Consider the following 144,179-nt stretch of genomic DNA (forward strand, 5'->3'; position numbering starts at 1 on the left):
CACATCCACTAATGATCACATCACCTTAACCTGGTTAGAACTCTGTGTGGGTAGGGTGATGTCTTTTGTGTTAGCTTCTCACTTAACTGGATTTGTGCAGTAAATGACCAGCAATGGTGACATCTACACCAGACCTTTAACATACACTGCTTCTCCCAAAGAATTCTTGGAACTGTAGTTTACCCCGCACAGAGCTCTGGTTCCCAGCACCCTTTACAAACTACAGCTCCCAGAATTCTTTGGGGGAAGCCCCATCAAATATGCTTTGGATAGGGCAGTATCACACTAGGACTGGGGAAACCTGGATCGAGTTCTCCACTTAGCCCCAAAGGGTAGGATAGAAATGTTGTCATGACAACAATGGCCTTGAAGAAGGTCCAGAGCTGCTTTGGATACTTATCAAACAATTCAATCACCCCGCATCAAAATCCAGTTCAAAAGTTACTTTGCCTCCATGGAGCACAGACCACACAGAAGCGATTTTTAAATTACAACCATGCAGCCTTGATGTTTAAATTGGCACATAGATCTGTGCTGCTGTCACAACGTAATATTTCATATGAGGTAGGAAAACCATGAAGCTTTCATGCTCACTTTTATAAAGCCCTGAACTGTGCCTTTCTATTGCATTTTTCTGGGGAGAGGTGGTCAAGCTGCTCAGGCTACCTGAGGGTATCCCTCCCCTCCCATTCTACTTGCGGGTGGCGCTGTGGTCTAAACCACTGAGCTTCTTGGGCTTGCCGATCAGAAGGTTAGCGGTTTGAATCCATGCGACAGGGTGGGCTCCCGTTGCTGTCCCAGCTCCTGCCAACCTAGCAGTTCGAAAGCACACCAGTGAGAGTAGATAAATAGGTACCGCTGCGGCGGAAGGTAAACAGCATTTCGGTGCTTTCTGGTTTCCGTCAAGGTGTTCTGTTGCACCAGAAGTGGTTTAGTCATGCTGGCCACATGACCCAGAAAACTGTCTGTGGACAAACGCCAGCTTCCTTGGCCTGAAAGCAAAATAAGCGCCACAACCCCATAGTCGCCTTTGATAGGACTTAACCATCCAGGGGTCCTTTACCTTTACCTACCTACTTGTCAAATGACTAAACAATTTAAATTCAGACCACATAAGCACTCTGGTACTTTATTTTCAAAAGGTCACCTGAAATGTTTTCAAAAGTGAGCACCATTTAATTTGTGCTGAAATTGGCACTTTCAAATTGATAGCATTTTTAAAGACATTTGAATCCTTTGCATGAGAGAGTCAGCAGCCGGGGAGGGGTTACTTAGGGTATCTTCACATTGCTGGTTACTCCGCATCCATTGTGGACACACTGCTAGTTTTTGAAACCCTGTTCCCAAGAGGTTAGCTGCAATCCATATTTATCTGTAGTCAGGCACATTCTTCCCATTAGAAAACTGGGTGTGAAGTTAACACCTCCATGAATAGGAGTTCTGGAGGCTGAGACATTTCAGGGATGGGGAAACCCAAAAGGTCATGTGCCTCAGGTGAAGTCAACTCTATCCCCTCTCTGATGTGAACACCAGCTTGAAATACAGCGGAGGGAGATGGCCTCACTGCGGTTTAAGCTGCTCATGTGAACATGCCCCTTATTTTGCTTTTTCTCATGGCTTCGCCCCTCAAATTGCCCCTGGGGTGGTTCTGTATCAAAAGCAAGGATTGAACTGTCATTCTCTGTGGGGATGGAAAGGGAATTAAAAGGCAGTTTTGTTCAGAGATAAGGATATGTTCTTTTACACTGTTTCTGCACTTTAGATATTCTTATTTTCATTCTCCCCTCCCATATTTTTCAGGAAGTTGCTGTTATTAAATATGTATTATGTTTTATTCTTGCACTCAGGATAAGTAGGTTATAACTTACGTTATGAGACTCTTACATTATGAGGGATTGTGGAGTTTATTGCTGGGGTGATGGTGTGTACAATTTGATGTTGCTGCTTAAAATATGTTCATTATGTGTTCCTTTTTGTACTGTATGGGCATTGCATTATGTATGGGCATATATTGTTTATTATGTTCTATGCTGTAAACTCCCCTGTGGTCTTTTGATGAAGGGTGGCATATAAATCGTAAAAGCAAACCAACAACAGCTCTGCTTGCCCTCCAATTGCCCCCCCCCCCCGCTGCCACCCATGCAAATCACTCCTGCCTGTCCCAAATTAGAAAACAAGGGACTGTTTATATTTTACAGCTCTTTATTATTATTACGTATTAAATTTATTAGTCGCTCTTTTTTGCCACAAAGCAATTCAAAGCATGTTAAACAAACAAACAAACAAAACGATATTAAAACCAACTTTTTTAAAAAATCAAAAAAGACAATTCTATTTTTAAAAACTAAAATAAAACATCCCACCCACTCACAAATGCCACGGATAAGTAAAAACCAAAGGCAGTCAAAAAAAGGTTATGGAACAATATCTTTATAGTTTTGAAACAAATCAGTTCTCAAATATTCTATGTATTTGAAAGGTCAGTTCAGGATTTATTCAACTGCTACTTTCTGCTTAAAATACCAAAGTCTTGTGCCACATATAACCCAAATAATAATAATAATGCAATGGAACACAATTAAATAGCCAACTAAATTAACATGTGTTAATGTGGAATCAGTTGCTCTTCAGATGTTGTCAAATTCCAACTCTCATCAGCCTCAGCAGGCATGGCTAGTGGGCAATTGTGATGGAAACTATACCCCAACATCATCTAGGGAGCCACAGATTCCCCAACCCTGCTATACCAATTTTCCTGGAAGTCGACTCCACTGAATGGAATGTGGTTTGCTTCTCAGTAGGTAAGCTTAAGATTGCCCTTTCGGTTTCACATGCTCAGTCTTGCACCAAGGGTAGCTCTCCAACCCACCCACTTTCCCCCTCATTGCTTATTTTATAGACCCACAACTGGCCTACTCCCTCCAATATCAGATCTCGTCTAACAACTTGCACGTCTACAACGTTGTTTCTCCTCTTCCCCACTGCCTGCTACCCACTCCCTTGTCTTGTTTCCTTCTATCCCTTCTATCAAAGGTCCCTTAGGGAAAAGATAATTGTGCAGATCCTTTAAACAGACACAGTTGCCATTAAGCTTAATGAGAAGCGCAGAATTAAATCCTTTCCAAATGGCTTTGAAAAATCTCAGCCATTGCCCTTCCATATGTTCCACAACATTCCGTGTTCATTTGGTGGCCTTATTCATACAGCAAGGCAGCAAATACCATTGGCCTGTTTCAGCAAAACTACCCTGCCTTCTACATAGATACACCTTTAAAAGCATTTACTGATGTCAGTTGCTGGGCGTATTCTTTTACGTGCTTATGTGTAACTTTATTTTTCAATGTACTAGACTTGAAAAGGTGGGCTGAGCTGGTGGATGTTGCAAATTCCTCTCTGCTGCTTCTGCTGCTGGAGGCTAGAGGTTTCCCTGTTGTAGTGAAAAGCTTCTCCACCATCATTCCCACCCCAGTGGTAGGGGATAAAACAGGCATCCCCAAACTTGGCCCTCCAGCTGTTTTGGGACTACAACTCCCATCATCCCTAGCTAACAGGACCAATGGTCAGGGATGATAGGAATTGTAGTCCCAAAAACAGCTGGAGGGCCAAGTTTGGGGATGCCTGGGATAAAACCAGATATTCTTGGGTGGGAAAGGGCACCATCAGCACATAGAAGCTGTGGAGACACAGCATCTAAAGCCTTCAATAAAAAGCAGAGGAAGAGAAGATGAAAGTACAAAAAGAGAGGGAAAGGGTAAAGACAGCCTTCTCTGCTCAGGCTACTGTGAGCCCAGCAGAGCATTGATTTCTCTTCCATGGACTCTCCACCTCCTCCCAAACCCCACAGGATTGCTCTGCCTGGAAAAGCTTCTGTGTCTTTCATCTCACCTGTTTTGTTTGCTCTAAGAAGAGCCCAGATGCTATTAGCGCACCAAGAATCAGCACCAACATTTATTGTTCCCTGCTGCAGTGACTATAGTTTCCTTAGGAAGACCCATCTCACACTTTGAGAACCATGACTCTACAACACAGGTGAAGAAATGGCTCTAGCACATTTCAGTAGGCAGTGAGACAAGTATTATTTATTTATTTTAAAGCTAAAAACAGTCTCTCAATCAGTGATTTCAGGGTTGCCAGGGAGGGTGTCTTCCAGCCCTGAATTGCTTCGTAAACAGGAATGTTTTTAAATTCCGCCTGATAATAATGCTTTTCGTAAGTGCTTTAAATTTCCTTATCTATGCAAATTCCAACAGCTTGCTACATGATGGTCGCTATATTCACATCACTGCAGTCTTTGATAGAAGGCTCAGTACCATACCATTCATCACGCTTCCCAGAAAAAGCATCATACCAACAACGGTACCCAAGAACGGCACCTTCTTCTGCCTGATCTCAAACCCGTTTAATAAAATATCACTGAGAACAAAACTGAATTGCACGAAGACTGAAAGATTAGAAGTTGCTTTATCTGACATCTTGCAGGCAAGCAGATTTAGAAAGTGAAAGATGTTGACATAGAAGAGAATGTGCACTCACTGTCAATTAAAAGGTGGAGGGGTTACGTAAGCCATTGGCAATAATAAAATCTTCATTCTGTATCCAAGCTTTCATTCCAGAATTATTGTGATGGATAGTGGATGGGTGCAGGCGTAGCCAAATACTTCCAAAGCAAAACCAGTTGATAAAGAACAAGAAAATCATGAGTCATTCACGACCATTTTCTCTCTAGCCCATGGGCCTAATTATGCCCACCAAGTGTCCCCATTTGACCTACAAGGCCGTTCTGGCCAAGCCACACCCACCTTCCCTCCTCCTGACATCAGGGTGGGACAGGTAAAGGCATGGCAAGGCCAAAAGGGGTTTGCAGACATCAGTTATCAGCTGTTGTGCAGCATTTGCAAAGCCCTGTGCACAGGTGACAAATTTCCCCCTTTTAAGAAGTTTTTCTCATGTGGTGAGCTGAAACCAGCCCCTCATTGTGAATCATCGGGTCTCTTACAAAAGCCCTGTTACAAGCTGCAACCTTAACCTACCCTCAAGTATGTAGGATTTTAGTTCCTACATAAGACAAATCAGATCAAGCTTTCATTGTTGGAAAAATACAACTGTCCTCTGTTGAAGTAAAGAAAATAGTGTGTTTAGATGAGTACAGATTAAGTCAATTCTTCTTTACAGCAGAGTAGCAATGAGTGGTCTACAAGCCACTGAACGGGGACTGATTTTTTCCCCTAATAGACACAACTGGTGTGAGACTATGCAAACCTATGCTTTAGAGAGAACCTTCAGAGATTGAAGAAGGAGTGCTCGTTGTAATCTCTTAAGTGATATCACAACAACACAATTTCAAACTGTTTATTAGAATAAAATTACTTTGCAGCTCTGTGCTTCTTACAAGAGGTACAGAAGGAAATGTTAAACAGAAAAAGAAATGTGTTAACATTCTTCAAGACAGTGCCTGGCTTCACAAAGCAAAATTATAGAGCAGCTACAGTATTTTACTCTTCTCCTCAAGCCTTCTATGGCTGAAAATGTCATGCAAATACTTTTTTTAAAAAAAATCTGTACAGGCAAGGCAATAGATTAAAAAAAATGAAAGTGTTGCACTTCAGAATGTAAAGCATTAGAATGCAATAGTTACTGTGGCAGGAAAGCTGTATATCCTTAAGAAATCATTCATACGGGATTATAAAAGGTAATGTTACCCTTTCCCTAGGGAGAACAAATTCTACATATTAGCCAACAAGCAAGAGTCCAGTGATGTAAGTTGGAATGTTGGTCTTTATATTAACTTGTACAGCTACACTCCCCTAAGTACAAGTTGCAATTGTACTTGCGATAAAATGTAACTAGCTTTATTATAGATCCAGAATCAGATTATCTTACTTTTAAAAACGTAAGTAAAAACCTTGCCTTATACCTATCAGCAAGAAAGATTGTAGGATTAAACCCCAGAAAGGCAGAATTTTATTTAGTAGCATTATTGTAAAAGAGCTTTGTGCTTTACCTTTGCGGAAAAGCAAAACCAGCCCACATGCAAGTAGGTGCATAGCCACGTCCCCCTCCCAGCATAATATTCACAGCTTGACATTTCCGCACATGCAAAGTCTCTCTGCTGATGAAGCCTACGCTGAAAAACACCCTCTCACATCCAGCAATTACAGTGTACTGCACATACCAACACAACTCCAATGCACACTGCTGTACCCCAGAAACATTTTAATAATGTAGTAAGTTATTATCATTAGTGACAACAAGCTATTTTACTTTCTAGTGTTCAAACTAATTCCCAGCCCCTCATTGCTTTAAAATTAGGCAGAACATTCTCGTTAAAATTAGCCAAGCATCATCTGCAATATATTGCTTGGTTGTATTTATTTAAATACACAATCTTCATTCTAGCATACACCAAAATGTTCACTGAAGCATGGTAAAACAAGGGAAAGTTATTTATTTACAAGCACCTACTTATCTGACCTTAAAATGGAAGCCATTAACAATCTTTAAAAATTGCTACTCGGAGAATACATTCAGTTTTAAACAAATAGTGCACATTAGCAAGGATGAGATGTAATTGCTCTAAGTAGCTAGTCGGCTTTATTAGAACAAATGGATTTCATTTCAGCTGCTATTCTACTGGAAATGGTAAAAGAACAAACTACTTTATTCACACTTGCTGCCCGCTGCTGTCACTGATATGATGCAACTTTGGTTCAGAAATTCATCTTTAAAAAAATTCAAAGCACCTATTTATTGTTGGGAAACATGCATAGCAGTTCCTCTCACAGGAAATTGCATGGGAATACTGACAAAAATATTGTGATCCATTAATTGTTTTAAACCATAAACAGAGTTATAGAAAACTTTACTTTTAACAAACGTAGAGTAAACACGCAGTCTAAAACGGCACAGAAGTTCTGTGCTGGAGTTAATGTGCAGTGCTGTTATCACTTCGGCATGCTTTAAAAAATTTTTTTTAAAGCTGGCAGCTAAAAGGTATTTTCATGATCAAGCTCCCAACTTTAAACTGAAAAGGAGAAAAGGAAAGGATTGTTGTGTTGTTAGTAATACAAGGAGAAATGGGGGAGATACCCAATTTCTCTTAATAAAAATGCCATGCTTATTGCTTATCAAAGGAGTGAATTTGGTGATAATCCACTCTGTGAAACGTCATTGCCTTCTATACTATTACCCAAGAGGATTGCAATATTAATCTAACATAACTTAGACCTCCATGCCCATGTTATGCATCTACTTGAATAGCCTATGCTTGCAAGATTTTTATGTTCTAGACTCATTCTCCCACTCAAAATTAGTCAAGATTGGAATGAGCTAGTTAACTTATGAAACAACTTTAGTGCTATTTTTGAAATTTAGAGAGCTTAGACTATAATCATTTTAGAGATCAATATGCTAGCAAGTAGCGAAATGATGCAAACCTTCTGGTTCAAAGTAAAAGTCAAGTGTTTTTTGCAATTTGGGTGCAAAATGCTAGTGATTCAGATATTTAATATTCTAACGTGTAACTTCTCTATTAATATATCTTAATAATACTTGTTCATTCTGCCACTGTGTCATTGGTAGTTAGTCAACTGATCCTTAATAAGATACTGGCAGTTAGTCTTATTTTATTTAGCGTGTTGCCATAGTAATCAACAACACACATCAAACACCCCCCCCCCACCAACAGAAAAAATACAACCTGTATTCAGTTCTCCTAAAATTCTCACAGTTTGAAATAATGAGACCAATGGGTAGGTCTTGTTGACAAGGCTTTTCCAAAGTTCCCACAGTACATGGAGTTTAAATGACATTCAGAACTTATGTATTAAAATGACAGATTGCTGGTATATATGTTTGTGCATTTGTCACAGTCATTAGTCTTGAAACAAATGTAACACTGGATACATGTAAAAACTAGTGTGTGTCTCTGTGTGTGTTTGCGTGTTTTTCCCATTAATGGCTCTTCTCTTGCATCCAAGATGTTGTGTTTGACTTGGTTACCAAATCTTGTAGTTCTAGACATGCGTATGTATGAAGGCACTTGTCTTCCAGTGGTTTGGGTCTGATAAAGCCTTACCCACAAATGGCACTATACACATTATGGAAGCAGCAAAAGCCCCGAAGCTTTGTGTCACATTCTCCAAGCCTACCAACTTCTCGCTGGTAGACAAAGTCAACCCGAAATGTTCTACAGTACAACAAATCCCAGAATGAATTCTAGTAGTTTTTGCCGATTACAATGAGGTAGAAAAGTGCTGCTCAGCTCCAAAATAGAATCTCTCTTCTGCTTTGTCTCCTTAAATACCTAAAAGGGAAATGTAAAAGTGTGTTTCATCACTAACACCTTCCAGCAGCGCCACATATTTGCAAAGTTCACACCAAAGCTGTTCAGCAAAATTGTTCCTCCTACAGCCATGTTATCTTGGGCTGCTTTTCCCATTCAGAAAAGTAATCCACTGCTGCAGTAACAGTGTAGCAACTGACAGATATCAGCTGCAACAACTTTCCTGATCTGCAAGGCTATAAACATACCTCACCATTTGTAACAGCCCTTGCAACTGATTCTTGCAAATGAAAAAGCACGCACAACGAAAATGTGTGAATGAGCTTCATCTGAATCTAGCCCATCTTCAACACATCTTTAAAACTAGTACTGTATGCAAGCTCTGTTAGTCATGCTCTTAGACATGAGTAATTCAACATCAAAAGTTGTGGAGTATTGGATATTTATGGCAGGGTGGAAAACCTATGACCTTCCAACTGTTAACTGACTGCAGATCCCATCAACACTGACCACCAGTAATGCTGGCTGCACCTCTGCCATAAATACCAATACTACAAACTTGTATTTATAGAATGGGTAGATAGTTTAATATCATTGAAAGAAGGAATATGCTGAGTGTCCATATGGGGGAGAGAAAAAAGGACAAGGCTTATGACTGATTTGTGTGATTTGTCTGGAACAAAATGTGGCACCAAAACTGCTTTTTGTTGGAGCGTTCTAAATATTAGAGACTCCAGAACAACACACTAGTCTACTCAACCACGTTGAGTCCAAAGGAACTCAGAACATGTCTGCGTGTTTTCTTAAGTCCAGAGTGGCCCAGTCATTAAGATTTTCAGGACTGATTCACATCCTTCTCAGAACCCCTTCGTAGGTGGGTAACAGGCTGCCACATGCCTTTAACAATGCATGTCACACTGACCTGGGACACGTGTGGACACCAATCTAGAACATGACACATTCTTGCCATCTCCCCACCATGACCCACACATACTTTTTGTGAGTTGGAGAGAGGATTGCAGGGGATGGATTTATGCAGGACTGCAATAATTGTATCCTCAAATGAGATACTTTACTCTTGTGCTGATGATATTAGAAAGTAGCTGCTCAGTTTTTATATTAATGTAGCAAGGTGTGTAGCAGGCAAGAGTACTTTTCCTGAGGCAGAGACAGTGGCTATCACCAGGCATCTAGATAGAATATCACTGGAGGATGTTGTGGTATTTGGGTACTAGCAACAAGTGGGAAATGCAGGAAGAGGCTGTGAAGGTCAAACTTTCATTTTCAAATAGGTCCATAGCAGCATTTTTCTAAATGAGTAAAAGGGTAGCACTTCAAAAGCATGATTGATGTGGTAAAGGAAGAAGAAATTTAATGTTTGAAAGGTGTACAATGGGGATGTGCACATGTGTAGAGATGTGTAGTTTGATTGTTGTAGGACTTGGTTGTAGATATTTAAAAATAAAATATTTAATGAAAAAATAAAATATTACAGGGGTTTTCTTTTTGCACATACCCTTTTGCATAGGGCACAGACTTTCCTCAAGCAATGAATTTAGTACTACTGTTCATGTTCAGTTATGTCTAACAACATGCACCTTGCTTATACCACAGGAACATTGGGATAATACAATTTGGATATAATGGACTAATCTCTTGAGCCTTAGTGCAGCCTTTTAGCCTACATAAAGGTTAAATTACGATATCACATCACATTATCCATTTTTAAGGACTAAGATTACAACCCTCGATACACAGATTGAAGGAAGTCTCATTAACAGGAATACGTAAGTTTAGTTGCGCTGTAAGGCGCCTGAAGCTAACATAACACTTACCCCCATGTCCTTAAAGACTTTCACTGCGTTTTTTGCAAGGCAATAGGTGGCACTCTCAGCTGTAAACATGGAAAGGCAGGCAGATAAACACATATCAGGCTGAATACAGGAAACTTTGATAAGAATATATTGAAAGACAGGGAAGGCTGCTCCATAGAAAGCAGCCATTTGACATACCATATACTGCAACGTTCTTTTCTGTTCGTGTTATTAAGTATCTGTGTAATTTTTGAAGATATTCCGATTCCCTGACAGGACCGCTGAAGTTATGTATGAAGATGGCAGCAGAACTGTACGCCTCCAGTAATGGTCCTAGTAGCTTCTGAAGGAAGGTGATATACTGCTGGTGCTCCTGAGACTGGCTCACCTGTGCGAGGTAAGAAAGGAAAGGAAAAATAAATGTCGCTCAAGCTACCAACATCCAGTCCCGTCTCTCGCACCAGCCCGGGCAGGAGGCGGCAAGAGAAGCAACGGCTGCAATAACAGCAGAGCCTGCTCAAGAGCCAGCAGGTCTTTGCCAGCCCTGCTCTGTTTCGGGTTTTCCAGTGGTGGCTTCTGTCTGCACTGGGGCATTTCTTGTAGGTGGGGCTTCCTTGCCAATAGAGCTGGGAGGACGGGCACCTTCAGTTCATCCAAACCCCCTCCACAGCAGGTCATGTCATAGGTTTGGACTGCTCTGCCCAGTTCTGACAACATTAGAACTGAAGCATTATGCAATATTGCAGCAAAGCTGTAATGGATCTATTTCCCATTCCATAACCAATATAGCAAGGGGTGCACATTCTCTATATACATCTTAGTGAACTGAGGTGCTCAATTATGATGGCTACGTAACAACAACAAAGCACTGGGAAACAAGACAGAGGGATGGCTAGAAGAACCCAAAGGACTTGCAGAAGTAGGAAAAATCCCAACAGGCCAAAAAGCTCAACACGGCTGCAGAACAACCCAATGATGGACTGTAGACCACAGAAACAGATGGCATCATAAATCTGCTAGGTCCTTTTCAAAGCCTGAGTTTCAAACTCCCTCATTCATTCTGTGCAGCGCAGCTATGAATATGAAGCACTTCAGAACAGTATGTTCCCTTACGGCCTATGCAGTACCTTCAAGTAGCAATCTCGTTGTTCTTCGCCAAAGTCACTGTCTTCATCCTCCCCGTCACTCCTCCAAGATATTGGCTCTGGGAGTTTCTTTTCCCAGTGCTGCTCTGCAAGGCTAGGACTAATATCCTCCTGCTCATCCTGCTTAATAGACGAATGCAAAGCAGTAAGCATCAGGCACCCACAAAAACTACTGCATTTTAACCATTTTTTCACTTTGGTGGCCCTGGAGCAGCTACTGTGTGGATTTTTAGAGCCCATACAGTGGCAAAGGAGCAAAGGGAAGGCAAGCCTTTATTTCCCCTATAAAGTGATCTCAATTTCCAAAAAAGATGCCCAAAGCAACAGTCTTCAAAGTAATTCCCTTAACAATAGTTTTCACAAAAGCAAGTCCACACAACTTTGAATATTACAGCTCCCAGAGACTTCTGTATCAGACCCAAAGGAACTCTGGAGAATTTAACCACTGAGTAAGCACTAAAATACTACGAGCAATCACGTTCATAATATTGCCTCGGGGAGGAAGCATTCTCATTTCCCTGCAACAAGCAACGGGTGTGCTGCTTCAAAGGGCATTTAGGAGCCCTCAGAGTGTAGAAGAGATATCTCTCCTCTTGTTGCTTCTACTGGTTTTAGCTAAACTGCTTATTTGGTTTTTCTAGTTTGCTAAATTTATCTAAATTTATCTGCCTTTGATGGACCTTTTTTGCAGAATATTAATCATTTAGTAAAGAGGAACAGTACCACAAATATATAGAATGCATGAGCCCAAAGACCTGACATAAATTGTCATTTTCATGAATGTATGTTCAGACTTCTAGCACATACACAAAAAACAACACCTAAATGAATCTACCAGTAAGTTGATCTCTGCATTCATTTTCTATTGTTTACATTGGCAAAATAAATAAAAGTCTAACACAATGAAATGGCCATTCCCACATAACAGAAACACATGCAAGCATGAGTTGTATTCAATACAGTGGTACCTCAGTTGTCGAACGTAATCTGTTCCAGAAGACTGTTCGACATTCGAAAAGCGTTTGAAAACTGAAACAATTACTTCTGCGTTTTCGGCATTCGAAAACCGAAACGTTTAGCTTCCGAGACACTCGAAAACCAAGGCACGACTGTACTTTCTGTATGCCAGTGGAACAGAGTTCAGCTTGCACCATGGAATTTAATCTTCCCCTCTCTTGCACACTCTCAGAATTCACTGCAGAGGATTGGAGGTAATCTCTGGAGCAGATTTTAGGGGTGTACATGAGGCAAAGGAAAGTATAATCCCTTTCCCCCCCCCTCATTTGTCTGATTTATTAAAGAAAAGACAATTGAACACATTTATAAAATGAACAAGTTGCCCTCATATTTGAGAAGTCAAGACACCGGGAAGGTATAATTCTGTTGTGCAATTGGAAGTCTGTTCCATTCATACAACACTGGATTATTATGATTAAAATCAGCCTCTGTTTTAATGGAGCAAAATGCAATCACCTCTTCAAAATCTAGTCAGCCACTTCCCGATATGCTATCTTTGGTAAGTTTTAAGATATTCTGTAGCACATTAAGGTACATTGTCTGGTGTTAGAAACAGTATACGCAGCAGACCTCAATGATCTTATATCACTTTTAAAAGCCCAAAAGTAAATATCTCGTAGTATAACAAGTTCACTAATCACAACAAAAGAGAATATAATTTTCCCCACTAATCATAACAAATAACAGAACAAAATATATTATAACACTTCCCCCATTTTTCTCAAGATTTCCCACACACAGATACAGACATACAAACGCAGTTAGTAAAACAGAAAGGGAAAAACTATGAACCAATACCAAAGGGAACAGTGCCTTCTAGAGGGCCAAATGTTAGATTACAAGACATTGATGAAAACATTTGCAATGAAAATTAACAAAGCTACCATAATGAAAAAATAAGAACATTCTATAATAAGGCAATGCCACACAATAAGAGGAAAAGAATCAGTGTGAAACGTAAATGAAGTGAATCAGGCTAATGATTTGATAGGATTCTGACCCAAACCGAAAGGTAACAAGACACATTTAACAATTTTCTCCAGGGGGAGGGGGGATGACGACCCACTAACAATGTGATCCTGTGCATATCTGCTCAGAAAGAGGTCCCATTACATACAATGAGGCTTTCAGGGAGCAAGAACTGCAGCCTAATTTCACTGCTGACATATGTCAAGGTTGAGAAGAACATATTCTAATATTAGGATTGATTCTGACTTTTGCTTTTAAAAAATAGTGAGAACCATTACTAGTACTTTTATAGAACTACTTCCCCAAAAGAGTTCTAAATTGAGATGAAGGGAGGTAGGATATAAATTGTAATAAATGATGGTGATGATGATGGTGTTACACGTTTGCACTGAATTATATTGGTTAAAAAGCTTATTTCCCGCCCCCCTCAAATCCTGATTAAGATCTGAAACTGAAGATTCGCCCACCCCACTGAAGGATTTGAAAATTCACTTGACTTCCCCATTAGGTTCCATTAATGGCTGCCTGGGACCTGAACTAAAAATAAATTTAAGTTAAAAAGCACTCTGTGCATACATGGGTGTGCTAAACTTCCCCCCTTTTTGTATTCCAAGTTGAAAAATCAATAAATACTCAGGAAGATGTGAAATTAGGATCTGTTTAACTGTGGCCTTGGTCTAGCAAGCTGCTTAGGATGCTAAAAGTAGGTGTGCAGGAACACTAGGCTGCCTCCTTCTGTGTTATCAGTCCTCAGAGACAAGAGGCAGGATATTAAATATTGGAATAATGCGAACCATCAGCAACTTACCTCCGCTACCAAAAGAATGCCATACTGTATGAACTGTTCAATTGCTTCATGACACACTTGGCATAACAGCTGGCAGGGCTAAGGAGAACAAGTCAGGTTAATCATTCACAGAAGCTCATCCATCCTATCTTCCCCCTCCCTGCCCCTGGCATTAACTGCCCTGTTCCAAATCGTCACTTGCTTGCCTGTGGAAAGCAGGACTTGCCCCTGGGTGACCCTTCTATTTCTAGAATAGTTCTTTCTTCCTCTTTTACCCCAAGCTCTCCAAGTACCCCAAATAATTAAGAGGTGAGGGGGCCGGAGGGCGCGGGAGTTGTGGATATTTTTACAAGGACTGTCTTGCTTTTATATTTTCTCTGGCATTTTCCTGTTTCATGGAATCAAAGCCACGACAACAATAATATGCTGCTATGATATCCACTCTAACCCAAACACAGTCTTTATTCTCAAGTCCTCATTCCCTGCCACTTTTTACCCCCAAACAAGTATATCCTTCATCAAATACACGAGCTCACTGTTAATGCAATCTCCTGTTTTTCCCCCATACTGCACTTCCCAGTTTCTTCCATCCTACGCATTCAGCTTAACATTTCACATATATACTCAGGGCTTTTTTTCAGAGGGTAGGGGGTACTCTAGGGCACACAGTACCAGCACCTCTTGTTAAAAAGTGTGGCACTTCATGGCGAGTACCGGCCCCCAGCTTTCTAGAAAAAAAGCAAAGTATATATTCCACCATATGCAGCTGTTTTCATAATTCTGCTTGCTTCCTTGTGCAACACCTGTCAAACTATCTTTGTTTACTACCAGGAGCCTTAGATTTTTCCTGCTTTCATTTTCCCTTTCAGGTTTTCAAAGTTTTAAGAATTCAGAAATACCTCTAATTGCCGTTAAACACCTTAACACAGTATAAATGATATGTGGCAGTAGCAGCAAAGCAATTGGTTTCTGACACACACACACACACACACACACACTCCTACACCCCAAACCTACCAGTGCAATAGTGCCTTCATTGGAAAGCAAGTAACACAAGCTGGCAGCTTTTCGGACCAGTTGTTCCTGACTGATCATGTTTGGTGGGATTCCGTTGATGCCATTTCTATGCCTTTTATTCTGTATAGCATGGAGACTACAAGCTAAAGTGAAAAGAAAAAAACACATAGTTACCTTTAAAAACAAATCAACAAGTCAAAATCGGCTTCAAACAATTAGAAAAATGGTAATTTTTCAATAAAAAAAATCACACAATTCTTGCAAAGTAAGATCAAAATACAATAGATTTTGAAATTAGGACAATGTGCAGAAGAGGGAATGAAACTAGGAAGAAAATGTGCTATTCACACCTTTAAAATTATTCACTGCCTTGAGAAGACACTACACTGCCTTTCAAATGATAGATAGATCAATAATCCTTGCAGCAGCAATCACTACAGTATATGAAATGTTGGCATTGCTCTATCAAGTGCAGAACTCATAATTTCTTAGTTCGGCTTTGGAACATACCAACAATGGCCTCTTTGAAGAAGACATGCAGTACCCCGTTGCTGTAGAAGTTGAGTTCAAAGACAGTAGGAATGGATGTGCTGGGTGTGATGAAGAACTCATTGTTTCGGCTGGTGTTTGTGATAGTTATACAGTTCCCCAACAAATGGATGGCATGCATGACAACATCTTCGGAATTCCCGGAAAATCCCAAGTCATAGTCCCGAGCCAGAACCTCTTCCTTCATGGAAAAAAAATCTTCCACCAGCTTGGAAAGATCAATACCCTGCAGAAAATCAACCAAAAGATCCAAGACAGTACATCTTTTTTATAAAATACCTTTTAAGATTATGGAAAACTCCATTATCTCTACCTCCAGTTTTCAAAATCCGTGTATTTGAATTACTAATTGGCTCCAACCTTCCAGGACTCAGTGTCCCCAACCTTTATGGACTTGAGAGAACATTTCAAATTTTGAGAGTGTGCTGGGGGATCCAGTCACAAAATAGTTGCTAGTGGGAGGTTGTGGCACCACACAAAATGCTTCGAATAGAAGAGCAGGTGTAACACATAGTTAGAAACACAATCTTTCCAGAGAACCTTATGCTTACTATCGGAAATCAGCTGTGTTCTCCTGCTCCTGACTGTGGAGATCACACAATACTGATTTTGTGCATACACACTTTTGCTGTGTAATAGCAGCAGGGAGCATTCCTCAGTGCCAGGAAAAATATACACAAAGTGGCAACACCACACTCTCATTTTACAGAAATCTCTAAGGAGACACCCACTCTACAACTTTCTTTCAGGGAGGGCTAGAGTCTGGCAAATCTGCCCAGAGGCACCAGTGACAGCCTTTATGAGTGACAAGGTATCAGTGAGCCCTAGTCTAGGCACTTTGGGATGTTTCCAAACCCTTTTCAGCTAATTTAGGCTAGGCTAGTCTATTCTACTATCATATCCATATCATAAATATAAATAAAAGGTCAAAATAGTTCTCAGCTCAACATTATGTATGAACTGGACTCAATTCTAGCATATACTTCATGTCAGCATTTTTTATTTTAATTTTTGGTCACATCTTTACTACAAGAAACTGAGTCTTACAGTCACACCCAGTCGGTCACACCCAGTCTGTGTCACCATGTTAAAGAAACATTTAAGGCTGCATAGAGCAGGAGTGGGGAACATTTGGCCTAGTGATGATTGGAGCTGTAGCGCAGCAACATCTGGAAGGCCAAAGGTTCTTCACACCTGGCTTAAAGTAATTTCCAAGAAACACTGCAGTAACAATGCTTAATGAAGAAGTTACAGATAGATTCCACAGCACCAATGAATACACCTTCTGTAATGCTTAAGAACCACTGCCCTGAACCAATATGGTGTGTTCCACCCCGGTTATGAGCAACTCATCATTTTTGTAACAGCCTCCACAAAAGTAACAATGACTTGTTAGCCTTAAATATCTGAGCCACTGTTACAAATGCCAGCAAGCTGACCTTTTGCGTAATCTTAAACTATTCAAATAGCATTTTCTCCTACGAGAATTGCTCCTGTCCACTGGGTCACCCCTGAATATGCATTGCATTCTCCCTCACAATGTCTAAGGGAAAGGTAGGACGAGAAGATTAGATGTTATACTGTGCAAGACAGGATAAGAAGTGAAAGAAATTAGAGTAGTACAAACTTTAACAGTAGGGTGGCGCTGTGGTCTAAACCACTGAGCCTAGGGCTTGCCGATTGGAAGGTCGGCAGTTCAAATCCCCACGACGGGGTGAGCTCCTGTTGCTCGGTCCCTGCTCCTGCCCACCTAGCAGTTCAAAAGCACATCAAAGTGCAAGTAGATTAATAGGTACCATTCCGGCAGGAAGGTAAACAGCATTTCTGTGTGCTGCTCCGGTTTCGCCAGAAGCGGCTTAGTCATGCTGGCCACATGACCTGGAAAAAACTGTCTGCGGACAAACGCCGGCTCCCAGTAAAGCAAGATGAGCGCTGCAACCCCAGAGTCGTTCGCAACTGGACTTAACTGTCAGGGGTCCTTTACCTTTACCTTTTTACAGGATACTTAAGCTCTGAGGGCTAAAGTTGTGGACTGTGGCAGGATGCACTTGAAAGCCCCTCTGTCATTGCATGTTTCTTGAAAAGATCTACAGGGGGAGTTCTAAACAAATTCTGTGGAAGATTTAGAAACTTCAGGTTTAGAAACCCCTGCAGACCTTTGCACTAAATGCACGAGGATCTAGAAAGGAAACTGTGCACATAGTGCTGCTGACATAATGCTGGCCTCCAGTAACTACTAACAAGTTTGATCTTCATGAGATGACTATGACCAATTCAGAACATTCAAACAACAACAACAACAGAATGGGATCCACTGCCTAATTAGCTGGCCAGTTTGCATGGGACTCGGGCGAATGTTGTGACACCTCCAACCCTAGAGGTGAGCAGGATACAACATGGATTACAAGGATACAGGATATGCTAAGCATCCCTGACATTTAAAAGCTGTCGTCAAGAGAGATGTTCAGAGACGCAGAAGCACAGCAGCCTTACCTGCCTGTGTCGGTAGAGCAGCAAACAGGCAACAATGTGTGTTGACATCACAGCACATGACTTGTTAGCAGCTAAAAGCAAACAAAACAAAATAAAGCTATGCAGGCACTTTTGTCATGCAACTGAAGTGCGTAGAAGGCAACTTGGAACAAAAACGATAGCCGTCAATGAACCACAAACAGCAATCTTTTGTGATTTTATACCGAACGGCTTCACATATTCAACAGCACAGTGCATGAGACTGGTCCGAAAGAAAGCCAAGTGAACTTCGACTGTGACTTAAATGTTTCAAAGCTAGGAGCAGGCAGCATTTTCTTTGGGCTGCATTCCCTCAAAGCTAATCTGCTGGAGGTGGGCAGGGCCAGAAGAGCTGGGACCACCCTCCCCCATACTCTATGCCCCCCACCCTTCTGGTGGGGTGCCAGAAAAGGGACCTATTGCTCTTGCCAGGCCTTAACCAATCACTTGCAGAGGGCTTTTCTCAATTCCTCTTCCTCCAGTTCTTTTTTCAACCCCACCCCACACTCCATTTTTCCCCTTCTTACCAAGTGAAATTAGGCAAAGGGCTATGTCACAGGCTCCCCAACCCTGATATATACAATTGGCTCTATTGACAGCTCCTTTCCACAGTGGTATAAACTTCACTGTGGACATTTGTATAATTTTCTTTTTCCAGCACTGATAGACATCAGGCAGAACTAAGGTGTTTGTTTTTTTAACAACTCTGGTTACCTAGGCTACAATCCTATGCCCACTTACCTGGCAGTGAGCCCCACTTAACTGAATGGATCTGAGTATACCTGTAAAGGGTGCATGCGTGCACTCAATTTCTTTTCTTTTTTTAAGGTATCTGAAGTAGATAATTATCTTCAGGGTTACTCTATTTACACATTACCCATTCACAAGTAATTCAGGTGTGGTGTTCCCACAACATCTGGGTTGCTTCCTATATTAAAGTATTGCAGGTGCAAAAGACGAAAGTAAACCACCATAGCAAAAGGAAGTCACTACTTGCCTCAGGACTAGCAGATGAAATAAAAACCTTACTAAGAGGCCCATTCAAAATAAGACCCTTCAAAACTAAGAAAAAGATAAAATGTAAAAAAAAAAAATTATGATAACAAGGGCACAGGGTTCTGAAAGAGGAACGCCCTGCCATATATAAAAGCATAATGGAAGCAGAGAGTCATATCTGAACTTTAACAGCTACTTACTGAACATTACGTGCTCTGCCAAGTTAGCGATTAACTGTCTTCTCAATGGTTCACAGGATAAATCCCTGGAATCAGGAAGTGCAGCTCCTGTACCTTCTTCTACCACATAATTAGGTCTAAAGAAAGTAAACATACAAAGATGATTTAGGCTTACAGTTCTAAGATAAATTATTACATCTCGTAGGCTCAAAGCACAAAAATATTTCAGTAATGACGTCTTGTGTATTTGAGTGTAGGCTACAATTCCTCATACTATTTGACTGCTTAAGATCATGTATGTAAGATGCTTAGAAGGGAGGCACCTGTAAAACTACCTGAAAGCTGCTTTAGGCTCCAAGAAGCATCAATATGTAAAAACAAACCACAGGATATGTCCACTACTGTCTGACACTAGTGCTCTCCCAGTTATCTCACACACATACAGGTAAATCTTTCTACAACTACTCGCATCTTCAAGCCGTTGCATGTTAGCCTAGAGACATTCTAGACTCTTACAGCAGCTCCAAGATTGTATCACAACTCAAAGGCATCATGATGCAACATTAAGGGTGGGATGACAGCTACGCACCAAAATTTATTTATACACATCTTTTCTCTCATATCAGCAAGTCTGCACAAGTTTGTCGTCTTTTAATACACGAGTGTATTTTTGCAACAGGTGCTGCAAAAAACCAAGAAAGAAGCTTTCAGTCCATCAACTTTGCCTATTATAATCCAGTACCTAACAGGCATGAATTACTGAAGATTAATGACTTGGAATTGCTTCCAACAAAATCATCTCATTAGTGCAAAGGCTTCCTCTTGTGCAACGGTACTTCTCCCTTTCCTCTCACGCTTCCCGAACTGCTCCGGGGGACTGGAGGAATCCCGGTACAGATTTTGGGCAGCATGCGGGACAGGAACTCAAGTTGCACAAGCTGAAGTCCAGTCACTAATGGGCCAACTTTGCTGGCTAAAACCCAAGCCTGCAATCCTATGCCCACTTATCTGGGGAAAAGCCCAATTGAACACAGGCGATGATGGGAGGCTTTCTATGCCTTTTTCCCTTTAAAAACATTCCTTCCATTGACTCTTAAGGGAGGGGAATTACTACACCAGCTTCAGTGTTGAGTACAGGAGGAGAAGAAACCTCTCTCAGCAGAACCGTGCACAGAAATGATTAAGGAGCTTTACAACATCAACACTTGGCGTTCCTTTAAGTAGGGGAAAGAAAGGGAAGCTGGTATGGCTCAGCTGCTGCTGAGATTTACCAAAAAGCTCTGAGATCTCCTGCTCTGTTTGTGCAGGCAGGCAATGGCAAAGGGATGCACTGATGACAGTACTAGTTCTCCACAGAGGCACTCAAGAAAGTGGTAGGCTGGGAAGAAACTTCTTTAATGAAACAAGCCATTGTTTGATTGCCTGTGGGACAACTTGTGGTTTGTTTGCAGTAAGCCTTAGCATTTGCTAAGCCAGGCTTAGCATGACACGTGAACCAGGCCACTATGATCTTGTGATAACATTTGTTTAAATTCAACCTGCTGCAGCTCAACAAAGCCTACAAGAGAACATTTCAAAGACTCAGAATCATGGGCTGATATAAACTTGTTCAGTGCTGCTCAAACTCCGCAGCTCAGTCCTACCTTGACGGGAGTACAGCTGGTAAGAGAGTTTGCTCCAGAGAAAGAGGGACAGGCACAGGCATAGGCTTCTGGCTTTGGCCATCCAAATATTCCTGCAAATACACAAGGTTATTCATGTATTTCTCCCAGGAAAATGTAGCACTCCAACAGCCATCTTACTCACCACTGAAAGTAGCTTTGAAAAGTAGGATAAAGAAAATGTATTTAAGATTTCAAGGAAACAGATGCTGAAGCTGCAACATTTCTGCAATAAACTTTGGTCCTCTGTGATGTCCTTAGCATTAACTAATCAATGCTATTCAGCTGTAAGCAGTAAGCAGAATTGAAATTGACATTTACGCATTTTGAGGGATGTAACAATTTTTGGGTGTACATGCTTCCCTATGTTCTATCTACATTAATAAGCACAAGTAACTGACGGGACAGTTCACGCGAGTACACAATTTTTTGGAGGGGAAAGAAATCTTTTAAAAAAATCAATCTCATTAGCACTAAACATTTAAGTACAATTATGAGATTTTTTTAAAAAATAAAGACTCCTTAAAGTAAAGTTTAAATATGACAGGAAGTGTTTGGGAGTAAATCTGTAGGTGGCTAAAAGAAGGAGCAGGAGGAGGAGGAGGAGGAGGAGGAGGAGGAGGAGGAGGAGGAGGAGGAAGGTGCTAAAATGACAGCCATAAGAAAGGCAACCTATTTTTAAAAAAATATATTTAAAATTAGTGGTCTTTAAGTAATATTGCATGGATATTCTAAACAGTATGAGTAGCCCCGAGGCACTATTGTGCTGATTAAAAGGTTGATGAGAAACAACATGGTGATAGGATGAAGAACAACAACATGGTAATAAAAGGACACCCACTGGAACGATAGTAGTGAAGATGCGCCAAATGATCATTATGTTTGTATTAAGTCACTGCACACATCAAAACCACACTTCTTTGAAAAGATGGAAGAGAAATGCTAGGGTGATCCACATCTGTGGTAACAGAACTACAGTTCTGTTCTCTATTAGTGGTTCTGTCACTATGTATGTAAACACAGTTTCTAACAACCAAAATGCCTCTATTATTGCCGCCTTTACTAAACAGCTCATTTAGATTTGTTTTCACAACATTGCATGCACTGCACCATGAAGATACACATTCAAGACAATATAATCTTACTCCAGATAAGGCTCCATAGCTTCATCTAAGTCTTGGGCATTTGAGGTATTGGTGAAAACACAGTCAAATATTTCTAAAGCATTAACCTTTATTACAAGTTTGCACACTTTAAACATCAACAGCTTTGATATACATCCTAGTTTAATTTCACAATGATGATTAACTTTTAAAAATGTTAAGCAGTTTCAGAAGTTAAACAGTTTCCAGATCTGAGTCCAATCTGCCACAGGATCTTTGCAGAGCTGACGGGGCAAAGGGGCATTTCCTGGTTCCTGCAGCAAGCGAGACTGAGTTGTGAGCAGTCCAAGGCAAAGAGGTTTGCCACTAATGACTGCTAAAGTTCCCATTTCTGATCAGAGAAGCCTGTAGTTACAGCTGGTGGCTAGCTGGGAAATCTTTGTCCCCAATCACTGCAATACAAGGGGGAACACATCCCTCAGTCCTGTCCCTGCTAGCAAATGACGCTACAATTAAAAGTAGTGAAGCCACCCAGACTGTGGCATCTTTGGCTTCATGGAGAATCTGACCACAGTCAAATAACAGGCAGTAAACTAACTGGTTAATTGACAATATTTAACAAGTCAGTCAATTGACTGACATGCTAGCCATAACCCTTCTGCAAAATATATTAAACCCACCCAGGATGAAAACAGAGATACAGAATTGGGAGTAGAACATATCTGGAAGTGATCAAAGGAAGAGTCTGAAGATTTTGGGCCTGGGACTGCTATAAGAGGCTACCGTATAAAATTTTACAGGTTACACTGAAAGGCAAGCAAACTGCAAAAAGACAAGTAAATCCAAGAAAAGTGGGCATGGATGTGAAGCAATAGTTACAAAGCCTATCACCTGTACAACTAAGTATTTTCAAATATAATATGATACTGGGCAGTATCTTCATAAGTTTTGCTAGTGCAAGGACTTTTGGGCTTTGCAACAGAACTTCCCCTCCCTCTCCTCCCCCTGCGTCCCTCTGAATCTGTTCTGGGGTTTCAGCCAGTCCTCCAGAACAGATTTGGGGAGAGCACAAGGATGTGCAGGCAGAGGAGAGGGAAGGGAAGTTCTGTTGCATAAGAAGAAACCCTTGTGCTAGTGGAAGGACTTCATTGGATAACACCCATTATATCCAACTACACACAGGTTGAAACATATGTATAGCTTGCTGGGTGTGCTGATAAAGCCAATTTTAGGCATGTAGGAGTTGTAATAGAATTAAGGCTTTCTAAAGTGAAGAAGTTATGAGAACACCTTTATATGAATAAAGAATAGAGAAGAATAAATATATGCCACTGGTAATTAATATTATAGGATATGAGACCTTGCTATCTCAGTGAAATTGACTTATTTATGAACTCATTAAGGAAATAAATCCTGAAGCTATCCCTGTGTAAATGATAGGAGGTACTGGAATTAAAGCAATATGCACTTATTTCGAATTTCTGAACACAGAAGGGGATTATGTTCTACTGGCTTGCTAAATTATGCATACAAAGCTACCTGTCAGGAACACCGCTGCAATAAAACTTAATTAGAAGTGCCCTGCATATTTCCATCAGCTGAAAAAGTGACACGAAGCGGCTTTTTTCTTAGCTCATACCACATTCCTTGGTGAGCCAACATTTCTCAGGCAGCAAAAGTACATGATGGCCTGACTGGCATCCCACTGATTTCCTTTTACTTAAGAATTCTAATTTGTTTATTATTAGCCCCCTGGAAATCAAATCCATCAATATATTTGTACAATTCAACAACGTACACAAAATTGGTTTATGGCTGGAAGCGGAGAAGTAAGACCAATGGCTTCTGTGGAATCTCTTTTGGAAACTAGCTAAAGACTACAACACTAGATATGCAGAACTGGTAATATTAGCACCTTTTTTGACATCTTCTTCTGTACTATTAGAGTTGGTGCATCTTAAGTGCTGTTATCCTTCAGCTGTAAGTGAATTATATTTTAACTGTAGAATCAAAGATTTATCTCTGCATTCTTCAGCAGCTTTATTGCTATTAAAAACTTCTAACAGTAACACGTATGATGGAATCTGTGGTAGGGGTGTGACAAACACAGCCAATCCAACCAATTCAACAGTTTTAGATCCTATGCATGCATTATTTTTTTCCGTGAAATTACAAACCTCTTTTTTAACTGCCTGCTATATATCCTGACCTCCTGCCAACCTAGCAGTTCGAAAGCATGTCAAAGTGCAAGTAGATAAATAGGTACCACTCCGGTGGGAAGGTAAACGGCGTTTCCGCGCGCTGCTCTGGTTCGCCAGAAGCGGCTTAGTCATGCTGGCCACATGACCCGGAAGCTGTACGCCGGCTCCCTCGGCCAATAAAGCGAGATGAACGCCGCAACCCCAGAGTCGGCCATGACTGGACCTAATGGTCAGGGGTCCCTTTACCTTTATATGTCCTGACAAAATTTCAAGTATAAAATTGGACTGGTCACGAGTTTCCATTCTGTCCTAGTGATGGAGAGAAATAAGTTCTCCTGTGCTCATAGGTAAGAAGACTTAAGCTCTTCTGAAATCAGGAGGCAAGCAATCATTTCTCTTCCCCACATTGAGAGATAGCTTCAATCTGTTGGTCGGTAAAACTACTCCATTGAAGCAACTTTATGGTCAGATACCAAAGTCCAATGAAACAGTATGAGTAAGAAAGGGGTGATGTGGGAAAATACATCCACAGGTAGCTCTGGAAGAAGGAACCAACAAGGCATGCAAGAAAACGGGACAGGTATCGCTGAATGGACTAGGATCCACAGCTGAACAGACCACTGGGCCAGGCTGACTAAGACAGAACGGAAGTTCACATGAAGTCCAATTTTTCTTTCTTGCCTAGTGACATATAGTCTTAAGAATATTTTATCACCATAGTTGTAACTCCGCAATAAGAAATTATGTTCATATTATATGAACTTACTTTCAGAGAAAACGGTTGAGCGAAATCTACCCTAACACAGCCGTAATTCTTCCGCAGCATTCGGAAGACTCCTCTGGCCACGCTCCAAAGGCTTTCGTTCTTCTTGGGCTTCCCCTGTGAAACATCGGGAGAGCAAGGCAGTTCAACAATTGCATCTAAAAGCTACTTAATGTTAAACAAGTTCATAAATCCAAGCCACCTAAGTATGCTCAGAAATAAATCTGGGCAACAGCTCAAGCATCGTAAAAAGCATTGTGGTCACTTGGGCCATTTCCTCTAAGCCAGACATCTATTTGGATATTTCAAATGCTGTTTATGAAAATCATTATTCAGATGTCATTTTCCCTTGTATCTCGACTTGCTACAAATAAGTATTTGCGAAGATCAGCATGCAATTTATGTTTCCAAGGTCCTGCTTTCTGACCAAAGGGGACACATTTTTATCACCAAGATGGTTACAACTGACAGTGATCTAAATATCTGCTGAGCGGACAATAGCATTCCAAACACTTTTACCAGCTGTTCACTGTTGTAGTGGCCTTCAATGATTCTATCATAGGATATTCCCACGGGTATGATTAGGATGTCTGGAGTAGCATTTGAATACAGAGCGTCCACCACTACTGATAAAAGGCCTGCCCTTCCACAGGATGTCTTTCCACTCCGGGACCGGGTGCCCTCCAGGAATATCTCTAAGAACTGCTGCTGGCGAAGCAACTCTTGGATATGCTAAATGAAGAATGAACAACAACCAAAAAATCAGACACAAGTTATTTGCATTCCTCTTTTATATCTGTAATAATATCCTCCCTTGCTGCATTTTTTTATTATTCCTCCCTCCTGACACCCTCACTGTACTGTGGCTCAGTATCCACCAGAATTCCACTAATCCTCCAATCCAATAAGTATTTGTAAAACAACTATATTGTTGTTCTGTACGTAATTGCAAACTATTATATTGCTGCATACCTAAAGAATCTCCCAAATATTCAGAAATCACTTCCTTTCTTAAAGGAAGGGGTGTGAGTGCTTTTTCACAGGAGCATCCAAACTCACTGGCAGGTTTTCAGTCCTCATTTTCTTTGAAAGTCAGTTTTTTCCAGGAAACAGAAGAAAGTGTGTAACACACACCACACACACACACCCCCCCCCCTTTTAAACCAGTTTCTGAGACATGAAACACTGGAGAACCTACACAGGATCTCTAGCAAAGTAGGTGGCACCAAGCCCAGCATTGCACAATATAATTCTAGTCCATGCGCAGTGATCCCATTAGTTTTATTGGGATTACACAGTAACATAGAAGGACAATGAGTGCTGCAAGTTTATAGGTGTCCTTGACATCCGCTGAAAGGACTACCAATTAAGGGTATTCAAAGGTGCGAGACTGCTTCGGTATCTGAGGTACAGGCATTTCTGCAGATGCTCCATACAGTACACAACAGCACTAACAGCGTCACAAACTTGTGTAAAACATGTTTGCTTTGTATTATACAGTGGTACCTCGGGCTAGGAACTTAATTCATTCTGGAGGTCCGTTCTTAACCTGAGGTACCACTTTAGCTAATGGGGCCTCCCACTGCTGCTGCGTGATTTCTGTTCTCATCCTGAAGCAAAGTTCTTAACCCGAGGTACTATTTCTGGGTTAGCGGAGTCTGTAACCTGAAGCGTCTTTAACCTGAGGTAGCACTGTATTGTTTTTAAAAAGGTTATTTGCTGTTATTTTCTGCTCTATTTTTAACTGGTTTTATTATATTTTGTACATTGCCTTAAGACATATATGTGGAAGGCAATTAATAAACAATATACAGAGTAATTCCGCATTCTTTTTCTTCAAAGGGGCATATCCCACCACCTACTGCCAATATAAAGAACACCCTCCAGATTATATTGGAACCTGCGGTCTTACAGATGCCACTGGACCACAACTTCCATCCATCCTTGATGGGTGTTGGACTCCAATAACATATGGGAGGCCAGGGACTCCCCATCCCTGTTCAACTGTATCTTACACCACACACGTTTAGATGCAACTAATTCCTAATTATTAAGACGTTTAAAATGCTACCTCTTCTTCTTTTTTGCTATGTAACTGTTGAACCTTGCCACAAACCTGCACACCCCACAATCAAGCCTGAGATGGTGGCCTGGCTCTTCAAATACTTTGCAGAGATAAGCCTTGAATTAAGAAAAAGATACATACCACATACAGCAAGGTTCTGTACAAAATATCTTTACGGCCATCGGGCCTCTCATCCAATTTTCTCCGTATAAAAAACCCTCCAAGCTTGTGGATCAAAGTGCTATGGGTAAAGAAATACCCTTTTTTATTAAAAGGCTAAGAATGTTAACATTAGCACAGGCTGTTGTGTCCACAGTGTGATATAACCATACAACTCAATGATTGATCTCTCTGCATGAGAAAGCTACACATTAAGTTCTGTAGTAAAAAGGTAAAGGTAAAGGGACCCCTGACCATTAGGTCCAGTCGTGACCGACTCTGGGGTTGCGGCACTCATCTCGCTTTATTGGCCGAGGGAGCCGGCATACAGCTTCCGGATCATGTGGCCAGCATGACTAAGCCACTTCTGGAGAACCAGAGCAGCGCGCGGAAACGCCGTTTACCTTCCTGCCAGAGCGGTACCTATTTATCTACTTGCACTTTGATGCACTTTCAAACTGCTAGATTGGCAGGAGCAGGGACCGAGCAACGGGAGCTCACCTCGTGGCGGGGATTCAAACTGCCGACCTTCTGATCGGCAAGTCCTAGGCTCTGTGGTTTAACCCACAGTGCCACCCACGTCCCTGAGTTCTGTGGTACCGCAGACAAATGTTGGTAGTCCATATATGAGCACAAGCTCTCCAGTACACAGAAATTAGGGACAACAGGCTTCGTAGAAATCCTTTTATGGCGACTACCAATATATACGTTTTTCAAAGCGGTATAATTTTGGCTCCAGCTGTTTTTAAACAACTTTACTTTCAAAAAAACAATTTACTAATTATTTCTTATGTCACTTGTTCTTAAAGGCTAAATTAAGAAAAGTTTTGACACCACAATTTTGTTATTAAAATTGCCTTGTACTAGAGATCTTTACTGGTTCAACCAGACAAGATTTATTTGGCCTGGCGAAGATTGCAATATTACATATATAGAAATAAAACAAGCCTGAAGTCCCTCCTATGCCTTAGAATATAAACAGGTGAAAATTTAAGGAAGTAACAAACAAAAATGTCAGTATGGTATACATTGGGATAACAGAAAATTAGCAAAGCGGCTCACAATTTTCACATAAAATTCTTACAGTGTTCGCAACTCTAACCAATTATTCTGGTCAGATCAATGAAAAATGGGGAAGAAAAAGATCAAGTCACACAACTATTTGTATAAAAGCCCTTCCATCTAGCCAAAAATTTGTGGCCTAACATTTTGTGACTTAAAATTGTGGCTCTCTATTATTTATACCTAATAACAGCATATAACGCTGAATAAAAGGCTACTATAGAATTTAATAAAACTACAGTATAGAAGATTGTTCTGACTAAATCGTCTACCATTTCAGAGATTAAAATCCTATTTACACTTACTTGGGTCCCTAAACTCACTGAAACTTATTTCCAAATAAGCATGCATAATATTAGACATAATATCACCGCCAGGACTTGCAATCATAAATAGAAGGTGCCACATACATTATCTTGTGTTATATGAACATGAAGCAGACTACAGCATAACTAAACATGACGTGTGCCTATCTGCTGATACACCTTTTATCAAGGAAGTTACATTTGCCTCACTTTCTATGGCTGAAAACATTCTGCTCCATTAACGGTCAAGAATTACACACCTTTGAAGCTCACTAAATTAACTGAATGCTTATTTTGATGACCTTGGGAAAATGTACCAGGCACCAACAAGTGTTATGAGCAACTAAGGATTGGGGCCAAAGCCTTCACTGGTTTGAGTGCATTTTTTTTTATATACTAATAATTACATTAGAATGCAAGAATATGACCACTACTGGCATATTAATTGGATTCCTTTGCCAATATAAAATTATTCCAGCAATTGCAGGCCAAGTGTTAAAACAAGCAAGACAGTTACTGGGGCACTGCAAGTTAAGCACAAAATTTATTTGCCAGCATACGAAGGTTCATTTAGCTAGGATTTTGATACAGTAATCCACATGGCCGAAATGAACAAAGTGAAAGTATACATGAATAGAACATTACCTGAAAATGGGGATATTCAGATTATTCCCTGCAGCAATGTACGGTGCTTTGATGTTATGACAGAAAAGAATGAACGTGAGAAGCAGGTAGTCAATATGAGATTTGTGAACAGGTAGAAATATAAGCGGCAAATTCAGCTGTAAGAAGAAGAAAAGAAGCAATTATATAAATACCCAAACAATCTGGTTTTAAAACTGTATTTTTTAAAAGTCAAAATGTGTTTTTGACAAGTAATGCAGGCCTGGTAGGTACACTTTCTATTCTTTATGCAAAACATCTGAATTGCCAGCATGGGGTGAGTAGAGGTGAGGAGCAGGAGGCAGTTGTATTATAAAAAGTATCCCCCAAATAATTCTGATTAGGTGCAACCTTTTATTTTCACTGAATACAGTTGTATGCAAACACTACGTAACATACCATAGTTGAGAAAAGGACTTTTAAGGATATTATCTATGGCTACAGAGTGGTTGGTTTTAGTAAATAATAAATGCACATATGTATTTCACAACTCTTGACAAATGGATTTCATTCCAAAATAAGCACAGTTAACTCCAGTAATTAGATCTAGGTGAATTTGGCCCATATTGACTCTTTTCAGATTGAATTCCAGTGTGCTAAGATTGATTTATTTTGCCAAATTGTTAAAAGGGTCCTGTAAGGCCCAAACAATATTAGAAATGGAACAATGTCATATTTCTCCTCTGAAGGGATTTTTTTTTTGCCTCAGGGATTTTATTACCTCTGTTGCTGCTTTCACCATCTCCAATTGGCCTTTGTGAATCTGGATATTCCAAAAAAAGCTGTTAAATAATTTCAGCAACACCCATCCCGTTAACCTAAAAGGGGCAATAAAAGTTGAGCCACCATATAATAGTATTCATGTTTTATATACATTTTTAGTTTCAAGCAGCATGAAACAATATAAGAGAAGCATACACACAGAAACATGCTGCCTTTAAAACCGACACTACTGTAGAAACACAGAACAGAGGCAACTAAATCAGCAGTAATGAAAAATGTGCAACAGTTGCAAAAATTCTATATAGAACAAACTGGTTGTTTCTTAAAAAAAAAAACAGACAACAGTTGTTGCAGCCTTAGTAAACGTAGCAAGAAGTTTACATCCAGTTTGAAAATGCAGAGAGTAACTTTGTGATGATAACATGAAATTCATTTATGACAAAATGTTATTTTGTTTCATGGAAAAGTCTGTATTAGACTATGAAGCAAGACACACACACTATATATTCTTCAAGGGCAAATACCAGGCCTTTGAGTTCAGCTTACACAACAGATAAGAGAAGCAGAAATCTGAGGCAACTAGAAACAGTTATCTCCATGTGAACACAGGTTGTATTTCAGCACCCCCTGACATCAGCAACCATGATCTAGTTTCATTACCTGATCAAAGCAGGCGAGACATTTGCTACCATTTCCTGCAGAATTTTTCTAGCTTGCTTCTTGACCTTGTTGACGTTTCTGGGGTCTGGCTGACCAGAGCCACTCACAGCAGACATTTCTGAAGCTTCCTGTTCAATAGCATTCTGCACTCTAGGTGTTACAAATAAAGTAAGATGATTCTTAAAATAAGCTCAATATTTCACCTGTTTTTGAGATGCATAGACAGACAGACAGAACGTATAGCTACAGAATGTAGGGGAACTTGTAGTGCAATTATATTTACTCATGAGTACTTTTTAAATTAAGGTTCCAGTACAGTGACACTTTCCTAGTAGAAAAGCACACACATATACACATACCTCAAATGCACAAGGCAAAATATCTCAGTGTAAAGCCAGTATAAAGCCTATAAAGATTTTAGAAGTCTTCAGCATCTGGGGAGCAGTAACTAATCACTGAAAAACAGCCTTCCTCAACCTGATACCTGCAGATGTTGATGAACTATAACTCCTATTATCCTTGACCACTGACCATGTTGACTGGAGCCGATAGGAGTTGTAGTCTAGAACTTTTGGACGGCAAGAGGTTGGGGAAGGCTGGAATAGAAAAGCTGGTGTACAACTCAAATTAACTTTATATGTCACACAATTTGACACATTATACACAGATGCCTTCATAATGGTTGCCTGCAGATTCCAAAATTGTGGAAACAAGTATCTAAAATATCAGGCACTGGGCATAAATAGTAGCAAACTCAGCTTCATTGATTTAAAAATGGGATTTCTCAAAAAGGACAGTTCTTTTTCAAAGAAATCCAATAAATTGTATTGACAATGGAACTTTACAAAAAACAATGGTATTTTAATTTCTTACCTGTTGCTTTTCAGCACATTTTCTGTCACATTATTTGCAAACATACCCTTATGAACATCCCGTTCTTGCACGAAAAGAACATAACAGAGTCGCCGGGCAAGCCAACCTCTGTGCCTGCAACAATACACAGTAACTTAGCAAAACACAACCATGAGAAATATTGCATTCAATATTGTCAATCATGTCCCTATCAGAACTAACTTTAATTGGTTAATTGATTAAATAGGTAGGAGTCAATCAGAAATTGGTGAGGCTAAGAGTTAAAGCAAACACTTTTTTTGTTTAAAGGCTAGTTTGGTCAAGTGTGTATGTATTACACAGTATGAAAAAGAAAATATTAAAGCAATCTTCCTTCCAAGCTTTCGTTTATTAGGCTGTTAAATTATTCTCAGATACTTGTTACCCCAAAGATACTCCTCAGATATTGACCCCAAAGCCACACATTATATTAACCAATCCAAGCAAATACAAATTCTCACCTTGGACATCATTGCACTTCAATAAAAAATCATGTACATGTGTATTTTAAATGAATATGAACAGGTCTTATGGGGTTTGAACTTTCCACTTAGAAGACTTTTTCATTTAAAGGTCTAGGAGTTGTTTCAGATTATGTAATTAATTCAGAGATATGCAAGCAAAGTTCTGCTCCTGCAATGGATTTTACCCACTTCTCTTGCTGACGGCAGCATATCCCAGTAACTGCTTGAGCATAAGGAAATCTTACAGAATTGTGGGCAATGATGAAGATAGAGGGTGGAATGTAGGGAAGCTGCACTGCATGACCAGAAGTGCCTTTCCACTCATCCATAGGTACCACTAGAGCCAATCCTCTATCCTTTAATCCAGGAATGGGGCACTTGTGGCCCCTGACATGTCACTCCTATCATTCCTGACCCTTGGCTGTGTTGAAAGTTGGAGCCCACTAACATTTGGAGAGTCACATGTCTGCCACCCTTGCTTTAATGCATGGTTAAGGTTCCTTTAAGAATGAAATGAAGACACAGTCTTCAAATCTAAATGGCCTTCAAAGCCATTACAACGTGAAAATCATATTGATGGCTGCCTAGTACCAGAAAATATTGGTAAGTAGATGCTTGCAAACCTTAAAATGTGATGGAATTCTGAGGATCAAATCCATTGCATTTGCAACCAACAAATGTTTTACAGCCCATTAATGTATTGATTTTGCATGTACTATTTTTAAATGTACTATTTAACAGACTCTCTCTGTGAATAGAGTCCCAAATACATAAATCCTTTTTTAATATGACTGTCTACTAAAGAGAACAATAGAAAAATCTAAGTTGTGCTAACACTGCATTTTGCTGCTGCTGTTGTTTAATAAAAGTCTGGAACTTTCAAAGCTACTTTAAATTAGGTATCCAGCAATTTATTCATTCAAAAGTATGTCTATATTCTTACAATCCAATAGATACCTGGTTTTACAATAAGATTTGATTAGAAAGAAACTTACGAGTGGCTTTACTATGCCCTTTGGGGGATCAAGTTCCAGTAATTTAGCTTGAAAGAAAAATGCTATAGGCCATCCTTTGCCAACCTGGTGCTTGCTAAAACTTGTAATTCTTTCCTCACTTCTGTTACATGTTTTCTTGGTCAGAGAATGAGATATACCTCTTACTGATCAAAATGTATTCTTTCCAACACTCCAGGTTTTGTACCAAAAAAATAAAAAAAATTGTGCAGCATTTTAGGTTTGTTTGTTTGTTTATAATCACCATATATTCAGAGAGGAAAGTATTTAAAATGTGTAGATGAAAGTCAAAAGCCACATAATGAATAAGATTTACTATCCGGATTTACTAATACACAGTTTCATCAAGTCTGATGAAACCAGTATCTGTTACAAAAACTGTACCCAATATTGTTGCATTACCATCGTAGGAGTGAACTTCACAACTGGCTAGTAGAAAATTTGGCTGACAAAAAACCCAGTTACATTTTGTGTATCCTGCTTTTTAGTTGACAGCAACATCTATTTAGGTCAGTAGTGCAAGCTCAACCTGTACATTTGTGATTCCGCAATGAGTACAGCACGTGAACTCATAGTTTCTCATTACTGTAAGCCAGAGCTTTCTAAACTTTTCATGTTGGTGACACACTTTTTAGACATGCATCATTTTATGACATGGTAATTCAGCTTTATTAGCAAACTGGGGGTTAAACTAACTCCTTTCCAGCCCTGGGAAGCATGCAGGGAGCGTTTGTGCGACACACCTACACACTGCAGTCGACACACTAATGTGTCGTGACACACAGTTCAGAAAGCTCTGCTCTAAGTCACTCTCAAGTATGTATGTATGAGCTGCAAGCCATTATGTAGCCTATTCTGGAAGTAAATTCAGTGAAAGAACAACGTTAACACATCTTGATTTTCATTCTTCTTGCTTATCCCCAACAATAATACAATACATATTGGCTTGGCTCACACATCACATTTAACTACTGTTTAAAACAACCTGTGGTGTACTTTAGGTGTGAGGAACAGAATCCAAGTTGCATACCATATCCACTTTTGAGAGGTGGGCGGAACTGCCCACCCATCAGTCACCAGATGGTACATGACATTAGGCAATTCAACTTCAAATGCAGAATAGGAAGCACATTTTTTCATTTAAAAATCTGGATTGAAGCAGGGATTCCTACTGAAAGCAGGGCTTGCAGCCTTCCAGGAATTTAAATTTAGAGCCATCTAATAAGACCCACTTTCTGCAGGGATCAGCTCAACTTCAGTGCCAATTTAAAAGGCACAAAATGCAGTCTGTGCTTGCCAAGGAACAATTCAAAGTACAATTGCAATATGTCAGGTAAGCAGCACGTGAGCATGGCTGGGGAAGTGGAGAGAACAGCCTCACCGGCCATTTCAGGCCCCTTGATGGGTGTGATTTGGCCCATGAGTGGGAGGTTCTCCATCCTGGGCTTAATATGAATGAACAGTGATATGAACCAACATAGTTTGTTTTATGCTATGGCTTAATGTGACATGCAAACTAGGCAATTGCTTTGTGAACAGTAGCATTAAGTATACAAAAAGAAGGCGGCTTACCTTGTGTGTGTTTCATTAATATAGATGACATTTCGAAGGCCCAAAGAAGGGATACTGGCATTAAAGAGCTTGTCCTGAAAGTTAAGAGAGAAACATGTCTTCCATTTCCAGTCATGGCTTCATAAGGACCGCAGAGTTTATATATTATGGTGCCTTTCTTTAAAACAAGGACACGGAACACAAACCAACTGTGACAAAGTAGAATCTGAATTGAAACAATTAGATGCCAGCTACTGTGAATGTTATTACATGGAAAGTGTGTTTCAATTAGTTACCAATATAATCTAATTTACCCGGCTTTGAGGAGTGCATACATAGCAACAGCGCCCCACAAAGGGCCGATTCCGGCCAAGTAGGGTCTCTTTCCATTTCAGAGTGGCTGATCGGAAGACAGTAGGCCTAGAATTGCACTCTCCCTAGAAAACAGTAAAATACAGTAAGTGAAGATAGCACATTAAAGTCCATACACTATTTCCAATATATGAAACAGAGAGCGCCGAACCCTTTAAAAGACACACTGACTTCAACAGAAATTCCTGTGCAAGCATAATCCTCTTGCTGAAACAGATCAGACTCTAAGTCTTGACCTAGCCAAAGTTTATTACCCAATTACATGACTAAAGGTTAATCTTTTAATAACAAGATGTGATCCAAGGCCAAAACTTCCGTGCCTATAAAATCCCAAAATTCCAACCACTGTGCAAGATGTATAGATACACTTGTAAAATACCAAATGTCCTAACATGTTACAACCCTCCTGCACATTAAATAAGCTCCATTTGCACAACATTGCATGATGACAAAATAGAAAGTATGCTTGGGTGTTTTTTTGTTAAGATCACATTTAGGATTTGCAGGGGAGAAGTTACCACATATGGTAAGTTTTTTTAAACATATAGTGTGATGGGGAAATGCATAAAAACAAACAAGCGCTGCAATCCTATGTACACTTGCTTGGGAGTCCCATGACAATCCCATGGGCTTATTTCTGAGTACACGTGCCCAGGGCTGGCCTCTAAATACAGCAAGAATTACAAGTAATAGAGGGACACAAAAATGACTAGATCTTAATTGAAGAGGTTAGAGCAGACAGAAAAGTCAGAAAGCCAAATAAAAGGTAAAGCTTAACCAGAAAAAAGTAATCATTCCACACCTTTATTGGTAGCATTTGACTAATATTCACCCAGATTTATTAAAATAAACAAAGTGAAGACCCTCTAACAACCCTAGTCATTTCTTAGCTTTTCTTACTATGATTTCACCAGGGACAGTTTGCAACACTAAACTTTTAGCTCATCTTTCTAGCCTTCTCTTTTATTGCTCTGACCATCTCTCCAAATCTCTGAGTTTCAGGTTCAAGCTTCTCCTCACCCATCAATATTAGATAATAGGTATTTTTCCTACCCTACAATTCTCATCATCTCCTTCATTTCATAAGTATCTTTATGCTCCACCCAGACATATCCATTCACTACTCCTCATGCTGATCGCCGAAGAATTGATGCTTTTGAATTATGGTGCTGGAGGAGACTCTTGAGAGTCCCATGGACTGCAAGAAGATCAAACCTATCCATTCTTAAGGAAATCAGCCCTGAGTGCTCACTGGAAGGACAGATCCTGAAGCTGAGGCTCCAATACTTTGGCCACCTCATAAGAAGAGAAGACTCCCTGGAAAAGACCCTGATGTTGGGACAGATGGAGGGCACAAGGAGAAGGGAACGACAGAGGACAAGATGGTTGGACAGTGTTCTCGAAGCTACAAACATGAGTTTGACCAAACTGCAGGAGGCAGTGGAAGACAGGAGTGCCTGGCGTGCTCTGGTCCATGGGGTCACAAAGAGTCGGACACGACTAAACGACTAAACAACAACAACTCCTCATGCCTATTTCAAGTCCAGAGTGTGCATCTTCAGATTTTTTAAAATCTGCATTAGATCACCCAGAAATCCCCCATATCTATTACAGTACATCTTATTTAGACCACAAAGTCATTAGTCATGGTGCAAACCCATCTCTTTATGCATTATTTTAAACTCTTGATTTTTTCCCTATTTCATATTTAACAGTTACAAATAGAGAATCTTTTATGTTTCAAGCAAAGATTATCACCACAGCAGAGATTATCACCAGCAGAAAAACTTACTACCCTTCCTCATAAATGTACTGAGGTGCATTCCTAATTTTCTGAAATAAGCAGAAGTGTAAGCTGATTTTCTTAACACGGGGAGAATAATTCTACACTTAAGCAACAAGGTGCTTATGAAAAAACAGAAAGCTATATCTTACATACCCATTCTTCACTGGAGTGTTTACATCTAGTCACAGTGCATTCTGCCAAGGAAGAAGAATAGGAAACATCTATTGCTCCAAGTGACAAAGCAGCGTCATCCATGACACAGAACTTATATTCAATATCATGAGCTAGAAAAGAAAAGAGTCAGTGTTAAAGAAAACTATGCGGCATGCCTGAGAAATCTTTATAAGTGACATAGTATGTTCCTCTTTCCAAAGACCACTTGCTTCTTCTCTTTGTTCCCTGAAGCTACAATCCCATGTACACACTCTCATATTCACTTCCTAGTAAACATGTTCACCATGAGGCTTTGCGGTCAAAATATAAACTTGTTCCCTTTCAGTAGCCCCATCTCATTTTGGAAGTCACATTTGGTCTTCACATCTGCTCCATTCACATATGAAGAGGGGAGTGCAAATTACTACAAGGGAACATGAGTGAGCAGAGCTGAAAACCCACACCCTTCTCGAACCTGCATCCCCGCTGCCATATCCCACACTTTGGAACCCCCTGCCTATAGGCATCAGGTGAGTACCTTCACTTTTTGTCACTTGCTAAAAACATTTTTCTTTAGGCAAGTCTATCCAGATATGTGGGACACGGGTAGCGCTGTGGTCTAAACCACTGAGCCTAGGGCTTGCCGATTGGAAGGTCGGCAGTTCAAATCCCCGCGACGGGGGTGAGCTCCCGTTGTTTGGTTCCAGCTCCTGCTAACCTAGCAGTTCGAAAGCACGTCAAAGTCAGGTAGATAAATAGGTACCGCTCCAGTGGGAAGGTAAACGGCATTTCTGTGCGCTGCTCTGGTTACGCCAGAAGCGGCTTAGTCATGCTGGCCACATGACCCGGAAAAACTGTCTGCAGACAAACGCCGTATCCCTCGGCTGTAAAGCAAGATGAGCGCCGCAACCCCAGAGTCGTCTGCGACTGGACTTAACTGTCAGGGGTCCTTTACTTTTTATCCAGACATGTACAAACTGTCATGTGTTAGATTTCAGCTTAATGCTGATTATAAATATTTTTAATGTTTTAAAAGCCTGTTTTTAACAAGGGAGTTACATATCATTTTGTTGTTTCATTCTTTTTTCAAACTGCTTTGACGTTTCATTACAAACAAGTGGTATATAAATGTTGATATAAAGCTAAATAACAATTGCCATAGAAACTAGGATACGAAGAGGAAATCTCAAGACTTCAGTACTCAAGAAGCATGCCATTTTAGTATACCAACACTGACGCTGCATTTATATTCTTAAACATTCACAATGCAATATATTATTCTGCAAAATGCAAACTAGTCAACATGTTGATTCCCATGATCCAAGGGTGTATAATTTCAAACTCTTTATTTTCAATTCCTTTCCTAATGATCCCTAGCATCGAACTTGCCTTTTTCACAGCTACCGCACCCTGTTAATTAGTATGGAAAAAGGTATGCTGGAACTCACCAACAGCAATTATCATCATCATTAGGAACATGAGGCTCCATGGCCAATGAAAAAGAGATGTAAGGCCATTTCCAGGCTCACCTGGAACTAAGTCACACTGAACCCATTAGGATTTATTCCCAAGTAAACAAGGATAGGGACTGAGTGCACATTAATTTAGAAAGAGGAAATTCAGATGATCTCTAGAGAAACAAAAGGTTCCTCTTTCCGACCCTGCTCTTTAGGTAGCTTATAAATTATGGACAGTTAAAACCAGGTACTTTAGCCTAATTTGAAGCAGCATCGTGTAAGGATACACAGCAGGGTCAAAAGCTCTGCTATAAATAAAGCACAACTGCCAGACGGTAGTATCAGGTGTTGAATATCTCTGAGTAGAAGGCGGCTACTGCCAAGGGATTTCACTCAAGCTATGTAATCACCAGGGGAACGGCACCCATCTAAGCCAAGTTGGCAAGATGGTTGAAAGGACTTTCACACAGGGTTAGTTAAGTACACCAGTGACGGACAACTGCAGGGTCAAAAGAAAAGGGGAGAAGGAGAAGCAGCCCATATTAAAAAGGAAATTGGCTTTCCTTCCAACATCTACTCTGACCTCAAGTCCAAATGCACTAAGCTGGTTCTCACAGCGAAAGAACGCCTTTCATCCACTTTCTGTTTCCGTCCACTTTTATGTTTGGGACAAAAGGCACCAACATAAAAACGCAGAGATGCATTGGCGCAAATGGGCCTCAAGCCGCTAGGATTTTGCAAGAACCACTCTCCCCACCACACCACCCCACACACGTTGCTAGTAACAAAAGCAACATACATATTTTTGCTAGAAGCCCATTACTCATAACTTTTGAACATTCTAAGGAGCTCAGCTATGACTTACAGAGGGCACATTTTACAATGGCACTACCATGCTCGTTTCTAGTACTCTTGCTTCCTTCCTCCCACAGCTCTTAGGCTGGCCAGAAAGAGGTCCATCTCCATATTCCAACCCCCTCCTCCCGGTGCTGAATCTCTGGGCGCAGCACATGGGTCCATGCATGCATGCTGCTGCTGCTGGCCCTTGCCACCTGTCCCTTATTTCAAGGCACTGTCCCTTCCTTGGACGCAGGGCTCCTTTTCTTCCAAGTTCATAAGCAATGCAATTCGTTACGTTCCTTGCTGTGCTGTCACCGCCTTGGGGCGCGCAGCACAGAGAGTGGCAGGAGGCGATGCTGCCCCGTTGCCCTTCTCCTGCCCCGAGCCACAAGCCGCCAAAACCGCGACCTCGCCCCCCACACCCCCCGGCCAGCATCCCCGGCAGAGGCAGCACTGCGTTGGTCCAAGCCTCCCGCGCGCGCCGCCCCTCTTCCTTCTCCTCCCGCAGCGCCAGGCTCGCCTTACCCAGCAGCGCCCCTTCAACACGTTGCCTTCAACCCGCTGCTTCCAGGCTCAGCGCCGCCCGCCGGGGCACCTTGGGCAGCCGCGCCGTCTGCGGGGGGGACCCGTCCTTGCCAGCGGCGGCGGCGGCGGCACCCAGGGCTGCCTAATCGGGCCGCGGGCGCAGGCTCGCCGGCACTTGCTCTGGCGGACTGCCCGGCTGGACTGGCTGCCTCGCTAAAGCGGCCCCGGCAGGGGAGGGCGGGATGCTGACGCGATTTCCGGAGCGCCCGTTGCCATGGCGCCGGGGACACGCCGACCCGCCTCTCCCGGGCCGGGCTCGCGGGGAGGCGGCAGAGGCGCCTGGCTGATCGTGGAAGCTTGGGGGGAATCGTGGCCTGCTATTTTTAGAAGGGGGCGGCGGTGGTGAGGAGATCAAGCAGGAAAGAGGGGATCGTAGAGTTGGAAGGATCCCAAGGTTAATCTAGTCCAGTGTTTCCCAACCTTCCGACCTTGTTTCCTTCCTGTGCTCCCCATGGATGTAGGCAGGGGGGCAGCTGCCCCCCAAATAAGTAAAAATCAATACAAATCTGAGGTTCTGCCCTCCTGACAAAGACCTACCCCTTAACAAAAATCCTGCCTGCTGGTGGGCATCCCTCTTACTCGCTTGTGATTGGTCAAGCAGGTAGCCTGCCCATCAGGATTTTTTTAATTTAAAAAATGTTGATTTCCCCCCTTCGCTTCTTACTTTCCTCTGTGGTCCCCTAGCCTCATGTTATCCCCCCTCCCATTTACACGATTTTCACCTGGGGGCACCGCAGGCAGCCATATGCTCCCCCCCCCCCCTTTAGGAAACGCTGGTCTAGCCCAACCCCCTGCAATGGAGGAATAACAATCCCTCCTCCCATCGCCTGCCGTGCAAGAAAGTGAAATGGGGGCAGGTCTCTCCCCCCCCCCCCAAGCTTTGAAGTAGGCAACTTCCCCTGCAGGCTCACTCCTCTGAGCCCTGCATCACGGATGGGGTGTAGCACAGAGCCTGCTTTGCATGACAACCTAAGGCGAGCCTGCTGGGTCACGCCATGGCCCCATGCTAGACTGCATCCTGTTCTCACAGTGCCCAACCAGATGCCTGTAGGAAGCCCGCAAACAGGACCCGGGCACAAAAGCACTCTTCCCCACCTTCTGGTTTGCAGACATTGGTATTCAGGAATACTGTTGCCTCCTTGTTTTAGCACCCTTTCTGGGCACTGTGATAAGGAAGATGGGGTCCATAGTGATGCTTACAGATAAATACAAACCACAGCTGCTGCCTAGTCACTCTCCCTCTCTCGGCAGTGCTTATGGGGATGCAAAGAGCAGCTGCTCAACTTTTCAGTCATCTACACTCTCCCTCTAGGTGGTAGGGATTCGGGAAGAGGAAGAGGCAGAAGCAGTGACTAACCCTTCAAGAAGCAGCATGCCCTGCTTGCTTGCTTGCTTGCTTCCTCACTCTGGATAGGCTTGTTGGCCCCAATGCTTCCTGCAGAATCAGCCAAAGCTGGAGGAAAAGCAAGCAGGCAGAGAGAGGGTGTGAGCAATAGGAGCCAGGAACTACACTCCGCCTCAGCACCAGATTTAGGGTGGTGTGAGTGGTTCCCCCACACAGGGTGCCAAGCCAAAGAGACACAAAATTCAGATGATCCATAACTGAGAATATCCATTTGAGGGTGCACAGGGTGCCATATTCCGAAAGGGTTACCAAAGTTCTCTCCTGTCTGCCTCCACAGTCAGAGGCAGCAATGCTTCTGAATACCAATTTCTGGAAGCCACAGAAGGGGAGAGTGCTCTTGCCCTCAAGTCCTACTTGCAAGTTTCACATAGACATCTGGCTGGCCACTGTGAGAATGGGATGCTGGACTAGGAGAGCAATTGGCCTGATCCAGCAACCTGTTCTTGTGGACAGCTATCACTTTGCTCAGTACCTTGCTGCTGAGAGAAAGAAATGCCGAGCAACTGTGTGGAAACAGCGGCTGCTCCAATGGCCTACTGACAACAGTCTGGGTCACCAACACCTGCCAGGCCCCCACTGCCCTTCATTGTTTCCAGCTACTAGCCACCACCACTATAATTCCCATGCATTACAACCACTTCATGTGTCTTTTGTGATCAAATCTGCCAGCATCTCTTATTTCATCTAAAAGGAGCTATAGAATGACACAATGACACTGATTTGTCATTATGTTAAGTGTCAGCCTACTTTACTGAAGGCACACTTTTCTACATGTCTAGCATATCCATGCAGGAAAACAACATGCAGACCACGGCTAACCAATGTTGTTGGACAACAGCTCCCATTGTCGTCCCTGGCCATAGGGCATGATGGGTGGGACTGATGGGAATTGTAGTCCAACAACTTCTGGAGGGCACCGTGTGGAGTATCCCCAAGATGGCTCATCATCTCATGAGACATCATATACATTTTTTCATACATAAAAGCAATGGTATCCAGAGGGAAATGATCATATACAAGATAGCCTTTACTGTGAGTGTCAGAGGAATGTTACTGCAGAGGATGCAATATGTGTTTGTGGAGATAGCGTTGTTTCTTATAACAAATTCTACTGGGGAGTTACCCAAGCACAAATTGCACATTGAGTTAGCTGCATTATCTTTTTCTTCATTTTTTCACACTCTTATCAACAAAGTTACTGAGCAAACAACATAAAACTGTATGTGCCCTTGGAAAAAATCTCAGGAGCAAAGTGATCCTAAAAATAATATGTGTGCCTAAAAATCATAGGACCATTTGAGTATTTAATATTTAAGTAAGCATGCTCAGGATATTTCCCCCCTCAGATCTGCCTTGTTTTAAGAAATCAGCTTAAACATTAAAAGTTATTAAAATGCAATATGAAGATAATGATAATATTTACAATTACATTTTACTGGCAGAATAATTGCAGTTTAATGGCTGCCAAATGCCTATACTATTTCAATTATGTTTTTCATCAGTTTCTAAATGAAACTTTGCCCAATGGCACCTGTACTGGTGACCCAACTCTGGATATCCCAGACCTGGGGGGGGGGGGGGAGCTGTTTAATTTTTATAGAACTGTATGCACAAGTAAACAAGTAAACCATGCTGTGGTTTCATGTTTACATAAATGCTGGGTTAATGCTGCACCCAAATCATCCAGTAATACATGCTTAGGACAAATCCACATTTGTACAAAAGCAAGGACAGTCATCCATTTGAAGAGATGTCAAAGGATCGCATTCTATTAGAAGATGACCTAGATTTGACTGAAGTCAGGTTTAAAGATAAAGGACCATAGGAAGGGCAAGCAGTGACCTTGAAGTTGCCCATCAACAGTGAACACCTGGACAATAGCAAAGTACAGTACATAGATCACTTGGCCACAGTCTATTGACATTTACTTGTAAATTTGCATCTCTGCATATAAATTTGCACACAAACATTTTGGGCAAATCCGCACCCTCTTTTATCCTCCTTGGCAGTATTAAAGCAGCCACTCTTTCTGTAACTGAAACAATATATTCTCCCTGTTTACCACTGCCTGCTCTTCTGTCCCCTATTTCAAATTAAATTGTAAGCTACTTGGAGCAAGGATCTCTTTTTTGCTCTGTAAAGCAAGTTGGTGGCACTATATAAGTGACAATAATTAAAGGCGGGGACATGATCAGTTATCCTGCCATCGTTAAGAATCATGAATGTAAGTTAAAAATGATGCTTTTATTTCCCTGATGTGCCTGTGTGTGCGCATGTGAACACACCCACCAACTATATTTTAACTGGCAGTAGCTTTTCATTTGGGGGGGGTTAGATTAGATAGCAGATTTTGATAACAATGCCAGTTAAGGATATAAAAATGTTCTTTTCTGTATAATACGCTACATTCAGCAATGTTCTAGTCTGTGAATTAATTTTTAATGTTTTCCTCTCTGAGGCGATGGTGTTCTTGTTGTTATTGTTTTCCTTTTTGGCAGCTTTATTCATGGGAGAATAAATTTCCTTTGAAGTGAATGGTTGCCAGCAATGGTGTACTTACAAAAGATGAAATCCATTAAAAGCTTTGGACAAGAAATCCCTCCGTGTATGTAAAAAGGCCTCCATTTTGTATTCAGAGTGTGTGTGTGTGTGCACGCGCACGTGCAATGTTGCTATGGAGTTGAGGAAATGAGAATAGTTTTAGAATGTGCCTAAAGGCATTGGCTTCTAGGACTGCATGATTTCTTTAAAAAAGAAGAATCAAACAACATAGTCTTTTGATGCCACTTAAAGCTGTATTCTGTTTTTATTGAAGTGATTTAGATTTTTGACATTAGCCTTGGTAGAAGTTATCTTAAAAAATGTCATTTCCCCCTTCACCTATCTTTTAAATTGAATATGTTTTCAGGGTTCAGTTGGTATACATGTATTTTGAGTTTTGTAGAAAAATTGCAATCTTTTTTGTGGTCATGTGGTGGCCATGTGCCAGGTTATATATAAGAGCTAATGTAAGCATAAAATTGCAACTGATCTGTCTCATGCAAACAAATGATTGCACCTAATATCTGCCACCTACTCTGTTTCTAGCAATTTCCACCTAACTACTTTCACAAGAAAAAACAAAGACACATTTACAGAAGAATACTGTACGCTTGTTTGTTTGTTTGTTTGTTTGTTTAAAAATGAAAGTTAAAAGAAACTTTTAAGCTAAGGCACTGTTCAGAAACCAAAAATGCTACAGAGAAGGCAAGTGAAGGAAGGAGTCAAATCCACAAAGGATCTTTTGTTTCCTTTGACCAAGTTTGCCCTCCCAAGAATACAAACAAGCTGGTCTATTTGGCAGTAGAAAGCTCCAATAGCAATATTATTGCATTTTGTATATATTATATTAGGGACATTTGCAGATTTAGAGAGCTAGTCTATTGCCTGATAAGGCTTCATGACAGTAATAGTTCAGCTATCTGTTGTACCCTCTTAGATAAATTATTTCATTTCTACTTGAAAACAAATAGAACATTTATGAAGCCCATATTCATTTTGTCATGGTTTAGAGGTGGAAGAAGTCCAAACATTATCTCAGCTCAATAATGATGGGAATAGAGAGCTCATTCAGGTTATGTTCTAAATGCTTTTATTTGTTTCTTATTTTGCATTAGTACAAAAGGGATTCAATATTACTGGGTTTTTGGATTAATCAGCTATTCAAACTTGCAATCACAGCATTGTCTGCCTGTTAATTCATTACTACTAAAGCACATTTACAAAGTCCATGATTGCAGACTTCTCCATAGTTACTGCTGGGAGGTGGTTGCTTGGAATATAGCAGGATTGGCAGGAGATGGGGACTGCACCATCCATTTGAGCTTTCCCAATATGCTGATCTTCCTTTTTTTAAAAAAATATGTTTTCTGACTGACAGAAACACTTGAAAAAACCCAAATGTTTTTCAAGACAAGCCCAGAAGGGATCCACGCATCGTTAACTCCAAGTCAAACTCAGAAGTATGCAAGGCATTTTGCATTTCCACATACCCAAACTCAATTTTGTTGACAGACGAAACTTCATGGCATAGCCTACATAGATAGTTGGAATTGTGGAGAGCTCATTCCAAGCAACAGGGAAGTAATCAAACACACCTTCTAATTACTTCCTGGCTCCAGTCGATACAAAGACTGCAATTTCCCAGCTCTGGATTGTGACCAAGACACAGTCATGGATTTGGAATCAATCACTATTGAATAGTGAATCATCAGAACCTCAGACCATTCAATGGCAAAATCGTACAGTGATCCATGCCACCACACCCAAGTTGGAAACAAGTCCATCAAGAGGAGATAGAATGCCATGATAATGCTAAATCCAAACTGAGCCAGGACTTGAGGTTGTTATGGTTACTGTCAAACTCATGAAGCTTTCCATTCTAGATACTAGATGTTGGAGGGGTTTTGGATGGGCTAGATACTGTATGGCCTTCTGCCTATCCCTGCCCAGCTGTAATCATGGGGAGAACCCAAAAACAGCCACCCAAATGGGAGATGGGCAGAATCAACCAGTGGCATCATCCCCAGCAGCTATCAGGAACTCTCAAAACAGGGCACTTCAGGGTAGGGCTGGGCTGGGCTCGGATAGGATGTGATTGCAAAGACCCTGATTAGGGTCTCTTTGCTGTGCTAGCATGGGAGCTAGCTCAGTAAAGGGATATTATTCCCTGTCCGACTTTCTGTGCTGGCTGGCACAAATGGCAGCATTGGAGCTGCCCAGAGTAGCTGGGGCAACCCAGTCAGATGAGTGTGGTACAAGTAATAAATTAGTAGTAGTAGTAGTAGTAGTAGTGGCTACAAGTCCTGCCACTACCAGCCATTCATCTGGATTGGTAATGATCAGCAAATCCTGCAGTCTCATGCATAGATGATATATGAAATGTGTTGATGCACTTCATGTATCTTTTTAATTAAAAAAAAAGTTAAAATGGCAACACAGAGGCCACCATTCTGGGAATGGGGACCACTGCATCAAGGGAAGGGAACTAACCACCATTGCCAGTCTGCCATGCCATGCCACAGAATTGCCACTTGCGAAACTTCTGTTTGCTTAGGAAATCTGAGTGAGGGCATCTGCTGTTGGCTGCCTTTCCAGCTTTGTCTTCCTGAACAGCTCTTCTCACAGCTGCCACCGTGCTGTAGAAAATGAGAGGCTCACATAAATAAGGAAGCAGGCAAAAGCAACAGTAATGTTGGGAAACAAACACTCAGGTTTGTAACCACAGTGGTACAGCTAGAGCTGGACCTTGCGGCTGATGCCCAGGACCCAACAATCCAGGGGCTGCCTAGATGACCATTTGGAGAACAACATAATTGTGGAGGGGGGAGGATATAGCATGGCAAACAGGCCCTGCATCAGCCCCTGTGCTGGCATGCACATCCCAGGGCATTGGTCATTACAGCATCCTTATGATCCTTTTTTCAAAAACACATTTTATACTCGTGGATTGGTCTGCCAGACATGTACATGGTTACAGATGTTCATTTTATTATTTTTATTCTGAGAATATATTATCCTCTTCCCAGTGCTATTGTTCTAGAAAAAGAGTTGCCGGAACTCACCATAAACACCTCCCTTGTTCTCTTATAATGACAATGATACCCACCTGAAAGGTGCCAGAACTGAGTTCTAGCAGAAAAAAGCCCTGCATACACATATAATATATATTGCTATTCTTTGTAACCACCTGAACCAACTAAAATTGCTTTTTACACCCTTCCCATTTTCACAGACAATATTGAGTTGAGCTTTATTTTCTATATATTTTCGCTTTTCTGTCACACACAACATTGATGGTGCTTCTCTAAACCAGGCAATAGAATGCATGTGATTATCTCCATGACACTTGGAATGCTTCTGGCACTGATTTCATAGCACTCAATTAATTGCTTTTAATGCTTGTTCAGGCACAGATTTAAATGACACTGGAGGGAACAATCAAATTGATTAATCCTCTGAATCTGCTAAGCTTCTTGAATACATTACTACAGTCATTTCAATTTAGCAAAGGAAAAAAGGAAAATATCTTGGCATTGTTTGGATCTTAACAGCACAGGCAGCTCAAATGTAGATATCTAATTATTTACTCCACTTTCTATTTATTTTTCTGTCCCTTCAAATTTACTAAATTGCATTACCCCATGCTGACTGTTTCACATTCACCGTGTTAGACTGGATCCCAATTCAACCTTAAATTCAGATTCTCATTTTAGATACTGTTAAATTATGACTCTGAGTCTTTGTTTACAAGAATATGACTTGTGTTTCATTTCAAGTTACAGAAACAAACCCTAAAACATTTTATATCTTGTGTCATATAGGAATTCTAATGGAAAGCATAATTCTTCTTTGCAAATTCATAACAAAAAGGGAGATATAACATCATTAAATGTTATGATTTAATATGAAATCTATGGTTTTCCCAATCATAACTGTCATTAAATTCGTTTGGTATATGTGTAGGTCAATTTACTTGAATTTCAAAGCGATAAAATTATTTTAAATGGCCATGTCTGTTAGAAAAAAGCTAAAGGGTACAATTAGGTTGGTAACATCTCTTTTAAAACATGTTTGAAATAAGCAGTAATTTATTAAATAAATCTAAAGTTCTGTCTGAGAATGAAGAACCCATGAAATAAAGACTCTGACTAGTGCATTCCATGTCTACCCAAAAGAAAGCTGTGTTGCTTTCAATGGGACTTATTCCCAGGTAGGCATATATAGCAGAATCAGGATCCTCAGGCCTGGAAGTCAACTACAGTCTGCCAAGCCTCTCCACCTACTCTTCCCAGGTTTTGCCCCAACCTCGGCCGCACATTGCTGCTACTAAGTGGCCCTGCTCCATTATCTCCTTGAGTGCTTTTATATTTCTGGAATGTATCATTGAACTGTAGTAATGCCTTTTGTTTACTTGGATGGATGGCAGATGGAAAGATATTTTTATGTGGAAACCTCTGGCTTTTGTGCGGCTGGAATGTAGCCTCCTGTACAAAGGTAAGAATCACACCTGTTGCTCCACCCACTTCCGCCTCTGGCTCTGCTCATCACAGATGGGAAGCCCCTGGCAAGTTGTTCATGAGAAGTGGTCTTCAAGCTGAAAAAACGGTTTCCCAGCCTTGGTGTATAGGTTCACAGTCTAAGTGCTTCCTCTCTCAGAAACAACAACAACAACATGAAAATATATCCTTTTCGAAAGGTAAGGGCTACTAAAAAGGGAAGGAAAAGTGCAAAGCAAACAAAACAAACCCTACTTTGTGCAATTTCATGAAAGAAGGTGACCATACAATGAGGAACTGTCCCATTCTAACTGTTACCAACAAGCTGAAAATCACACACACACACACACACACACACACAACCTGGGGCAAGAGAAGGATCATGATTCTAGTGTGCCAATGAAAGTAGAGAGAAATATTCAGTAGAATTTTGTGACTTGGGAAAACTAGACACCTTTTTTCTCTTATCTGTAGCCATTCTTGAAACGAGTGTGAAGGTTGATGTTCATATTTCATAGGAAAACTAACAGAAGATGGAAGTTTGTGGAGGCAGAGGAAATGTCATTACCAAAGCACTGAATAACTATGATATTTAAAACGACTGAGGGGAAGCATTATAACTTCTGCTGGATTCTTCTTTATTCTGAATTCCACTTTGTAAGCATGAACAAATCCACTTGATATTTGGAATTTTGGGAAGTTACTTGAAGACTCCCAGTGCTCTTCAACCTGTATTTTCCACCCCTTAAGGGCCGGGGCATCACTCTAGCAGTGTGGAAAAGTACAGCAGATACACCATAGAGATGGGAAGAGGGCAACCTAATCCCCACACCCCCATGTGGTTCAATTGCTGCTGGTGGTGTTCTCAGTACAGTTTCACACAAACCCCATCATTCTTCTGCCAGTCCTCAAGTTCATTTTATTTTATTTAAAAACCTGCAATTGGAGTTTTGTTTGTTTTACTCTAGGTATAGGCTGCTCACTATCCCACATATCTCAAAGCAAGAAGGGGGGGGGGAACCAAAACACACATATATGTAGATTATTACCTGGACATAGAACAAACTAGAAATGTGATTGTTTTCTTTGATTTGCTAAAAGCCATGCCAAGTCTTCTCCCACCTTGTAGAGTTAGTTAAGTGAAAGAGAGGGCTGTTACATTACATCAGTTCTGTACCTACGTCAACAGCTCAGCTATACCCCTTAGTCCAGGGGGGTTACAGGCTGGGATTCAGTCCTGCCTGAAAGATTACTGTTGACCTCCAGGAAAAGTATGGAAAAGGGGAAGCCACAAGCTACAGACTTCTAATGAACTTAAGCTCTTTGTTCTTCTTACTGCTTCTCCCTCAGAGAGCTCCTGAGCTGCTGCTGCCTCCCAGTGTTGAGCAGAAGGACCTTATGAAGACAACTAGGTTGCCCTTGTGAAAGAGTAACTTCCTTGGGATTTGTGCCCATTTTGCTGGCACAACCTGCTTTTCCAGGAAAGGCTAATCAATCTTGGGTGTGGTTTGGATGCACTACGGCTGTCGGGTGGGGGGGAGGAGGAGACCTGCCTTGCACATAGTATTGTGTCCTGTTCTGATTCCTTAATAAATCTTACTTCTAATCTATTCCTGAGTCCAAAGCATATACAGCTACATTGGTTGTTGTACCACCCAATTCTAAACACTAAGTTACTTAAGATTTAAGTACTCTTGAGTGTGTGTTTAGGAGCACAGCCTAACATGTTTTGATCTTATAAGTTTCTAATAAAAGTTATATTGTAACAGGAGCAGCCAGGGGACCTGGGAAAGCTGAAAAATCTCTTTCGATTATGTTGAGATAATCCCGATTTGCCTGTTTAGAGCCCATTCTCACGGGGGGGGGGGGTAACATTTCTTTTCCTATTATGGATTAGGGTTTGTTTTGTTTTGTTTTTTAAGGTTGTTCCAGTTCCCTTGACATACGCTTGATCATCCCATATATCAGAAATGACTTGTTCCCAGAATGGCACTCCCAGCATGGGCTACCCAGTATATTCAAAGACTTTCTGGGTATTAGCGGCAGCTAGACTGGTGACTGGGCGCGGCCGCCGAGACCACAAAACACCAGTCTTAAAGCCCTAAATGGCCTCGGCCCAGTATACCAGAAGGAGTGTCTCCACCCCCATCATTCTGCCCGGACCCTGAGGTCCAGCACCAAGGGCCTTCTGGCGGTTCCCTCACTGCAAGAAGTGACGCTACAGGGAACCAGGCAGAGGGCCTTCTCTGTAGTGGCACCTGCCCCGTGGAACGCCCTCCCACCAGATGTCAAGGAAATAAACAACTATGACGTTTAGAAGACATCTGAAGGCAGCCCTGTTTAGGGAAGTTTTTTATGACTGGTGTTTTAATGTATTGTTAATCTTTTGTTGGAAGCCACCCAGAGTGGCTGGGGAAACCCAGCCAGATGGGCAGGATATAAATAAAAAAAAATTATTATTACTATTATTATTATTATTATTATTATTATTATTATTATTAGTGGGCAAGTGACCATCTTGAAATAGTTCTGCCCTAAACAGGATGACCTTGATGGCAGAAAGTGAGAAGGAATTAAAGAACCTTTTAATGAGGGCCTGAAGCTCGACATCAAAAAAACTAAGATCATGGCCACTGGTCCCATCACCTCCTGGCAAATAGAAGGGGAAGAAATGGAGGCTGTTATGTACTGATGTTCTCACCCTGGGCCAGCAGGGGGATACTGTAGATAGTTATGCAAATGAAGGATCGAAAGTGACGTTCTGTGATTGGATAGTTTTAGAAAGTCACAACAGTTACAATTGTTCTGGAGCTCTATATAAGCAGGCTGACTGAGCTCCTCAGTTAGTTCTGTTCTGGCATCTGAATAAAGAAGAGCTGTTTGAAGAATCGCTGTGTCGTCTGATATGTTCACCCACAACTTAACAGAGGCAGTGAGAGATTTTACTTTCTTGGGGTCCATGATCACTGCAGATGGTGACAGCAGTCACGAAATTAAAAGACACCTGCTTCTTGGGAGAAAGGCGATGACAAACCTAGACAGCATCTTAAAAAGCAGAGACATCACCTTGCCGACAAAGTTCCGTACACTTAAAGCTCTGGTTTTCCCAGTAGTGATGTATGGAAGTGAGAGCTGGACCATAAAGAAGGCTGATCGCCGAAGAATTGATGCTTTTGAATTATGGTGCTGGAAGAGACTCTTGAGAGTCCCATAGACTGCAAGAAGATCAAACCTATCCATTCTGAAGGAAATCAGCCCTGAGTGCTCACTGGAAGGACAGATCGTGAAGCTGGGGCTCCAGTACTTTGGCCACCTCATGAGAAGAGAAGACTCCCTGGAAAAGACCCTGATGTTGGGAAAGATGGAGGGCACAAGGAGAAGGGGACGACAGAGGACGAGATGGTTGGACAGTATTCTTGAAGCTACCAATATGCGTTTGACCAAACTGCGGGAGGCAGTGGAAGACAGAACTGCCTGGTGTGCTCTGGTCCATGGGGTCACGAAGAGTCGGACACGACTAAACGACTAAACAACAACAACAAACAGGATACACCAGGCTCAAGATATGGAATATATCTGTATCATGAAGTGGTATTTGTCAGGTATACCAAACATTGCCACCAGCTAGCTCCATCTTAATGCTCAGACACTTATGAGCGGTTTGATTCCTGCTATACTTTCTCTGCATTTTTCTCTTTCTTCCACCAGTGTAAAAGATTTTCCCCTCCTTTTTTTAGTAAAGGAGAAAAGAAGGGAAAATGGGTCCTTTGTGCCATTCATTAGTCTGTCAGATTGCCTAAGATTGGCAGTCAGCCCTTGTATCAAAGCCATTGTTCTTGGTGTATTTCGTTGCTGGACATGGTCCCAGTAGCACTGGAAGGCTGCCACAGATATGGCAATGGCAGCAGCTTCATAACAGCCTCTCTTTATTCTGGCAACTCAAAGCCAGCCAAATTGTCCCTGTTCCATGGCTTTTAAGTAAAGAAATGCTGTGCCATGTTCTATGGGAATGAGAATACAAGACCACAGTACAGAGCATAACTGAAAATACTAAGAGCCAGCCACTTGGTTTGTGTAGATTTTTTTTTGGGGGGGGGGGACAACAACAATAACAATAACTGCATTGCCAGGACAAAATTGGAATATGGCATCACCCTGGAAGATCAGATCTCTTCCCTGAGATATGATAAGAAATAAATATAAGATGAAAGAGACACTGAGCATGTGCAAAGTACAAAGTGCATTTCCTCCTCACCTGTGAGTAACCAGAACCAGCCTTCGTGTACATCTGGGATAAGTGGGAAAGACTCATTTGTTGACCCACATCAGAAAACCTTTTTCACCTGATTGCCATTCCGTGAGTGAAATTATAAAATTCAGAATGGGTAGCAGACAGGGAAATGGTGAGCAGATTGGGCACAAAATTCATGACATGAGCAAAGTGGTAATCATAAACCAGGCATGTCCAAAGTTTGTTTCAAGGGCCTAATCCGGCCCGTTGGCTGGTTTAATCCGGTCCCTGTGGCAGTTTATTTCCTGGGGTAAAATCCTAAAAAAAAACTCAACAACTTAAATCCTAAAAAAAACTCAACAACTTCAATCTTAAGGAAAGCTCAACAACTTTGGTTTGTCCTTTGGTCGGCCCTCAGGGCCCTTCACTTCATCAAATCTGGCCCTCTTTGAAAAAAGTTTGGACACCACTGTGACATAAGCTGTCCTCTTCTGCTCTGCAAAGAGCCATGCATATTAATAAACAAACGGCTAAGCAATGATGGGGCCACCTAGTGGAAACTGCTTGAAACAATGCGCACACTGCAGTTCATATGGGGACTACAGTATTATAGGTAGACCCACATTGCAGCCCACTGCCCATTTAACTGCTTCAGCAATCTGCAACCCTGTCTTGGTTTCTGCACAATATAAACAGAGCTTCAAAACAACTAGAAAAACATAGTGTAAAGTCATTAGAAGAACACTGTAAGATATTTTGTTGCTAGATTGTTCCAACACGAGTGTGTTTTCTGTAAGAAGAGCTGTTTTCTTGCTGTAAAACACTGATTATATTATCTCGCAAAGTGCCACTTTTTGCATGAACAGGTCTCCACCTTACAACAGGTGAACAGCAAACATTCTAAGTAACAGCCGAGACAACAAGGAGAAATTGAAAAGCTATTTCTTAAACAGCATTTTGAAGCGAAGATCACAAGAAGCCATTTATTCGCTTTTTGTAGATCATTCTAGAGATATTCAGATAGTTAAGGTTTTTGCCATCTGCTTAATCTAAAGGGGGCTCTTGGGGCGGGTAATTAGCATCCACAGTATAATTTGCTATTTAGTGAATGCTCTTTTTTTTTATTTGCAACTACTCAGAGAAATACAAACCTCCCCCGAGCCCTCACCTTTTATCAGTGCAGATATCAAATGTTTCACTTAAGTAAGTTTTGTGCAGTTCTTGTTTCTTATGCAAATAAAAACATCTACAGACAACTCTTCAGTGTAGCAGAAATTGCTCTGATTAGTGCCTTTTGCCTAAGAGGGGATTGTGTACTTAAAAACTACTTACTTGTAATGAAACTTTGGGAATTTTATTTCCTTTGGCAATTATAAAATCAAAGTAGTTTATTATCTCAAAGAAAGTGGTGAATTTTGATTTAAAAACTGCTCTGTCAAGATCCTTGGTGAGATTTTAGCCATCTCTTTAAAAAGAAAAATACTTAGACTTACCACAAACATTAGGGGCGATAGCCAACTAAGATACTCAGAGTAGACCCATTTAAACCAATTGACTTAATTTGATTTCTGTGGGTTTACTCTGAAGACTTAGTTGGACATAACTACAGAAGAGTTTCAGATTGTTTTAAAGTCCTTTATAGGTCTGGACCAACCCGGTGCTTATAATATAAAACGCACATTTTAATAGCTCAGTTGATAAAACTAGATCTGTGTTAGTTGCAATTTTCTTTAAACACTGCATGAAAAAATATGCACATTTTTGTAAAACCATGTCAGTTGCAATAATCAGATTTCTCTTTAGTCATTTAAAAATGAATCATACTTTTGGTAAAGAGTCCTGTATATGACACAACTTGACAGTAAAATACTGAATACTGAAAAACTTGGATCGCTTGTATTGGAAAAGTGAGTGATCTAACCTGTTATCCATCCAACCCTGTTTCCCCACAAGGGCTAATCAAGGCTGAATACGCAGGGGCTCCTTTTACAAGATGGCCTATATAAAGCAAAGATAATGCCAGCTGGTGCTGTTTGAAAGAACACCTTGGGAAAAGCAAATATACCCTCTTTCATTTTAAACAGAGATAATGAACAGCTTGATCTACAACCTTGTTCCAATGCTGTACGTATGATGCTCTAAACAATTTCCTGGACATAATTAGGAGATTGAAACAGAAAAGTAATACTAGTACTAATACTAATACTAAAATGTGTGTTTGAAAATATTGTGTAATATATTTTGAAATAAATTATGAGATAGATTGAAAACATCAGATAGATGCCTAGATGGGTTACAATGTTAAAATATAAAATAGTAGTGCTAAAATGGCTTTCAGTGTCCAGAGTATGATATGTGTAATATCAGTGACCTATTTTTTTTTAATTTGAAATAAATAGCATTATGAGTAATGTATTATGGGTGGCTTTATAACAGGTGGTCTCACAGAAATATTAAGCTTCAGAATACATAGTTTTAGATTATAATTATAATTTGTGAGGTAGAATAGCAGTAATTACACTCATGTGAAAGAATGTTTGGATACAAAATCTTCCAGTTAACAATAGAAATTACAACTGCCAAATCAATGAATGTGTAAAATATTTTTGTTACTTTGACTTTTCTCTTGCTTTCTAATGAGATCTTTTCTTTTATCCAGTGTTTGCTTTCTCTCCAATCCCATTCACTGTCAGATTTAGTATTTCTCCTCCAAATCCCATTTTACCTCTTTTTTTAAAAAAACAAACACATTTGTTTAAAAAAATAAAATGAAAGAAGGCATTAGTAATTAATTTCTTATGACACAGATCTCTTCTTAGAAGGTTGCACTCCAGTAGCCTCAAACTCATTGGTCTCAGTACGATCTACGGTATCTATTGAGTTGATTGGGATAAGGTTGTACTGTAAGAACATGGAAGGGAAAAATTCAAAATCCAGTAGATTTTAATAGTTTCTGTTGGGAATTGCACTTAACTTATTTTGAATAGAAGAGTTTACATTTCTCACTTCTGCTAATTCATAGGCAATTCAAAGAAGTTTGATACATGTGAATCCTTCTCAGCATCCAGCAGCATTTCGGAAAATCAAGTCCTGGTTTTCTCAGTATTTACATATCTTTGGAAAGATGATGATGGTGGCTTTTCTCCTGTGGGTCATCTTGGCTCGAGGCATTGTGGCACGTTGCAGTCCAAACAAAGCAGGTAAAATAGCTGCATACTATTCCAGCGATGTTAACCTCTTGCAATTAAATACGCTTCCAACTGCTTAGTTTTATTTATCAAGAGATCCACAGATATTCATTACAACCTGTTTGTGACAATGTATATATGGGCTTGGATTGAATGTTCTCTGACTGCCAGTGCAAGGACTGTTGCACTAGCGTAATATTGGTTGTGCAGTATGAAATCCAGCACAAGGATCCTAGTGAAAAATTGCCATGCAACAGGTGGTACAACACAGAGGCAGCAAGCCTTGTTTCACCGCTTGAGGCAAGACGAGAATGTGCTGTGTGCTCTGTGAGATCTCACGAGATTGTGATTAGATTGTTTGGACCATGTATCCTTTGGCTTTTCCATCAGCACTGGACACCTCATCACTGAAATTCAGTACTGGAACACAAATTAAGGGCCTGTTGCTTTCATAAATGGTGGGTTAATGTGAGACAGTATCCCTGTTCTTGCTTTGGAAGTGTAATTTGGAGGTTGCGGGGAAATAGCTGAAAGAGTACAATATCTCTGCCGGCTTCTTTGGAGTGTGTCACACACACATAATAGCACCTGCAATAGTACCTTTGTCTAGATAAAGGAAAGAACTTATCTGAATCACTGCCCCTAGCCCCTGTTCAGGGTACCTGTAATTAAACTGAAATGTTAGCAGCTGATTATTCTCTCTCTCTTTAATTCAGTGCTTTTTTTCTTGGGGGACGCTGGGGGACGCATACCCCTAAACATTTTGTGAATCTAAGTTTGGCCTCATGGAGGGGCAGTATTTCAATATGAGTGGGGAAATGGCAGTACCCCTAAACATCTTTGTAGAAGAAGAAAAAAGCACTGCTTTAATTGCAAACTGATGTGTAAATGTAGAAAATTGAAGACGGGAAATGAGAAACTGAGAGAAACCGAAAGTGACAGATTCACCCATCTGAACATGATGTGGCATGGACATAGCCTGCAGGCATCCTAATGTGTACATTGGGGTTGCAGGCTGCTGCCTCCTACCACGTGCATTTTTTGAATGTAGTTTGAACGTCTGGAGAAACAACTATTTGCCAAGCTGAACACTTGATTTGAGTCCAGGCTTACCAGAGCTAAGCCTTCGAACTTGTGTTTTCACTGGCATTTGCAAAATAATGATAGAGGCGCATTTTGTAATCACTTAACCATGCTCTAGTAGTGCATTCCTCCCGCTCCTTTTTTTTACTTCTAGATGCCATTTTGGTGTACTGTTATCCTAAAACCATAATCGCAAGAATCCCCGAATGTCCTTATGGGTGGGAAGTTAATCAACTGGCTCTTGGAGGAATTTGCTACAACGGGGTCCATGAGTCTGGGTATTACCAGTTTACAATCCCAGATTTGTCACCCAAAAATAAGTCATACTGTGGAACTCAATCTGATGTAAGTAGCCAAAGTATAAATGCTTCCCCAAGTTGGATGGTGACTGTGTCCAATAAATGTCTGAAGCTGTTCATACCTTTCCTGAGACTTTCACCAGTTTTACAACTTTTTTTATTTATAATTTGAAAAACAATAGATTCACAATATCTCATACCTTTTCAACATTGTTTTATATAGATCCATTGTTAAAATTTATATTTGATCCCTGATAGCTTCACCCTGATGGAACACACACTGCTGGCCCTATCCATTTAATGTACAGGCATTTAAAATGACATCTGTACAGCTCTGTGCACTAGGGAGATTTTCACAGTTGCGGCACATGTGCAATCATGGGTGCCATGCCACACATCCCTATGCAGACCCTGTACTAAATAGGTGTATACCTAGGGCTAACACTGCAGATCAGCTCCTACTTCACACATTCCCTTGTACATGTGGGGAAGATCTGAATGGAGATTTGGGTGTATGTTTATGTCTAATCCATCTAATAACTACAAGACATTTAAAAAAATAAAATAAAGCACTGCAAATCTATTTCACAGTTGCTGAGGGACTCTAGGTTACAGAGTCCCTCTGTAATCTAATCTAAAAATATGAAGTTTGGAGCAAAACAACAACAACCCACAGACTTTAATAACCAACTTATTTATAGGCCATGACTTTTTGCTGGCAAAAGTCTATTTCACCAGATCAGTCACAGTGTGCTTCCTGCATGTTCTCTCATGTGTGTTTACTCTTTCAAAAATTTGAGATAATGTAGAAGTGAACTCTTGACGTGACCGTGTAAAACAAAAATGGCATATGCAGTGTCACCGTTTACCTCTTGATCTTTTCATGGTTGCAGTTCAAAAGCCCCATCTATCATTTCTATAACTCCATCGTCTCCAATGACACCTCTGTGATTGTGAAGAGTCAGCCTGTAAACTACTCATTTACATGCACATACCATGCAAACTATCTGGTGAACCACGCTGCCTTTGACCAAAGGTAACTCTGCCTCGATTCAATTGGCCTTCATCTTCTAGCATATGCCTCACTCTGCATTCAACAGTGTATGATTCAGTCATGTGACATTTCCTGCCTCTTTTAGAGTGGCAACTATTCATGTGAAGAATGGCAGCTCCGGTTCATTTGAAAGCCAGCTGTCCCTCAACTTCTATACTGTAAGTACCCTCTGTGTCTGTCTGCTGTCTGTGTCTGCTCCACTGTAAATTTTTCGATGGTGCAATGGTGAAGTGAAGAGGCCAAAAATATGCAAATGCATAGGAAACTGCCTCCATTTTACCAAATGTAAATGAAAAAATTGATTGTAGACATTCAGTTACTCTTTGGGGGTACCATAGGCTACACAAACTAGCAAGCCGTAACAGTGGTTTTTAGGTTTCAAACAAGTGAGATTGCAGCAAGATTTTGCCATCAATCCAGTCATGCATTCTTCCATTCCATTCCCCTTCCTCCCACATCCCCCCTTTTTTTTACCCTCTCCAGCATTCCATGGCCTTAAACATGCTCATCCTCACTGGACTTCCCATTCCTTAGTTTCCCCCTAAACCATTATTATTATTTCTTGTGCTTCCTCCAAGCCTGTGGATACCTTCTTACTGGTGTGTGGTTAATGCTGTTTCGGCTATGTGGCATTCAAAAAATGTATTTTGCTATTAGTATGCATAAGGGTTTCCTATTAGTCTGTATAATAAGATATGTGCATGTGCAGTCATCACTTAAGCATTTCTTATTCAATATTATAAACAGCTTGCATTCAAAAATATTTGGGTTAAACCAAGAATTCAATGGAGTTCTGCTTGTGGAATGGCATGATTTCAGGCCTTGGCAGTTTGGAGTCCCTTTAGAATGCGTAAGAGATGGCCTGGGGGATGTAGGGAGAAATGGTGAAACTCACCTCTTCTCCACTTCCAGTCACTGGAGCTTCACCTAGATCCAAACTCATTCTGCAAATGGAAGAATTTCTCCCATTCACAGAATGGCAGCTCCGCATTGTGTTTTTGGTAGTGTGGTGTGGACTCTGTACTATTCATTGTGTGACAAGAAGTTTCACTTATATAAATCATCGCTTGATGCTGTAGTCACTGGGTGATAATAGGCATGCATGTATCAACTCACTTAGTTTTTGCACCAGATGCCAGAGCCACAATTTGACTGTAACCATGTAGGTTTTAAGATTTTTAATTTATGGGCCCCTTGGCTGGCATGGTGAGCATATGTCTTGCAGCAGAACAATTCATTACTTATGTAAACATCTGCTGTATTATAGGCTGGTCTGGTACCACTCAATTATTCTATGGACTTGAATTATGTTAATTCAAATTTTGTAGCAAATGAACCCAGCATTGAGATTCTTCCCTACATTACACCAAACATGCCCTTAGGATCTGATTGTTTACTGAACTGATCATGTAACAATGTACTATGCAGACTGCTTTCTACATCATCTTTATATATTTGCAGTTCCAAACTGCGGTCCAAGCACTGTACTCACAGCATTCTGCACTAGTGCTGTAACTGACGCCATTAAACCCTCCCGAAAGCCACAAACAAAGGGCAATGACTATCTTGTCTTTTAGGTCTCGCTACGCATAGAAGTTCCTTTCATTCCCCCTGAAATTTGCCTAGCTATCCTCTGAATCGAGAAGATGCTTATTGTTCTCTTGGGATCTTTATTCCGCTTTGTGTTTGGTTTCTCATGTTTGTTCCAGGTTATAAGGCTTTTAACTGAAAGTTCTAACCCCCTTTCAGTATTTTGGTACAGTATGTGTGAGCACACTCAGTGCTTGAATAGAAATCAACTCCAAATCTCTTTCTGTCAAATTTCAGACAGAGGGTGGCCCAGATTTTGCCATGAATAACTGAAGAGGCCAGACCTCAAGATACTCTAGCAGAGATTCTCTCCATGGGGTCAGGTGACTGACGTTTTCCCATGACCCTAAAGTAATAGAATGTCACTGAAACTGCACTGTGTTGGTGTTTATATTCCTTGTTTCAGCACACCTAGAATAAAAGACTGTTGGAAAATTGTCTGTAACAGTTACTTAACTAGCTGTGGCTTGGGGATGAATTGTGGTAAACAGGAGAGCAGAATGCTGTTGTAGTTGTGGGTTTCCTGCAGGCATGTGCCTGGCCACTGTGAGTATAGGATGCTGGACTAGATGGGCCATTAGCCTGAATTGTCAGGTTTACTTTGTTTTCTTATGTATTTATGTATATTTCACCAGCTTGCGTGTCTTGGTTATTTATCAACTTCTTTTTTCAGAATAAAATTTGTTGTGCCCGAGTTCTTACTGCTCTTCTGTTATACTATTAAGAATAGGCTGGAATCCAACAAGTGGTTTGACACTGACTGATTGAGCCTTTTTGAGCACTGAAATAACTAACGTAGCTCAGGGTCAGAACACATACTTTGCCTGCAAACCATCCACAATACTGAGCTTAATGGTCCAACTTGGTATAAGGCAGCAGCTTCTATTCCTAATTCAATGTAATCATCATGAGAGAAAGCCTGGGGGGGGGGTGGATTCAGTTGCAAAGTCATTTCGCTATCTTTCTTTCTGACAATTTTCCACATCACAAATGTCTTGCATAGCATGCACCAGCCAGGTTGGGTGTGTGTTATGTGATATATATCCCTGAATCAATTTTGTACTTGAGTCATTTCACCCAGCAGTTTTAGCATTGGAATTTGAGAAGACATTGTGTGATTTGATGCTTCATGGACAATTAATCTTGTGCCTTGCTTACCAGAGAAATGTGTGGCTTTCCTCATTCAGCACTGCATGGCTGGCTATGGCAAACTGGTAGTTGGATGTTGCCAATAAATGGTTCCCCCCCCGCCTCTGATTCTGATCAGCTTGTTGCTGTCCTTTATATGTGGCTGTTCAGTGATTTGCATGGAGTAGTTCCTTCTAAGCCACATTTCTTGAGCTTTCATTGAAGCATTACACACTCGACTTCAAGGCATCCTGTTGTTGAGCCAATTTAGGGCAAACATCATAAGAACGTTAAGAAAAACAAACGAAACACAGATACAAAAATGGCATAAGGGGAAACTGCTGGTGACAGAGTATCTTTGCTGACATTATATCTAATTGTTAAGCTTTTGCTGTTCCTCCTTTGCATTACTAACCCATTCCTCCATTTTCCCTCTCAGAATGCCAAGTTTACAGTCAAGAAGGAAGCCCCCTTCGTAGTTGAAACTTCAGAAATTGGTTCAGACATATTTGCTGGCGTAGAAGCAAAGGGCTTAAGTAGCAGGTGCAACTTTTCGTCAATCAACACCAATGTGAAATTTTCATTGAAATTTTCACTCGTCTGGTACTCACATCTCTTTGTCTCCTCAGATTTAAAGTAGTTCTGACTAACTGTTGGGCAACCCCCTCATCAGAATATTTCTTTCCAGTCCAGTGGCCTCTGATAACTAAGGGGTAGGTAAATTTGTGAGAAGGTCAACATAAACATTACTCACATGAAATGGAACTGTTGTGGGTAAGCATATCTTAAGAAACCAATGAACCAATGCCATCCTGAAGTTAATAGAATAAAATTTAGGCTAGGCATAACCCTCGGCCAATAAAGCGAGATGAGCGCCGCAACCCCAGAGTCGGTCATGACTGGACCTAATGGTCAGGGGTCCCTTTACCTTTAATGTCAAATGAAGTACTTTTCTAGTAATATTATACAACTCAGGCCCCAAATATATGAAAGACCACCTCCTTCACTCTTGGGTGCTGAGATCGGAAGTTCTCTTGGTAGTTTCTCTGTCCTCAAAGGGTTGGGGGATGGCAGCCCGGGAGAGGGCATTGTCTGTGGTGGCCCCTAAGTTGTGGAACTTCTTCCTCACAGAGGCACAGCCGGCAGCTTTATTATCCAGTTTCTGGAGAATGCTGAAGACATACCTCTGACTTTTGACAATTGAGATGCATGTTTTTAGGACCCACCTTATTGTTATCATTGTAGGTTGTTTTAAAAATAATAATAATATTGTGCTTTAATGTTGTAACCCACGCTTGGACCTTAGGGTGAAGGGCATGTAATATATAGATAATAGTACATGTGATATAGTGTTTGCCTGTGAGATCAGTATATGATGTGGTTTGAGCAAATCATTAGGGGTTTTGATCCAAGGTTTCACTTCATGTAGTGGTGATTTTTTTACACCAAGTGGTGGCCAAGTTGATGCTCTCCAGATGTTGGACTACCATTCCCATCAGCTCCAGCCGACACAGACACTGGTCAAAGATGATGGGAGTTGCAGACCAACAACATTTATAGGACAAGGACACTATTTTGGCTACCCTGTTCTCTGCAACATTACTACTGTTTTCAGTCAACCAGAAATATATAGGACAGACATTTCACTCTCTCATTTCTTTTTACACAACTGAATCTAACATTCAGAGGTGCTCAGTTTGTCACAGAAACCATGCTATGTTCTTGCAATAACCGCAATAAATTCAGTGATAGTATTAGAGATAAGAGAAGAAAAGGAGTGCCTTATTGTTCTTCTCCTTCTAAAAGTGCCTGTTATCATGTGGCTCAGGTGCCCCACAGATGACACCATCATAGTGCATGAAAATGGGAAAGACAGCCGCGCAACCTTCCAGTTTAATGCATTTCGTTTCCGGAATATTCCCAAACTCTCCAAGGTGTGGCTGCACTGTGAGACGCATGTATGTGACAGTGAGAAGTTATCGTGCCCTGTGGTAAGTTTTTTGTTTGTAGCAATTAAGAATGGAGTCTAGCCTGCAAAAAAAAAACACAAAAAAAACCCCTGCGCATTCCCAAGGGCACATTCCAAAGGAATTTTGATTGAACCTTTTGAAAAAGAAAAAGAATACATTTCTCATTTTGTTACAAGAAACAACTTAAGACTTTGCTGGATTGGGTAGACTGCAAATTTTGGCACAATCCCGTGGTTCCAACCCCTGCTCTGCCTTAAAGGTCCTTGGGCCAAACAGTCACTGTCTCTCAGCCTAGCCCACTTCACAGTGTTATTGGAAAGGTAATATAGAGTAGACGTCACCATGCTTCCCCGGTCTCCTTAGGGCAGGGGTTTTGAACCTTTGGGAGGAATTCAACATTGCACTACTATGATCATTCTAATAGCACAAGCATTTTTGTTTGCCCAGTGCAATGCTCTTCTGGGGTTCTCCCCAAAGAGAGGATTCATTGTCCTGCTAGCACATCAGTTTTGTTGAATCCAACCCTATGGTCATCCAGCTCCCGTCGGCCCCAGCCAGTACTGCCAGTACTCAGGGATTATGGGAATTACCGTCTAGCAATATCTGGACATCCATAAGTTCTATATCCCTGCCTTAGAGCAAGACAACTGCAATAAATGGAAATTAGAAAACTATGGTTCTTCTCACTAGGAGGAGCCAGAGCAACACACGGGACAATGTTTGTTTGTGGATAAATTGTTTCTAGATTCCAGACCTACCCAGGGCTCCTCTCAGAGGTGGATTTAGGGGAGCACGACCAGTTCAGTAACACTGGGCACTGCAACTATGATGTAGAGTGGAAGGCAAAAGGCGGGAGGTGGCAAACACTGGTGTTGTGCGGGGGCACCACTGATACTTGGCCATTACGATATCTGCATATGCAACTTCGTTCCTCCATATACCCATGGATACATGTAGCTAAATAGCAGATAATCAGCACACACCTTTTTGATTTTGGGTAGCTGAAAGAAACTTCTGTAACTGCCAACAGTTTTCTTTGATTCTTGGTTTTGGGTCAACTTGAAACAAAAGCAGAACATCCAAATCTTGTCTGATTGCTATCGCTGCCATCTGGCAGCTGGCTAACCTGCTGGAAAAGTGATGGATGGAGGTCTCATGTTGCAGCACATCTTTGGGAGAATTTAGAGCATGAAACATGTAATAATAATAACCACTTATTATTTATACCCCACCCATGTGGCTGGGTGATAAAACATCAAACATTAAAAACTTCCCTAAACAGGGCTGCCTTCAGTGTTAAACCACATGACAGTGGAAACTGAATGAAGACACCACACATTGCCCAGAAATCACCAGTTTATCTCAGACCAGAAAATATAATTGGATGCTATTTTTTTTTATTACAGTGAATTTGAATAAACCATGCAAGGAGAAATCCTCTGATGTTCCATTAAGTACCCTGCAGTGCTTTGTTCTTAGGAACTATTTACCTTGAACTTGAATCATATGTCCCCCTCAGTGCTGCTTGTTTAAACCCTGTTTTGACCAGTTACCCTTGATCTTTTTTGACAAAACTGAAATGAAATGAGGCAAATGAGACTGCTGGTCTGGAGATCCCACCCTTAGCCCTGTGGTGACTCTTGCTTCTGTCTCCAAGAACTTGTGATTTAGGCTGAAAACCTCTGTACATTTTCCTGGAAGTGAGCTCTATGGAACACCATGGGGCTTGGACCGCAATTCCAACCCCCTGATCTGCTGCACTAACAAGAGGCTGGTTGAGAGGTCTTCCTCCATCCTGCCCAAAACAGCTCTACTGGCCTCAGCCCACGGTATGATACCGACATCATGCTGGCATGGAACTCCCAGTTCCATCTACTGGAAGTGTAGGCAGGTGGAAGTACCATCTGTGGGACTCCCATTGGCAATAGCCTACAAAAAGCTGCAAATAGGTTTGGGAGTGGAAAATAAGCTGGCCCATGATCCCTTGGACCCCAGGCCACTCTTGCTGTCTTCATTTGAAGGCATTGGGCACAGTTCAGGCTGCATAACATGGAGCAATAGCACAGAGCTGGGTTTTGCAACTCTCTGTACTTTCCAGCCTTGCTGATATGGGCAGCAGGACTTTGGATGCAGCCCTGGCCATGCTGCTCCACTCCACCCCACTGCTGCCTCACTGGAGTTAGGATTGCTCTGTTACTTCTGAATAAATAAGCCCAGGATCATCGTTCCTCTATGCCTAGAGAGCCACAAAAATGCTAACACACTGATAAGGTTTATTAGGAAGAAAAAATGTTCCTTTGTTAAGTATGTGTTCAGTTCTATGGACATACGCATTGTCTACCTTTTATTCTTTGGGACTAACATATATGAGTGTAGTCTGCTGCTGTATTTTGTAATGGTGGGTTTTATATTTTATTTTATTTTTATATATTTATATTTTATATTTATATTTTAACTGAGTTTGAGGTTGTGATTTCAATGACTATTTTAATAGGATTGCATGCCCCAGGATTGATTTGATGAAAGGCAGGATATAAATGAAATATTTTAGAAATAAATATTGATCAAGCAAATCGTTTTCTTTGTTCCTTTTAAGTTATGTACAAATCGGAGACAACGAATGGAGCCAACAGGTGGTGTGTTAATGGCCGAACTCACTGTGAACAGTAAGTGCAGAAGGATATTTTGATTTATAATTTGGGTGCTACATTGCAAAACAGTTTATGCTTTACCTGCAAAGGGGAGAATTAATGCTGCCCTTTGATGAAAAGGTAGGATAATTAATCAACCTCTTCAGTAGGAATGCAATCACTTACTGGGTTTGATTTCTGATGCAGGTGTTTCAGATTAACTGGTGTGGGCTGGTTTCCAATATCCTCCTAATTTCTGATTACGGTACATCTATTACTAGGGAAATTCTTCAAATATGGGGATGAAATATCAACGCTTTTTAAGTTGGACCCAGCGGCGGAGCAAGGTGGGGGCGGTCCGCCTCGCCCCGGGTGTCATCACTGAGGGGGGTGACATTCTACACGTCGCCCACCCGTGACTCCCACCTACGGCGAGCTGTCAGGAGAAGGAGGACAGCTGCACCGCTTTGCTGTTTTGAGAGCCCTGCGCTTCCGGGCTGCTGGAGGAGGCAGGCATGCAGGCAGGGAGAGGATGGGAAGGAGCAAACAAGTGAAGGTTGGAGGGAAGGACAGAAGCTCCCTCAACTCAGGACCCAAACCCTGCCCTGTACCCCCACAGAAAGCTTAACAACTTTGGTCAACCCTCCCCAAAAGATTCTCAACAACTTTGGCCAACCCTCCCCTAGAAAAAGCTCGACAACTTTGCTCAATCCTTCCCTAAAAAAAAGCTGAACAACTCCTGGCAATGACAATGGGCAGATCACAGCCAGTCTTTTTATACTGTGAGTAGATTGCAGTCTCTTGGGAGTCCAACTAGATTTCAATGTGGGTGTGGGTGTGACATTTTCCGCGCCGGGGACCATCTGACTTTGCTACGCCACTGGTTGGACCCAGAACTCTTAGGAGTCCTGCTCCAAATGAAGTTTGTCCCCTTCCACTAAGCATTACTCCCTTGCCAAGCCAAAAACAAATATATATTAATCAGGGGTGGACTTTGGTAATCTTTGGTAGAATGGCACCCTGAACAACGCCAAAATCTGGTGCCCCCAAATGAATCTTCTCAATGATGGATCTTCTCAATTTTGGGCCCTCTCAGCTCAGCACCCTGTATGGGGGAGCTGCCTGAACCACCCTAAATCCGACACCGTATTAAACTCGCAAAAGTAGGAGGAGAGGTGTTACTAAACACAGGCGATACCTTGCAGGTTTTATCCTTAGTTGGAAACGATACTTCCGGGCATGTTCTGGTATGTTATTTCCAACCAGGGATTATGCAAGAAACCAACCAGGGATTAAGCGAGAAATTGTGGCCAAGGATGACTGGGGATTTGTAGCTTTCTTTGTCTCATTAATCAGTCCAGAAGAAATTCAGTAGAGTCATTTACAAAGAAGGGTGTTCCAAAGCAACCATATGAGGTGCACGGAACATATAACGACATAGGTACAGTAGCTCCTTATACCTGTGTCAGAGCACTGGTCCATCTAACTCAGAACTGTCTACACTAACTGACAGCAGGTCTCTGAGTTCTACTTGGAGATGCTGGAGATTGGACATGGGACCTTCGGCATTCAAAACAGATGCTTTACCTCTGAGTTGTGGTCCTTTCAGCAACAGTAAGGGTGGAGGCTAACTCTGAGATTTCCGTAACTCCTGGTGTGCCTCAAGACTTAGTAGTCTCCAAGTTTTGAGGGAACCTACACATGTTGCAGGGCACACTTTCTATTTATAGTTTTGCATTGCCCAGTGTTTTGTTGAGCTGAAATGGCCTTGAGTTTAGACCCTATTCCAGATCACTTTATTATTTTAACATAAAAATAGGAGAACATGTCCACAGATAAGGGGCCTGTTTGGAGTACAGGTACCTCGGGTTACATACGCATCAGGTTACATACACTTCAGGTTACAGACTCCACCAACCCAGAAATAGTACCTTGGGTTAAGAACTTTGCTTCAGGATGAGAACAGAAATTGTGCTCCGGCGGCAGCAGGAGGCCCCATTAGCTAAAATGGTGCTTCAGGTTAAGAACAGTTTCAGGTTAAAAACAGACCTCCGGAACGAATTAAGTACTTAACCTGAGGTACCACTGTAGATTAAAGGATAATGCAAGATATAAACGTTTTAAAGGACATAAGGAAGTAATAAAATCAAGCTATTCCACCTTGCTGAATGGATCATTACTTTAGCATGTAGTTAGTGGCAGTGTAATGTTCATCACATTATTGCATTGATTTATCTTTTTGCTTATAAGTCATTTCCTGTGAGCATTCTAACTTTTCTTATTTCTCACAGATAAAGGATTAACCAGGAATTACAACTTTTCAGGTAAAAATTACAAATATTAAACTATCTAACATGTTAGTCAATGGAAATTTATCAGCATTAATGAAAATGCCATTTAATAAACTTCATTATAGTTGAAGGATGTCAGAACTATAATAGTTTTAGATTAATTGCTTTCCTGGACAGAATTTGCTGCCATGTCCTTGTTTATGATAAATCAAGGAAATCAATGTAAATCAATTTCAGAAATTATGAGGGACACCATGGAGGGCTGGTGGGGAAATAGAATGCGAAATGAATATGAATCGGGAAAGTATGTATCAATTTCTAAACTTTTGAAACTCAGAAATAAAATTATAAAAAGATAAATCAAGGTAACTTATAAACACCACAAATGTAAACATCATAAATTTAGAAAAAGCTAAAATAAAAACTATGAGCTATGCCGTGCAGGGCCACCCAAGCTATGAAGCTATGAGCTATGCCGTGCAGGGCCACCCAAGATGGACAGGTCATAGTGGAGAGTTTTGACCAAACGTGATCCACCTGGAGCAGGAACCGGCAAGCCACTCCAGTATCCCTGCTAAGAAAACTCCATGGACAAAGACAAAAGGCATATAAAAGTTATGACGCTGGAAGATGAGCCCCTCAGGTCGGAAGGCGTCCAACATGCTACTGAGGAAGAGCGGAGGACAAGTACAAGTAGATTCAGAGCAGATGAAGCGGCTGGGCCAAAGCCGAAAGGACGCTCAGTTGCGGATATGCCTGGAAGCAAAATATGCCTGGAAGAAAAATATTGCATAGGAACCTGGAATGTAAGAACCATGAACCTTGGTAAGTTGGATGTGGTCAAAAATGAGATGGCAAGAATAAATATTGACATCCTGGGCATCAGTGAACTAAAATGGACGGGAATGGGCGAATTCAGTTCGGATGACCATCATATCCACTACTGTGGGCAAGAATCCCGTAAAAGAAATGGAGTGGCCCTCATAGTCAACAAAAGAGCGTCAAAAGCTGTACTGGGATGCAATCTCAAAAATGATAGAATGATCTCGATACGAATCCAAGGCAGACCTTTTAACATCACAGTAATCCAAGTTTATGCACCAACCACTGGTGCTGAAGAAACTGAAATTGACCAATTCTATGAAGAACACCTTATAGAATTGACACCAAAGAAGGATGTTCTTCTCATTATAGGGGATTTGAATGCTAAAGTAGGGAGTCAAGAGATAAAAGGAACAACTGGCAAGTTTGGCCTTGGAGTTCAAAACGAAGCAGGGCAAAGGCTAATAGAGTTCTGCCAAGAGAACAAGCTGGTCATCACAAACACTCTTTTCCAACAACACAAGAGACGACTACACATGGACATCAACAGATGGGCAGCGTCGAAATCAGATTGATTATATTCTATGCAGCCAAAGATGGAGAAGCTCTATACAGTCAGCAAAAACAAGACCTGGAGCTGACTGTGGCTCAGATCATCAGCTTCTTATAGCAAAAGTCAAGCTTAAACTGAAGAAAGTAGGAAAAACCACTGGGCCGGTAAGATACAATCTAAGTCAAATCCCTTATGAATACACAGTGGAAGTGAGGAACAGGTTTAAGGATTTAGATTTGGTGGACAGAGTGCCTGAAGAACTATGGTAGTGACGCCCGCCCTGTGGAACGCCCTCCCATCAGATGTCAAAGCGATAAATAACTACCTGACATTTAGAAGACATCTTAAGGCAGCCCTGTTCAGGGAAGTTTTTAATCTGTGATATTTTACTCTATTTTTGGTTTCTGTGGAAGCCGCCCAGAGTGGCTGGGGAAACCCAGCCAGATGGGCGGGGTACAAATAATAAATTATTATTATTATTATTATTATTATTATTATTGATGGAGGCTCGTAACATTATACAGGAGGCAGCAACTAAAACCATCCCAATGAAAAGGAAATGCAAGAAAGCAAAGTGGGTGTCCAACGAGGCCTTACAAATAGCGGGGGAGAGAAGGCAAGCAAAATGCGAGGGAGATAGTGAAAGATACAGGAAATTGAATGCAGATTTCCAAAAAATAGCAAGGAGAGACAAGAAGGCCTTCTTAAACGAGCAATGCAAAGAAATAGAGGAAAACAATAGAATGGGAAAAACCAGAGATCTGTTCAATAAAATTGGAGATATGAAAGGAACATTTCGTACAAAGATGTCCATAATAAAAGACAAAAGTGGAAAGGACCTAACAGAAGCAGAAGACATCAAGAAGAGGTGGCAAGAATACACAGAGGAACTATACCAGAAAGAAATGGATGTCTCGTATACCCCAGGTAGTGTGGTTGCTGACCTTGAGCCAGACATCCTGGAGAGTGAAGTCAAATGGGCCTTAGAAAGCACTGCTAATAACAAGGCGAGTGGAAGTGATGGTATTCCAGCTGAACTATTTAAAATTTTAAAAGATGATGCTGTTAAGGTGCTACACTCAATATGCCAGCAAATTTGGAAAACTCAGCAGTGGCCAGAGGATTGGAGAAGATCAGTCTACATCCCAATCCCAAAGAAGGGAAGTGCCAAAGAATGCTCCAACTACCGCACAATTGCACTCATTTCACACACTAGCAAGGTTATGCTTAAAATTCTACAAGGCAGGCTCAAGCAGTATGTGGACCGAAAACTCCCAGAAGTGCAAGCTGGATTTCGAAGGGGCAGAGGAACCAGAGACCAAATTGCAAACATGCGCTGGATTATGGAGAAAGCTAGAGAGTTCCAGAAAGACATCTACTTCTGCTTCATTGACTATGCAAAAGCCTTTGACTGTGTCGACCACAGCAAACTGTGGCAAGTTCTTAAAGAAATGGGAGTGCCTGATCACCTCATCTGTCTCCTGAGAAATCTCTATGTGGGACAAGAAGCTACAGTTAGAACTGCATATGGAACAACTGATTGGTTCAAAATTGGGAAAGGAGTACGGCAAGGCTGTATATTGTCTCCCTGCTTATTTAATTTATATGCAGAATTCATCATGCGAAAGGCTGGGCTGGATGAATCCCAAGCCGGAATTAAGATTGCCGGAAGAAATATCAACAACCTCAGATATGCAGATGACACAACCTTGATGGCAGAAAGTGAGGAGGAATTAAAGAACCTTTTAATGAGGGTGAAAGAGGAGAGCGCAAAATATGGTCTGAAGCTCAACATCAAAAAAACAAAGATCATGGCCACTGGGCCCATCACCTCCTGGCAAATAGAAGGGGAAGAAATGGAGTCAGTGAGAGATTTTACTTTATTGGGCTCCATGATCACTGCAGATGGTGACAACAGTCACGAAATTAAAAGACGCCTGCTCCTTGGGAGAAAGGCGATGGCAAACCTAGACAGCATCTTAAAAAGCAGAGACATCACCTTGCCAACAAAGGTCCGTATAGTAAAAGCCATGGTTTTCCCAGTAGTGATGTATGGAAGTGAGAGCTGGACCATAAAGAAGGCTGATCGCCGAAGAATTGATGCTTTTGAACTGTGGTGCTGGAGGAGACTCTTGAGAGTCCCATGGACTGCAAGAAGATCAAACGTATCCATTCTTAAGGAAATCAGCCCTGAGTGCTCACTGGAAGGACAGATCCTGAAGATGAGGCTCCAATACTTTGGCCACCTCATGAGAAGAGAAGACTCCCTGGAAAAGACCCTGATGTTGGGAAAGATTGAGGGCACAAGAAGAAGGGGACGACAGAGGACAAGATGGTTAGACAGCGTTCTTGAAGCTACAAACATGAGTCTGACCAAACTGCGGGAGGCAGTGGAAGATAAGAGTGCCTGGTGTGCTCTGGTCCATGGGGTCACAAAGAGTCGGACACGACTAAACGACTAAACAGCAACAACAATATAAAAACAATCAATTACAACAGTGGTGGGGGACCTTAGGCCTGGGGGCCAAATGCAGCCCCCCCCGACCCCTTATTTTATCACTGGGACTCTTCATAGGCCCTTTCCCCTCACCAAGCCACATATTTCACGGGCCACTACTCTGCAGCCACTAGGCAGGCTTATCTGGCCCTTAAAACTGTCCCAAGCCACAACCCCCCGGCCCTGCTGCACATCCTTTGCAAGTGTTTCCCCCTAACTGGAATGTGTCCTTGAATAATGCATACCTCTCAGCTGCCCCAATTAAATTGGGACATCCCATTTTGGGGTGCCATGCTCTTTCACAAGATCACAGAGTCCCAAAAAATGTGAGACTGGGACCTCACGTGAAAGCACGGGACCCCAAAGTTCTCAGGGTTTTTTTGCCTCCGCGCTCTCACACAAGTCACAAGACTCACACAGAAGCATATCAGGGAACATGCACACCCCAGTTTTCAGTCTCACCCTGTTGGAGGGTGTGGATTATGCCTCTTTCTTGCTTGCCTGTCTGGAGGATGGAGAGAGGTGTCTAATTTTTGCATGACTGGAATGTAGCCTGCTCGACAATGCTAAGAATCACATCCATTTGGCTTTTGGCTCCACTCATCACCGGCACAAAGCCCCTGAAATGTGCTCCTCCCCTCCCCCATGGGACTGCGGCCCTTGAGGTGAAAAAAGGTGACAGCAAGAAAAATATGAAGCAATAAAAGTTCCAAATTCACCCAGAATCACTAACTTTTTGGCTTAATACATACAGGGTGGTATTCAACTGAGTTTTACACACAGCAAACCCATCAAAATTAATGGGCATCCAGCTCCACTTGTGGTCTTACCGGCATTGTGTGGGGAATGGGCTACACAACTGCACAGCACAGCCTGCATCCTAACTAAAACATTCCTGATCATAGCAGATGGCCAACCCAGGCGGACTCCAGGATGTTCCTCATCTGGAACAGTTCCACCACAATGCATACATCCACCACAAAGCTCTGTATAAAAACTGAACTCAGCATATAACTTAATCACCGTGGAAAGATGGAATGATAAATCATGGGTTGGGCCTTTTTAAATGGTGTCAAAACTGTGGCTATATAAAATCTCAAACAGGGCAATGTAACAGAAATTCACTGAGCGAGACTACTCACATTCTTCCTATTTCTCTCTTCTTTGCAGCTATCCTTTGCCATTTACTCCTCTTTCTCGGAATTCGCGCAGTTCTTTTATAATACTCAACCCAACATCAGCTGCTGCTGATCACCCCCATGGTCCTTTACTGCTACGAAGAGATGCTTGTTTTACCTGCTGCCTTGTTTTACACGACAAATAAATTTCACCTGGCTTATATTTGGTTTCTGTGGCAGCTGAGAATACCAATGGTGATTTTTACCAGCTGTGTGCACATTTTTCAAATAAGTGTATCGCAAACAAAGCCTGAGAGCGCTAGAAGGACGTCTGCTGTTTGCTTCCAAGTGTTAGTCGAAAGACAAGGAAGTCCTCACTTCCTGGCTATCTGCATTAAGGCGCTAAATCATTCTTGGGATTCTGGGTGCACTCTTAGCAGAAGACTGCTGGCTTCATTCTCATGGTGGTGATGTTTTTAAAAAGTACAATACTGTTACACACCACCCCAGGCTCTGAGTGGTGTGAATTCCAGGGGTTCCAGAATTCGGTTTCCTTCAGAAGAAAGGCCAGTGGAGACTGTGGTGTCTTTATGATATATGGTTTATTTGCACATAAATACAACTTAAGCCTAGGAGGGGCTAACAGCATTAACATGCCAAGAAGGTCTTGTTTCGCCCATAGCCATAGGCTTGGATTCTAGAAATAGTCAGGCATGGCTCTGTCTCTGCAGCCTTGCTTCAAGCTTCTACCTCGCACACCAACTCTCATCTCTGGCCTTTCTCTTTCTAACTACCAGCAACTTGAGGGGCTCCCACCCATTTGTCGTCAGGCACAGAGCCACTTCCTTTGTTACCTTAATGGCCTATGCTTAGAGGGCCATTACCTCACTGAGAAGCTAGCCTGGCTATTCCAGTAATTGAATCTGTGCTGGATCCAGGAATTAGAAGGGAGCTCAGGCATGCATTGTACCTCCACCAAACTCAAAAACAATACAGCACTATTTGGTCAATGGGCAGTTCTTTTCCCTAGAGCATAGCTGTTCCTACTTCTTTGATACCATAGCAATTCTAGCATGCAGTTTTCCATATGGTGGCTTAGCACAAGAATATGTTACATCAAGCATAAATGATGGAGAATTTGCTAGAATGAAAGTCACGTGAATTAGGTCTCAGCATCTGTTAGCGGGAAGACTGTGTGTGCTGTTGCTTGCTGCTTAAGTGAGCAGCAGTGCTGATTCCATGTACTGGAACTGGATATCTATTTTTCAGAATCAAGGAACTCACAATGGCTAGCAAAGATTGCTGCAGGTGAATAAGCGCAACATCCACCCACATGATGAATGCGGGTGGTACCTCGGGTTACATACGCTTCAGGTTACAGACTCCGCTAACCCAGAAATAGTACCTCGGGTTAAGAACTTTGCTTCAGGATGAGAACAGAAATCGTGCAGCGGCGGCGCGGCGGCAGCAGGAGGCCCCATTAGCTAAAGTGGTGCTTCAGGTTAAGAACAGTTCCAGGTTAAGAACGGACCTCTGGAACAAATTAAGTACTTAACCCGAGGTACCACTGTATTGCATACAGTTTGGGGGCAGCTGCAGAATGCATCGTGTTTAGTAAATGGGTATGTGTGGGTGTTGCATGCCAAGCTATGGCTGTATTTCCTTGAAGGCTAAAAGTTATCAGCCTGTGAGAGCCACAACCCAAGAAAGTATTTGAATTACAGCTGACGTCTGTGTTGTGACATAGCATCAGAGGCTCCCTTAGCACCTGTTCTCCCTGTGTAACAGATGTCCCTTAGACTAACATCATCATCATCATCATCATAATTTGTATGCCACCTTTCCACAGTTAATACAATGCTCAAGGTGGCTTACAATATGAAAAGATTTACATCATTACAAACATAGCAAAGTAGTCATAAAAATAAATAAAACACATCAAAAACTACATAACCAAACTGAACAATTTCCACATACAAATAAATATACAAAAAATTAATATCAATAACAGCAAAAACTCCCAACGAAACTTCCCCCAAAATACCCCAGTCCTTGCTGAGCAGCAGCAGTTCTTATGAAGCCTGTCAGGCCTTGCCCTGGGCCAGGTGGAGAGAGGTAGGAACCCTCAGGCTCCCAGCAGGCTGATGAAGTAGAAAGGTGGGTAACTTGTGACACCCCAGATCTTGTTGAGCTATAGCTCCCATCATCCCTGACCATTGGCCATACTGATTGGGGTTGATGGGAGTTGGAGTCCAGTAATGTCTGGAAGGCCACAGATTAGGCACCCCGGATATAGTCAGACCACAGCCTGTCTTTATTGGATAGTATTGTTCATGGGAGAAAAAGCACATTTCAGGACATAGTAGAAGAAGTAATTATATGTTTTAATGCAGGTTCCTCCTCACTTCAGAACTTGATTTTTCTACCTTGAACATACACACTACACACACTTTTATGGAATATGGAGAAAATGAATAGGGGAAAGTTAAACTCTGTTATGCTGAAACTCTTTGATTCAACTGTTTTAACTAATTTTTACTCAGTTGTTTTAGGATTGAAGTTGCTGAGCTTTTTTTACAATTTTACCCCGAAGTTGTTGATCTAGGCTATACATCTAGGCCAGGTTCATAAAACAAAGTGTCTGATAACTTTGGGAAACATAATAGCCAACTAGCTACACCTTTGCAGACCCTCCAAGTGTCCCTGTTTTCCAGGGACAGTCCCGCTGTCTCAGTTTATGATTTGATACCGGAATGTCCCGCTTTTCCTTAGGACATCCTTATTTTCTTCTGAGAAGTGTTGGAGGATATGGAGTCATCCAACTCCTGAGCCATCTGAAGGCAGCCCTGTATAGTGGAAATAATGGGAATTTTAATTTAATAAATAATATTGAAAGGGGGGGCTGTTTGAGAGTTTGTTCATTAATCCCATTTGTTATTCTCACTGTGGCTATCACTGTAGAGAAACAATATTCTTACAAACACTTGTCCCCAGGACTGAAATGCATTTGTCAGCTCCCACACTCCATTTGAAAGTGCAGAAGGCAGTCCATTAGTCATTGTAACAGCTCTGACATTGCACTACACTACTCTGAATTAAGATCTTGTTGATGGTTGACTATGACCATAAATAAGTCCTATTTAGCCACTATTAAGATATAATTTGTATTTGGGCCTTGGGCTAGGTATCCTGAGGAACTATTTGGAAATAGTTTCTAAAATACTACAGTGCTATAACTGACACAACTAAGTACTTGTACAAACTGAGAATATGGGTTGTATCCAGTTCAGCACTCAGTTAGGGTCCCATTGGCACAAGCATTTCTGCTTACTCAACAGGCCTTTCCCTCTCTCCTCCCTGCTCTGCACCCCCTGCACACACACAAACACACAATCTGTTCTTGACATGCTGCCTGGAGCTGATGGGACACAATATTGGCTAACCTAGCTTAAGGGATTTGATTCCCCCTCCCCCACACACCTTTTCCATCTCCAGAACCAGGGAGGAGGAGAGGGGGGAGGAGCAGGAGGAACTATGTAAGTTAAGGCTAAACTCACAGAGCATAAGGCCCCAGAAAAGCCAAGCTAAAGGATGGTTAGACTAAAGAAGATTTAGCAAACTCCAAAAGTTTGGGCCTACAGTTCTCATTGGCCCTAGCCAAAACACTCATGTTAACATGACTAATGGGAGTTGTTGCCCAAATCATCGGGTGTGGGGGCACCAGGCTGGCAAAGCCAGAACCAATGGAATACTTGCGTACCCACTGGCAGATGAGGATAAGAAGAGGACTTATTGTGACAGGATAAATTGTGAAGATTCCCAGCTGTTAAATCAATTAAAAATTACCAAAGCAATTTCAGTCTTTCGTATGGCTCTATTTCCCCCAATGGTAGATGTCAGTGGCTGGCAGGATTCCAAAAGGCATGTGGAGGAGGCAAGGGAGCTGGAGGAGGATCTAAGAGAAGGGACCAGTGACTTGTGGGGTTCTGTGCTACCTGCAAGGCAGGAGTTGGGGCTGAGAGAAGAGGAAGCGATGGGGCTGTCTTAGGTGCAGGAGGAGTTGCAGGAAGGATTGGGAGGAAGAGACAGTCCTTAGAAGACTTGGGTCGTTAGGGTCTCTTCCATCCCCTCCTCCTCTGTCTCCAAGGACAAAGAGGGGCTTAGAGCACCAGGTTCAGGGAAAGTTGCAGGTTGCTTGCGCGTGCCCTGTCAAGTGAGGGGATTTGCATTCAGGAAGAGACATGGTCATGTTGTTGCTCCAACATTCAAGGCACAAGGCAAGGGGAGTAAATACCTAGCTAGCTATGTAGCGGGAGCGGTGTACCCTGGGAGATTCTGCAATGGAGTGCTTTACCAATAAGGAATTCAACTACCACCCATTTGTGCCCCTTGGGGTGGGTGTGCTCAGCCTACACCCAAGCGCTAATTCTTCCCCATGCAAACGCTGCACTTATCACATATGAGTTATCTAATGTATGTTATTGCTTGCCGGGTCTAATAGCTACATGTCTACCTCAGCATTTCCCTTTGGGCGGCTTTCTACATCACTGCCAAACTCTGGTAGGGGCAGATGGAATCCAACCTTTCCTTTCAGCCAAAACGTTCTTTGCTGTCCTTTGCCCTGGCAGCCAAGAGAAATAACATGAAAGCAAAGTTGCCTCACATAACCACAACAAAACCAATCCTCTAAATGATTGCACACACCTTAGGAATAGTTGGTGCTTTGAAAAATAAAATGAATTTCCTTCAAGGTAAAAGGTAAAGGTGGTGTGAAAAAAACAGGGAAGATGGATTCTTGGAATTTTCCATCCTTTCTCCCAGCATCCACATCAGGGAGATTGCTAGGTATTTAGACCCAGGGCACAGGTCCATGACATAGATTTCCACTTCCTAATATATATGTATAGATGCATATTTAGACTGACTCTTTTTAGGGGGTGGGGAGCTCTGGCTCTTGCTGTCAAGACTTACTCAGAACCATGAGGTGCAACAGGATTTTCTGGGCCCAGAACACTGTATGTATATTAGAACCCAACCCACAGGAATGGCTGCTTACGGACATATTAAAAATAAATAGTATTGTCCAACTATTGCCCCCCAATAGTTCAGTGATTGACCTAAATTTGTTACTAGTCAAAGTGCCTGACAATCCATCACCTAATTCTGAGGCCAAGCCCCCATGACATTGAAAACTCAACATGTACAACTTCACACGATATTAAGCTACGGGCAGATGTCTTCACAAGGTATACCTTTCTCCAGTGCATCTGCTCCTTGCTTGTGGTGGAGGACTGTTGTCTGACTTTGAATTTTAAAAATTCATATGGCTAGAAGCTGGTGGCCTCATGTTTGTGCAGAAGCTTGGACTAGATCACCACTGGGTTCTTCCCAGCTCTATGAACCCCTATTTCCATGAAAATTATACCTTTATTCTTATGGTCCCTCTTTCCTGCAAATCATAACCTCCAATCATCTGGAGAACATTTGCTGTGATCATAGAGACATGGATTTGGAGAGCTAGAGAGAGAGAGAGAGAGAGAGAGAGAGAACAATTTACCATATTGCATATTGATTGCCTATATTGGAAAGAAAAGCTCTAAAAATGCTCTAGTAAAAACAAATATGGACAGTTGCTTATATTTGTACCAACTAACACTTTCAGTGTTAGGACCTGGCTATGAGGTAAGAGAAATAGGTGGGCACAAGGAAATGGCAGCTGATTTCAACTAACAACTCAAGTGGCCTTACAGCTGAGCATCGATTGGAAGCTGGTTGTTAAGGACCACCCACTATGGAACATAGGGGGCATGGTGCTTAAAAAGCAGTAGAACGGGGGCAGCAGATTCTAAGCTAAATCCAACTCCCAGTGTTGAGTACCACTGTCTCAGTTGCCAATTCAGAGGCAAGTGTGGTGTATGGGAATGATGACAGTTCTTGACATGAAATGTGCCCACCAACTTTTCATTTTTCTTCACTTTGTAATACTCTAAAAAAAAAAAGAAGAAAATTCCTATTCAGTCTGAACAAAGGTCTGTATAGTCCATTAACCTATTGCCAATAGTGAGCAACCACCTGCCTCAGGGAAGCACACAAGAAGGGCATAATAGCTATGTAATTCTCTTGTTGCTTCCCAGCAACTGGACTGAAGACATCCCTTCATGATTATACATTGCTGAAAGTTCTGCTTCTTTCCCTGCTCTAAGCTTTCATTCATTGGCTTTTGAAGCACAACATGTTCTCTCGCCTTTTGGAGTTTACACCAGCCTTTCTCATACCTTCATAACAAATACATGCAACGTACGTAAGCTGGTACTTTCCATCCTTGAAGCCACATTCACTGTGTCTCCAAACAAGCAGTAACGTGGCCTTGTGATCCCCACCACACCTGCAACAACAGGGCCTAGAAGAACAAACACCAGGAAAGGCATCAGCCACAGAGAAAAGAAAGGCAGAATCTCATATGCAATGATGCTTTTGAGAGTTATGAATTAATGTTTGGATTTTACAGCAATGTGATCCCATTTACCAATTGTCTTTTCTGCTTCCCACAGAGCAGTCATTTTTTTGGGGGGGGGGATATGTAGTCAAGTGGGGACGCGGGTGGTGCTGTGGGTTCAACCACAGAGCCTCGGACTTGCCGATTGGTGGTTCAAATCCCCGTGACAGGGTGAGCTCCCGTTGCTCGGTCCCTGCTCCTGCCAACCTAGCAGTTCGAAAGCACATCAAAGTGCAAGTAGATAAATAGGAACCGCTTCGGCGGGAAGGTAAACGGCGTTTCCATGCACTGCTCTGGTTCACCAGAAGCGGCTTAGTCATGCTGGCCACATGACCCGGAAGCTGTACGCCGGCTCCCTTGGCCAGTAAAGCGAGATAAGCGCCGCAACCCCAGAGTCGTCTGCAACTGGCCCTAATGGTCAGGGGTCCCTTTACCTTTACCTTTATGTAGTCAAGTTGACTGAGTTACTCTGAAGTACTAACGTCAGACATTTCTGCAGCCATTTTCTACATAGATACACACAAATGAGAATGTGACCAGACTTAAATCACCTCAAAAATACACTCGTGAATCAAATCTTAAATGATGCTGAGAAAATTTTACTCCTTGTGCCAGATTCCCTTCAAATTAATTATACGTATCTCAGAACATATTGCCTATATTTCATCATCACATGATAGGGAACCATCAGCCACATTCTTATTATTACTACCGGTACATCTCCAAATCCTGGTAGCACACATTTGGCCAGACTAAAGGGATTTCCAGGAAGCCTAATGGATCACACACACTTATACAAATTATGTTGCTTTATTGCTTTAACTTAGTATTAGAGCAAAGGACTATAATAGAAACTATCTCAGCACGTCCCTATTTTTATGGCTCATCAATCTGTAGCCATACTTGATATTTCAGCACCAAAGATATACACTTGTGTTTGCAATATCACATGACAAGATGATTTATGTCTCAAAGTGTTTGTATTTGCTTTTAAAACGTGTCACTACCTCCCCCAAAGTCCTTGGAACAGAGATGCACACAAACTGAAGTTGAATATGAATAGTCCCTTCGTTATAGTATTTAATTGGCACAATCACAGGATTTGACCCTGTAATTTCACTGCAATCTTACTTGCAGCTACGAGTCTCAATTTGTTTTACTAGTTACTATCCTTCAGTCAAAATCTGGAACATAGTTGTGAGTGGCATTCTACTGAACTATACATTTAAAGTCATCTCGGTTGTGGCTTCCCCCAAAGAATCCTGCGACCTGCAGTTTGTTAAGGGCGAGGAGACTTGTTAGAATATTCCTATTCTCTCACATTGCTGCAATTCCCAGAGTGGTTTAACAATCAATTCCTCTTTCCAAGGAACTGGGACTTGTAGTTCTCTGAGGGAGGGAAGGGGTCTCATAGAAGAGAAGAGGAGTTTGGATTTGATATCCCACTTTATCACTACCTGAAGGAGTCTCAAAGCGGCTAACATTCTCCTTTCCCTTCCTCCCCCACAACAAACACTCTGTGAGGTGAGTGGGGCTGAGAGACTTCAGAGAAGTGTGACTAGCCCAAGGTCACCCAGCAGCTGCATGTAGAGGAGCGGGGAAGCGAACCCTGTTCCCCAGATTACGAGTCTACTGTGCTTAACCACCACACCACACTGGCTCATAGCATCTCTCAGAACCCTTACTTAACAAACAATGTAGCAAAAGCTTTAAAATCATGCTTAGATGAAACCACTGCCTTTCACCTGTATGAATACCAATACGCAGGCTCAGTTTCTCCTTCGGCATGTGCCTAATCTTGAAGGAAATGATTGCATTGAGAAAGTGCAAAGACATGGTAGCAATTTCCTCAACATGTTTCTTCCCATTGCGAATGGGGAGGCCACTAGCAACCATATAGGCGTCTCCAATAGTTTCAACCTGTAAGCAATCAAAGGAATCATTAGCACTTTTTAAATTGAAAAGTGAGAAATGGGAAAATGAAGGAAGCCTTAAGAGTTCCTTAGAAACGTTGTGCCCAATTCAGAACCCACATATGATACACACACACACAAAAAAAAAAATAGCTAGATGAAAGGAATCCCTCATTCATTTCTCGTTATTATCTTCAGAGATACTCTACTGATGGCAGGTGTCAAAACATGGTCCATTACTGATGTGCCCTCATTGGTACCAAGAGGAATGACTTGGCATGCCCTTCCCTGAGGGGAACTTCATTGTTTTATTTTTAAAATTTAAGTTTTGGAGTGAGCTCATCCCACAGTGTGTTTAGTATCTCACAGTGATATTTCAATGCCAGCCTGGATTCCACCCAATGGGTAGTTCTTTCCAAGTAAGTGTATGTGGCCAGAACTAATCAGAGATTAACATCAACAAAAATAGCAGAATGCCCTTTAAATCAACCCACTCAGTTCCAGGGAATGCTGTCTGCCTACCTTGTAGACATCGTAGTTTTTAATGATGTTATCAAACAGACTGTACAGGTCATTGAGGAGATTCACAACCTGCAATGGAGAGCTGAGAGAGCATAGCTTGGTGAAGCCAACAATGTCTGAGAAGAAGATGGAGACTGAATCAAAGCTCTCGGGTTCCACTGATTTCCCAGCAACAAGTTGTTCTCCAATGAAACTGGAACAAGAATACGGGTAAAGGGCAGAGATGATGGAATCCATTTATTTTGGTTTCTCATTTTACTGTTTTAAATTCAGTTCACATTTCTGCAGGAATCTGGGAATTATTTATTTTTAAAATCCCCATGAAAATTATTCAGGATTTTAGTGTTAATTTCTCCTAATACACACCTTTATACATAGTTTTAACTAATATACACGTTTCTGAAGCAATTTTTTGAAACAACCTCCTCTAATATACTGCATGTTATACATATATCTACTAATATACAAATCTTTTGTATATATTGTTTGGTTTCCCACCGTGTGTGTGTGTGTGTGTGTGTGGTGGCCCAATTCAATTTAAGTAATCATATTTTAATATTTCCAAACCTATATCCATAACTATGTTCAATAGAAACTTGTTATTTCTTTTTTAAGCTAGATGAAATATAAGAAAATGGGGGTTCAAGCAAAGGCCTAATGCACATAACTGCCAACTCATTTTTGGGCAGGACTTATTCCAAAGGTGAAAGTGTTTCAAGGCATCTTCTACTGGAGAATGGCTTAGAAGCAGTGAAGGGTTTCTGTTACCCAGGTAGCATAGCTGATAAAAGCTTTTCTGTCTTCTTCTTCTCTGCCATCAGCTGAGTTGTCCTTGACTCAACCACTTCCTCCAGATGATTTGCGTATTTTTCCAGTTTATTCACCATGTTGTCCAAGATACCGAAGTGACTTCTGCAAATGTTCCAAAATAATAATAATTTTTTTTTAAGGAACTGGTGCGTATCCGTTTCTACCAAATTTCTTTCCATTGTTTGTATGATAGTGCAATATTGTCTCTGGAACTGTTTTGATGCATGTATAGAGAATCTTTTCACACTCCCGCATGGGCAACCTTTCAGGGGCCACATGCCAGCAGTGAGCATGGTAAGAGGCAAAAAAAATAGGCAGAGCAACGGACGTGACCCTTACCTTGGTCCAGGAGGCTACATTCCAGCCATGCAAAAAACAGAGGTTTCTATACACACACCTTTCCATGCAAGCAAGAGGCATGATCACAGTCAAAGGGCACATTCCAGATAGGCAAAAATACTTGACAGAGCTGCAGAGTAGAGCTAGTGAAGAGTCATGGCCTAGGAAGAGACCCAAGGGTCAGATAGAGGGGCGGGGGGCGGGCTGCATTTGGCCTCAACTAGAAACTCTTCCTATCCCATTCACTGTTTTCTGGTTTAGCAAATGGAGGCAAACTGGAGAACAAAGAATCCCCTAGCCAGAGAGGGAACCTTCTTTTCTGAAGCCAAACTGACATGGACAAGAATTGACCAAATATGGCTAACTAGAGGAATGGCACCAAAGACAAGAAAAGCGGAAATCTGCCCAAAAACCTGCTCCGACCATAATGCTGTTAAGATGGAGATGAAACTAACACCAACCGGCTCCTTCAGATGGAGGATGAATGATGCCTTATTTAGAGATGAAGAAGTCATTAAGAAGGCCCAAAAAACCTTGAGAGACTATTTTGAGATAAATATGAACACCAATGTTGAAAAAAGAGTAATCTGGGACGCAAGCAAAGCTGTTATGAGAGGGTTCTTGATACAACAGAATGCATTAAAGAAGAGAATCCAAAATGAGAAGAAGGATAAAATATTGGAGAAAATAAATGAAAGTGAAAAGAAATTGAGAGCAAAACCAAAGTCGCAAGAGATTTTGAGAGAAATAAAGTTATATCAAGTACAATACATGAAAATGATGAATCAGGAGATAGAATGGAAAATTAAACAAATGAGACAAAAGACATTTGAGTCGGCTAATAAATGTGGGAAACTGTTGGCTTGGCAAATGAAAAAAAGACAAAAACTAAATACTGTCACAAATTTAGAAGTGGAAGGAAGGAATATACAGAACCCAGTTGAGATTAGAAATTGTTTCCAGAGGTATTTTAAACAACTATATACACAAGGGCCACAGAAAGAAATTGATGTAGACCGATTTTTGAAAACAAATGGATTACAAAAAATCTCTCAAGAAAATAAATTAATGCTGAACTATAAAATAACTGAACAGGAGGTGGAAGGTGCCATTCAGAATATGCAACTAGGTAAATCTCCAGGACCGGATGGACTGACTTCTAGATACTACAGATCCTTGAAGGAATGGCTAGTACAACCTTTAAAGGAAGTCTGTAACGAAATAATGGGTGGGAAAAGGGCACCAGAGTCATGGAAAGAAGCGTATATTACACTTGTACCGAAAATAGAGACTGAAAAGACCCAGCTTAAGAACTACCGCCCCATATCACTGCTCAATGTGGATTACAAAATCTTTGCAGACATTTTGGCTAAAAGACTAAAAAGAGTCCTAATGGAAGAGATACATAAAGATCAAGCAGGCTTTCTCCCGGGTAGACATTTGTCTGACAACGTGAGAAACATAATCAATATTTTAGAAAAACTACAAGTGAATATAAATACCAAGGCAGTTTTGATATTTGTGGACGCGGAGAAAGCCTTTGACAATATTTCTTGGAGTTTCATGAAGAAGAACCTACAGGGGATGGGGGTAGGCCAAGGCTCTGAAAACGGTATAAGTGCAATTTATTCAGAACAAAAGGCTAAATTAATTGTAAATAACGTGGTGACAGAGGAATTTAAGATAGAAAAAGGGACACGACAAGGTTGCCCAATCTCCCCATTGCTATTTATATCGGTCCTGCTGAATATGATTAGAAGGGACCAATTGGTTAAAGGTATACAAGTCGGAGCTAAACAGTACAAATTGAGAGCATTTGCAGATGACGTAGTATTGACATTGCAGGAGCCAGAATCTAGTACTAAAAGGGTTTTGGAACTGATTCAAGAATTTGGTCAGGTTGCAGGATTTAAATTGAATAAGTTAAAAACAAAGGTCTTAGAGAAAAACTTAACTGTGATTGAGAAAGAGAGGTTTCAGAATGAGACAGGTTTAACAGTGGTTAAGAAAGTGAAATACCTGGGGATTAACATGACAGCAAAAAATGGGAATCTATTTAAAGACAATTATGAAAAATGCTGGGCTGAAGTGAAAAAAGACTTAGAAATTTGGTCAAATTTGAAGCTTTCACTGCTAGGCCGTATTGCTGCGATAAAAATGAATGTATTGCCTAGAATGTTATTTCTCTTTCAAACATTGCAAATTTTTGACAAAATGGATTGCTTCAAGAGGTGGCAGAGAGATATCTCTAGATTTGTCTGGCAGGGCAAGAAGCCTAGAATAAAATTTAAAATACTAACGGATGCAAAGGAAAGAGGTGGATTTGCCCTGCCAGACCTTAAACTTTATTATGAATCAGCAGCTTTTTGCTGGCTGAAAGAATGGCTGCTTCTTGAAAACACAGACATTTTGGACTTAGAAGGTTTTAATAATGTATTTGGATGGCATGCATATTTGTGGTATGATAAGGTCAAAGCACATAAAGCATTTAAAAATCATATTGTCAGGAAAGCATTGTTTAATGTCTGGATAAGATATAAAGACCTACTGGAAAATAAAACCCCAAGGTGGCTGTCACCGATGGAAGCGAAAGCTCTGAAAAAGCTCAATATGGAGGCCAAATGGCCGAAATATTGGGAAATTTTGGAACAAGAGGGAGATAGACTGAAATTGCAGAGCTTTGAGAAACTAAAAAACAAAGTGCGAGATTGGCTTCATTATTATCAGATAATGGAGGCATACAATTTGGATAAACTGGCGGAAATGACTGGCAGAATCCAAGACCAGGGAGAAGAGTTGGTGGAAGAAGATTGGAAGAAATTTAAAGACTATTTACAGAAATATTAATGAATGTTAGAATGATGTCAGAATGAAATTAAGTGGTCTTAGCAGCAATGTTATAAAGGTGTATGTACAAACGGATTGTTAACAGATGAGAATCTAAAGTTATAATATGTTAAGTTAAAGGATTAAGACAAAAACAAAGAGGGAAAGGAATTGCTGAATTAACTAATAGAACTGGAATACAAAAAAGGGAGGTGTGAGGAAGTCAGGGAAGTAAGGAAATGAAATGTAAGTTATGGAAAGAACGATGTGTTTTTGTTTTTTTAAGTGTTTTCTATTTTGTATTTTGTATTTTTTTTATTTTTATATATGTAATTTTTTCTTTGAAACTTTAATAAATATCATTTTTTTAAAAAAAAGCAAATGGAGGCAAAGAGGTGAGAATACTGAGATTTGGCAACCACGCAATTGAGGTGTGGTTTATTTTTTTATCTTCAGGAACAGAACCCAACATGAAGGTTAGCTTTCCGTCCTGAATAATAACCACACATACTTGGTTTCACGGGAAGGAAAATAATCACCCTTCTGGACTGGCATCTTTCAGTGCTCTCTTGATGTTGAGGAATGTTGGCCTCCTCTCTGGATATTCATCCCAACATGCCTTCAAAAGTGCAACAATCCTTTCATTACATTTCTGTGTTGAAATAGAAGGGCGCAGTGGAACAGGAGAATTAGGGTCCTGGATTCTTTTTATTATGTCTGGAACAAAAAAACCAAACAAACAGTATGAGTCAGATTTCAGAATATTAATTCTTTTCTTTTCTTTTTCTTTTGCTTTCAGTTCCTTTAATTTTATATGCTTTCAACATTTGAGGAAGAACCATAATTCAGTGGTAGAGAATCTGCTTTGCATGCAGAATGTCCGAGGTTTAATCTCTGGCCTCTCCAGCAAGGGTTGGGAGAGAACCTTGTCTGATAACCTGGAGAGCAGCTGCTGCTGGTCAGTAGGAATGGACCATGGTCTGCCTCAGTATAAAGCAGCTTCCTAAATGTCACAATAAAGGTGGTGAACCCCATTCCTCAAATAACTCTTGGAACCCCTGGTGTGCACAGCCACTCTCCGCAAGAGAAGGGGGGGAAAGCCCAAAAGACATTTCTCCTGTCTCTGGAAGTCACTTCGCAACGTTGCTCAAAAGCAGAGATGAGGAGAAGGCCCATGGAGTCTTTGTGTGTGGACAACTTCATGTGGAAGAAAACAATGCTCTTCCCAAGCACTGTAGGGCTTTGAATTTTACCCAGAAATGGGCCAGCAAGCCATGTAGTTGTTAAAGAAATGGCAATATATGTTCTTTTCAGCCAGTTCCTTTCAAACATGAGCTAGACTGAGATATGTCATAGTAATCTAAATGCATATTGCTTGCAGCCATAACCAGTTGGAAATAGATCTGCAATATAGTACAGTCATTTATTTGAATAAATATGGAGTATATTTGGTCTACTAGGCATTAAGTATGGGAATATTGGTTTTGAGACTGTGCAACTTAATCTTGTAGACATTATTTAGGACCCTGAGTTAGCCAATTATGAAACTTGCTAAATATAGGATGAATTTCCATATCCTGTATTTGCAGTAAATAGTTATTTAAATTTGGATTCTGAGCAAAGCTCAGTAACTTTTTAGATATGCACCCTGTTTTGGAACACTTTCACCTTGTTGATCACGAGCGCTATTTTAAACTTTGCAATTTCTATGAAAATATTAGTATTACTACCTGTCATTAATTGTTCATATTGTTGATGCTTTTACTGTGAAATGACTGAGATATTTCTTGAGAAACAATTTAAAAATGGAATTAAAAAAAAATAGAAAAAGAGAGAAAAGAAGGCTCTAGCATATTAGCAACTGTATGGAAATTGCTAATATCTAGAAATTGTATGGAATACAGTTTGCTATTGATAGAAAACATGTGTGACTCGTTAAGGAAAAACTGAATCAGGCCCAGTCTTTCTACTAACAAGAGTTTGAGAATCATTTATTAGATGAATTGCTTTTCAAAGGGAGTTGCATAATGCATATGTTTTCTTTAGTAGCAGTTTTAATTTCAGGGTTACTACTATTTGAAGAAACAAACCACATTCACAGGCACAGAATTTCCTAATATGTTTTGATCTCATCTTCCTTTCTTTCCCTTGCTCTATAATTATAATTGCTCTATAATTATATATTGTTTGTATTGTTTCCTCTGTTAATGGACTCCATAATTTTGAGGAGGACGACATGTTAGATGTACAAACACACACGGAGGACTTTGTTGCTTTTCCTACACATCTGGAAGAAAAAATAAAGCTCAAGGTCAGATCTCAAAGAAACAACCTTCTGCATTCTGGCTTAGGTCATGGAATGGACCGTCTTCATGATTGTATATCAGTTCTCTCATAATAATAGCAAAGCTGTACACATCCCCCTTCTGGGTGCCATGGAATGGATATTCTGCCATTCTTAGCAATTCAGGTGCTGTCCAGTAAAGCTCTAAAATAAGAAGAGAGAAAATATTGGAATGATAAAACATTTATTTAAAAGGCTCAACAGTCTGTTAAAATTGCTGCCATGCTGTAGTTTTACCCCAGGTGTAATTGGTGAGTAATTATGAGTTTTGCCCATTCCCAAAGGGGTACAAAGCTATCCATTTCTGGTCCGTGTCATTTTTGCACAAGTTAACCTATCATTTCATTCTGTTCTGCATTAATTTGTATTTTTAAAATAAATAAATAGCTATTCATTATGAATCTTTACTCGTTCAAAATGTCAACAAACTGTGTCGCTACAATCTTTACTCCAAGAGGTGCAAAACAGATAATTTCACACAGAAATTCACAAAGGCAGAAATCCTCAACTATCCCTGTTTCCTTTTTGCATTCTCTACAGATGCTTATTCGTCTCCGTTTAAGCCATAGCATATGCTAAATTACAGGGAAGTCCATGTAGATAGTTGTGCCCCAAACACATCCAGGTATGTTGCTGGCAGCAATGAATACCACAGCTTTGTTGGTAATAGTATACAGTGGTACCTTGGTTCTCAAAAGCACGGCTTCCGATTGGCTGGAGGAGCTTCCTGCACTCAAGCAGAAGCCACGTCAGATGTTCGGCTTTCGAAAAACATTCCCTAAGCGGAACACTTACTTCTGGGTTTGTGGCGTTCGGGAGCTGATTTGTTTGACAACTAAGCCGTTCGAGAACCAAGGTATGACTGTATATTAGAATTTGGGATGGCCAGGCCCTGCCCACCTGCTAATAGGTAGTTGCCAGCCTTGACCCCACCATTATGCAGACCGCTTCTTGTGGGCACTGCTAACAACTTGAGGACACGGAAAATTGCCCTGCACCCACTCCCCAAAGCCAGCACCAAGGCATGAAGGTGCCATCTTTTATCATGTGCATGATGCAATGTATGAAAACAAGCACTGGGAGGTTTCTGTATTTGTCAATCCTAGTTTCTCCCTCTGGGGTTTCCATGGAAGCTTGCTCTGTGAACCAGCAAACAACCACAATTATTATTTCATAACCCATCTGTAATTAATAACGACTGTTTATGTTACCAACTGCCTGGGCATAATACTTCCAAGATACTACACCACCCCTCAAAACCTCACTAACTAACATCCTGCCCAATTTGCTTTCCTGCCAGGAAACTTTGCCAGTTGGAGACATACTATATTTTTCTGTGTATAACACGCTCCCGTATAGAAGAAGAAGAGTTTGAATTTGATATCCTGCTTTATCACTACCCTAAGGAGTCTCAAAGTGGCTAACATTCTCCTTTCCCTTCCTCCCCCACAGCTGCATGTGGAGGAGCGGAGACGCGAACCCGGTTCACCAGATTACAAGATTATAGCTCTTAACCACTACACCACACTGGCTCTCCGTGTGTATAAGATGACCCCTATTTTTTGGGACACCAAATTAAGGAAATGGGGGGGGAGATTGCCCAGTGTTGTGCAGCTTTTTTGGGGGGGATTACCGACAATTGCTCACCCACCTGACCACCAATCATCAATCCGCTGGCACTAGCAGCCACCAATCACCCACCAAATCGCCGCTGACAATCTCCTGCTCGTGACTGACACCAATCGTCCTTCCCTCCTCTGCACTATCCGTGTATAAGATGACCCCCAATTTTTGACACTTTTTATAATAAAAAAACCCTCATCATATACACAGAAAAATATGGTAATTGCAACATGGAAAGACACAACCTTGCTGTGGGAAAGTCATAAACCTCGCAATCACAGCATTCAGCATTCTCAGAGATACTCTCTCTGCATCCACCCCCTGATATTTCAGAAAATCTGAACGCTATTCAAATCAGTTGCATTTTCAAATTGTTTTCTTTCCTATTTTCTAGTCCTTCTAGCATGAGTGGAGACTCTTGTATTACATACATTAAACAGCTGGGTAGAGAACCATGTAATGACAAGATTTTGTTTTTCCAGTATTCTGCAATGTGAAATGCAGGTATCTGCTGACTGGGTATTCTTATTAAATGTATAACCCGCCATTCAGCCCGAAGATAGGACCTTAGCACAATGAACATGCCTTTAAGCAATGTTAAACATTAGCTTACTGCAACACATTTTACGTGGGGCTGCCTCTGAAGATGGCTTGGAAACCTCAGCTGGTGCTGAATTCAGCATCCAGTTTACATACTGGGAAAAGAAGGTTTGAGCATACTCCAATCCTGGCCCAACTGCACTGGCTGCCAGCCAGTTTCTTGGTTCATTACTAAGTGCTGTTTTTGACCTATAAAGCCTTAAATGGCGCAGGACTGCAAGAACCGCCTCTCCCCATATGATCTGAACCCAACCGTGTGGTCATCATCTGAGGCCCTTCTTCACATAGCTCCTCCATGAGAGGTCTGAATGTGGCAACACTAGAACAGGCCTTTTCTGCTGTGGCTCCCCATTTGTGGAATGCTTTCCCTAGGGAGATTCACCTGGTGCCTTCATTACATATCTTTTGGCACCAGGCAAAAACATTCCTCTATCACTAGGCTTTGGGCTGATTACCGGTAAATAATCTACGGTCTTTTAAATGCGTTTGTGGGAGGGGAGTTATTGGTTTGTTTGTTTTTGTATTTTGTGTTTTCATTTTGTATCTTTATTCTGTGAACCACCCTGTGATCTTTGGATAAAGGGTGGTATATAAATTTAATAAATAAAAATAAAGATAAACCTCTACTCAAACATTCGCATGCAAAATGCTCTGGTGGGTGGTGCTTTTTTTTCTTGGAATGGAAAGTACTTAATGTTCTTACCTGCATAATTCCTTTCTTCTGCCATTACCTGAGATTTCCTTCCATATTTAAATTCCCACAACCCAAAGCCACACAGCTTCACCTGCATGCGACTGTCTACCAGGCAGTTGGTGGGCTTTAAGTTTCCATGAGAATTCAGGGGGCTGTTGTGAATGAACACCATACCCTAAAATTCAAATGCACGGTGTAGACAAAGACATGAAATACATGTACCAAACAAAGCAAGTCAGCTTGGGATTCTGTAGTTTCCACAAACAAGAACTTTTTAGCTTTGGGTGGTATTTCATTCATTACATAGATTTATTTTAGCAGGTTACATAGGTAACACTCTTAAATTTTTACTTCAATGTTCTGGATTGAGGCTTTTGTCTCTAGATCAGGGTTTCCTAGTTGTTGCCACCTGTGCCTTTTCTGGAGGTCATAAACTCATACTTCTACTTTGGGAGAGGTCACGGTTAAAAAATATACACACACATATGTCCAAATAAAAATAAGAAAAACAGAACACTTCATCTACTGAAAGCCTAGCACAAAATGCAAGTCCAGAGGGAGTATACAAGGCATAGGAGCCAACTCCAGGGAGCTGTGGCTTCTTGGGAACCCACAATAATATAATTGTGGGAGGCCGGGCACCCACAAAGTCAATGAGAAAAGCTGGCAGGCAGCAGTGCTGCCTCTGAGAGAGAAGCATTTCAGCTCCACCCTCCGCAGTCAGTGAGCGAGGCACCCTTTATCAGTAGGGGGGAGCTCAGACATGGAAAAGGGTGCCTCACTGGCTTTGGAGAGGAGGAGCGTGTGCGTGTTCACACGTCTGCATTGCAGTGGCAGGCACCCACAATACTGAGGGCGAGTTGGCAGCCTTGGTACAAGGGAAGTGAAATCCACAACTGATGCTAACCATGGAAAAGCCTCTTCACTTGCCACTGATGTATCAACATGGTACAGAAATGGAATAATCAAAAGTGTGTGGCTATTAGATCATGTAACATGCAAAGACTAAAAACAACACTTTTCAAAGTGCCGCTTCTGATATTGAAACACTGGTGTGATACTCTCCAAACAATCCACTTCATCAGCTTCGGCACCATCTGAAGATCCCAGTGCTCTTAGAAGTGGGTTGCAAAACTTCATGCCGTTTACACACTCTCTCTCTCTGATAAACACCAATGCTTTAGCTACAAAAACAACAGATGCTTGTGATGGATATGTATCTTTCTGGCTTCTTTTCAGCAGTCAGTCACTACAATAACAGCATTTTTCTTATGACTGTCCTAGTAGCTGACAGCAATTCCATTACTCCATACTTACGTTGACTATGTCATAGGCAAAGGAGATTTTGAATATCCAGTCCAGTTCGATATCAGAATGCATCAAAACATCCTAGAAAATGCACATGTAGAAATATTTCTTTTGAGATACAATTGCACTTGCTGCCTGACTCCACTCAGAGTAGGCATGTAAATATATATCAGCTGCCTGGAGCAATGCTTAGCTCATACCCGACTCCCTCCTTTGGCAATCTGCACAGAATTTTTGCTTAATGGTTGCCATCAGTTTGATTTTAATTAATTTTTGTAATGAAATGTTTTTAGAATGTCGCATTATTTTATTGTTGTTAGCCGCCCTGAGGCCGGCTTCGGCTGGGAAGGGCAGGATATAAATATTTATATATATATATATATAATTATTATTATTATTATTATTATTATTATGGAAAGAAGACAAAAGTCTTTGAAATGACTGAAAAGGCAAAACTTTAAGTATTGTGGAAACATTACTGAGGTACACATGACTTTCATGGGGCAAACCACACATTCAACTGGGGTGGTATTCAACTACTGCATCACATTAGAGCAAGTATTGCCACTTCTGCAAGAGGACTCCCCCCTCCTCCCCCCATGTGCCTTCCAGATGTGCTGGACCACATCTCATTATTCCTGAACATTAACCATGTTGGCTACCACTGATCAGGAGCGTATCTGGAGGGCACCTCCACTGGCTGTCTTGTGAGATGATAGAGATAGATGATAGATAGATAGATAGATAGATAGATAGATAGATAGATAGATAGAGTTATAATACTGAAGAGAGCCAAATAGCATATATGACTTGGCAACACACTGCTTTAGTAATCCTTTCTAAGGCAATTAAGTATGATCTACTTTAATGTAATAATTGTTCTAAACTTTGAGGTACAATACTCACCTTTAGGCTACCTTTCTTACAGTAATGCATCACAATGCACATGTTTGGAGCTTCAGGACATATCCCATAAAAGGCCACCAGATTCTCATGTCTCAGTTCTCTCATCTAAAGCAAAGGAATGTTGGGAAGTGTGGTATCCAGATTTGACACCATACAGCAAAGCAAATACAATCTTTTTCAGCCAGCTCTGCTCCTTCTTACTGGCATTGCAGAAGAAATAAGCTATGGGACCACTCTGAGATATCTGGTCAAAGCAAGACAATGCCCTGTGTTGGAGACCTTGCTAATTAAACCTGTTTTCCAAAGCATATCGACCTATAGCTTCATTTAGAAATTACAGTCAGTTCATGGTTTTTTCTGCATTACTTAATAAACTTCCTTACTTCAGTTGTGAATTTTAGATCACCTGCCTGTTTCAGTTAACTTACTGTTCAAATGGAAATTTGTTAAACTATTTAAGAATGAAACATACCACCCGAACCTCCTGGAGAACTGATGGTTTCCGGATCCAGGCATCTGTTTGATTATCAATGAATTTGAGAGCAACAACAATTCCCTGAAACATAAATTGTAAGAGGCACAATACATTAACATGGAAACTGTTGGGGGGAAATGAACAACGTAGTCTGGTAGGCATCTTCAGGGATACATTGAGGATCTTTCTGTGTGACCGCATCAACTATGCCACTCTAGGAATTTACAGAGGACTTAGTTAGCTACTCTGGGTAGATATTGGTAGAAATAATGGGCAGACAAATAAGAGGAATATATTACATAATAGTAATGATACATAGGCCTGGTTCATATGTAATGTTAAGCCCAACTATGGCTTGCATGGTGTGGGCTGCCAGAGATGAAACTGTGGCCACTTTGCTCCTCTTCCACTTCTGGTGCTGGTGTGTCACTGTGAATTAAACATGGTTTGTCTTAGTCTGCTGCTCATGACAAACCATGAGTGGTAAACTGTAGAACAATCATTACAGCTGATGGTTTTTGTCTGAGGCAAGAGAAATCCTGAGCTCAGATTCATAAACGTCTTAATACGTTCCATCTTTTGCAAGCTCAAGAATTATAAAACCCTAATAAGTCTGCTAGATGGTAAGATGGATGGGCTGAATCCAGTGAAGTTATTCCACAGGTGGCATAACCTCTGCCCATGCAGCAGAACTTTGCATCTCTCTCCTCCTTCAGTGTGCATCCCTCCCCCCCCCCCCCCGGGATAACTTTTCTCCGTTCTAGCACAGGTGTAAAGCACAATTTCAATTTTTTTATATAAAAAAGATAAGTTTTAAAATAAAACAAAATGGTGAGTGGCGCAAGTGGGTGTTTTATGAATTATAACTTATAGCAACACAAATAATATCCAGTAAGCTCCTATGGTGTTTATATGTTCATTTTCCAGACAACAGTAGCAAATGCAATAATTGAGAAAATTCAGTTTCCCCACAATTAAATACTGGCCTCAGTGGGTGACTCTGTGCCATTTACAGGAAACAAATGTACATTTGCTGATCAATAAAAGTTAAAATATTAATGTGGAACTGATCAACATTACAACCTACATCTTGATGAGAAATGTACTGTACAGTGGTGCCCCGCAAGACGAATGCCTCGCAAGACGGAAAACCCGCTAGACGAAAAGGTTTTCCGTTTTTGAGTTGCTTCGCAGGACGAATTTCCCTATGGGCTTGCTTCGCAAGACGAAAATGTCTTGCGAGTCTTGAGATTTTTTTTTTGCTCCCCCCCCCTTTTATCTAAGCCGCTAAGCCTTTTATAGCCTTTTAGCAGCTAATCCGCTAAGCCGATAAGCCTTTAATAGCCGCTAAACCGCTAATAGCGCTAATCCGTTAAGCCGCTAATAGGGTTGCTTCGCAAGACGAAAAAACCGCTAGACGAAGACACTCGTGGAACGGATTAATTTCGTCTTGCGAGGCACCACTGTATTTAAATTGAAAAAAGTGTCAACAGTACAAGTACAGCTTGGTGATTGTGGCAAATGCCTAAGCTGATTTGTAACAGTGATAAGTCAAGTGTAATATAATGATTACGGTAATACTTTTAGAAATATTACTTGCAGATAATTATAGTGCCTACTGTTGCTGTACTACACTATGTGATGTTACTGGTAGGAACCAATGGGTCTGGTTTAGCACCTGAACATTCACACCTTTGGAAAACCATCACAATCTATTACTTTACACCATGCCTACATTATTCTAAGAACTTTATCAAGACAGATACTGTCCATTGTACAATGCTAGAGCATATTATGAAAGACCTGGTGAAAATTAACACTGTCACACTTTACAATCCTACCTGTGAATCCTGTGACTTATTCTGGCTTTTATTCTGTTGGGCAGTTTGTGCCCTGTTCTCCTGTACATAATAGAAATAACACGAAGTGTTATGTACAGTGGTACCTCGGGTTAAGTACTTAATTCATTCCGGAGGTCCGTACTTAACCTGAAACTGTGCTTAACCTGAAGCACCACTTTAGCTAATGGGGCCTCCTGCTGCCGCTGCACGATTTCTGTTCTCATCCTGAAGCAAAGTTCTTAACCCGAGGTACTATTTCTGGGTTAGCGGAGTGTGTAACCTGAAGCGTATGTAACCCGAGGTACCACTGTACTAAGCTTGGATCCTAGAACAATAGGCAAGTAGTATCCTAGAATTGATTGGCTTGAAGGAAAAGACCAATCAGGCTCCAGGAGGAAGTTAATCATCCTATTAGGCTGGTAGGATCGTAGAATGCAACAACTGATTGGCCTGCAGGAAAAGACCAATCAGGCTCCAAGAGGGAAGCAGAATCTGCCAATCAGATGGGACTCATTGTGTAAATAATGTATATAGCCGCCTTAGGTTTGGGGGGCAATTCAATCACTGTTTTACATGCTGCAATAAAGAGCATGAAATCACTACAGGACTCTGAGTATATTTCAAGAAGTGAATGGAACACAATTCCATTTGGCACAATATATTCTGGGTGTTTACATATGCACCTGATAAAGTCCTACAGTGGTATAAAATACTTCTTTCCCTTGCTTGTTCTTCGGTCCAGAATCATCATTCTTAGAAATAAACAAATGGGAGCCCAAGCTCTCTGTTCCTTTGGACACTGGTGTGCTTGCTTGAGACAGACAGAAGTTTCCCTTTGAAAGATAATATAAGGTGCAATGTTACAAGCTGATATATTGACCTGAATGAAAATAACACTGGCATTAGTAGTGAAAGCAAAATTTGGGTTAACTGTGTTTACTAGATTCAGATTTCAAAACACAGATTGAAGCGTCATTGCCATTGTCATGAGAAAAACTTACTGTAAATAAGCAGCCTGGCATTTTTGATATGCTATTTGTTTGTTTACGAGATTTGCTATGAGATTTTTGATTATATGGTTCTTTTTGGAGACGTATGCCTTTACGAGGGACAAACAAATATTGAATGTGCTACAGAGCTCAACTCAGCAACTTTGTAATTCAGTTTTGATTTAATTATTTAAGTTCACAAATGCCGAAATGCAAAAGTTTATTCCAAATGGCCACATTAATTTTAGCTCCATTACTGAAATATTCAAAACATGCCACTGTTATTACCATTATTTGCAATAGTGGTGGCAAGTAGTTAACATGAAGTTGCAACAAAGCAAGTACCTACACTAAGTATGAAACACAGACATAGTTCTTGTACAAAGAGTACAAGAGGAATTATGTCTCAACTGCACCACTTCACATCATAGGAGGGGAAAATACTCCTATATATAGGAAACTAGCATGTTAGGGAGAAGGCTGGGCTAGAACCTTCCACCCTGACATCTGCTTTTCTTTTTGCTGATACTGATGAATTATGAAATAACGTATTGTAGTCATATAGGATATATAGACCTTGTTCATCTTGTCAGAAAAAGAGAACTTCTTGTGGTTTTGATCTTATTGTTAACCCCCCAGAAAACCGTTATTACTGAGTGATATTGTAAATGAAATAAAATTATAAAGCTAAGAGGGCAAATGAGAGATGTTTCTACTGTCACCCTCCTTAAGCTGAAGGACGACTATGGCAAGTGAGGGTTTCTAAAAAGTGCAATAAAATTGTACCAGTATGAGAGATTTTCTGCTTCATGCAGTCATCTACCAACCTGTGAAGGGTCCTGAGAAAGAGGAACAAGGGGGCAGAGTGTCTAATGAAGACTATGGCTATTGAAAAGACTTGGCTTCAGATCTGTATTATATCATTATGGTTCCACATCCACCAACAAGTGCTACATGAATGCAACTGATCCCCTCAAATAAGCCCCTGGAGAACTGTATCCTTGGGATAAAGAACTTGAGTTTCAGTACACAACAGATCATCCTTTACCTTATTATTATTTAAAATGATGATATCCTCATAATTAATTCTCCACCACGTATCATTTCGAAGGTTTCCCTTGTGGTTTTTCATATACATTGCCACACCAATGGCCCCCGATACTGATATTATCAGCAGAATTATCATAACAATCATGGCTGAACCTTTTAACAACAAAAGAACAGTCATATAAATGAAGCTGAATCTTGGGAACACATCCAAAAACAAAACAAAGCAAAAAAGGCCAAATTCAAGGCAGCAAAGCCATCGCACCATTGCGAAAAGAATATAAAGGAGCAAGAAATCACACAAGCGTTGTTATTAATTATAACACAATCATACCATGTAACATGTGATCACAGCCCCCGCCACAACTGTAACTTAAAAATAAACAAATAAATCAGTTTTCTTTGTAACAAAAACATCCAGGTTTGACTTGGTGGAATGAAAATGGTCAGAACTGCACAGCTGTAGTTGCATAGTTGTGTCAGACAAGAACAGAGCAGCTTTGATACAGCAAAAGGCATACAAGACACATGATCTGCAGTATGTCCTACTTGCATGCTAGTAGTAGTAATAAATTTATAACCCACATTTAACCGGCAGGCATTACATAATCACACTTACTGGTAACTGGAGTTTTGCAGTGTTCATTGTGAAACCCACACAGTGGTTTGTCCTTAGGTATTTCTCCATCTGCCCAACTGATATATTCAATCTGTCTGGTTGGGCTATGGACAGAGACAATAAGTATGTCAGCATCTTGCATCAATTATAAAGCTGAAGGCTCTTTATTTCCAAAACTCATTAACACACATACTTTGTGATAAATGTACCCATACAAGGAAAGAGGAATGTACAAATAGCCATAATTCTCCACATGAAAATGAAGCAGAAATTGGTTTTAAGTCCAGATCTGAAACTAAAAGTGCATTGTTATTTCAGAGTGAGCCATAAACTACAAACCTATGAATGAAAGTACCTATATAAATAGAGGGATTTCAGGTAGCAGGTTCAGGTTCCGGTTCAGACACTAGAGCAGTATCTCCCAAATTTGGGTCTCTAGCTGCTATTGGACTACAAATCCCATCATCCCTCGCTACCAGGTCCAGTGGTCAGGAATGATGGGAGTTGTGGCCCAAAAACTGCTGGAGACCCAAGTTTGGAAAACCCTTCATTAGAGTTTCCCTGGCTCCTAGGTCAGGAAAGCTCTTCACATTATCTTGGCTTCCATTTTCCTCCCAGTTTTAAGGGTGAGTTGATTGGATTGCATTCTGCCATCTTAACTAGAAACTGGGGGCAGTAGATCCAGAATTGGCCTCCATAGTCACTTACAGACTCACTGTTAAAACCGTGTTCATGGAAAACAATCTTACTCTGCTAAGAGTGATTGTCAAAGAAGAATAATTGCAAAATGGTTCAACAAACTGATCTGATATATTTCAGGATGGCCTATGCCAAATTTGGGGTGTAAAGGTTAAGAATGGCTTATTTTGAACAAGTCCAGCAAGTGACTTATTGAAGTTGACTGTTGGTGTGTGTTTTTCTTCCATGGACTTCACTCAGCCTTTGCTATCTTTTGAGAAATGGGTTGTTGTGTTAGGTCAAGGTATGCGTTTTTACCCATGAGTTGTGTGTAACATATTTGTATTTATTAAAAATGGTATGCTCGGAAAATATTTGTTGATTTGGCAGCATATGGACATGCTCTGGTATCCTACATTGTGGTTAGCTCAGGCTTCAGCACTACCTTGGACCTGGATGGCTGTCAATAACAGAGGGGCAAACCTAAGTCCAAGATTTGTCTGTTCACTGGAATAGATACATGGAGCCTATGCAACTGAAGCTATCATGCAAGTGCTCTGAGGCCAGTCTCACTGTTCCAGTCCCAAGTGCCAGCATCCTTTCCGTGATCCTCCATTTTCTTAGCTGTGGTTTCTTAATCCCCCAATGCAGGCATGTCCGTTTCAGGGGCCTTACTCGGCCTGCTGTTCAATTTAATCTGGCCCCTGTGGCAGTTTACTTCCTGGGATAAAATCCCAAAAAGCTCAACAACTTCAATCCTAAAAAAAGGTCAGCAATTTTGGTCAGCCCTCAGGCATGTTGACTTCATCAAATCTGGCCCCCTTTGAAAAAGGTTTGGGCAAACTGGCCTAATGTCAGCCAGGTCATTGTTGATATCACTGATAGATTTATTGTAAAGTATGTTTAATATGATGAAATGTTTTTGTAATATGTTAAAGAGGAAGATTTGATCAGTTGTTCTTTAGAAGCCTGCCAAAAAATTAATGATGCGGGGCATTCAACTAAAAATTTGCCCTAGGACAAGGATGAGTACTGGCAACAGTGAGATTTCCTCCACTCTTATCTCATCACATGTGCCGTCCCCAAATCAGCCTGGGGGGTTGTCGGGAAACCTAGAATAGATTTAGGGAGGGGTCACAAAGAAGCAGAGTCAGAGAACATTCCATTGCACGTGAAGAAATCCTTGCGCTGACAGCACTTTCTCCTCAATGCTTTGATTCATACAACCCATAATAATTATATCTGCTGGTATCAGAATACCATTCATCTTTAGTGTGTGATTATCCATTTCAGAAATCTGTGCAAGAATGTTTACAAGTTCAGGTTAGCACAAGTTCAAATTAGTTCAAAGGAAGCCACGCAATGCTTATGCGAACAATGACAGAGCGATCATGATAACAGAATGATCAGCGCATCTCCTTTGAATTTAACACTGACAATGGACTTTCTAGTCCTGCCACCATTTTGTTCCCAGGTAGCATCAAAGGCAAGAAGCCTTGTAGTTTTAAATCCACACTTTTCATTTCAGAGATATTGAATGAAAATAGAATTTCAAGATTTTCATAAAGAAGGAAGCATTGAATTGATTTAAGAAGGAGGAAGATGGCAGCTTTCCACACAGCTAGCATATCCCTCTTTGCATGTAAGTAGGCATCTTGTCCCTCTTAACCTGGTGCTGCCCATTTATGCTGACTGGGGCTATAGGAAATTGTAGTCCAAAATATCTGGAGGACACCAGGCTGACTTCTGCTGACTTGCTAACCAGAACAAGACACAGGATGTTGCAGCCAAAATATACTTCCTGCTTAACAAATAATAGTAAGGTTGCAGTCCTGTAACCACTTGGTCCCATTGAACTCAATGGGACTAATAGATCTTTTTTTTAAAAAAATGATATTTATTAAGAATTTAAAATTACAGAAAGAAAAAGGAAAAAAGAAAAAAGAAAAAGGGAAAAAGGTAGACAAAAAGAGGAATTAAACAATACAAGTCAAAAAACAAAAGTCAAAGAAAAAACAAAACACACAATACATCAAAATCAAAAAACAGAAATAAACAAAAAATTTAAAAACAAATCCAATATTCCCAAATCTTTATCTTTCGTTAACTTGTTTCATCGACCTCCTCACAGCTCCCTTTTTTGTATTCTAGTTATTAATAATCTCAGCAAATCCTTTCCATCTTTCACTATATTCATTAAATTACCTTAATTTATTTTAACCTTATCTTACCATAAAAAGCCCTAAAGCTTAAAACTTAAAACTTATTTATACATAATTCTTTTTAACATAACATATTTATGCATAATTCTTTTTAACGTTTCTACTAAAGCCAAATAGTTTCATTCCAACATTTTTCTAATACTCATTAATTTTACAATGATTTTCTAAATGAATTTTTAAAACTTTCTTCCAATCTTCGTCCATCGTCTCTTCTTCCTGGTCTCGGGTTTTGTCAGTCCTTTCTATCCCATCCATCTAGTCCATCAACCTGGTGACCTTCTATCCGAGGCTCTTAAATCTTTTCCATGTCCCTTCTGCAGGTCTTCTTCATGTTTATACCTGCACTTTACTTTATCTTCTGCTGATCTTATTCTTAATTTTCTTCCTTTCTCTCGGGGAGACTCCAACTTGACAATATCTTTATCCCTTCTCAACAAGTCAGACTATTCTCCATAGTCAACACTGAAATCCAAAAGATGTTTGAAGGCATGTCCCTCCAAGGTTAAGGGCCCCCACAACTCCAAACTCCCCCTGGCCCAAAGGCAGATCCGAAAAGTCAAAACATCCCTGCATAGGGGGATCTATCCAACTTCCCATCTCCAGACCAAACAGTACTCCATCTCTCCAAATCTGACTTTCTCCAGGTTCATTAATCAGAAACAACAACTTATGTTCCTGCAAAGCCGCAGCTCTCTCCATTTCTATTACTTGAGGTTCAGCAACAACCTCCTCCTTTATCTTCTTCACCACTTGCTCTGTCAAAGCACATTCCTGGATTGATTGCTGAGTGGTTTCTATATAGGTATTCACTGTTTGTCCAAAATTGCCAACTGCAACAGTCATCAAATCCATCTTCTCATGTAGCTGTTCCAGTAAAGCGCTTGTCTTGCAAAAAGAAAGCTTCTTCTGGGCACATTCTTGTTCAAGGTCAATGTCTGGTCTCACGATCTTTAATCTCTACAGCTGCAGAATTCCCCAGATCTACTCTAACAACAGTTTCACAAGCTCCCTCTAGAGGAAACAATTTCTATTTGTATCCGTCTTTTTAAAAGCAGATCTAGCAACAAAGTTCCTTTCGTTTTTCAGATATTTTGTTCCTTTTAAGTGCAAAAGGGAACATTGGAATCAATATGTTTCTCTTTTTTAACTATCTGTCAAAAACATTTTATCCACAGTCAATGAACTTCCCCAAAGCGTCTGTCTCTGACACCCCGCTCCCAGGTTCAAGGCGGTGGAAAATTATCTTTCTTTGCTCTCTCTTCTGCAGGTTTAAACAGTCTAAAAAGAAATTCCCCCCTCTTCTCCTGCTCCCAAGGGGGGTTTAGTAATTTTAACTGATGGAAATTTAGTTCTTTACAAACGACTTTCCAGACTCTAGCTTGCAATGTCTTTGCTTCAATCTATTCACAAAAGCGGAATGCGGAAGGCGGACTTCCTGTTTAGACCTTCCCGCTTCGGTGCCAAATTAAAAAGTTTCATAATCCAATTTTCCATTCTACTCACGGGCAGTTGTTTAAAATCCAATTGTCCACAGGAAAAAATTCAGCGCTCTCGAGCAACAGCAATGCGGCTTCACTCCGTTAAAAGAGCAGTTGATTCGAAGCACCGCGCCATTCACCCCACGTCGCTCCGGATCCCCGAAACCGGGTTTCCCCGCGAGTAGGGGAGACGCAAAAGGTGCCAGCCGAATCCCACGTCCACAGGCTTTTTTTTTTAATGATATTTATTGAAAATTTTTAAAATTACAGAAAAAGACAAAGCAGAGAAAGAAAAAAGAAAAAACAGAAAAGAGAAAAAGAAAGCAAACCACATCCAACGATACAAATTCAAAAAACAAAAATACTCCACAAACATACAAAAATAAAACCAACATTCTCAAATCTTCAACTTTCATTACCTTCTTTCTTTGACCTCCTCCTCCTCCCTTTTTTTGTATCCCAGTTATTAATTATCACAGCAAATCCTTTACATATTTCATAATCTTCTGTCATTACATTACCTTGATCTATTTTCATCTTATCTTATAAAAAACCTTGAAACTTAAATCTTATTTTTACCCATTTCTCATGACCATAATATTCTTGCCTAATTCTTCTCCCGCCTGAGGTTTTTAGTGGGTCTCCGCCTCGCCGCGGCGGTCCAGACCCTAGTTCTCACGAAGCGGATTCCTCCCGATCAGAGGAAATCCGCCATTGCCGGAGGCGCTAACCCGGAAGTTCACAATAGGACTAATAGATCACATGCAATGTGTTCAGTTACAGATAGGTAGCCGTGTTGGTCTGCCATAGTCAAAATAAAAAAAATCCTTCCAGTAGCACCTTTAAGACCAACTGCAATGTGGTTATCTTTGCAAGGAACCAGGTGAATTAAAAATGATTTTGTAAAGCTGAATTCAGTTTGTTGTTACAATATAGAATTTAAAGTTGCAGGTGGAGGCATCAAAGGAGCACTAGGGAACAGGCCTGCCCCACAAAGTCTAGGCATGAGCAGATGCTGGAGAGTAGACTTCCATGGGATCAGGACATCAGAGTAACTGGGTGTCTGAATTACATGGAGGTCTATGTGTGAGCAGCTGCTTGCTCTCTTTTTTTCAGACAACCACAATAATGCATGGATACATGGCAGCTGAACATGGGTTCTGGGTTCAAATATCGCCATACTGTATAATTCACTCAAATGGCTTTGGGTGAGTCACTGACTCTTGGTCTCAGCTCTTCCCTTTATAAAATGGGCAAAAAGGAAAAGATACTCCTTCAAAGAATGAATACAAAGACGATTATATAGTACTTTACAAGGTAAATCTCCTGTACAAATGATTAAATTGCTAAGTGCCCATGAACCACACACACAAATAATACCTGGTTGTTTTCCTGACACTATCAAAGTTAAGCACTGGAATGAAATGAACGGAGTTGCCAAATTCCTGGAGATCATACACAGAGTAATCCATGTTCCTCTCACCTAATTCATCAATGTTGACTGGGCCAGTAATGCCTAAACAAAAAAGATATTAAAAATAAGAGCTTTAGCACATTCCCCACACTTCAGCACACCTGTCCCATTTTGACTGATGTTATTTTTCTGCCTCTTCCTCAGCACAGGAAGACACAATGTACTACATATTTATGTATCCTGTCCATTTTGCAGTAGTCAAAAGTCCACTGGCTAACTTGCAAAGATTTCCAGGATCATCAGAACACAAGAGCCCTGTTGCATCAGGCCAGAGGCTCATCAAACCCAGCCTGTTCTCACAGTGGCTAATCACATGCCTACAAAAGGAACATGACTGAGCCCTTGCCTGCTGTTGTTCTCAAGTGACTGGTATTCAGAGGAGTACTGCCTTTGATCCTGGAAGTAGGACATAGGCATCATGATTAATGGCTGTTGGAGAACCTCCATAGCTCAGCTACGTGCTTATAAGGTGGCCACTTTTAATCAGGGAGGAGTTTCTGTGAATGCAAAGTTGAACAAATTGTTTATTCTGTTATATCTATCAATGCTGTTTTGACTGAACATGCAACCGTGGAGAGACAATACTTTTAAGGGCGGGCAACAGGCAATCACAGAGTTGCACCCAAGCATTCTCTGTTGGCATCACATGAGATCCTAAGAATAACATGGAAAAGGTTCCTAAGGCTCACTTGGCAATAGTTAAAGTAGCTTCCTTTGCACATTTCTTTAGAAGTTCAATGGATCTACTCCAAATATGTGCTGCTTCATGAAGTAAGCCTGGTGGTCCTTCTGACTTGGTACTAGCAGATGCTCTGTATTCTTCACCAACCTGATATCTTGGACTTTAACACCCATCAGCCTCAGCCAGAATGTCCATGGAGGCTGGGGCAAATGAGAGTTGTAGTCCAAAACATTTGGATAGTACCAAGTGAATGAAAGCTTCTCTGTTGTCTCAGCCCTGCTCCTTGAGATGCTTTACCTGAAGATACATGGGAGGGACATCAACGTTCAGAGTATCAGCTCAGCTACAGAGGTGCAGCTTCCCTCCCTCTCTCAAGTGATTGTGTTTGCAGTCTGAATCCACAAACTTACCATACATTGGAGTTTTGTTGTAACCTTTCAAACTGTTGACAAGGGCCTTTCCATCACGGAAGTCCTTTTTCCCTTCTAACATTTCTTTTATGGATAACGCATAAAGCAAAACAGCATCATGTAGGTAGGCAGCATAAGAACTTACCTGGAAAAGAGTCATATAGAACAGTAAGAGTTTGGGCTTCTGAGGGAAGAAGTTTCTTAAACTATTCTTTCAGTTGTCTGACTGCATATATTTAGCAGTGGACTCATTTATTCCAAACTCAAAATCCAGTTGCAATCAAAATTATTCAACCCCCATTATAAATCAGGTTTATTATCAAAATTTACAGATTTTCCACTGTTTGCAATGAGAAAATCAAACAAAAACAATTGAAATAGCTCAACACAAGGGATGCTTCAAGTGGTTCCCCCAAATACAGTGATACCTCGGTTTGAGAACAGTCCGGTTTAAGAATGATTTGGTTTACAAACTCTGCAAAACCGGAATTGGTGTCTTGGTTTGAGAACTTTACCTCGGGGGGGGGGCACTGCAAGGGATTGGCTACTTCCTTGTGTGAGTTTCTAATTTTATTCTACCAAAACTCCTGCCTTGCACCTCAAACAAGCTCTGCATGGGTCTGGTTGCAGGTCAAATGAGACTACACATGTTAGTAAATGAGTTGAAAGCCTCAGCTCCTAAAACTAATCAGCATGGCTTGAGAGTGAAGAAAATCTTTCAAGAAATGTTTTGATGTCGTCTACCATAAAAACCAATAATATATTTCCTACACTTTTAATATAAAGCCAACAATCAAGACAAGATCCTTATTCAAAATAGTGGATCAGATAATCATGCCTTTAGAAAATTTGAGATATTTGGCCCTTTTTTCATGTGGCATCACAGTGCCCTTTAGGATAATCTAAGTTAGGGGAAATGGGGGCATTCAGCCTGGTTTCCTCTTGGTTTTTTGTTATGCCTCCTTGGAACAAGTACAGTGGTACCTCGGGTTAAGTACTTAATTCGTTCTGGAGGTCTGTTCTTAACCTGAAGCTGTTCTTAACCTGAAGCACCACTTTAGCTAATGGGGCCTCCTGCTGCTGCCGCACCGCCAGAGCACGATTTTTGTTCTCATCCTGAAGCAAAGTTCTTAACCTGAAGCACTATTTCTGGGTTAGCAGAGTCTGTAACCTGAAGCGTATGTAACCTGAAGCGTGTGTAACCTGAGGTACCACTGTATCTAAGTTGTGGCTGTGAATATGACCTCTCCGTGTGAAGAAAAGAAACTGTCTGAAAGCTGCTTCTCCTTCAGCTTGCTGTGGACCTCCTTCACAAAATCAGAATAGGTCTTGTATTCTCTGTAAGATCTGAGAGCTATGAGCAGCACAGGCTGATAGGCATCTAGGACGCTGCTGTTCCCATTACTCCAAGTCTCTTTCAAAAAATTGTCCTAGAAGACAAAAGAGTGATTGACAGCACTGTTGGTAATAAATAGGTAGCTTAGCCCATTCCCATAATGCTTAGTAATATGAATACAACAAACACTCTGTGAGGTGAGTGGGGCTGAGAGACTTCAGAGAAGTGTGACTAGCCCAAGGTCACCCAGCAGCTGCATGTGGAGGAGCGGAGACGCGAACCCGGTTCACCAGATTACGAGTCTACTGCTCTTAACCACTACAGTGGTGCCCCGCAAGACGAATGCCTCGCAAGACGGAAAACCCGCTAGACGAAAGGGTTTTCCGTTTTGGAGGTGCTTCGCAAAACGAATTTCCTATGTGCTTGCTTCGCAAGACGAAAATGTCTTGCGAGTTCCTGCGGGGTTTTTTTCCTTCCCCCCCCCCTTTTCCCCAAGCCGCTAAACTGCTTATCAGCTGATGGCTAAGCCGCTTATCAGCTGATCTTTAAGCCGCTTATCAGCTGATCGTTAAGCCGCTTATCAGCTGATCTTTAAGCCGGCTAAGACGCTAATACTGTAGCGCTAAGCCTCTAAACCTCTAATGGGCTTGCTTCGCAAGACGAAAAAACCCGCAAGACAAAGAGACTCGCGGAACGGATTCTTTTCGTCTTGCGAGGCACCACTGTACACCACACTGTATAGAGCACAATAGATGCTTGATTTTATCTTCACGAAGTGTGCAAGGTAGGTTAGATGAGAGATAGTGTCTAAGGCGATAGATATTGCAAAATTTGAATCCAACTCTTCCCAGCCATAGTCCAGAATTCTAAATACTACAGCATGCTAGATTTGGAGATACCCATTGCTTTTCTGACCTACCATCCATACAACTTGCAACTGAGAACTTTGAGTTTGCTCACAATCCATTTTCCTGTTGTGTTGTGTCTTTTTAGATTGTAAGTCTGAGGACAGTAATCCTTAAAACCATGCCTTTAGCAAGGTAATGAAGAAATACTCACCACATTGCAGCTATTTACTGACCTCAAACTGCTGCAGCACAAAGAACACGTACGGTCCATTTGTCATACCTAGTTTCTTGGCCTCTAACAAAATAGATCTTGCATCCAAAGAACTGCAGATTAAAACAATAACTGAAAAAGAAATAGTACAGATCAGTTCCCAGTGCATCTAAAAAGTCAAGTGTACCCACTAGTCAATCGAAAATCAAGATTTTTTGGCGGTTTTGGAGTTGTTGGTGTTTTTTTTTAAAAAAAGCAACTTTAGGGTTTGTCCTGGTTTTTACTTTTTGAAATATGGCAACCCTAACTAAATAGTTGGTACAACAGCAAACTCAATGGTATAAAACTCAAAAGGGAAAGAAAGCCAAAACAATGTCTTGATAAATGCACATTGGATAATGTGGTGAACAAAGTTGTTGTAAGGGTATTGGTAAATTACTGATTGATTGTGTGTAATTCGGGGTGCATCACTATAAAGCAATACAAAATATCTTGGGTAATTAAAACCAATGCAACTTTAGATCATGCTTTGCGTAACTTTAGATCATTTCCTAATCACCCAAATCATTTAATAAACCCCCAGGCCCTCAGGCACACAAACGACTATCCCATTGAAATCAGCGCACAGAACAAAAGATTAAAGTGTTGCAGTCCAGAGAAGTGTATCATATTTCAGAGAGAGAGAGAAAAGTCACTTATTTGGTCTCTGGAAGTCCCTGTGCATTAAGTGCATGACAAGAGCACCTGAATGTAACCAGAAGCTGTGCATATGAATACTCCTTAAGCAAAGAAGTATTCCCAACTTCAGTTGTTATTGGTACTTTAAAAAAGAAAAAAGTATGAGAATGCTGCCTCCATTTATACTAAGTATTGTATAAATAGTTCTTGTTACAAGTGGGCATTAAGTAGAGCTCTTTGCCTTGTGTAGCCATGTGACTTACACACCCAGACTTAGACACCTCCACTCCTTTCTTGCCTGTGAAACAGAATGTTATGGAATGGTGAGAGTTGTGAACATTCCAAAGGTTTAGCAGTATATAATCTAGTAATATATAACTGTGAAATGTTCTCCTCAGGGAGACTTGTCTGGTGGCTTCATTACGTATCTTGAGGCATGAGGCAAAAACATTTCTCTATAACCAGGCCTTTGGCAGATTAAAAGACCTGTGGCCTTTTAAATGTGTTTGGGTATGGTTTGTTTTTCATTATGTATTTTGTGTTCTCATTTTTGATCTTCAGTTGAAGGGTGGTATACCAATTTTAATAAATAAATAACCTCGGGAAAATCTTTCATCATGCCCTTAGTTCTGCTCATTTAAAGAGTTTCTTAATTGAAATAGTTTTACACAGAGAATCCCATAAGAATTTTCACATAGGATAAAAAATTCCTGCTGGTTCAGTCCATTAAAAAAACCACCATAATCTTGTTAGTAATATCTACCTTTTCCCTATATGTGATAGAATATCTTGCCTTTCTGCTCTGCCTACCAGGCATGCATCCTGGGCTTCCATGTATGCATGCAACATTTCCTCAGGGCATATCTGGGCAATATGTATAATATGAGTCAATAGGCATAAACCCAAATAATGAGGCCAAATTGCCCCTCAAATCGGATCTTCCATCAGCTCAAATCCTGCAAGTGGTCGCATGACTTAAACCTATGTGGCATAAGAACATAAGAGCCTGCTGGATCAGGGCACTGACCCATCTAGTCTGACACCCAGTTCTCACAGTGGCCAGCCACATGGAAAACCCGTAGAAGGGACCTGAACACAAGAGCACTCTTCCTTCCTGTGTTTAGTAGCAACTGAACAAGGAGGCACAGCAAACCCATCATGGTGAGTAGCCTATAATAGACTTATCTTCCATTAATTTGTTCAGTTCCTTCTCTAAAGCTATGCAAATTGGTGGCCATCACTGCATCCTGTGGAATTTTATAAACTTTTACCATTCCACCTCTTCCTTGCTTTTTGTCTATGGTAAGAATTCCCAAGCACCGCGACTATATTTAAACAGGACTACATCTTCAGGCTTAATGCAATGTGAGCGTCTTCAGGCGAATGTAGCGTTGCCATACATCCAGAATTCCCTGGACATATCTGGAATACTGAGTTGCAAGCAGTGACTGGGTGGAAATTGGTGAAATGTCTGGGAAAAGCTAGATGTATGGCACCCCATGTCGGCAGTATTGTTTTTGCCGATTTCCCTCAGAAGTAGCTCAAAAACGCAATTAAAGCTCAACAACTTTTTGTTCCAGATTTTCACTTTTTGAAGTATGGCAACCCTAGGAATGCAATGTCAATTCCCAGAAGAAGTTAAAGTGTAACACCTTGTTGAACACAGGAGCCAGGAGCACCAGAGAGATGAGGGACAGGTAATCACACAGGTTTAATACAGTTTTCTCTACACTGATGCCCACAGTACCAGTGGACAGCACATATGGCAGCAAGGCATCTTTGGTTGGACAGCACCCTGGAGAGCATATCTAGTGGGAAGGCACCACTAGTTGGATCTGCTCAAAGGTACACACAGGCAGCATATAGGGAGAAGAAAGAACTGCAATGAGCTTCAATTTCTGATAAGTTGAGTGGCAGTGTGTCATGTTTTGCAGAGGATACTCTTCTATTTGAAGAAGTTATTTAAGTAAGAGGTGGGTAACCAGTGGATCATGGGCCAGATACACCAAGCCATGGGAAATGGATTGGGAAGTAAAATCCCTTTTGTAAGTCCAGTCCATGTTTTATGTGTGTTTCAGTTCACTAGGGTATGGCACTTTAAGTACCAGGCCCTGAGGCAGCTGAGGACATAGATTTCTGCTGGGCTTTTCTCATGTCCAATGTTGGTTTGAGTTTGTTCCAAATAAAGTGTTTTGGTCACCATCCTTCATGTACAGAGTTCATCTTACAATGGTGCTGAGAGACTTATGAACTCACGTGGAGAATTATCTCTTTACCTCCAGAGCTCAGAAACCTGTCATGAAAAACGAAACAAAAAACTTACTTCTGGCAACTGATGCTATATAGTTGAGCTTGTCTTGATGGAGGCTTTGATCTTTTGTGTTGTATCTCACCTTAGCAGTGATGGTGATGTTGCTTTTGAGTTGATTTTCTACAGAAGCCCACAACTCCTCTGTTTCAGCCCAAGTGAAAACATCACTTGAGCTTCCGAAGAGGCCAACGTACCTCCACCCAAAATACTGGAGAGTTTTGTAAAGGACTTCCCCAATCATTTGCAGAGGGGTGACAAGATTGATATAAGTGTCATAAACAAAGGAATCTTCCAGCTTGGCTGTATGGCCAACAAACCCAAACATGGGGATGTTCCACTGAGAAGCTAGCAAACCAGTTACCTAGGTGGAGAATAATAAAAAGAACTGGATTTAATAGTAACATTCAAGAGGCAATAAGTAAACTTGGTTGACTGTCACTCATAGCATTGTTCAAATGAAGATCTTTTAGGTGATGTATAGGTTTCAGATTGCATCAAGGCCTTTGGGGGATGTGAAACTGAAACACATAATGCCTGATTTCCCATTTCTGGGAATACAAAAACCAGCTGTTAATCATTTTTCTCTATTTCACTGCCTGCAATAATGGTGCCCATAAGTAATGACAATAGGGTTTCAGTGTATAGGATTTCAATGCAATAGGATTTCAGTGTATTTATTTACTGAACAGAACTTATATACTACTTGATTGTAAAAACAACAACCTCCGGTTTACAAGAAATATTAAAATTATCAATAAAAAAGTAATTTAAAACATTTAAATACAAAGTCAGTGGCAAACGAAAAAGAGATTCAAACATGTCCACATCCACATGTCTGGATAAACTTGTCTAAACAAAGGAGCTTTAAGTACATACAGAAAAGAAGAGAATAACACAACATAACATAATTAGGTGTGAAGTTGATATATATTAATGCATAAATAAACACGAGCTAAACTCAGCATTGGGTTTGATTGGGTGGTGAGATACTAACACCAATATTTCTCCCAAATCAATTGTGAGACCAGTTATCGAGACCACTGTGAACCATTTACTAGAATGATATGCATGGATATTTAAATCACAATTGAGTTGTGCTGTCTTTATTCATGCATATCCATCATGCCCCAAAGCACTCTGTGTTTTGTTTGCTTCCAAGCCCATCTGAAATGAATGCAGGTTGTCCCTTTTGTCATAGGCAGGCTCTAATTTAAAGATCTCCATGAGCTCTAATAATATGTACAAATGGTTGCACATTTAACACAGACCCTCCAAGTGTCTCTGTTTTTCAGGGACAGTCCCAGATTTACAGAAGCAGTCCCAGTTTCTGATTTGATATGTCCTGCTTTTCCTTAGGACATCCCTATTTTCATCAGAGAAATGTTGGAGGGTATGGAGTTATCTGACACACACACACCCCAAGCCATCTGGAGGCAGCCCTGTATAGGGAAGGGTTTTTTAAAATGCTTAATGTTTTATTATGCTTTTATATATGTTGGAAGCCTCCCGGAGTGGCTGAGGCAATCCAGGCCGATGGGTGGGATATAAATAGTAAAATTATTATTATTGAATAGGACACCCCTATTTTCATTGGAGGAATGTTGGTGGGTATGAGCTGGAGCATAGTAAAACAGACTAAGGTTGCAGAGAAAAGCTTTGCTGTCCCAGCTGCAGCATCTCCCCTCCCCAGCCTAATACTAGGGCTCTTTTTTTCTCTTTGGAACTCCCCTTCTACTCTCATCAGCTCCAGTCAGCATGGCTAGGAGTTGGGGATGTTGAAAGCTGTGATCTGTTTATGTATGGAGAACCACAGTTTCTCCACGTCTGCTGTAGAGAATTCAAGCAAGCCCATTCCTTCTCCTCCTCCTCTCCTCCTCCTCCAGGATTCCAGTTTCTTTTCCAGCTGCTAGCTTGTTTGTGCACCACCTGGTGGAAAGATCGGATACAGGCCCAAGAGCTCGAGACCAAAAACGGAGCATCCCTATTTCAGTGCCAGAAATGTTGGAGGATATGCTCATGGTGAAGTCCTGACTGGGATTTTCCTTAGCTGGGGACAAAAATAGATCAAAAGCCCACAACCACTTTGTGTGGCAGCACCCACACTTTGCAAGTACCCTCCTATAATAATCACTTTTGCTGCACTCATTTTGGAAGCCACATAAAACTTTTATGTTCAGGCAAGCCTATCCAGACAAATAGAAATTACATGTTTTTAGTTAATTGTTCATTCTAATTCATTGTGAATATTTTTAAATGCCCATTTTAATTGTCTTTTATTGAGAAGCTTAATGTTTGGGGTTTTTTGTTGAGGTTTTATGATTGCTTAAGTGGCACATAATGTTTGTTAATTTCCTTTTTAAGTTGCCAAGGTTAGGTTCCCATCAAAATCAAGACTGCAAAAACCACTGCTTGCATAGCAACCATGTGCATAACAACCAGGTGCCATGACAGATTTAATCCATCCATGTGTAGAGCCAACGATATTTCAAAGAGACAGGCAAGCAATTATTATAGCGATATTTTCAGTCACCTTGCTTTTTAAAAACAACAACAAATGTTTTGTGATTTTTTTTGCAGACACACTGAGTGCAGAGCCCCATTTTAATTGTTTACAGGCACTAAGTACGTAGAACTAATGGAAAGACTAGAAATTAAGCTAGTTCTGAGATATAATCAAACTGTGTCCTAAAATACAGTAGAGGCACACAGCCTCCCACCCGCAATATCTTGGCTGTGGTCTCAGCAGTTCCACAACTCTTTTAGATAAAATAGATGAGTGAATTCCAGTCTTTAAATACAACCTACAGGCTATTCTAGAAAGGTGAGAGAGGTTTGTAAACAGGACTATGCACAAGTGGAATAAATATCTGCTCACACAACAGGAAATCACCTTCTTTTCTTCCCTGCCCCCACACCTCACAGCTCTGTATACATCCTCAAAATCTGCCCTGAAAGGTTGGGAGACACTCCAGTGAAGATTTTAGGGGTGCAGCGAGATCTGCAGGGGAGAAGAGAGGAACGTAAAGCCTGATTGGCTGCATTTAAAGTACATTTAACACACATATAACACACATGGCTTTCCCCCAAGGAACCCTGGAACTATAGCTTACTCATCACAGAGCTACAATTCCGAGAACCGTTAACAAAATACAGTTCCCAGGATGCTCTGGGGGAAGCCTTGCACTTTAAATGAGCATTGAATGTGCTTTAAATGCATGGTGTGGATGTGTCCTGGTTGGCTGCCCACGATAACAAATATTGTCTATTACAATTAACAAAAGAGAAAAAGCAGGATGAATTCATACTCAACCTCTGCTGCCTCTGAGCAAACTGGTCCAAACAAGGCAGAAATGTGTTCTTTTTGAAACTGGTTGATGAAAGCGTGCAGAGACTTCTTTGCTTCACACCCAGAGTCTGCATAAATAAACTCCAAGCTGTAATTGCCTAGGTAAGATGGATCCGCATTGACCTTATCGATGGCAATCTCGACAGCAGAGCATAACCTTTGGCCACTCAGGGGATGGGAGATATTCCAAGGAGCCTGAAAGCCTATTACAAGCTTGGGCATTCCAATACCACTGGCAGTGTAAATGGAATAGACTGCAGTAGCAAATGAGATCACTGAACCATAGTAAATGTGGAAGAAATTCTGTGGGCGTTTGCTCATGTGCCACTGCATCACTGAACCAAATACTAAGCTGCTCTCCAATTTGCAAACCTTATGCCGTCCTTTTCTCTGTGTTACTTATACCACTGCTTGAAATGATTATATCAACACCTCTGCCTGTAGCATGACATGTCATCAACAGTTCTAATTAACAGAATCCTTGATCACCAAAGCAGTTTCCTTGCAGCACTACCTCCAATCATGATGTGTCAAAAGGTCAGTTTAAAACTTTGGAAGAGGTATTTTTGTCGTTGCTGCTGACATTGCTAAACTCTGCTTAAATTAACTGAGCCGACAGGAAACATCCAAGGGAAATGTTGGTGTGTGTACTCCTTTCTGTAAAATGAGTGTTTACGGAACACCTTGTTTACAAATTTTCAGGATCTGGCGAAGTGTCAGGTATTATTTGTGCTCCGTTGTTACGGCAAGTACAATCTAGAAGGATGCAATTATGTGCTTGCAAATAATAATGTCCCTTGTGACTTAAAGAAGAGTTGAGTGCAAACCTCTATGAGGGTGCCCGTCATGAGAGATCCAGATAATGGAAAACAGTACCCTACAGCTTACTGGATGTTCATAGAATCATAAAATCATAGAGTTGCAAGGGATCCTAAGGATCATCTAGTCCAACCCCCTGCAATGCAGGAATATGCAGTTGTCCCTGATGGGGATTGAACCTGCAACCTTGGTGTTAACAGAACATTTGAGGTTTAAATAAGTGCCAAAGCTCTGCCAATCCGTTTATTGCACTCTTCACACGGTTGAGACTGATCCCATGGTTGACCAAGAGTGGTTTTCACACTGTGACAAAGTGATTTGGTAGAAAGTTTTCAAAACTGAGATGTCAAAGCAGTGCCCTCCATTTCAGAAATATATTGATGTGGAATCTTCTCACAAATGACACTTCTGCACTGCAGCTTAGTCTGAACTCAGTGCAGCTTGTGAATGTGTTGTAGCATCCACAGAATTTTCTTCTCGTTGCCATAGTCCCTGAATGGTGATCTTGGTGGTGGTTCTGTGGAGGCTGGGAGAACCCACTTTAAAAAAAAAAAAAAAAAGCCTGCTGCTGCTATTTTGCAATTGGCGGACCTCAGAAATTTTAAGCCCTTTCAAGTGTCTAAATTTTATATGTGTAAGCTCATTTTGAAATACATGTGATTAGGATCATTTAATTATCCACAGAAAGGTTCGGTATTTGGTGGGCACTTGTGGCAAAGTTTCTAAGCAGCTTTGCTGGGGGGGGGGGAGGAATGCTACATTTTTATTGCCTTTTACTGGTGATAACAATATGCTGACTTAGAAGTCTTCTGAATGATCTTTAAACTTTTTGTGTCTGACTGTTACATGTCCGATATTTCTTCCCTTTGATCCAGTTTTTTTAATCAATAAATAGTCCTAAAGTCCAAGTCCATTAAAGCAGATGCTTGGATTCCACTTTAATGTCCCTGTTGAGTCTCTGATATTTAAAATCTCTTAGGGAACACTTGTCACTTCCTGTTGCTGACACTACCTTACACATGCTTTCCAAGCATAGGTGGGGACATGTTTTTAGCTTGAGGGCCACATGCCCTGACTGCCACCAAAGGGCTACCTGAGGACCACTTTGTCCTGAGGGGATGAGAAAGTTAAGTCAGAACAACTCATGAGCTTCCCAGCACATAGCTCCTGGTGAGGTGGCCTTTTTCTCCAAACTGCCACCACAGGGCTACTCAAGAGCCACCCTGTTCTGAGGGCTGGAGTGTTAAGAACATAAAAATGTAGGGAAAACCCTGATTGATCTGACCAGAAACCCACCCAGTGACCAACCAGTTGCCTCTGGGGGCAATAGTGATTGGTAGTGCAGACAGGGACGCACTGCTGACCTGACTTCCCAGTGCTGCATGTTGCAGATGGTTTCTGAAAGGGGTGAGAGGAGCTGAGCTTGGTGTGGTGCGAGTATGGCGTCAGATTGTCTCTGCCACTGCACCAGCAGCAAGCTCTACCCTGCCCCTTCCTCCTGGGTAAGCAGCAGTAGTATGAAACACTGGGAAATTACAGTCTGAGAAGCCAACAAGCAGGGCATGAATATATTAGCACAGGCTTCCTCAACCTCGGCCCTCCAGATTTTTTTGGCCTACAACTCCCATGATCCCTAGCTAGCAGGACCAGTGGTCAGGGATGGTGGGAATTGTAGTCTCAAAACATCTGGACGGCCGAGGTTGAGGAAGTCTGCACTAACACTTTCCTGATTATTTTTCCTAGCAACAGATATTTATTTGCTTCCAGATTGAGGGGGGGTGTTAATATTGCAAACAGGTCGTTGAGATATCACAATTTGGACATTGGCAACAGGTGTTTTGTTTTTAATTATGGGATTTTTCTTCAAAAGTGTAAATCTGGACTAAATAGCAAAAATGTGTGGGTGCTGCAAAAATCTTGTATGCAGCCACAGTAAACGTTCCGGAAGCAGCTTCTGATACTGATCATGAATAATAGCCAATGATAAACTTGAATTTGGTGATCTAGATCTACCTTTCGAAAAAGGTTTTGGGTCTTTGCTGTTGCTTGTAGCTTATCTATGGAGCTTTATTGTATATATATATTAGTGGAAGCTTATTAATTTAATTCTTTTATGTAAACTGCTTTGCAAAATTCTGATGGAAGGTATTATATAAATAGCTTAGATCAAACTAATAGGAGCATAATGATTATAAGGTAACAGCTAGGAAATCCCAGCTGAAATCTTGCCCCAGCAGTTGATTAATGAAGGAACCTTTATCCCACCCCTCAACCATAACACACATAGACACTCCAACTGAAATAATATTGACCTACTTTCAAGGGAATATTTAAAGATTGCTGAGATAACTTATGTGGGGCACATTGTGTGTACGCATACACACAAATGTTCAGAAGTAATATATCTGGTGAATTCTGTAATATACTGTATCAGCAATGAACTGTCTCACAAGGCTCAGTGACTCCTTCCCCTGGTATTGTACTGCTATCAATGAATGAAACAGAACCAGGCAGAAAGGGGCCATCCTTGCGTGACTCACTTAAGTTTTGCCATCGTGTTGGTAGAATTCTGTATGCTCAGCATCTGTTTGCTGCCCTTTATGGTGACTGAACAAACTTGCTCAACTTGTCTACATGTTAATGAGAAACTAATACTAATAAGAGGGCTGTCAGTAAATATGCTTAGGATTGCTCTATGCTGCAGGAAAAGACCATTTTCATACGTACATCATACAATTGTAGAGTTGGAAGGGACCACGAAAGTCATCTAAGTCCAATCCCCCTGCAATTCAGGAATCTTTTGGCCTACATGGGGCTTGAACTCACAACCCTGAGATTAAGAATCTCATGCTCTACTGATTGAGCTATCCCAGTTACATAATTAAAATATGGTGGGCATCCATAAGGAGCTGGACATTTTTGGTTGTTGTAGCAACATTGGCGAATCCCTGCCACCCTCAGAAGGCCCACCTAAACCCAACACTGAATGATTATTATTTTAGACAATCTGGTTTGTCAAAGAGGTTTTTTTGTGTATGAGATGATTTCAGTTATAGAATTATCCTCTTGCTGTTACATTGAGGCCCCTTTTAACCTGTTCGTTGTTCTTTGGCCTTAAATCAGGATTGGGCAGTCTTCCGCCTTGCAGAACAGACTTTTTTGTTCACCAGACCCTTATGGTCCACCAGCCAGAACTAGTCACAGAATGGTGCCTTGAGAGTGAAACCAGCTGCAAGTACCTACTGCCTAGGATTGCCATATTTCAAAAAGTTCATCTTCATGTGCAATTACATCTTTCACTCACATCACCATGGCACTCATCCTTCCCCAGAATATTGGAGGTACGATCAATATGCATTGATCGGAGCATATTGCAACAGCGTACAACCATTGCTACATATTTTGGGTGAGGCTCTCCTCACACAACTTTCCCTGCTTTCTGATGAGAAAGATTCAAAATTCACCAGTAAAAGCATGCTGGGTTACATACTTCTGCTTTAGGTACTCTGATGAGCAGCTGGCGAAAGCCAGTGCTGGTTTTTCAACTTTAGACACCCTACAAATTTGTAGAGCTAGTGTGTAAACATTAACTGCTTAGCCATTTGCTAAACAGGCATTTTTCACCAGCTCAAATTATTCCATCTGTTTGATCACGTCAAGCCCCACCCTTGAACCTGCTACAAGGTATGTTCAAAGATTGCAGAGTGCAATGCTGTTGCTTTATTAGAGCCCACTGAGCATGGATGACTGAAGCAGATCAGCTCCAGGAACTACTTGTGAGAGGAGCATGTGCTAAACTTCAGTGTGGGGCTCGTGGCTTTCACTCACTTTTGTGGTTGATCAACAGGAAGAAGGTAAGCATTGAAATTAACTCTCTCCCAGTCAACATCCAGTGATGCTAAATAGCTAGTTTTTGCTGTTTAAAGATTATGGGGAAACAAAATAGCTGATAGCTGTTACACACTGGTAGCGGATTAAGAATTGGTATACCTAAATAATAATAAAAATAGTTAGTGTCGGGTGAATACAAAGCAATCTGATGACGAGCAGGTGATCTAAGAAATAAGTCTGCAATCATAAATGAAAAACCTGATTCTAGACCGCACTGAACCCAAAATTTCGTTTCTGTATCATGACATAAGTTTTTTAAAGACTTCTCAGAGGGTACAACAACTCTATCAGTTTTGAAGATGTCATGAGAATGCCTCTCATTTCCTGTATGAATCCCCCCTGGAATTATGCATTTGAATGATCAATGGATCAATCTGCTTTGGGAGCCAATCTTGATGGTAATTAATTCCTTTTTTGAAACCTCACTGTGTCCTTTTCTTGAGAGTGAGAGGAAGAGTTGTTCCACTTGTACCATTCAGTGAGTGTTTATTATTATTATTATTATTATTATTATTATTATTATTATTATTAAACTGAAGCTACATATGGCAGAGATATAGATCAAAATACAGATCATACACAGCTTTCTCTTTGTATAGCGTTAAATGGTACCAGTTAAGAATGTTATACAAATTGAAGGTCATCTATACAATTGGTTAAACTGGAAAATTCTGTCATATATCACTTTACCAACTCTTTGATTCTCCTCTCATGTGCTGCGCTGATGTTGTAAGCTTCAGGTAACATTGGACATGGTACATTCTTCACTTTTTGCCCTATCCTTCTGAATCTCTTGCACAACATTATTGACATAAAGGTAGTGATGCATACAAGTGTCAGTCTGGAAAAGCTGTGAAGATCACAGGCAACGAATTTAATTATGGAAGTACAACTGCTTATTGTTGTTTTAGTGGAAAAGTTGGGTTTTTAAAAAAGTACTTTTGTGCAATTTCAAATCCTGCCTTGCCCGGAGGAACCTTATGCCTTCACACGAGGAAGCATTGTAATGAAAACTCATTGCAGCCTTGTTTACTGCACAGCAAGAAGCAAAGAGTAGTTCCCACAACTGTTTGCAAACGCACATGTCGTATGAAGTCACGACTAGATAAAAAAGGATAGTGAACAAAATGCTTAGAATTATGGGAAGCAGAACTACCATATTTTTCACTCTATAGGACACACTGGACCACAAGACGCACCTAGTTTTTAGGGGGGGGGAATCAAGAAAAAAAATCTTATTTCTCTCCCCCCCAGCCCCAAACAGCAAAGAAGCCAAGACAGCCACGCGCAACTTCCTCTTTAGCCGTGCGCAACCTCTCCAGCCGGGAGAGGCTGCGCGCGGCTTTGGCAGAAGCCAAGACAGCCAGCGGGATGGATCCCGCTGGCTGTCTTGGCTTTGTTTTTAGCCGCGGGGCTGGGGCGGGGTAACCCCGCACTTCCCCCGACCCCAGCCCCCAGGACAGGTCGGGTAGCGATGGTCCCTTCTCCCTCCTGGGGAAAAGCCCACAAGAGCTGCGTGAAGCTTATATGTGGCTCTTGTGGGCTTTTCCTGCCTGCCTCCCCCCTGCACTCGCTCCATAGGACGCACAGATGTTCCCCCTTAGTTTTTAAGAGGGAAAAAGTGCGTCCTATGGAGCGAAAAATACGGTACTTTTCGGCTCTGATTTTGATGTGTTAGCTTGAGTCAATGTACTACTGCTAGGGAAATGATGGAGCGCCAACATAATTTTCAGGGCTCATTATGTCGACTGGACCCTCCATTTAACATGCAAAAGAGAATACCAATTGCCATATGTTTGGTGTTGTGCGCAAAATTGTATGCCATTTTAGTGGGTTGGGTGGAGGGCCCAAAAATATCTATCAGAGACCACACAACAAGCTGTTAGATGTTTGACAGACAGAATGTCAACAGGTGAAGCGTTTCCCATAATGGAAATAGAATTTCTGCCTGCCACACAGCTGTGAAAAGCACAAGATGCCTGCCTTCCTCCAGTGCCAACCCTGAACAATGCAAAGAATTCAAGTTTCATGAGCTGTAAACCAGTTACATTACTGTAATGTCTTTCATTAGTTTGCCTCTGGCTGGCAATACTGTATTCAGTGCAAAACCAGGCATGGCAGGTGTGTATCCATGCATTAAAAGATATGTAAGATTATCAGGAACTCAAGTTCAGGTGCCCATATGTGGATCAGTTCAATATTAAACCATTAAAGAACATTTCTTGTGCTTCTTTACAATTTAGACCTCACAGTAACTACAGCAATGCTATCAACACATGTCAGTCACCCTTTTATTTTACTTTGAGAAAAAAGGGGTTTGAGCTTTTGACATGAATATACCCATAATTTTAGAGTTTATTTTAGAGTTTCCTGGGTAAGGTGATTGAGAGAGCAGTTGCTGAATAGCTTGGTGGGTTTCTGGATGAAACATCGGCTCTGGATCCATTCCAATCCCGCTTCCGCGCTGGTCATGTGATCGAGATGCCTCTGGTCGCCCTAACAGATGATCTCCGCAGGCAGCTGGATCGAGGCGGGTCGGGGCTGCTGATTCTTCTAGACCTGTCAGCAGCCTTCGACATGGTCGATCACGAACTCCTGGACCACCGTCTTGCCGATGTGGGGATTCAGGGCACAGTCCTTCAATGGCTGCGCTTGTTTCTTTCTGGTCAGGGGACAGAGGGTAGCGCTTGGGGGGGGGGATTGTCATCGCGCCACTCCTTGGTGTGTGGAGTGCCTCAGGGTGCGATACTCTCCCCGATGCTTTTCAACATCTTTATGCGCCCCCTTGCCCAGCTTGTCCGGAGTTTTGGGTTGGGTTGCCATCAGTATGCTGATGACATTCAACTCTATCTGTTGATGGATGGCCACCCTGACTTGGCCCCAGACACACTGATCAGATGTTTGGAAGCTGTGGCTGGATGGTTACGTGGGAGCTGGTTGAAGTTAAATCCTTCGAAGACAGAGGTCCTTTGGCTGGGTCGGGACGATATGGGATTGGAGGGGCAACTCCCATCTCTTGTGGGGGTGCAATTAGTGCCAGCACCGTCCGTTAAGAGTTTGGGTGTAATCTTCAACACCTCCCTTTCCATGAAGGCGCAGATTGCAGCTATAACAAAGGCGGCATTTTTTCATCTCCACCAAGCGGAGCAGTTGGCTCCTTACCTCTCTCGCCCTGACCTAGCCACTGTGATCCACACGACAGTTACCTCCAGACTGGATTATTGTAACTCGCTCTACGTGGGGCTACCCTTGAGACTGACCCAGAAACTCCAGCGGGTGCAGAATACCGCGGTGAGACTCCTTGCAGGATCCTTGCTGCAAGATCACATTCACCCTGTGCTATACCAGCTGCACTGGTTCCCAGTGGAGTACAGGATCAGGTTTAAGGTGCTGGTTTTAACCTTCAAAGCCCTATATGGCCTAGGACCCTCGTACCTACAGGACCGCCTCTCCTGGTATGTCCCACAGAGGAACTTACGGTCTTCAAACAAAAACATCTTGAAGGTCCCAGGCCACAGAGAGGTTAGGCTGGCCTCAACCAGAGCCAGGGCTTTTTCGGCTGTGGCTCCGATCTGGTGGAACGCTCTGTCACAAAAGACTAGGGCCCTGTGGGACTTGACATCTTTCCGCAGGGCCTGCAAGACAGAGCTGTTTCACCAGGCCTTTGGCCAGGGCACAGCCTGACTCCCTCCTTTGGCAATCCTTACAGAACTTCTAGCCTAATGGTTGCCATTAATTTGATTGGAATTTATTTTATAATGAAATGATTTTAGAATGTTTTATCATTTTACTGTTGTTAGCGGCTCTGAGCCCGGCTTCGGCTGGGGAGGGTGGGATATAAATAACATTTATTATTATTATTATTATTATTATTATTATTATTCCAACAGCAACCTCTTCCACCATTATCCTATTCCCCCCTCGTGGTTGGGAAAGCAATTATTTCCCCTCCTCCCCATGTTGCTGCTAAAATCAATTTGTCAGATCCCTCCTCTGTTTGTTTATCCCTAGAGCTGTATAACAACACTGAATACAGAGTGGTAATTCACTACCCTCTCTCAGCACCCCTGATCTATAACATTGGTACAGTAATACTGCACCACTTTGTATGGCTGATTGAACCTATCCTTTCTCAACCAGAATACCAACCTCCCTACAATGCAGATATACTAATGATGGATTTTTGTTGTATCTGCATTTGCAGAGTGTTTAAAACTAGAACAAAACAAAAAAAATGCATGCAGAAAAAGGAGGGGGAAACACATTGGGCTGATAGTGCATCAAGGAAGACCCAAAATCTGACTAGAAAGAAATAGGAAGCCCTTCCTTCTCCGTTCAGAACCCCTTTTCAAGTATTCTTTTGGGAAGCCTCTGCATTTCATTCTAGCACTCACAGATCTGACTTCACTCATTGGCTAAAAGCACTGAAAGGCAGGGGCAGGTTCATAGCTAGCAAAGCAGTTTCTTTAAATGGTACTGGCATGTTTTGCTTCACAACTTTTATTTTAAAGGAGCCAGAGACGCTGTGCAGTAACTAAAGTGAAGCCATTCATAGAGTGCAGTGCATTCATCCAGCCTTGAAGTTACCAGTGCCTGAACTACTATGATCAAACTATCTTGCTCCAGGAATAACCGTAGCTGCTGTATCAGCCAAAGCTGATAAAAAGAACCTATGTCATTAACAGCCTGATAGGCTATAATTAAGCAGGTGTTTCCAGATATGGAGATAACAGGGATAGAAAAGTTTCACCTGCTACATTGTAGGTTACTCTTAAAGTAGCAAAGGCAACAAAATAGTCGGCCACTTGGAACACAAGTTCCAATGAAGAGAAAAAAATGACATAACAACAGACAGGCAAGTTTTGACACTTACACCAGAGTTTAGGATTACATGCATGTGTCTCTGTTTTTGGTATTCCTCCTTTCCTGTCTTCTGCCACTATGCCTGCAGGAAAGAGTTCAAAAGCTTTTGCTTTCAGGTAATTGCAGCTTATTGTACCAACTTACAATTATAAGTGGTAAATCTTAGATATGATTTAAGGAAACAAGCCAGCTTACTAAACCATGGTTGGCCTGTTTCCCAAAACCCTAAAACTAATTGGAGTTTGACCAGGTTCAGATAGAACAACAGTCCACAGCTAATGAAAAATCGCTGAGCTCGAAGCTTGCAGTCTCGTCGCTGCTGCAGTGAGCTGTTGCCCGAGGCTCCTTCACATAATAGTAAATCAACCTTTCCCAACCCGATGCTCTTCCAGCATTGCTGGACTAGAGTTCCCATCAGCCCCAGCCACCAAGACTAATGGTCCAAGGTGGTAAAGTTGCAGTCCAAAACAACTGGAGGGCACCAGGTTGGGGAAGGCAGCGCTCAGTCATTGATTAGCATCATATTCAAACCATAACATAGCTGGGACAAAGAGGGCAAGTAGCAGAAACAGATGCAGATGACAGGGGTTGAATTATACGATTCATGAACCATCCCATGCACCTGGGATTAAGCTCCATTGAACTCAGTAGAACATCTGAATAAATATGCATAGGCTAGGGGGTGAACCGCTTGGACTTCATGGACTTTCACAAACCCCATCCTCTCTGCAGTGAAATTAAAAATTATATGTAAGTGAGTTCAGAATAGTTCTTTATCCTGTGCGGGAACTCTGTATTCCCTTGTCACAATTCTAGGCAATTATGTTTGTTTGTTTTTAAATGGATATGAAGGTCTTAAGGTGGAAATAAAAGCGACCTGTGGACAACTTAGCTGATTTTCTGGTGCTTTTAGCCTAAATGCGGTTGCCCACTTCCCTTCCTGTTGCAGCTATCTGGAGCTACGTAAGGCACATGCAAGCAAGTCCTCCCTGAGTGCAGAGCGATTTCCTTCTAAGCAAATGTGCATAGCATTAAAAAGCCTGAGAAAAATGAGTCACTTCCTGCCTGAGAGGCCTCCCTCTCGTGTGAGCTGTTCCCAGCACTTCCTGGAAGTGGCTGCTATTTAAGGCCGTGAGTCTGAGTTTGTTGCGTGTGGTAGGAGGCTGCTAGCTGGTAAGTGGAAGAAGCATGGTCAGATTTAGTATGTTACAGATCAATTCTAAAGCGTGCCTGGCTTTTGTCCTCCTCCTCTTGTACATACTATTGATAACTTTAGAGGTGGCTTGATAGCAAAAGGAACACCGGATGTCTGAGTATGGTTCTTTTTGTTGGCGGGGAATCTCGATTGCTATTGTTTTTACTCAGTCAGTTGTATTTGTATCTTGAGAGGATGTTAAAAGGGTAGAAGGTGGTAATATTGCAACTCTGCGTTAGTGGGTTAGCAACAGTAATTTGCTCAAGACCCCTTTATGCTTTGAAACGTGGCCTTTGTTGCATAGACTTATGTATCTATGTATCTAGACTTATGTATCTAGATGAGAACTGAACTCAAAGGTACAGTATTTATACCGACACCGTTCTACTTGGGTCTTCTAGCAGCAGTTGTTTATCTTCTAGCAGCAGTTGCTTATAGCAGTTTCTATGACAGAGATTCAAAGGTCAAGGCTTAAGTTATCCCTTTATGCAGCACAGACATGCTTATATAAATAGTAATGTAGCTCTGGGGTTTTGGTTTAGTTTTGACTGACTAAAAACGCAATTGAAACTGAGTGAAAGCTTCCACTGTTTTTTATGTTTTGTTCTGGGGAATAAGAATGCTCTGATTGCTGCTGTACATAATTGATGAATAACTTCTAGGAGTTTGCTTGAAATCCTTATAGTTTAGTTTTAACCTTTGCTTTGCTGAGGAACATGAAAAATGTCTCATGTCACATTGGAAAACATGTCCATCTAGCTCCCTATTACCCGCTACATGGCCTGAAAGTAGCTCTCTAGCGTTTCAGATGGGAGTTGTACCTGGAGATGGCAGGGACTGAGGCTGCAAATTTCTGCATGTTCTCTGCCATTGAACTATGGCTTGTCTAGTTAAATAAAAACTGAGTAAAGTTACTGAATCTTGGACAATCTTGCTCCTTATCAGACTTCTGATAAGTGGCCTTTCTAGTTAGCAATGAGTACACTTGTAGTATACAAGTACTGTGTGAGAGAAATGCTCGATCAAAAGGAGGCTTGAATACCTTTGAGAAGTCTTATATAATGGAGGCATGCTGAATGCATGTTCATGAGAACAGAACTGGGAAAGAAAGCATACTACGTGCAATGCCTATGGAATAAAAGTGGGTTGCAACAGTTAAACAACGGCTCATCAACATTTTTGGACCCATGAGCATGTTTGGAAACTTGAAAATGTTTTGTGGGGGAGCATACCCACAACCATGCATATCCCCTGCTCTTCACTGCAATTCCTACTCCACACCTCACAACCCTATTCTCGCACACACCAGGAGTGTTATTCTTGCCCTGCTGAATCGGAGATGATTCCCATCTCTTTGTTTAGCCCAACCTACTAGATACTGTTGTAAGCAAGAAAGAGGCATGGGTCAATTTGCAGGCTGATTTCTCTGGCAACACAGCAATGTTCAGGTGCTGCGTAAGGCAGTACTGGACCAGGACAATGTGGGGCAACTTTGCTCATCCCAAATAATTCATTCCTCCCATCAGGATTTGTGCCAGAAAGATCAAGGAAAAGTGTGGGTGCATGCTGCAAGCAAGCATGATTTGTGGTGCTGCAAAATGCCATGACATACTTGTTAAGGCATAATCTTTGGCATCTAGTTTCTTGGCTTTGTAGCGTTTGAGCCATCACGAGAGAACCTTAACTCAATTTTAAACAGACAGGGTTTTTTCATTAAATAATAGTTTACTAAAGAGAGCATTTCAATCCATACAAGACTGTTCTCCATATAGGTGGGGACAGGAAGCATGGGAAGAATAACAATAGCTGGATTAATAGATTACTGAATATTGTTGTTGATATCCATCTGTCTTGAGAATGGACTGTGCCTCCTGGGCTGAAGAATCTCAGTGCCTGTGTTGCTTTTTGCTGTGTTAGCAGCACTGACGTGACCTCTGTGGGGTGCACTTTTGGACAGGGTGTATGGAGGGTCTGGGCTGCCCAGACAACAAGTCCCCCCCCCCCAGCCTCACTAATGTGGTCCAAAGGAAAGCAGAGGAATAGACTTGCCACCAGCTTGGCTGCAGGAGTTACCGGATGTAGATTGAATAGTATACTTGTCTATTTATTTACATATTTAGGCTGTGTTTATAGGACAAGGTCCTTGCTAGGCAACATACAAACACGCAACAATGTGTTCAGCCCAGTATAAAAATGAGCAGAACTGAATAATTGGCCAACTAAGCAATGCTCTAATAACCAGCAACAACTTTAATAAGATGCTCTTCATTATACACCAACTGGAATAGTAATGTATGAGATACTGTTTGCATAATACACGGGTGTTATGGGATTTGGGAGGCAAGAGTCAGAGACCTGTCTGCTTAGATCATCAGGGGTCAGCAGACTTTTTCAGCAGGGGGCTGGTCCACTGTCCCTCAGACCTTGTGGGGGGCTGGGCTATATTTTGAAAAATAAATGAATGCATGAATTCCTATGCCCCACAAATAATCCAGAGATGCATTTTAAATAAAAGGACATTCTACTCATGTAAAAACACGCTGATTCCCGGACCGTCCGTGAGCCAGATTTAGAAGGCGATTGGGCCGGATTCAGCCCCTGGGACTTAGTTTGCCTACCCATGGAGTAGAGTTTTATTAAGGTTTGCCCTCCACATAGTCCAAAACATTTGGAGAGCACCAGGTTTGAGGATCATGCTCTACTGCAACACACACACACACACACACACACACACACACACCACCCCTACCCTACCCTACCCTGCTCCCCACAGCCCCACCCAGCATAGTCGTTCTGGCTGGGGTTGATTGGATTGCTTTAATCAGATGTGTTGAGTGTGAACAAGATTTTTCATATCATTCTGCCTAATAACAGCTAAGGCAGCCTCCAAAATGAAAATTAACACACAAGGTTATTTCAGCCATCTTTTCTCTTTTTTAAAGTGTTCCCATTTTATTGTTGTTGTTTATTAAATTTCAAAACTGCCCTCTGCTCACAGAGCGCTTTACATTATTAAAGCACAACAATGCAATACCAGAATAACAAACCAAAACAATACCCCCCCCCACAGTTTAAAAGGCCATAGATTGTTTAACAAGATAAAGGTACATGGAAGAGAACAAGCCCCCCTGGGTGTAGAGCAGTTCATTTGGAGTAGCTGGATAGGTTTTCGCTCCCGCCTCCTCCCAGCATCCTTGGAAGATGATGCCGTTAACTGTCCACTCTAGGCTGCAGATGTTACTGTTGGCTGCTCCAACTGCTGGTCTTCTAAGGTTCCGCAATGGCGACAGGGGAAAGTAGCCCCTCTGCTATTGTGCCCAACTTGGCAACCCATTTCAGATAGCAGCCAAATGTGTCTTCTTCTTGGACAGCTGGGTAATAATCTGTCTCCTGACTCTTCCCAGCAGCAGCAGTGGTGGCTGAAGCAGTGTTGGGGGACAGTGATAACTGCCTGCTTCCCTGGCCTTCCCAGGGATGGATGCAGTTAGTAGCATAGGAAATGGGATGGAGGGATGTTATGGTAGACCCTCCTATCTTTAAAGGACTCTTGGGCAGGAATCTCTTAAGAAATACTTAAAGGCCCTTCTCTGTATATGGCTCCCCCTGCCCCTCTGATAATTGCAGAGGCTCTGCTCCAAATCCCTAGCCCTGACAAAGCTGCTGTCAGCCAGGATGAGGGTGATATCTGCCATGGCAGACACTTTGTGGAATGAATTGTAAACTGCCCTGTGAACTTTGGATGAAGGCGGGTATGGGCATTGAATAAAGAATCATAAATAATGCCAGATTGTTGAGTCAAGTGCCTCAGAGCTCTTTTGTTGTATTGCTACTACTGTATAGGGAAGTTTTTAATACTTGATGTTTTACTGTGCTTAATGTTTTAATTTGTTGGAAGCCGCCCAGAGTGGCAACCCGGTCAGAACTAGAACTTAGATTTAAATAATTCTGAGCCCAGGAATTTGTTTTCAGTACCACAAATGAACAGAGACAACAGTCCTTCTACATACAACCCCCTTTCCTGTTTTCTCCAAGCTTTCTTCATTTCAGTAATGTAATTTAGAGCAGGAAGGGAGTGGTTTTTTTGCTGTTGCTGAATAGTCCTTGACAATCAACTGCAAATCATCCATAGATCTACCAACAAATCCTGATCTATTGCCCCCAGTCGATATCAATAAGATATCAGAGTATGGGGCAGTCATTTGTCTAGCAGCAGTTACTTTGTAAATCTGCTTTTGTGTTGGTGGGGAAGATACAGCGTGAGCTTAGAGGTGCATTGGTATTTTGGTTAGCTACAAGGAATGGAATTGTACTTGGGTCAGATGCAAGACTTCAGTGATAAACAGATGTAGTCAGCTCACTTCATCGTTGTGTAAACTTTAGCATAGTTCATGGTATAATGACCTCTCTTGATAAATGGGTGAAAAGGGCTTCCTGTATGAGCAACTCTTGAATACACTTAGAAGTCAGCAAGCCACACATCCAAGGGCAAAAGTCAGTAGCTGTAGTATGTTATGCAATTTGTGAAAGTGCAGAGTCTCCTTCCATATCTCTTGAAAATGCCAGCAAAGTCCTTCTCAATGTTTGATGGAGTTGTCTTGGAGCTGGGAACTCTTTAAACTAATTTTCTCACTAAGCTTTCCAATAGTGTATGTGCCCAAAATGACAACTGCCCGTCTTTGGGGCAGGGGCTGTGGAAGTGGGGAACAAAACCATACAAGGAAACGTAAGTTAAATGAACATACGAAGTTGCCTTGTAGGCAAGACCCATTGGTCCCTCTAGACAAGTACTGCATGCTCTGACAGACAGTGGATCTCCAGAGTAGGAGACTTTTGCATCATCTAATTCTTTGAACTGCCAATGGTAGGATTAAATATTCAAAGCAGGTGCTGCACCACTGACCTACTTATGTGTACTTGGAAATGAGCTCTATAGACTCTGTAGGAGGATATGGAGATAAGAATGAATAGCATATCCTTGGGACTAGAAACATGACTAGAAAGTAGAATAAGTTGCTCTTCTTGGAGATTTTGCAGAATCTACCACAACCAAAGTTAGTTATCTGTACCATGGTACTTACAGCGCATCATGATCAGATGCTAACCTAGATGGTGGATTGGTTGCCTTCAGTTTAAATTAAGCCTTGGATAATAATAACTATCTTGGGAACATTTCGTTGTCATGCTACTGGATAACACCTTTATTAAGCTATGTATGAAAAGTTAATGGTGTTCTAATTGCTGTGTGCCTCTTGCTTTAGGCTTCACCACTTTGTCTGCATTGATCCAGCAGGATGATTTGGATACTTCAGTTCTTGTTTTCACCACTCCCAACTCCTGCTTTGATTGGTCTTGTTACTTTCGGAACAACAGTCTTCCTATGGCTGATAACCAAACCAAAACCAATTGCAGCTCCCGTTGACTTGAAGAAGCAGTCGCTTGGCACTGAGGTAAAAGAAAAGAAAAAGAGGTCATCAGCCGCTGTTGGCAGATGAATGGGCTATATGAAATGTATGAATTGCTTAGCTTACCCTTCATTGGATGCTGTTGTGTGAAATGTACCGGTACTTGACTTGCTATGGAAACTACTTGAGATTTATGACCTTTCTCAGTGAGTATTGGGTGGTAGATAGGGGACGGTGGGAATCTACATTCTCCAACAGCCAATATTGTTGGCACGTATGCTGATGGTACTGTGCACATCTGCATTCTTATATTGTTCTGGGATTCTACTTGAGTGCTAGCCATGAACATTGCAGGGAAAACTGACACACTTACCCCCAGAAACATACCTGGGATCAACAAGAGTTTAGATCTAAATAGAGGGCAGCAGCTGCACAATTTCCTTTTATGCCTGTAAATGTTAGATTCCTTTGCATGCCAAGGCACCCAAGTAAGAAAGTTTCCAGGAGAAGAGGCAAGGAAGAGGGAGCCGGCCGGCCACTCCAAATTTAAATGGCCCATGGCCATACCCAACCTGGCCACAGATTGGCTGGGGCTGTCCCTGGCACAGATGACACGGGGGGGGGGAGGCAGCATACCTCCCCCTATGCCGGAAAACTGTTGAGGCTCGGCTGACTGGCTGCAATGCTGTACACCAGATAAAAGGTGAACAGACTTGCCAGATTAATTGTTCTCTCCAAAGGCTGCTTGGTTGGGGCAGTATTGTCACACAGCTGACCAGTCAACCGGATTCTGCTACAGGCATTGGTTAACCATCAGTACAACAGCTTCTGTATGTGTGCCTACAAAGCATCTTTGTGGGTCATGCACCATCTCACTTAACATGGAGTCAACTAACAAAATCTTGAGGAAATGGTGCTCGATTCATGAGGACAGCCAAATGAAATGGCTACAGATCTTGTTGACATCTAATTACGACTGTCTTAGAAACAGATGGCCTCTGAAGGAGATCTGATAGCTACCCTAATGGACTGAGATGGATGAAGAGGAAGTACAGTGGTGCTTCTATACTTGCTTGACTTCAGTGCCATAACAGTGGCTCTTAAATTGTTTGCTGGGCACTATGAAACGTGCTATAGGGATAGTATCAATTCCACAATGGGAGGAGGAGAGTTGGAAACCCATGGTCTAGGAAGCCCATGCCAGTTAATAAGGCGAGTTTACTCTCCCCCTGCCTCTGAAACTGAACTAGCTTCACTGCTGCTGGTATCCCTAAGTTTACTTTAAGGTGGTGGGAGGCAGGAAACATCTAGAAGTGAAAAGGGAGATCTAGGAGAGGACTATTGCAGGTGGAGACTTCTCTAGGGCTTAAGGCATGGCTCGGATCAAGGGAACATGGAAAGTCTGTGTCCATTAATTATTATTACTTGTGGTGGTTTAGGGGTTCATGCATCATTAAATGCATTGCTGGTTTTTCCCCTCAACTGGTGTAGCCATTTATCTTAGCACTTTGTAAATAAGAAAACCCTATGTACAGATTGTGGGGAGAAGAACCTTGGGTAGTCTTAATCTGAGTTAAGTCTAATGTGGGGAGTGGGGCCTTGTAGTGCATCATCCACATTGCCAACTAACCTGAATAATTTCTGAATGTAGGGAGGAGCTAGAAGAAGTGCTCTTATCCCTGATGGCAAGCTTCTTTCTTATTACCATGAGGATGCACGGACCTTATATGAAAGTTTCAGAAGAGGACGCTACGTCTCAGGTGAGTAGGGAATTCACTGGGACAACTTGGATGGCCTGTTTTAGCATTGCTTGTTCAAACCACAGTTTTGGATGGAGAGGGTGTTGCCATAGTACTTCTCACCTGATAAAGCTAATGAAGCTGAGTAGGGAAAAGCTAACAGAATGATTCTTTGCAGAGGCTTTTCCAGGTGGAACTTTCAGGAACTCAGTTCTGGTACCACTCAAGTGAGTGTCATTGCCATTATAAGAGAACAAGGGAGATGGTGGTGGTGAGTTCCACCACTTATTTTTCTAGAAAAATAACACTGGGCTTTCCATATGGGAATATGGATTCATGGCAGTCTTTCTGGTCCTTGGTCCTTGGTCTGGTTCTGGTTTATGGTCCTTGATATGAGCATCCTTTTCTACCCACAGTGATTGCCTACTGAGGATATTCTTCAAAAATGGCTGGCTTGCTTTAGAGATGACTTGAATATAAAAACAAATCCTCTAACACCACAAATATTGCAGGGCTCCTTATAATTGGTGTGGAAATGAATGGTGTGAAATAGAAAGTCTGACTTTCATTTTCATGAGGTTGGAGCATAATGCTTGAGGCCAAACCATATAATGTGGTAGATCAATGACTTGATATCCTGAATTAAGAAGAGAACACTTCTTTAAAAAGAAGCCAGTGTAAGGCATCCAAACTTTGTCAGAGCAGCAACCACCAGCAATTATTGATCTGAACTGCCCAGCACCCCTTGTTTTGACCTCTTGTAAGAAAGGGAGATAGACGGGTATAGTGTCTTGTATTTGTATAATTCTACTGCCAACACTGCTGCACTGATCAATTTCAGACTTGGAGCCCAAGAACCTGTGTTGTCCAAATAAGAAATCCAGTCTAAATCTCTTGCATCACATGTGCTTTGGTCCTTGGCCAGCTTCTGATGCTATTTTGATGAGGGGGATCTACATACCACAGTAATATGTGAATGCTATATAAGAAAAGTATTTCAAACTTTCCTGTAAGAAGGCATTCTAATGTTTCTTGAAATTTGCTTGATTTTCTGTTCAAGTATTATTATTTTTAAACTGTAAACCACATCTAATATTAAAGGAAGGAAAATACAATGAATGGGAATGCATCTTCACAGAGCTGTCTAGAATCCTCTAATGCAGAAAAGTGTTCAGTTGCTCAAGATCTTGCAAACTAAAGACATAATTTAGCATCTAGGCAACAAATCCGTCTGACGATGTCAGCAAATCAGGGATGCCTAAAAGCTGTGGATTCTTGTTCGGTATCCTTCAGTTCACTTGAAGACCCTTCTACTATGCTGGCATATTCATAATCTCCTTTTTTTTCCTTGCAGAAAATGGCCCTTGCTTAGGATACAGAAAACCAAAGAAACCTTTTCAGTGGCTGTCTTACCAACAGGTTGGTTAAAACACCAACTGGAAAATTGACCTAAATCCCTTGCCAATAATGTCAAGTTAACTATCCTTGATATTTCTAGGTGCTGGACAGAGCTGAACACCTGGGATCAGGTCTTCTACACAAAGGATGTAAACCCTCAGGAGATCAGTTCATGGGCATCTTTGCTCAGAATAGACCAGAGGTAACTTGTGAGAATCCTAGTTGGCCATAATATTCTGGTAAAACCGTTCCTAAATTTGCACACTGTTTTGATATTAATGTTTGGAAGCAGCAGAAGAAGTGAATGGACCTGCTGCCTGTTCATGTTGTATCCGTGTTCTGGTCTGGTGTTGGGAGCAGCTTTGGCATGTTGCCTGTCTTGCTGGAATTAATACGTGATGTGTTCACAATTTCCTAATGAGCCCCCCCCCCCCCCAATTTGCACAATGGCTTGCATATCTACCACAATTGCTTCTGCAGTTTGGCTGATAAAATCAAGCTTCCTTGACTAATCATGCTCATTGGAATAGATGTGTCATATATAGTTCCTGCCAGGCAGCGGCGTAGCATGAGTTGTCAGCACCCGGGGCAAGGCAAGTAATTTGCGCCCCCTAACCCGGGGCAAGGCAAGTAATTTGCGCCCCCTAACCCGGGGCAAGGCAAGTAATTTGTGGCCCCTAACCCCTAACCTGCCGCCGCTGCCAGCTTCTTCTTGCTGCTGCCTGGTCTGGTCTGGTGTGGTTCTCTCCCGCACTCAGCGCTGCGCTGGGCGGCCGCTGCACTGTCCCTCCCCCAGATAGTCCCTCGCTCTCTCTCCGCACCGCACGCCTGGCACCCACCCCCTCCACAGTGGGCGGCGACCCAGCGGCTTGGATCGGATTTGCACAGCCAGCACTGCAGTGAGAGAGAGTGAGTGAGCCAGGTAGGGGCAGAGAGCTGCGAGTGCGAGCGCCCCCCCAGATGTTGCGCCTGGTGCGGCCGGCCCCCCCCTGCACCCCCACGCTACGCCACTGCTGCCAGGTGCAAGCTTGCAAGTTCACAAGCTCAACACAATTAACACCTGAAGCTCTAATGGGAGGATTACTAGAAGATACCTGATCCTTAAACATGCTGTTTTATATATTGCCACACAATGCTTATGTGTTTTTCCGTTCTTTTCTCCTGTAGTGGGTGATCTCTGAGCTTGCCTGCTACACTTACTCAATGGTTGCAGTTCCCCTTTATGACACTCTGGGACCTGATGCAATTGTGTACATTATTAACAAAGGTAAGCTGTTTTCTCTGGCCATGAAATACCTTGTTCTACTCTTTATTTATATGGGGGGCGCACGTTATTTTCTTGACAAGTGACTACTATAAAGTGAAATTTGGTCCTCAAATAGAGGGACAAAAGTTCCAAGAATACCCCTCCTATTTGAGTTAATATGACCCAAATTCTTCTTAAAAGGCATAAATGACTCAGAAAAAATATCCCCTGCTTTGTTAGTCTGGAGAGGGGCAAGTAAAAGACAGGTGTAAAATCTGAGGTTGGGGGAGCAGGTAACCCTGTGTGTCATTAATGGAACTGACCTCTCCTCCTCCTCCTCTGTAATTCCAGTCCTGTTCAATGTGACATAACAATGTTGCTTTGAATAGAGCCAAATGAAAGAGCTTTAGTAGCTGAAGCTCTGTTATGTCAGTACAGCTGTCGGTATGCTGGATCTTTGACCGCAAAAAGCCCTGGAATCCCCATGAGACAAAGACCTTGCTTAAGTAGAGGAGCAAAGCATTGCTCAACCAACTTTAAGTCCCTGATCAGATTTTTGGTCCTGCTCCTTCTTGAGGTGGGGTTTTCTGAGCCTGCCTTTGGAAAACTTCTTCAGGCTTTTTGACAAATAGTCAGAGTTTGCCTCTTAGAATACTTACAATACTTTTGACAGTGTTGAACATAATCTGTCTTCAGAAGACTACGCAGGGGTGGTAACAGGGTATTTATTTCTGTAAAGCAATGAAACAATGCAATTGCTTGCAACTAGTCTCATCTTGGCTTCAAAATGCTTAAATAGAAGACACCCCCCCCCCTTCTATAGTTACGTTTATGCTATCCTAGACAAAAAAAGGCATTATTGAAATGAAAATAGTGGCCATTAAACTCAATTTGCAGACACGCACACAAAAATACAGGTGAGGATCATACACTCCATTGCTGGTACAGTGGTACCTCGGGTTACATACGCTTCAGGTTACATACGCTTCAGGTTACATACGCTTCAGGTTACAGACTCCGCTAAGCCAGAAATAGTGCTTCAGGTTAAGAACTTTGCTTCAGGATGAGAACAGAAATCATGCTCCAGCGGCGCGGCAGCAGCAGGAGGCCCCATTAGCTAAAGTGGTGCTTCAGGTTAAGAACAGTTTCAGGTTAAGAACGGACCTCCGGAACGAATTAAGTACTTAACCCAAAATACCACTGTATTTCAGTTAGTAAGCTTTGAACTTCCTCAAAGTTTATTTTGCTCACTTCTTTGAAACCAACTTTTTGAATGCAAAGAGTTGCAGCTTCTTTGAATGATACTCTTGGAAAGGTCTGGAGATAAAATCTCTGTCAGTGTTAAAATCACAAGTGGAATGAAATACAGCTAGCCAGTGTTTTTACTGCAATTGCTATAAAGCACCCAATGCTTTTCACAAGAGAGAAAGCCACAAGTTTAAAATCCTAACAGGAAACCTTGTTGAATTTAATTCTCCGAGAAGTTATGTCTCTTGGGTAGCAGAAGAGTAGTGGACTTTTTGTACTAGTCTGGACAAGTTGGGTGCTCATTTAATTGTACTCCATTAGTATAGCATGACTTCCAATTATAGCAGCTATGATCCAAGCTACACAAACCATGCAATGGTAGCCTTACTTACCGGTAATTAAGTTGCTTGACCTCAGTCGGAAACAACAGTGGAAGATGTTTTCCTTTACTTCCCCCCCGCAACAGCTCTTTCCTTTCAGTGAAATGCATGGTGTTGTAGATTATGAAACCTGTAGACAAAAGCTTGCTTTCAAACATACATGATGGATAAAGGAGTAAATGCCCTAAATTCTCCTAGAATCCCAAATGCTCCCTCTCAAAGCAACTGTTTGGGTTAAAGAGACATTTGGCATTTGCATGCAACATGCTTGCTCAAAGTGTTTTTACAAGCTAGTACGAGCGGCAGGAATAATAATAATGGTGTAGTATACTTAACAGGCTCTAAAGCCCAATTAAGAGGCCTATACTCCTCACAGTAAATTTAAGTGTCTGTGTCTTGATAGCTGTGCCTGCCAGGTGTGGCTTGCAGTTAGGCTATCATTCCTTGCAGCTCCCAGAAGCTTCTGGCACACAGAGTGCTTGCGCTTAATGCATTATTTCCACTTTCCACTTCTTAAATGATTGCCGCATGAAATGGGTATGTGGAGATGTCTGCTTCAGCAAGCTGGTGCTGCTTGTGTGTTCTGTGTAACTTGAGTCCAGTGATGGAGGTTGTCAAGTGTTATGTGTGTTCCTTTAGCTGACATTTCTACAGTGATATGTGACAAACCTGAGAAAGCACAAGTGATACTTGAGAACTGTGAACAAAAGAAGACACCAGGACTGAAGATGATAATTCTGATGGATCCTTTTGATGGCACATTAAAGGAAAAAGGAGCTTCCCTGGGAGTTGAAATCTTTTCATTACAAGAAATTGAGGTACAGGGTCCCTTTTGCTTGACAAGTCTACTCTTGAGAATGATTAAAGCAGGCTTCCTCAACCTCAGCCCTCCAGATGTTTTTGGCCTACAACTCATTTCATACTTCCCCCCCCCACAAACCACTTCAGAACCATCATTTCATACTCCCCCCCCCCTCAAACCACTTCAGAACATCTACTTCTTGAGCTACCCTGTAATAGTTATCACCACTGTCCACCACAACTGCCCCATTCCTTAGTGGCACTGCTTAATTGCTCTTGCTTGTTTTCCTACAGATGCTAGGAAAACACAATTTCAGCAGACCAGTTGTAAGTACTCATCCTCTGTTTTACTCAACCAATGAGGTCTATTTACTACCATGTGTGATTTTAAAAGCTTGAACCCATTTTGGACTCAATTGTTATCTTATTTCAGCTTCCCAAGCCAGAAGATCTTGCCATAGTCTGTTTCACCAGCGGAACAACAGGTAAATAACTTGGTAGAACATCAATAGACACCATCTTTTGTGACAAAAGGGACAAATGCTAATCCTATTTTTAGATTTTAAGACTCACCTCAAATGTTGGAGATAATGGAGCCCATCCAATTACTGAAACAAAAACAACAACAAAACAAAAAAGCTCCAGACATAACCACTCATGCCAGAAGCATTTGAGGGGTTTTCATACAAATCCTTGTATTTATGCCATGTAATATGTTCCTGCCAACCTAGCAGTTCGAAAGCACATCAAAGTGCAAGCAGATAAATACCGTAGGTACTGCTCTGGTGGGAAGGTAAACGGCATTTCTTTGCGCTGCTCTGGTTCACCAGAAGTGGCTTAGTCATGCTGGCCACATGACCCGGAAGCTGCATGCCGGCTCCCTTGGCCAATAAAGCGAGATGAGTGCCGCAACCCCAGAGTCAGTCACGACTGGACCTAATGGTCAGGGGTCCCTTTACCTTTACCTTAATATGTTCCTGATGTGTTTTAGTATGCAAAGAACTCCTGTTGGTTTTTCTTTTTATTCCTTCATGCTGCCTGAACGGGAACTTCAGTTTCACAGGGTGAAATTTGGACTCTTCTCAAGGAATGTGGAGAGGGGGCAACAATAAATTTCTGTGTCCCCTTGATACTTCTATAGGGAGGAAGAGACACAAATCCTATTAAAACTGATGGTATTGAGGTGAAACTGTTGACAGCTCTTCATAGAATAAGACTGCCACACAATTTGGAAGGGAAGCAAGGAAAGAGAAGTAGCACTTAACATCATTTTGAAGATTTCCCACTGGGCCTTCAAAAATGGTTATTTGATGCAGAAATTCAGGGGGCACTTGACTCTACACCTCTTATTCTGACAGAAAGATTGCATGCTATCTGTAATAGCTAAAACTGGCCTGGTTAGCAGTATTGCATGCCTGTCTCAAAAAGAAATCTATAGGGGTAGATTTTTATGCTGCATTTTATGATTTTTAAACCATGAAGTTGTGTTTTTTTAAAGCTGCTTTGAGTTCACACTTAGTCCATACTTTAAAAATAATAATAATAATGAAAGGAGTGTTCTTGTTCCATGGTGTTCAGGTTACCTGAAACAGCTCTTAAATTTCTGGTTTGAGCTACAAATTTGTTTGTTTTTATGTGTGTAGGTAACCCTAAAGGAGCCATGCTAACACATGAAAGTATTGTTGCCAATGCTGCTGCTTTCATGAAGACTATAGAAGTAAGTGACCATATGCAAAGGCCAAGCTGACTATTTAGGTTGGTCAGGCCGCCGACAATCAAACTCTACATTTTTGCATGTTTGTAGAACTGGAGCATCATTGTGACACCGCCTGCTTCTTTTCTTACAGATGACAAGTCCTTGTGTGCCATCGGATGTATCGCTGTCATACCTTCCTCTAGCTCACATGTTTGAGAGAGTAGTGCAGGTAAAACCCCTTTCTAAGTTCTTCTTGCCACTGGGAGCAACTGTGTGGTGCTTCTTGGGTCTCTTCAAAAGGTTAAACAGTGGCACATGAGTGGCTTAGCCACTGGCTGGCTCTGTAAGCAACCCGTCTGGCAAAAGGATTGTGGTCCTTCCTGCTTAATGTGACAACAAGGTGTGCTTGTATATCATGATAAATGTTGCAAGCAAGATCTTGAGATGTGGAGTGTGTATGTGTATGTGTATGTGTACACACATGGAAACACCTCTCAAACTTAGCTTGAGGAACACAGTTTACAGCAATCCATTTTTATGTTCTGAAAAAGCTTTTCTTTAATTAAGCTTTTAATTAAATAAATACCCAGTGTTCACAAAGATCAATGAATGGAGGCAACTGATATCTAGATGTTTTAATGGGCAGAGGTTCAACTGGCAGATTGGGAGTGGGGTCTCAATCCTAGTACCTTTTGCAGTATATTCAAGGTCTTCCATGGTTACTTTTTAGACCGTAATGTACAGCAATGGAGCAAAAGTGGGGTTCTTCCAAGGAGATATTAGATTTCTAACTGATGACATGAAAACTTTGAAGCCAACTATCTTCCCAGTGGTGCCAAGACTGCTCAACAGGATCTATGACAAGGTAAACATTGTACCTAATATAAAGCTGCCTCCACTTGAATCCTGTTAAGTACAATTGCAACTGGGTATATTATGCTTCTGTTTAACTTTTCCATAGAATAGTTCAATTAGAATCCTTGTACCTTCCCAAGTTCCCACGCCACCAAATCCTGAAACCAGAAATGGCAAGCTCACCCTAAAATGCCACAGGGCTTTCTCCTAAACTGTCCCATGTCCCATCATGGCTTTAAAATCCATCTTAAGGTTAGGGGGTATAATGGCTGGATGTTTGGGAAGGGCAGAGAAATGGGGTCACCAGAAATTAAGAGGTTAGCTCTGGAGTCACTGGATGCCCACATCCCCTTTAGTAGTACCGTGCCCTGATTTCTTGCAGATTCAAAGTGGTGCCCAAACAAACTTCAAGCAGTTACTGCTCAAAGTTGCTGTAGCCAGGAAGCATGCTGAAGTGAAGCAAGGCATTATCCGAAACACCAGCATCTGGGACAAGCTAGTGTTCAATAAAGTTCAGGTACGTGCTCCCCTTTTTAGACTTCAGAACCAATGCCATAATACCTTTTGCGGGGGCGCCTATGCTTACATTCTTCTCTTCCCTTCTCCACAGGAAATCTTGGGTGGGAAGGTGCGAATCGTAGTCACTGGAGCTGCCCCCATATCTTCACCTGTCCTAACGTTCCTCAGAGCAGCCTTTGGGTGTCAGGTAAGGGCAAAGCCCCCACGGCTTTCTCCACCCCACCCCAAGGAAGCAAATGAGTTAGCTTGAAGGTTCTGTTAGTGGCATTGTTGTGGCACCTGATAAATGAAAAGTGCTGCCGTTGGTTGGGCGATGAACCGATATTGGAAGCTTCGCCATGACTGTAGTTGTCTGACTGTGCAAATTTTGTTGTAACCTGCTCTTTATCAAATATTTCAGTGCCGCAGAAGGGCAACCATGGAATAAAAATAACAAAGAAGGCAATATACAGAAAACGAGAGAATACATGAAAACAAGTCCAAAAATAACAAGCACATTAACACTTCAAAATGGAACAATTCGTTTGCCTACAAAATATACACTCACTATTAAAATCAAAATTATGGAAACTCTTCCATAATTTTGATTTTAATAGTGAGTGTATATTTTGTAGGCAAAATTATGGAAACACTTTGGGAAAAGTTCAAACTTTATCAGATTGGCAGTGCAAATTACTGGAATATGCGGAAATGGTGCAACTGACTAACAGACTAAGAGGTAATACAAGACAAACATGTATTCAGAAATGGGATATGTACAAGAGATATCTATAATATAAGAAACAAGCAAAAAGGTATGAATTGTTGTAAGAAAGTATTAGAAAGTACAGAAAGTGTAAGGTAATAAGTACATTCATCACCAGAAAGGTTATATGCATCGGGAAATGATAGGTGGTGCTGTGGTTTAAACCACTGTGCCGCTTGGACTTGCCAATTGGAAGGTCAGCGGTTAGAGGCCCCACAATGGGGTGAGCTCCCGCTGTTCAGTCCCAGCTCCTGCCAACATAGCAGTTTGAAACCACGCAATGCAAGTAGATAAATAGGTATCTCTCTGGCGGGAAGGTAAACGGCGTTTCCGCGCGCTGCTCTGGTTCGCCATAAGTGGCTTAGTCATGCTGGCCACATGACCCGGAAGCTGTCTGTGGACAAACACCCGCTCCCTCGGCCTGTAAAGTGAGATGAGCGCCGCAACCCCAGAGTCGTTCGCGACTGGACTTAACTGTCAGGGGTCCCTTTACCTTTACCTTTACCTTCATCACCAGAAAGGTTATATGCATCGGGAAATGATAGGAAGTCTATTCTATGTCAGCAAAAAGATAGGAAAAAAGGGCTTGCATAAATTTAATTTAAATTTAATTTTTGTAAACATATATAAGATTATTAGTACATGATTGTTTTCATCTTTGTATATTGTGTATGTTATCTATGAATTTCATTAAAGTATTTAAACGGGGGGGGGGGGATTATGGAAACACTTCACAAATAATCCAGTCCTATAGGCTCCACTTCTGAGCAACGCCCCTAGGAAGTACAGTGGTGCCTCGCAAGACGAAATTAATCCGTTCCGCGAGTCTCTTCGTCTTGTGGTTTTTTCGTCTTGCGAAGCACGGCTATTAGCGGCTTAGCAGCTTAGCGGCTATTAGCAGCTTAGCAGCTTAGCGGCTATTAACGGCTTAGCGGCTATTAACGGCTTAGCGGCTTTAAGAAAAAGGAAACACACTCGCAAGAACTCGCAAGACGTTTCGTCTTGCGAAGCAAGCCCATAGGAAAATTCGTCTTGTGGAACAACTCAAAAAACGCAAAACCCTTTTGTCTAGCGAGTTTTTCGTCTTGTGAGGCATTCGTCTTGCGGGGCACCACTGTACCACCTACCTCAATGGATCTCTGTCATGACAGAACTTGGCTTGTTCATTGAATTGTTCATATAGACTCCACGTTGTCATAAAACAAACCCATCAAAACTGCAACTGGAACTAAAGGGCGCCATCTAATTAAATATTTGTCTTCCAAAACAGATCTTTGAAGCATATGGCCAAACAGAGTGCACAGGTGGCTGCACATTTTCATTGCCGGGAGACTGGACGACTGGTATGCTTTCTTAAAATTCTGAGTGTGGCTGAAGACTATGACTTGGGCTTCAGTTGGCTTATAGTTGCGTATAATAGATGGCCAGCATGAGTTAAAGAAACATCTTATGATGGGCAAGGTAGTATTGGATGAGTTGTATCTTCTGTGTTTGTGTGGGCCAGGGGGAGATGGGAGCTTTCCTTTGGCTTCTCTGGCTGCTTTGCAGTTCATCCAGCTGCTTTCTTCTTTCTATGTAACTGATCACATAAATATGGGGGGGGGGGAGGGCAACAGGTTTTTTGCTTCTCCTGCATTTAAATATGACATCCTTCCGTTTACTAGCAGAATGGGCTATACTGGCAAGATGAGTTAGACTTAAGACAACTTCTAATCGGATTATTCAGAGCTTGCTTTTCTGCTGTGGAGGTGGGAGAGACTTTTATAACCATTTACACTATAAAAGGCGATTATGGAAGTTAACAGTTACTTCAATATGTAAGCAATAAGGAATGGGTTGATACGACAACAGCCACTTTTTGCCCTTCTTCATATGCACCTCCATGGAATTTTGGCGATTTTAAACAAGACAGGTAAAGAAGGGAAGATTGTACCGAGAAAAAAACCTAAATTTTCTGCATGGGTGTTCTTCTTTAGGTCACGTCGGACCCCCCCTAGCTTGCAACATTGTAAAACTTGACGATGTTGCTGAAATGAACTACCTTGCAGCTAACGGGGAAGGAGAGGTAAGCTCCTTTTTGTGATGTAGCATTCTGTGAGCTGAAGTTTAAAATAGATGGGGTCTAACACCTAGTTTTGTGTGCCTTCTATAGATTTGCATTAAGGGGCCAAATGTATTCAAGGGTTACTTGAAGGATCCTGAGAAAACTGATGAAGCTATTGACCGAGATGGGTGGCTTCATACTGGGGACATTGGGAAATGGATGCCGGTAAGTTGGTGGTCACTGAGGCAGCTTGCTGACTACTTTGCACAGAACAGTATGCTGGCTAATTCCAGGTTGCACCATTTGGAATTCTGATTCAACTAACCCACTTCGAACAAAATGAAACTGTGGACTAAAATATGCTTGAATGTGAGATAACAATTGCTTGACATGACATCCTATAACCTCCCCACAAGCATACAGTGGTACCTTGGGTTGCAGATGCTTCAGGTTACAGACGCTTCAGGTTACAGACTCCGCTAACCCAGAAATAGTACCTCGGGTTAAGAACTTTGCTTCAGGATGAGAACAGAAATTGCCTGGCGGCGGCGCGGCAGGCCCCATTAGCTAAAGTGGTACCTCAGTGGTACCTTAAGAACAGTTTCAGGTTAAGAACGGACCTCCAGAACGAATTAAGTTCTTAACTCAATGTACCACTGTACATGGATGAATTCTCAATAAAACAGATTATCTAGAAGTGGCCTCCATTTTGGTCTCCAAGCTTTTCTGCATCTGGCTGTAGAAAATGGCTCCTAGAAAGGATACTTGAAAGTGTTTAAAATGAGATTTGCAGTAATTATTCCCTTGCAAAGATAAGGAAGCTATTCCTGCAAAGCTTGCTACCCAAACACAAATCGGATGTATAATATAAGATAAACGTCACAGTGACTCTCGGTATGTTGCAGCAATAAGCATTCCCCATGTATCCTTCAAATAGCAAGATTAATTAATACACCCCAGAGTGTGCATTCTACTACAAGTTGTGAAATTGGTGGTGGATAATACAGCCAGAGGGCATGCTTTCTTGCATATAGTGCACTGTGGATTAGGAGATATGAGGCACTAAGGACTCTCCCAAAAGCTACTGATTGGGTTTGTTATGAATGCACCATTCAAAGATTGAATTACTGAATATGGCACCGATGCATTATTCTTAAAGCATTCTACTTGGCCTACATTTACATAATGCATTTTAAACCCTATGACTTTAAGCAGTCATGGCTTTCCACAAAGAATTCTGGGAGCAGTGGTTTGTTATGGGGGCCAAAAGCTGTTAGGAAATCCCAATTCTCCTCACATAGCTGCAATTCCCAGAGTTCCCTGTGAAGAAGGAATGATCATTAAACCACTCTGGGAATTTTAGGCCAGTGTGGTGTAGTGGTTAGTGTGTGGGACTAGGAGCTGGGAGACCAGAGTCCAAATCGCCACTCTGCCGTGAAGCTTGCTAGGCCAATCACTGCTTCTCAGCCTAACCTACCTCACAGGGTTGCTGTGGAGATTAACTAAAGAGTGGGAGAATCATGTACATGACTTTGAGCTCTTTGGAGAAAAATGTGGGATATAGATAGATTTCTAATCCTGTCTCCAAACTTGTTTTTGTACTTTCTGCAGAGTGGTGCATTGAAGATAATTGACAGAAAAAAGAACATCTTCAAGCTAGCTCAGGGAGAATAT

General features: G+C 41.5%; 4 protein-coding genes across 10 annotated transcripts in view; 2 read left to right on the forward strand and 2 right to left on the reverse strand.

Annotated features, from left to right (window-relative positions):
* Nucleotides 1-5,335: 5,335 nt before the first annotated feature.
* On the reverse strand, nucleotides 5,336-39,809 carry GPAM (glycerol-3-phosphate acyltransferase, mitochondrial). 3 transcript variants are annotated; one of them, XM_081006397.1, is made up of 21 exons: nucleotides 39,683-39,809; nucleotides 36,861-36,991; nucleotides 34,864-34,986; nucleotides 34,571-34,644; nucleotides 31,504-31,617; nucleotides 30,631-30,780; nucleotides 29,969-30,065; nucleotides 29,230-29,366; nucleotides 27,200-27,299; nucleotides 25,513-25,725; nucleotides 24,997-25,110; nucleotides 20,909-21,000; nucleotides 19,287-19,402; nucleotides 18,073-18,143; nucleotides 15,541-15,805; nucleotides 15,031-15,173; nucleotides 14,035-14,112; nucleotides 11,223-11,363; nucleotides 10,294-10,483; nucleotides 10,117-10,175; nucleotides 5,336-8,302 (listed from the first exon to the last, which is right to left on the reverse strand). In XM_081006397.1, exons 2-21 carry the CDS (start codon nucleotides 36,960-36,962, stop codon nucleotides 8,186-8,188), a joined length of 2,496 nt encoding a protein of 831 aa, XP_080862523.1. In that variant the 5' UTR covers nucleotides 36,963-36,991; nucleotides 39,683-39,809; the 3' UTR covers nucleotides 5,336-8,185. The 3 variants fall into 3 exon arrangements, with proteins under 3 accessions (XP_080862523.1, XP_080862524.1, XP_080862522.1); XM_081006398.1 differs by lacking the exon at nucleotides 39,683-39,809 and adding an exon at nucleotides 39,183-39,560; XM_081006396.1 differs by lacking the exon at nucleotides 39,683-39,809 and having other exon boundaries at nucleotides 11,223-11,360.
* On the forward strand, nucleotides 37,165-72,859 carry TECTB (tectorin beta). Its single transcript, XM_081006455.1, has 12 exons — nucleotides 37,165-37,390; nucleotides 54,369-54,539; nucleotides 55,438-55,615; nucleotides 56,841-57,031; nucleotides 57,879-58,021; nucleotides 58,125-58,197; nucleotides 61,197-61,300; nucleotides 61,387-61,470; nucleotides 62,586-62,748; nucleotides 65,324-65,393; nucleotides 67,649-67,681; nucleotides 72,691-72,859. The coding sequence occupies exons 3-12, from the start codon at nucleotides 55,540-55,542 to the stop codon at nucleotides 72,741-72,743; spliced, it is 990 nt and encodes a 329-aa protein (XP_080862581.1). The 5' UTR covers nucleotides 37,165-37,390; nucleotides 54,369-54,539; nucleotides 55,438-55,539; the 3' UTR covers nucleotides 72,744-72,859.
* Nucleotides 72,860-73,243: 384 nt separating this feature from the next.
* Nucleotides 73,244-113,898, reverse strand: LOC308477662 (guanylate cyclase 2G-like). Of its 3 annotated transcripts, none has more exons than XM_081006393.1 (23): nucleotides 113,629-113,898; nucleotides 110,331-110,679; nucleotides 107,352-107,461; nucleotides 106,179-106,364; nucleotides 104,935-105,079; nucleotides 103,749-103,884; nucleotides 97,991-98,094; nucleotides 97,373-97,527; nucleotides 96,019-96,168; nucleotides 95,336-95,395; nucleotides 93,492-93,575; nucleotides 93,020-93,124; nucleotides 92,123-92,194; nucleotides 90,815-90,980; nucleotides 87,877-88,032; nucleotides 86,084-86,261; nucleotides 82,338-82,481; nucleotides 81,570-81,762; nucleotides 80,880-81,054; nucleotides 78,940-79,038; nucleotides 78,064-78,155; nucleotides 77,152-77,259; nucleotides 73,244-74,950 (listed from the first exon to the last, which is right to left on the reverse strand). In XM_081006393.1, exons 1-23 carry the CDS (start codon nucleotides 113,884-113,886, stop codon nucleotides 74,723-74,725), a joined length of 3,453 nt encoding a protein of 1,150 aa, XP_080862519.1. In that variant the 5' UTR covers nucleotides 113,887-113,898; the 3' UTR covers nucleotides 73,244-74,722. The 3 variants fall into 3 exon arrangements, with proteins under 3 accessions (XP_080862519.1, XP_080862521.1, XP_080862520.1); XM_081006394.1 differs by having other exon boundaries at nucleotides 74,850-75,484; XM_081006395.1 differs by lacking the exon at nucleotides 106,179-106,364.
* Nucleotides 113,899-118,201: 4,303 nt separating this feature from the next.
* ACSL5 (acyl-CoA synthetase long chain family member 5) overlaps nucleotides 118,202-144,179 on the forward strand; it is a 29,437-nt gene continuing 3,459 nt past the window's right edge. The window contains exons 1-18 of one of the 3 annotated variants that reach the window (XM_081006400.1): nucleotides 118,202-118,337; nucleotides 129,691-129,879; nucleotides 131,486-131,594; nucleotides 132,928-132,992; nucleotides 133,072-133,173; nucleotides 134,139-134,238; nucleotides 136,485-136,663; nucleotides 136,941-136,973; nucleotides 137,080-137,131; nucleotides 138,290-138,363; nucleotides 138,494-138,571; nucleotides 139,073-139,207; nucleotides 139,580-139,714; nucleotides 139,808-139,903; nucleotides 141,732-141,804; nucleotides 142,438-142,526; nucleotides 142,614-142,730; nucleotides 144,117-144,179. The exon at nucleotides 144,117-144,179 is cut by the window's right edge and continues 81 nt beyond it. In XM_081006400.1, the coding sequence (XP_080862526.1) occupies nucleotides 129,724-129,879; nucleotides 131,486-131,594; nucleotides 132,928-132,992; nucleotides 133,072-133,173; nucleotides 134,139-134,238; nucleotides 136,485-136,663; nucleotides 136,941-136,973; nucleotides 137,080-137,131; nucleotides 138,290-138,363; nucleotides 138,494-138,571; nucleotides 139,073-139,207; nucleotides 139,580-139,714; nucleotides 139,808-139,903; nucleotides 141,732-141,804; nucleotides 142,438-142,526; nucleotides 142,614-142,730; nucleotides 144,117-144,179 (1,656 nt within the window). In that variant the 5' untranslated portion in view covers nucleotides 118,202-118,337; nucleotides 129,691-129,723. Of the gene's footprint in view, nucleotides 118,338-124,389; nucleotides 124,411-127,660; nucleotides 127,808-129,690; nucleotides 129,880-131,485; nucleotides 131,595-132,927; nucleotides 132,993-133,071; nucleotides 133,174-134,138; nucleotides 134,239-136,484; nucleotides 136,664-136,940; nucleotides 136,974-137,079; nucleotides 137,132-138,289; nucleotides 138,364-138,493; nucleotides 138,572-139,072; nucleotides 139,208-139,579; nucleotides 139,715-139,807; nucleotides 139,904-141,731; nucleotides 141,805-142,437; nucleotides 142,527-142,613; nucleotides 142,731-144,116 lie in introns of those variants that run through there. The other 2 variants (XM_081006401.1, XM_081006399.1) reach the window with 2 other exon arrangements.

The sequence above is a fragment of the Podarcis pityusensis genome, assembly GCF_964106645.2.
Source record: "Podarcis pityusensis genome assembly, chromosome: 5".
NCBI lineage: Eukaryota > Metazoa > Chordata > Lepidosauria > Squamata > Lacertidae > Podarcis > Podarcis pityusensis.

Coding starts and splice junctions, on each gene's coding strand:
- GPAM (XM_081006397.1), bottom strand. CDS start 36,962: ATGGATGACGCTGCTTTGTCACTTGGAGCAATAGATGTTTCCTATTCT. Junction 34,645..34,863: donor TATGCACTCCTCAAAGCCGG/GTAAATTAGATT, acceptor CTTAACTTTCAG/GACAAGCTCTTTAATGCCAG. Junction 14,113..15,030: donor ATGAAGGCACTATTGCACTG/GTAGGTTTGGGG, acceptor TGTTCTCCTTAG/CCCTGCCAGCTGTTATGCCA.
- TECTB (XM_081006455.1), top strand. CDS start 55,540: ATGATGATGGTGGCTTTTCTCCTGTGGGTCATCTTGGCTCGAGGCATT. Junction 58,198..61,196: donor TGTCCCTCAACTTCTATACT/GTAAGTACCCTC, acceptor TTTCCCTCTCAG/AATGCCAAGTTTACAGTCAA. Junction 61,301..61,386: donor GCAAAGGGCTTAAGTAGCAG/GTGCAACTTTTC, acceptor TTGTCTCCTCAG/ATTTAAAGTAGTTCTGACTA.
- LOC308477662 (XM_081006393.1), bottom strand. CDS start 113,886: ATGCCCAAGCTTGTAATAGGCTTTCAGGCTCCTTGGAATATCTCCCAT. Junction 97,528..97,990: donor CTGCAAAACTCCAGTTACCA/GTAAGTGTGATT, acceptor TGTTGTTAAAAG/GTTCAGCCATGATTGTTATG. Junction 90,981..92,122: donor TTGCCTATGACATAGTCAAC/GTAAGTATGGAG, acceptor TTTGAATTTTAG/GGTATGGTGTTCATTCACAA.